At 48.2% G+C, this 142,557-nt stretch overlaps 4 protein-coding genes, 2 long non-coding RNA genes and 1 pseudogene across 11 annotated transcripts; 3 read left to right on the top strand and 4 right to left on the bottom strand.

The window, feature by feature from the left end:
• Positions 1–19,069: 19,069 nt before the first annotated feature.
• LOC117002007 (olfactory receptor 14C36-like) lies at positions 19,070–20,014 on the bottom strand. Its single transcript, XM_033070780.2, has one exon. It carries the CDS (start codon positions 20,000–20,002, stop codon positions 19,070–19,072), a length of 933 nt encoding a protein of 310 aa, XP_032926671.1. The 5' UTR covers positions 20,003–20,014.
• Positions 20,015–40,040: 20,026 nt separating this feature from the next.
• Positions 40,041–42,222, bottom strand: LOC117002243 (zinc finger protein 418-like). The gene is given in 3 exon segments (XM_033071166.1): positions 40,041–41,266; positions 41,269–42,003; positions 42,189–42,222. Coding segments are annotated over 3 exon segments (1,518 nt in total). The 5' UTR covers positions 42,211–42,222; the 3' UTR covers positions 40,041–40,505.
• Positions 42,223–43,124: 902 nt separating this feature from the next.
• LOC117002248 lies at positions 43,125–73,555 on the top strand. Of its 3 annotated transcripts, none has more exons than XR_004419241.1 (4): positions 43,125–43,190; positions 58,832–58,897; positions 61,511–61,583; positions 70,105–73,555. It is a non-coding gene; the product is annotated as an uncharacterized LOC117002248 (long non-coding RNA). The 3 variants fall into 3 exon arrangements; XR_004419243.1 differs by having other exon boundaries at positions 70,055–73,555; XR_004419242.1 differs by lacking the exon at positions 70,105–73,555 and adding an exon at positions 67,994–68,204.
• A 14,694-nt stretch (positions 73,556–88,249) lies between these two features.
• On the bottom strand, positions 88,250–101,061 carry LOC117002245 (zinc finger protein 239-like). Of its 3 annotated transcripts, XR_004419240.1 has the most exons (4): positions 99,262–101,061; positions 98,761–98,836; positions 94,102–98,575; positions 88,250–92,262 (listed from the first exon to the last, which is right to left on the bottom strand). XR_004419240.1 is itself a non-coding variant. In XM_033071169.1 (3 exons), exons 2-3 carry the CDS (start codon positions 98,780–98,782, stop codon positions 97,749–97,751), a joined length of 849 nt encoding a protein of 282 aa, XP_032927060.1. In that variant the 5' UTR covers positions 98,783–98,839; positions 99,262–101,061; the 3' UTR covers positions 88,250–97,748. The 3 variants fall into 3 exon arrangements, 2 of the variants coding, with proteins under 2 accessions (XP_032927060.1, XP_032927059.1); XM_033071169.1 differs by having other exon boundaries at positions 88,250–98,575; positions 98,761–98,839; XM_033071168.1 differs by having other exon boundaries at positions 88,250–98,575.
• A 1,476-nt stretch (positions 101,062–102,537) lies between these two features.
• Positions 102,538–104,307, top strand: LOC117002249. Of its 2 annotated transcripts, none has more exons than XR_004419245.1 (3): positions 102,538–102,654; positions 103,296–103,378; positions 104,083–104,307. It is a non-coding gene; the product is annotated as an uncharacterized LOC117002249 (long non-coding RNA). The 2 variants fall into 2 exon arrangements; XR_004419244.1 differs by having other exon boundaries at positions 103,276–103,378.
• Positions 104,308–120,735: 16,428 nt separating this feature from the next.
• On the bottom strand, positions 120,736–121,695 carry LOC117001983 (zinc finger protein 132-like). The gene is made up of 2 exons (XM_033070754.1): positions 121,651–121,695; positions 120,736–121,545 (listed from the first exon to the last, which is right to left on the bottom strand). Exons 1-2 carry the CDS (start codon positions 121,693–121,695, stop codon positions 121,003–121,005), a joined length of 588 nt encoding a protein of 195 aa, XP_032926645.1. The 3' UTR covers positions 120,736–121,002.
• Positions 121,696–134,271: 12,576 nt separating this feature from the next.
• On the top strand, positions 134,272–137,793 carry LOC117002244 (annotated as a pseudogene).
• Positions 137,794–142,557: the final 4,764 nt, after the last annotated feature.

The raw sequence follows: 142,557 nt of genomic DNA, 5'->3' as shown, positions 1-142,557 counted from the left end.
GGAAAAGAACCATCCTTCTTCTCAAGGTGCCCACGGCTGAAAGTGAGATTTCACCTCTAAAAGCCCTAGATCCATAGATTGCTCTTACACAAAAACTGCCATTACGGACAGCTCTGGCAGGCCTTGGCCTCCTGAGGGCCACCTCTCACCTGCCTTCCAAATGCTGGGTCTGTGGGCTTTTTGTTTCTATGGAAAAGAACTGGCCTTCTCCTCCAGGCACAAATGGCTGAAATTGAGATTTCACATTCAAAATTTCAAATACCCAAGAGTTCCTCCCAGACAAACCTTCCAGGACAGACAGATCTGTCTGGCCTTGGCCTCTGGTGGCTGCAGATCATCAGCCCCTGAAACACTGGGGCTCTGTGGTTTCCTTCCTGTGGAGACCATGGTGACACTGTAGGGTACCATGGAACCAAGGGACCATTGTGACACTGTGGGGACCTCGTGGAACCAAGGACATCATTGTGGCACTGCTGGGCCCCATGGTCCCAAGGGCCCAGTGTGAAGCAGCAGGGCTTTGTGGAACCAAGAGGCCATTGCTGCATTACAGGGCCTCGTGCAGCCAAAGGGCTGCTGTGATCCTGCAGGGCACCTGTGGATCCATGGAGACCATTGTGGCACTTGCAAGGCCCCATGGAATCATGGAGACCATTGTGACACTGTGGGGCCCATGGAACCAAAGGGCCATTGTGACCCTGCAGGGCCTCATGGAAGCAAGGAGGCCATTGTGACACTGCAGAGCAAGGAGAACATTGTGACACTGTGGGGGCCTCATGGAAGCAAGGGGACATGGAAAAGCTGTGGCTGGCTTGGCCTCCTGAGGGCTGCCTGAAAAGTCTGAATGGTCCTGGCATGTCGAGGGCTGCCTACTCAGCCCCTGGAGCACTGACACTCTGTGCTTTCCTTTCCATGGAGCAGAACCATCCCTTTTTCCAGGTGCCCAAGGCTGAAATTGGTACTCCTCCAGAAAAAATCTTTATAAACAAGGGGTTTTCCCAGCCAAAATCTGCCAGGACAGTCAGCTCTGGCTGGCCTTGATCTCCTGCAGTCTGTCTCTCATCTGCCAAGGAAAGACAGGGGCTTCAGTGACTTTTCTTCCAGTGAAAAAGAGATGCCCTTTGACATTGATGTCAATGGCCAAAACTGTAGTTCTACATCTCAAATTCCATCTATCCAAGAGTTTCACCCAGAGAAAAGTAGCCAGGATAGACAGGTCTTGCTTGCCTTGTTCTTCTATATTTTTCTTATACTAGGAACAAAATGCTTTATTTGGCCAACACCTTGGAGAGGGCCCAGAGATCTCCAAAGGTGGGGTTTGGAGGCCTCAAGCACATGACTACTGTATAGGGACAAAGGAGATCTCTGCTCAGTGGAGCAGAGACTGAGGACAGAAGAGGAGAGCCCTGGGAGGGATTGAAGGGCGTTTCAGAGATGGTGGAGTCCTCTGGCATAGTAGAAAACATCAAGAGAAGGAAAGAAAGAATTAATGGCAAGGGCATATGGAAAGCCAAGACTGGATGCAAGGAGAATGGAATTTCCTTCCTACGGCAGGGCTGTGGTGCAACACATCCCCCAGAATGAGTCTGGAGCAGCCCAAGGCTTTGTGTGCCCAGGCAGAGGCAGGCAGGACGCAGAGCTGTCAGCAAAGGAAGGGGCCAGCCAGGTGGGGCAGCCGGGGGATGACGACAGCCTGCAGGGACAGAGGCGCAGGGCATGGACACCGTAGGACAGCCTGGGCTGCACAGGGCACAGGGATGGGCAGCAGCTGAAAGGCCCTGCCAGAGCCAACTCCTGCAGCACTTTGGCCATGGCTGCTGGCCCTGGGCCTGAGGCCAGCAGGAAAGGACAAGTGAGCCTTGCTGTGCTGGGGCCTCATTGCCTCCTTGTCCCTGCTCAGCAGCCTGGCAGGGGCCGCCCCATGGTGCTGCCCTTGGCATTGCACATCCCCAGAGCCCAGTGGCCCTGGAAGAGCCCTGAGCAATGAGGGAGGGACAGGATGTGCCTTGGCAGGGGCTGGGGCTCAGGCCCTTGGCCCTTTGCATTGCTGAAACACATCCAGGTTTGCTCAGCATCAGAGACACCTTTCCCTTGTTTGTCCCCACCTGTCATCACTGCTTCCAGTGTTTTGCCTTAACTGGAACCTGGAATTCAAAATGCAAGGAATTCACAGAACATTGGGCCTGTAAGCCAAAGCTTAGAATTAAACACAGTTAAGTGGAGATAGTTTTAGCTTTAGAATTTACAATTTAGAAAAAATAAAGGCAGGTCACAAAGGTAGGAAGAAATCTTAGAGTGTAGCAATGTAAGTTTGTGTGTCGTGATATAATTGGCTAACAAATTTCACACTGTAGTGTGAGTCAATAAGACAAAATATATTTGTATTGAATTACAAACATAAATATGCCTGATGATAGTGTTTTATTGGTTAATAAATTCTTAAGAGACCTTGTAAGCATAAGTCTTGTAACTTCTAAGCCATGCTGTTACCATCCATAAGACAAACTTACTCTTTCTGCCTGGATAGAAAATAAAAAAAATAAACCACACTTTCTAAAGCAACTCAAAAGTCCCATCTCTCTGCTTCATTCAGAAAAAGAAAAAAAATTCCCACCAAAAAAATGTAACATAAAAACAATAAGCCCACATTTCAAAAATACATTATAAATACCACAAACCCACACTTTTAAAATATAAAGTAAAAACAATAAACCTGCACCTTGGGACACCTTCTCAGCCATGTCACTCGGTGGGACCCATTACAACTTAAGGAAACTTTGGACTTTGAATCTGACTTTGAATTCTTAAGAGGTTTCTTTTCCTCCTTTACACTATTTTTTCCTACCTGACATCATTGTCATCTATTTTCTGCTCTAATTCTACCCTTGGGAAACTTTCTCCTTCATGTTTATCAGTGGGACTCACTAAAAGTAGGAGAAACTTTGGACTTTGAATGCTGACTTTGAATTCTTGAGAGGTTTTTTCAGCTCCCTCTCAGGGACTGATGTTCAGGGACTCAGCCCCAAACCCTGAGAGGGTCATTAAAGTCCTTGTGCTGTGTCTGTGCTGTTGAGCTGGGCCAGGCTCCTAGCAAAGGCAGCGCTGTAGATGAGAGAGAGCCAGTATTTCCAAAATATTATTTGGAGCTCCTTGGCAGCACCAAATGCACCTTGGGGCTCATTGGGATCAAGCAAGTCCTGACAAACCATGGCTCTGCCTTGATTTCCCTCTGGTCCAGTGCAGTTCATGATGGACAGTTTTCAACTCCAGTTATGGAGAAATATTTCAAAGAGCTTCTAAGAAATATCCATTCCTACTTTAAAGGGTGTATTTTATTACTGTTCTCTTTAGAGCAGAGTTGATTGCAGCATTCTGTGATTGATATTGATGCAGTGTCTCTCCTCAGGAGGCCTGGCCTGCTCAGAGAAGCTGTGCCTTGAGGTCTGACCCAGTGTGGACAACCTTGCTCCACATTCCCCAACCCCATCCTGTCTGTCCTCCCTCACCTGGGACCTGCTTTGCTTGGAGAACTGGCTGCATTCGGGCAAACAAGGATTTTTCCTTTTTTTGTTTTTTTTTGGCAAAAGTCCTAATTTTCCCCACTGAAAACAGACACACTTCTTAGGTGTGTTCCAGCCCAAGGTGCTACAAAGGAGGTTGAGCCCTGGGGATCGGTGCTTCGGGGCTGTTGCCTGGGGTCGGTGCCATCTTTCCTTTCTGCCTCAAAGTCCCATCATTCCCCGCGGCCCCATAGAGCCGCACTTGAGCTGGGACTACAACGCCCAGCATGCCCCGCGCTCCTTAGAATCCCGGTATCCTCCCCCCATATCTCCCATAAGTGTCCCCCAGACCCTCCTGGATCCCTAAGTGCCCCTCTCAGCCCCATTTGGGATCCCTCCAAAAAGGTCCCCGAATCCCCTGAATGCTCCCAAGCCCACAGATGCCCGTTACAGCCACTTCTGGAAATTAATCTCCTGCCATCCCCCATGAGCTCAGAGCACCTCATAACACAGTTCCATGCCTAAAACTCCTGCTGTGCCCTGCGCCCTAAAGAGCCCAGTTGGAGCTCACCAAGCTCCCTCCAAGAGCTCCTGAACCAGTATACATTCTCCTCTGAGGACCTGAAGTGCCGTTCAGAGGCAAAAGAATCCCCAGCATGCCCTCCCAGACACCCAAATGCTCGGCAAGAACCACTTCCGGGACTACAGCTCCCATCATGCTCCGCGGTTCCTATAGAGTGCTATTTGAGCCGTGACTTCATCTCCCATCATGCCCCACGATCCACCGAGAGACATTGCAGCTACACCTAGAACTCCCATGATGCTCTGCGGCCCTATTAAGCTCTATTATACCTGTGCCTACAACTCCCATCATACCCCACAATCTCGGGGAGCCCTCTTAGAGCCCCCCAAGAGCCCGCTCGGACTCCGAAGGGGCCCAGATTCCCCTCCCTGACCTCTGAGTGCCCCCCTGGACCCCCAGTTGCCACTCTGAAGACCAGATTTTCCTTCAGGAAACCTAAAATCTCTCTTAGTGCTCAGCTCCATACCCCAAGTGTCCTCCCATCCCTCAAGTTCCTTCTAAGTGCTTTCCCCAGACCCAAAACTGCCTCGAATGTGCCCCAGAAATGTCTCCCTGGACCCCGATGTGGCCACCTTGACCCTGTCTGAGAAAAAGATGATAAAAAGTTGACTAAATGAATGCAGATATTACAAATTATCTTAAAGAGGGAGAAATAAATAACTAATAGAGCTTAAATAATTAAGGGAGTTCTGTTACTTAGAACCAATGACCAATAATTCTTTTGGTTGCTAATAATATAAAGTTGTGCAATATACATAAAAAAATTAGGTTATAAAAATACAGAATACTAATATATAAATAAGAAAAATATAACTATAGTTTTAATATTTAGTAACATTTTTATTATAACGATCAAATAAATATATGAGGTTTTTTAATATTTTGGGTTGCCAGTCCCAGGTGGGAGATACCATGACATGGCTATGATGGGGATGAGGAGCAGATTGTCCAAATGGGGTCCACTCACAAGGGGCTCTTTCTTCAACGTGTCCAAGACCTCCTAAGGAGACATTCAGCATCAAGATCACTTGGGGAATGCTTCTGTCACTTTCTCACTGAACTGAAAAGTAGAAAAACATTCCCTTGAGTAAAATAAAGTCATGAGGTGCACTTTGATATTTTTCTCCTTACCAGAACTCCAAACTGAATCCAAGCAGCTGCACAAGCCCTGGAGACTTGAAGACAACTGAAGAAAGAGAAAAAGCTCCTGAGGGCTGCCTGTATTTCAATGATCCCCACCGTGGGTTTGAAGCTGAGTCCAGAACCCTCAGGAACTGAGAGAAGACTGAAGAAGGTTCTCATGGAGGCAGAAGCAAAACTCCAAGTCCCTTGGAGCATCACTGGCCCCACTGAAGGTAGGAACTGCCAAAAGCTCCCAAGGGACTGCTGAGAGCAGATCCTTGAGGCCGGGATTGCAGGAGCCAAAGGCTGTGAGCAGGGAACTGCAATGCTGAGCAAGGCCTGGGCTGGTTGGAGGAAGCAGAAAGGCCAAGGCCTGAGCCCAGGCCTGGCACAGCAGGGCCTGTCCCTCCCGGCTGGCTCGGGGCTGTTTGTGGGGCAGTGGGATGTGAGGGGCAGCAAGGACAAATGGCATCAACCTGCAAGCCCTGCCAGCCTCCTCAGGGAGGGCCGAGGCAGAAGCAAAGTGCAGCCCCTGACAGGAAAGTTCCTTCAGTGGGGCCTGCAGAGGCCCTGCCCGAGCCCAGGGCACAAAGGCCTGGGTGCCTCTGGCCCTGCCAGCCCTGCCCAGCCCTTGGCCATCTCTCCTGCAGGCTGTGCCCCCTGTGCGTGCTGCTCCTGTGCCCTGGCCGGCTGCACACGCCCATCTCGCTGTCCCCCCCAGCATTTCTCAGCCCAGCATTTCTGTGCCCTCCCTGGGCTCCCTGCACCCAGCGCTGCCGGCTCCTGGCACACAGAGCCATGGCATGGCCCAGCCTCACGCTGGGACACCTCAGCCACCAAAATTCTGTCCTGGGAGGGACTTTTCTGTTTCCTCACCTCCAGGCTGAATCTTCCAAGCTGCACTTTGGAGAGGTTTCCTTCTCTTCCCACTCGCAAGGAAAGCTCTGTCTATTGCTGTTCACAACAGAGAAGGGCTGATGGGAGATGTGTGGTCAGAGGCTGTTTGGAGTCAAGTGACCATGAAATTATTAAGTTTTTAAATATTCTGTGAAAGAAGGAGGGGCATCAACAAAACTTCTACACTGGAGTTACAGAGAGCAGACTTAGCCTATTCAGGATGCTGATTTGGGGATAACTGAATTATGTACTGACTTTTTAAGGCAAACAGCCCTTTAAAAAAAAGGTTTCTAGGAAGGATGGAGACACTTCAAGAAAAAAATCTTGGAGGAGCAGAAACAGACTGTCCCTCTGTGCCAAAAGTCATCTAGCAAGGAAAATGACTGGTCTGACTGGGCAGTGGAGCTTTTTCCAGGAACTCGGGGAGAAAAGAATGTGCATCACCTTTGGACAGAGGGACAGGAAACTCAGGAAGTGTTGAAAAAAGTTTTTAGGTCATGCAGAAAGAAAATTAGAGAGGTAATGGCTCAATTAGCACTTAACGTGGCCACTTCAGTGAAGGATAACAAAATGATTTTCAAAACATATTAATGGCAAAAGGAGGACAAGGAGAACATCCATTCCTTATGGGGGGATATGGTTACCAAAGATGAGGAAAAGGCTGAGCTACTTAACCCCTTCTTTGCCTCAGTTTTCAACAAGAAGACAGATTGTTCTCAGGACAAGTGTTCTCCTGAGCTGGTAGATGGGGACAGGGAGCAAAACAGAACCCCTGTAATAAGGTAGGAAGTAGCTTGGGACCTGCTGAGCCATTCAGATGCTCACAGGTGTCTCTGGACCAGATGGGATCCATCCTATGGGACATGAGGGAGCTGCTGGATGAGCTCCCCAAGCTGCTCTCCATCATTTACCATCAGTCCTGGCTCACCAGGGAGGTCCCAGAGGACTGGAGGTGCCAATGTGAGCCCATCCCCAAGAAGGGCTGGAAGGAGGATCTGGGGAACTCCAGGCCTGTCAGCCTGACCTGGGTGCCCAGCAAGGTGATGGAACAGATCACCTTGAGTGCCATCACAGGGCATCCTACAGGATGGCTGAGGGATCAGAGCCAGCCAGCGTGGATTTAGGAGGGGCAGGTTGTGCCTGATCTCCTTGTATGACCAGGTGAGCAACCTGGTGGATGTGGGAATGGCTGTGGATGTTTTGTGCCTGCACTTCAGCAAAGACTTGACATTGTGAGCCACAGCATTCCCTGGAAAAGCTGCATCCCACTGCTTGGACAGGTTTAGTCTTTGCTAGGTTAAGAACTGGCCGGAGACCAGGCCCAGAGAGCAATGGGGATAGTGCTGCATCCAGTGTGTGTCCAGTCAGCAGTGGTGTTCCCAAAGGGATCAGTGTTTGGCCCAGATCTGTTTAACATCATTATTGATGATCTGGAGGACACCATCAGTAAATTTACAGATGACACCAAGCTGGGATGTGAATGTGGATCTGCTGGAGGAAGGACATGGAAGGGCTGGAGCATGTCCAGAGAAGGGCAACAAGGCTGGTGAGGGGTCTGGAACACAAGTCCTGTGAGGAGTGGCTGAGTGAGCTGGGGATGTTTATCCTGGAGGAGGCTCAGGGGAGACCTCATCACTCTCTACAGCTCCCTGAAAGAGGGTGCAGTCAGGTGGGGGTCAGGCTCTTTTCCCAGGGAACAGTGACAGGACAAGAAGGACACAGCTTTAAGCTTCTCCAGGAGAGGTTTATGCTGAACATTAGGAAATATTCTTCACAGAAAGGGTGATTGGGCATTGGAATGGGCTGCCCAGGGAGTGGGTGAGTCACCAGTCCCTGGAAGTGTTTAAGGAAAGTCTGGATGTGTCACTGAGTACCATGGTCTGGGAGACAAGGTGGTGTTGGGTCAGAGGTTGGACTTGATGCTATCAAAGGTCTTTTTCAACCTGGTTAATTATGTGTTTCTGTGATGATTGTGACACTGCAGGGTCCTGGGGATGCAAGGTCCCATTGTGACACTGTGGGGCTCAATGGAACCAAGGTCCACTGATGACTCTGGGTCACCGTGGAAACACAGGGGTCACAGTGACACAGTGGGTTTTGTTAAATCAAGAGGCCATTGTTACACTGCAGGGACTTGTGGAACTAAGGGAACAATTCTGAAACCTAGGTGACCCTGTGGAACTAAGGAGCCACTGTGACTACTGCAGGGCCTCATGTGCTTAGACACCATGGTGACACTAACACTGCTGGGTGTCATGGAACCAAGAAGCCATTGTGACACTGCAGGATCTTGTGTCACCAGGGCTCCATTGTGACACCGTGCAAACACAGGATTCCATTGCGACACTCTGGAGCCCTATGAAATTCAACAGCCCCTGTGACTCAGTGGGGCCTCATGAAATCAAGAAGAGAGTTGTGACACTTTTTGCCCTCGTGGAAGCAAGGAGTCCATTGTGACACTGTGGAACCTCGTGTAACAATGGGGCCATGGTGACAGTGCAGGGCCCCATGGAACCAAGGGGCCAGTGTTACTCTTCGGGGCCTTGCAGAACCATGGAGAGCACTGTGATACTGCTGGACCTTGCATTACCAAGAGGCCATTTTGACACTGCAGGAATAAAGGAAACAATTATGACAAGGTGGTGCCCCATGGAACCAAGAAACCATTGGGACACTCTGGAACCAAAGAGAGCATTGCTACACTGCAAGACCTCATGGAAACTAGGTTTCCTTTGTGAAACTACAGGGCCCAGCTAACCAAGGATCCATTGTGACACTACAGAGCATCATGGAATCATGGAGACCATTGTGACACTGTAGGGCCACATGGAACCATGCTGACACCAGGCTGGCTGGGAGTTTGATCTGCTGGAGGGTAGGAGGGCTCTGCAGAGGGACCTGGACAGGCTGGACCAAGGGCCCAAATCCAACAAGGTGATGTGAGGCTACAGACCAAGTGCCAGGTCCTGCACTTTGGACACAACAACCCCTGCAGTGTCACAGACTGGGGACAGAGTGGCTGGACAGTGGCCAGGCAGAAAGGGAGCTGGGGGCACTGATGGACAGCAGGCTGGACATGAGCCACCAGTGTGTCTAGGTGGCCAGGAAGGCCAATGGCACCTGGCCTGGATCAGGAATGGTGTGACCAGCATGACTGGGGCAGTGATTCTTCCCCTGTGCTCAGCACTGGTTACAGACCACCTTGAGTGCCGTGTCCAGTTCTGGGCCCCCCAATCTAGGAAGGACAAGGAGGGCCTGGAGTGTGTCCAGAGAAGGGCAACAAGGCTGATGAGGGGTCTGGAAAGCAAGTCATTTGAGGAGAGGCTGAGGGAGCTAGGATTGTTTTTCCTGGAGAAGAGGAGGCTCAGGGGAGAAAAGGTGCTGTCAGGACACAAGTAGGACTTGATGATCTCAGAGGACTTTTCCATCCTTGCTGATTCTGTGATTATCTGAAAGAACCCTTGGAGCAGTTGCAGGATGAGCCCTGGGCCTCCTCTTCAGAAGGTCCAGCAGCCCAGGTCCCTCAGCTTCTCCACACAGGCCCCAAAGCCCATCCTGTCAGTCCTGCAGAGCCTCTCCAGCCCCTCCTCACTTGCCCAGAACAGGGAGCCCCACACCCAGACACACCAGCCCAGATGTGCCCCCCTGGCCTGTGGTGCCTCTGGCAAGGGAGCAGCACGAGGCACTGCAGGACCCTGCAGACAATTCCTGAAGCACTTGTAGGATGATCCTGTTCCCCAAGGGCCGTTCTCCTTGGTGCCAGGTCAGGAACTGAAATGGGGAGTGGGGCCAGAGAGAAAAGGGCAGACAGGGATGGGCTGTTTACATGGGAAGGAACATGGATGGGTGAGAAGAAGATAACTTGAGCAGGAAAGAGTAAAGAAAGCAAAGGTGAAGCAAAGGAGCTGCTCAGGGACAGTTTGGGGGTGGCTGCCAGGCATCCCAGGCTGTGCAACAACATCTGCAATGGGACAGGAAACTCACAGCGCACGGGAACAAACTTTCTGGCTGACTTCAGAGGCCACAACAAACCTGAGTGGTTTCCCTCCCTTGCATCCCCCAGCCCTTGCTGGCCCCAGGGGCTGTTGAAAGACGACGCGGGAGACAAGGCTCATGCTATCATGATCAACAAGCCTCAACTTTATTATAATGCTGTTGTCTTTTTATACAGTAAATAATTAAGCTCATGCATATTGCAAAACTATAGCTCATGATTGGTACAAGTATTTATCAGCTTATTGACGCATTTCGGAAGCCTTGCAGTTACAGTTGTATCTTTTCATATGCTTTTCCCATACCATGCTGTTATACTCCCTTGATATCATCCCCTTCTATCCCTGCAAGGGCATTATGTCCTTGTGGCAACCCTTGTTCACAGTTTAACCAGTATGCTATTATCCCATATGTCCTTTGTCTCTCAACCATTGCTCAGAGAGACTATCCACACTTCCCCCATTTTCTTTATAAGCTAGCAGAGCAGTGGTTGTGCTGTTTGCGATCATTCTATTTAGAGCTTGTCTAAGACATGCACAAAAGCAAGGCACAATTAGAATAAATGCAAAAAGAACTATCCCTATAATGATCAGATGTTGCAAGAGAGAAGTCAGCCAAGGTCCAAGGCCTAAACTTCTTAACCAATCATTAAGACCAAACCCTGTGTCCTCTTGTAAGTGCGATGTTAGAGTAGCCAATTTAGTCAACTGAGCATGTATCGACACAGAGTGATCTGACAGATTCATACAGCACATTCCTTCGAAATCTTGGCATCCATGACCATGAGCTAATAAAAGAAAATCTATGGCAGCTCTGTTCTGTAATGTTGCATGACGGATTGAGTTCACATCTGTCAAAAGGCCAGATATAGCAATTGATGTTGCATTAGTTTGTTTTGCCAACCAACAACCTATCTTATTTAAGGTGGTCAAGGCCTGTACAGTACCTACTCCTGGTACCAGAGATCCTAGGATCCTTTGTCCTCGTGACCAGAACTGGGCCTGATCATCACAATCAGGTTGGAAGGCATGCTGGAAGCCATGTATCATCCTTTTGGTTCGTTTCTGTTTCTTATATTGCTGAATGATCATGGATGTATTTGGCGACAATAGGGTTAATCTCCCTAGGGTACATGGACCTCCTTCTAATTTTGAAGGTACACCAGGCCAAGCTCGATCTCCGCAAATCAAAAATATTCCTTGAGGTAACTGTATGGGCATGTTGGAAGATTTTGAGATACTTGGACTCGTGTAATTACACCACATGGATGCATTTTGATACACTTTTAGAATCGGATTGGCATTAACCGACAGAGATTGGCCTGTTCTATACCTTCGGTGAACGCTAGTCCAATTAAATCGAACACAGAAATCAGCCCTTACTGTACCCAAAATTTCTAACTCTTCTGGTTCCTGGGCCGCCCGTGGAAAATGTGGGATCACTAAATCCCATTGATCAGCGTATGACCGTGATTCATTGGCCTGACAGAAAGGCACAGTACCGGTAGGACAAGGTAAATTGTCTAAGGGTAATCCCACTAAGCAGGTAGAGAAAGGTTTACCAGCTGAGGACAAGGACAAACAAATAGCCTCTTGGCCTGTTCGATTAGCCAATGTTACCCAAATGTTTTCTTTTGGCTGTGCTGGGGTCCAAATGTCAATTGTCTGGATTAGGGTGACTACTCCTCCTATTATAAGGAGTATCATGGCACTTGCAGTGCTCATATTGATAATTTAAACAGGGCTTTGACTAGGTCTGGATTTCTGTCCGGAAGGGACTCTAACTGGTGGTGGCTTAACCTGTTGCGTGGAGACTGACAACAAACTGCAAGAATCTTACTAGCTCTGCTCTTTTTTATGTATTTTATCGTATGTTGGACTTTCCACTTGACTTGTAACCTGACCCAATCCTCTCTGTTCTCAAAAATCACCTCGGCTTCCCCAAGAGAACGAGTTTCTGTCATTTGCTGAGCGTCTCTCTGCCACGATTCTAATTGCTTACGGAATGCACATGAGTAACAAATCACAAACGTACAACCCCACTGTGACCTTACCGCTTTCTTCCCGCAACCCCCACAAATCATTAACACCAGCGCTCTACCATTACAATGTTTGCCATGGCCCTGGCATGATAGACATTTCAACGCGTGTAGTTCCCAGTGTTCACGTTCACACCTCTCCAAAACACCTCTAGTAATATTAACTGCAGGATCCTCCCAGTCCCAGTTCAATGGTCTTTTGGATAGACTCTGTAGCTCTTCCACACAATGCTGGAGACACAGTTTATTCCGCAGGATGTTCAGTTCCGGGTTGGCGGTCCTTGCTGGGCGCATTAGCTGGTCGAGCCCACCGGGAAGGGACCCACAGAGTACCTGAGGGGGTGGAAACACATAAATAACCTCTACCCCAGTATAATACCTTAGCTGGGGCCTGCCATATCCCTGTTTTGGGGTCCTTATACCTAACCCATACTTCCTCCGTGGGAGCCTCCCTATCAATGCCAACTTGATGACGAATAGCTGGCGGCTCTTTGTGTTCCCCAAACACACACAAATAATTGATGACATACAATGCCTTGGCAAGTTTTGTATGGATATCAGTCTGTTCCTCCATCTTACTAATATATCGCTTCAATGTACCATGGGCCCTTTCTATAATTGCTTGTCCTGTGGGGGAATGCGGAATCCCTGTTATATGCTTAACTCCCCACATATCTAGGAACTTGTTTACTTTACCTCCCACATAAGCAGGGCCATTGTCTGTCTTTATTGTTTCAGGGACCCCCATTACAGCAAAACAGCTAGTGAGATGTCTTATAACATGGAGAGCTTTTTCCCTTGCTTGAGCAGTCGCCCATATAAACCCACTAAAGGTGTCGATGGTAACGTGCACCCATCGCAGTCTACCAAAGCTTGCCACATGTGTGACATCCATCTGCCAAATCTCATTTGATTTGAGACCCCTTGGATTCACTCCAAGACCTAAACCCAGACCTCCATTATGTTGACTACATATGGGACAAGCTCTCACTATCGCTTGGGCATCTGTCATTTTTATATTGAACTGTCTGACTAGACCTTTTGCATTGTGATGAAACAGTCCATGAGCCTCTCTAGCTGAGGCTAGGCTAGTGGCAGCTCGATCTGCGCCAACCATAACAAGCCTGTCTGCCCGCGCATTTCCTTCCCCTAGCCCAACCTCCCATTTGTGGCTTCTAATATGAATAACAGAGTACAGATTTGTTCTGTCCTTGATAGCACGCTTCAATTGTAAGAACAACTCAAGCAAACGCTTGTTTTCCACCTCCTTAATGGAGGCATCTTCAATTCTGGCTACAACTCCAACTACATACAAGGAGTCTGAAATTAAATTCACAGGCTCCCGTATGTTAGACATCACCCATACTGCAGCAAGTAATTCCAGGGTCTGGAGGCTATCATCAGGATGAGCCTCTAGTATTTGTTGATGCCATTTGCCCTTGACTTTCCACACCACAGCAGCTCGGCGGCTACGCTTTCCCGCATCAGTGAAAGCTGTTATTGCTCTGGCAATAGGTTTTTCCTTCCTCAGTGGCTTCACGATCCAGTTCCATTCCCCTATCCACTGCAATGCTTTTGGCGCCACAGGGCCTGTATCAACAGTAGCTCCTGAAGCGAGTAGCGCGTCGGCCAACGCTGCCGAATTTATGAGGTACCAGTCCAAAGTATCCCGTTCCATGGGGAGATGTATCGTCACAGGCTCCATACCGCTGATTTCCACTGTCCGTATGCGACCCTTCTTGATCAAAGACGCCAGTTGCGAAATTTTTGGTGATATTGTTCGTCTCTGCTGAAGAGGCGGGGTTAACCATTCTAGTATCCGTATCTCCCCCGTTTTCTTTACAGTTTGCACAATGGCGCCAAGTAAATGCTGTTGTGAGGCCCAAAGCATAAGGCCAAGGGGAACTGTAGGATCCCATCGAGCCACAAAACCAGTAGCAACGCGGTGTAGTATTTTGTCCAAGCTTTGCCGCTGATGGTCACTGAGCGCTACAGGTGTGCAAGGATCAGTCCCTTTAAGTAGTGGGCGCAGGTCACTCAGCAAATCATTGGGTATTCCTACTACTGGTTTAAGCCACTGGAGATCGCCGAGAAGTTTCTGAGCTTCATGAAGAGTAGAAATATCTGTTGCAATGTCCAGTTTCTGAGGCGTAATCCGTTGGTCTGTGATGATCCACCCAAGGTACTTCCACGGTGCTGATTTCTGCACCTTTTCAGGGGCCACAACTAGCGAGAATTCTGCCAACATCTGGATGATGAAATCAATCTGCGCCTGTGTAAATTGTTCTTTTTGCGCAAGGAGGATATCATCCATATAATGATATATAATAGTCTTTGGCATTTGTCTGCGCAATGGTTGTAAAGCTGCATCGACGTACAGCTGGCAGAGTGTGGGTGAATTGCGCATACCTTGGGGCAACACAGTCCATTCAAATCGCTTATCAGGTTCACCACGATTTAAAGCAGGCAGGGTGAACGCAAACCTCTTGGTATCACTGGGATGTAAGGTTATTGTAAAGAAACAGTCCTTTAAATCAATTACCAGCAAAGTCCATCGCTCAGGAAGCATGGCAGGGTTCGGCAACCCTGGTTGCAACGCCCCCATAGGTTCCATCTGTGCGTTAACAGCCCGAAGATCATGCAGAAGTCGATACTTTCCAGATTTCTTCCTGATGACAAAGATGGGTGTGTTCCATGGGCTGGTTGACAATTTTAAATGTCCATGACGAAACTGTTCCTCCACCAGCAGGTGAGCTTGTTGGAGGTTTTCCCGCTTTAGTGGCCATTGCTTAACCACCACGGGGGATACAGATTTCCACGTTAGTGGTAGCGGGAAGTTCCAAGCAATGGCACATACCGTAAAGGGTGGTCATTTGTGAGGACTAAACCCAATTGAGACAGTACATCACGTCCAAGAAGGCACTGTACCGTTGGCGGTAGGGGTGCAATGGAGAATGTAACAGGAACGGTCCGACCCTCTATCTCCAGCTGCGCCACAGGAGTACGACGAGCAAAGGTCATGCCACCTACGCCAGTGACAGTTGTAGTAGAAGGGAGCGTGGGCCAGTCGCTTGGCCAATGTTCAGGTGCTAAGATGGAAGTGTCTGCTCCCGTATCCAAAAGTCCAGACACAGTGATGCTTTCTCCTTGGAGCGTAATTTTACAGGTCTTTCGGGGCCGCGATGTAAGATCCATTGTAAGAAGAACCAAACCCCCAGTAGATCCAAAACCTTTATCCTGATGTGGTTGCCTACAGAAAGAAGCAACACCCTTGGTCAATTGAGGGAGTGGAATAAGTTGAGCAATATACTGGCCCTTGGTTATAGTAAATGGCGGAAAAAGAGTAAATGCTATTATCATAAGTTCTCCCATACAATCAGAGTCAATCACCACAGGCAGCACAAACAAACCCTGCATGCTAGCTGATGATCGTCCAAGCAGTAATCCTCCAGCAGGTTGTTCCCCAACAACAATAGGTCCATAAAGTCCTGTGGGTATTTTAACAGGATGGTTATCGAGCAAGGTGACGTTTACTGCGGCTGCCAGGTCAAATCCGAGGCTTCCTGCGGTGGCTGGCTGCAGTGATGGCATGGTGATGTGACAGCTGCAACTTGTGTCCCCGCGCGGCCGCTGTTCGCGCTGCTCTTGCCGTTTCCCGACTTCCTTCGGCAGGCATTTGTGTTGTGGGTATTCGATTGACACTTGCCGCACCACACTCCAACTGCTTGGCAATCACGACGTATATGGCCGAAGTTGCCACACCGGAAGCATTTCATGCGACCATCATTAATTGGTCGAGAGCGGGGGCTCACCACAGCCGCTTGGAGAGGTGCAAGAGCAGCTAACACCTGAGTCTGAGCTGCTTTAGACTGTTCCTGGAAAGCCTCAGCCTGCGCTTTCATTCCCTCTCCTATCTTTTCTAAAGCAGTAGCTAGAAATGCTTGTTGCCCTGCAGGCATTGAGGATGCTTTCTCTAGCAAATCAGCTATAGTCCAATTCCCAGGCATTGTGTTAATAAGAGATTGTGTATGAGCATTGCCATTTTGCAGTACACATTGTTTCAGCATCCCTCCTTGCATATATTCTTGTACTCCTGCTTTTGTTATAGCCTCCATCAACTTGTCTACAAATGATCCCAATGGCTCCTCTCGCCCTTGTTTTATTCCCATATATATAGGCACTCCCCCTGGGGCCTTAACTTTCTCCATAGCCCGTCTGGCCACAGCCATTGCCTCCCTACAGCGTTCTGGCCCCATCAAAGCCTGAGCCTCTACTCGAGCATATGCACCTAAACCCATTAGTTCGTCCACGGTTATACCATTAAGGGGATCAGCAGGATCACGTTGGGTGGTAACTGATCTTATAGCTTCCTGCTGCCAGTGGGCATCAAACAATAACTTTTGATGTGCTGAAAACATTAGCCTAGTTATGCCTCTAATGTCAGTGGGTAATAACACAAATGCAGAGTATATATAATCCAACATTTGTCTGGCAGGTTCACTAGTCACCCCGTAAGCCCCTACAGTGGAGCGAAACTGAGCAAGCAGCTTCCAGTCCAATGGTGTAATGTTGGCTTGCAGCCCGCCTGGAGTCTGAGTGTAAGTCACAGGGAATGCTAACATACCTCCTGCTGCCTCTGCCATCTCGTCATCCCCCTTATCTAAACCCTCACGGGCAAGCATGTTCCACACCTGCTGTCGCTCCCTGGCGATATTCCCCCCCAAATCATACAGGGGTGGATCTAAGGGCCCTGGAGGCGGTGGCAAAGATGGACTGAGGACGGAGTTCCCATCCTGAGGCTGGGAAGGCAGAGCAAGCTGTTCCGTTCCGCCCTGAGACCGAGTGGACGGATCAGGCTGCTCCATTATTGCCTCTCTAGGGGGTGCTGAAGGCACAGCAGAAGGCAGGGTAACCGAAGTGAACATGGGAGGGTTCACCGTATCCCAGTCTGTACTATAATCCTTGTTCTTTTCCTGTGCACTACGTGCCCCTTCTGCAGCCCTCTTTTCAGCCTGCATCATAAGCAACTCATTGTTCACTATCTTCCACAGCTTCCCGTACTTTTTTGCTGTCTTATCATCGTCTAGAGTTAACTCCAACAATTTAGCCCCGTACCTCCCCCACTCAGTCAATGTCTGTACCGAGTGAGGATTACTAAAAAACCCATAAGAAACTGCGTGCTGTAACAAAGCTGGAAGTTCCTTATCTAAGTCTATCCCTTTAACCTGCCTGCGTTTCAAGGTTGCTGTTAATAAATCATATGCCGCTTGCCTGTCCATACTTATACTTACGTCGGCGCCGTTGCAGCCTCTCCAAGTCTCTGCGGCACGTATCGGCAAGACCCACCGCTGTGGCACCTCGGGCACGGAGCTCTGTTTGCCCTTCTGCCGTCCCTCTGCTTGCAGGACCCGAACCCAACGCGTCACCAGTACTCCGCACGGCTGCCCACGACCTCCCCCGGTTCCGAAAAGGAGCGAGGCAGAGCCGATAGCGAGGCAAAGCCTTCCCCAAGTCCGAAAAGGAGCGAGACACGTCGAGGGTCACCAATTGTTGAAAGACGACGCGGGAGACAAGGCTCATGCTATCATGATCAACAAGCCTCAACTTTATTATAATGCTGTTGTCTTTTTATACAGTAAATAATTAAGCTCATGCATATTGCAAAACTATAGCTCATGATTGGTACAAGTATTTATCAGCTTATTGACGCATTTCGGAAGCCTTGCAGTTACAGTTGTATCTTTTCATATGCTTTTCCCATACCATGCTGTTATACTCCCTTGATGTCATCCCCTTCTATCCCTGCAAGGGCATTATGTCCTTGTGGCAACCCTTGTGCACAGTTTAACCAGTATGCTATTATCCCATATGTCCTTTGTCTCTCAACCATTGCTCAGAGAGACTATCCACAGGGGCTGATGGCATTTGTGCTCACTCATCTCCATTTCCCCACAGCAGCACCATGGGGGTGCAGGTTGCATTTGATGATCTCCAAGGTCTTTTCCAGCATGGCTGATCCTCTGATTCTCTGAAACCACCCTTGGAGCAGATGCAATATGAGCCCTGTGCCTCGTCCTGCTGTTTCTGTGCCTGCAAGGATGCAGCACCTCTGTGAGCTGGGGGAGAGGCCAGGGCTGCAGAGGGGGGATGTTGTTGGCAGGTGCATGAGGATGCTCTGGGACGCTGCCATGGGGTGTCCAGTGCAGTGGGGATGGATCACCCCCTGCTCTGCTGCTCCTTCCCAGGGTCTCCCCCTTGCAGGGATCTTGCAGAACACCAGCCATGCTGTTTGTCCCCAGCCTGCCCACGGCCAGGCTGGGGCTGCTCACCCTGGGGGTTTTCTCTGCTCAGCATTGGCCTGGCCAAGTGTTCTGGAGAGAGCCTGGGCAAGGAGCCTCAAGCCCCCAGGCCCTGCCCTGAGGCGTCAGTGCTGCCCCAGCAGTGCCCATGGCCTGTCCCTGCTGCAGCCCCGGCACTGCCACGCCCAGGGCTGTGCCCAGCCCCAAGAGCACTCAGGCCCTGCAGCAACACGAGGGGCAGGAGTGCAGCAGGGCAGTGGCACGGGAGCAGCACTGGCAACACCAAGTGCTGCTGCTGCTGGGCACAGCTGCTGTGCCAGCACTGATGTGCCCCCAGCTCTGCACACAGCTCTCTGTGCAGCTCCAGAGAAGGGAACAAAAGGGCCATCACAAAAGAAAACTTTAGTGGTAGATCTTTTAGTTCATTTAAAGCCAGGGATAGCACAGGCTCTTCATGACACAGTCCAGGGTCACAGGGATGGTGGAGACAAACAAAATGTGAAATGTCACAAAGAATGGCTCTTCTTTGTGGAAAATATGAAAATAGTAAAAGAAAGGAAATAAAATCTCCAAAATGAAACCTCAAAATCTATCAAAGATGTCTTTTATTGTAAATTATTTGTAGATATTGTCAATCAGTTTACTGTTTCTGAAACCATTCAGTCATCAGTCTCCACACTGCAGCCTTGAGTTCCTGGTTCCTTAGGTTGTAGATGAGTGGGTTCAGGGCTGGAGGCACCACTGAGTACAGAACTGACAGGGACAGATCCAGGGATGTGGTGGAAATGGAGGGGGGCTTCAGGTAGGTAAATATACCAGTGCTGACAAACAGGGAGAGCACAGCCAGGTGAGGGAGGCAGGTGGAAAAGGCTTTGTGCCTTCCCTGCTCAGAGGGGATCCTCAGCACAGCCATGAAGATCTGTACATAGGAGAAAATAATGAACACAAAACAACACAGGGAAAAAGAAGCAGTAACAGCAAGAAGCCCGAGTTCCTTGAGGTTGGGGTCTGAGCAGGAGAGCTTGAGGATCTGGGGGATTTCACAGAAGAACTGGCCCAGGGCATTGCCCTTGCACAGGGGCAGGGAAAATGTATTGGCTGTGTGCAGCACAGCGTTGAGAAAGCCACTGGTCCAGGCAGCTGCTGCCATGTGGGCACAAGCTCTGCTACCCAGGAGGGTCCCGTAGTGCAGGGGTTTGCAGATCGACACATAGCGGTCGTAGCACATGATGGTCAGGAGATAGTACTCTGTTCCAATGAAGAACAGAAAGAAAAAGAGCTGTGCAGCACATCCAGCGTAAGAGATGGTCCTGGTGTCCCAGAGGGAATTGTGCATGGCTTTGGGGACAGTGGTGCAGATGGAGCCCAGGTCAGTGAGGGCCAAGTTGAGCAGGAAGAAGAACATGGGGGTGTGCAGGTGGTGGCTGCAGGCTACGGTGCTGATGATGAGGCCGTTGCCCAGGAGGGCAGCCAGGGAGATGGCCAGGAAGAGGCAGAAGTGCAGGAGCTGCAGCTGCTCTATGTCTGCCAATGGCAGCAGGAGGAAGTAGCTGATGGAGCTGCTGTTGGACATTTTCTCACTCCGGGCATGGTGAACTGTTGAAGGAGGAGAGAATGACAAGTCAGGGCAACACCAACGGAGATGCTTTTCATCTTTGGACAAGGGTGTGGCTTCTGATAGGAACACAAGCAATATTTGTTAACTTTTTAAGTTGGGAGAGGAGGTATAGGATTCTTTCGTCCCTATCTCCCTCTCCTTTTTTGACTTAACTCTAAGGAAAGGGGAGCAGGTATAGGGTTAGGGGTTTGCTAAGGGTAACAAAGAGGAAGCAATGGGGTTCTCAGCAGGGTTAACAGCATCTAAACATCTGTTCTGTTGCCAGGTTAAGTCTGGCCTACGATTTGGCTGAAACAGCAGAAGGCTGTTTAGCTTTCTGTTTCATCTGCTGTCGTGTGACAGGACGGTTGATTTTCTGTTGTGTGGGAGCTTTGCGACGTCTCCTTCTCCAGGCCGAGCTGGTCTGGTTTTGAGGAGGTTTGGTGTTTGACTCAGGAGAACTTTTGTTGGAATTTTTTGGTGTGATTTTTGCAGTACCTAGGTATGGTTTTACATTTTTCCCTGGGAACCACCTGAGGCCTGAAGGTAGGGACACACGTGTATCCCCGTCCCCAGGTGATCAATTGAAAAGGTCCAGAAACTTGGTGTGTTTCTGGGTCTTTCACCAACACTGGTGGTTTTTCTGTGAGCTTAGCTTGGGTTGAGTTTGCAAAGTGTCGGAGGATAGGAGGATCAGGCTCCGACGCTGAGCAATTGAGGAAGTTGATGACATAGAGAGCTTTTCAGAGTCTTTCAACTGGAGACAAAATTACTGTGTCTCTGTGCTGCTGGTTGAGGACTCTTTTGAGAGTTTGGTGGGTTCTTTCTACAATGGATTGTCCTGTGGGGTTTTCTGGAATTCCCCTAGTGTGTTCAATTTCCCTTTCATTGAGGAACTTTTTTAGTTCTTGAGATTTGTAAGTGGGCCCATTATCAGTTTTTATCTTTTTTGGAACCCCTAGAGTAGCAAATGCAAGGAGGAAATGCTTGATAACATGAGTAGCCTTTTCCCCTGCATGAGCGGATGCAAAAATTGCTCCTGAAAATGTGTCAACTGACATGTGCACATATTTTGACTTTCCAAAGGGTGGGAAATGGATAACATCAGTCTGCCACAGTTGGCAGCTGTTCAAGCCTCGGGGATTGACTCCTGTACCCATAGAGGGTATCTGGTAATTTTGGCAGTTTGGGCATGTTGCTACAATAGCTTTTGCCTGATCTTTTGAGATTTTGAACATCCTGATGAGAGCAGGTACATTTTGGTGAAAGAATGCATGTGACAGCTTTGCCTGAGCAAAGATGTCAGGAACATTTGCAGATTGAGCTGGCATGGCCAGTGCATACGCTTTTCGGTTTCCTTCTGTGATGAAACCGGGGAGATCAGTGTGTGATCTCACATGCGTAATATGGTAGGGTTGTTTCCTGCTAGAAATCAATTGAATTAATTCAGAAATCAATTGGTATAATTTGAGATTGGAAACTTCTTTGATGAAAGCATGTTCTGCCCTCATGGCCATACCAGCAACATAGGCAGAATCTGTGACTAGATTAAAGGGTTCATCTTTGAATTTCTCAAAGGCTCTGACAACAGCTGCTAGCTCAGCAATTTGTGGGTACCCATCTACTATTTGGACATCAGATTCCCATTTCTGGGTTTTGGGGTCTTTCCAGGTCATTACTGATTTGTGAGAGGAGCCTGAGCCATCTGTGAAAGCTGTCAAAGCTTTGAGGGGTGCTCTGCTTTGGACTAACTTTGGGACTAAATGAAAAACTGCATTTCGATTGAAAAGTTTATGTTTTGGCAAATGGATGGAAATTTGACCTGTGTAACTATCTAAAGCAAATTGGAGACTTTCATTGGTTTGGAGCAAGTGCTCCAGATCTCCAGTGGTGAGTGGCAGATAAATGCAGGTGAACTCACACCCTGCAAGGGAGCGACGGCGAGTTCTGGCTTTTCTGATCAGATGTGCCATGATTTCTTGAAATGTGGTGATTGTCTTTGTGGGCTGGTTGCTTGTGAAAACCCATTCAAGGATCAACAGAGGGTCTGTGAGTTGAAAGTCCCATTGAAAAATCAGTGCATGGAAACAAGGGGCCTTTCCCAGGACGGCAAACTGGAAAGATAGGCTGGGCTGGTAGCGATGAGCTTGACGTGAGGACAGGGCTTCTTGGACTTTGGTGATGGCTTCTCTGGCTTCAGGGGTGATGGTGCGTGGAGAATCCAGGTCGTCGTCACCACAGAGGAGGTTGAAGAGGGGAGCGAGGTCTTCAGTTGTGATTCCCAGAAGGGGGCGTATCCAGTTGATGGATCCGCACAGGCTGTGTAGGTCTCTCAGGGTTTTTGGGTCATCTTGAATGGAGAGCTGCTGGGGAACGATGGTTCTTTCTCAAATTTGGAGTCCAAGGTATTTCCATGGGCTGGTGTATTGTACTTTGTCTTCTCGAATTTCAAATCCTGCTTTTTGGATGGTTTCGATGGTGGAAGTGACTGCTTTGTCCAGGTACTTCTTGTCTGATGCACAAATCAGGATGTCATCCATGTAGTGGTAAATGATTGCGTCTGGAAATTCTTTTCGGACAGGAGAGAGGACGTGAGCCACGTACTATTGCATATGGTGGGAGAGTTTTTGAGTCCTTGAGGGAGGAAAAGCCAGTGGTGTCTTTTGAGAGGAGCTTCTCTGTTAAGAGAGGGAGCAGAGAAGGCGAATCGCGGTGCATCTTGAGGGTGCAGTGGAATGCTAAAGAAACAGTCCTTGATGTCAATGACAACAAGAGTCCAATCTTGAGGCAGCATCGATGGTGAAGGCAGGTCAGGCTGAAGGGGACCCATTTCCTCGAGGATATTATTTATCTTGCGGAGGTCATGCAGAAGTCTCCAGCTGTTGGTTCCAGGTTTTCGCAGAACAAAGACTGGAGAGTTCCAAGGGCTTGTGGTTTCGGTGATATGGCCTTTGGCAAGTTGTTCTTCTACCAGGGTGTGCAACGCGCGTAATTTGACCTTAGAAAGGGACCATTGTTCTGTCCAAACAGGCTGATCACTTTTCGAGGTGAGGGGTGGAGTCTCGGGACACGCACGTGCAACAATGGTCCCAACTAAAAATCCTGGTCATGAACTCTGAGAGAAGCACCCCATTGGGATAGGGGGCATCCCTGCCCCATATGGTGATGGGGGCTCTTACCACGAATGGGCGGATGGTGGCCAACTTGCCTTCAGGGCCTTCAATGATGACATTGTGCTTGCTCTGCATGGACTCAGCGACACCACCAATGCCTGAGATTATACCTGCCACTGGTTGCAGTGGCCAGCTGGCTGGCCACTCCGAGTGGGCGATGATGGTCACATCAGCACCTGTGTCCAGCATTCCTGGTCTGCTGATTCTTTCTTGCTGATTCTTTCTTTCTTGCAGAAAAGGTTGCATTCGAGCATGGGCTTGTTTGTTCCCATGATTTGCATCCACAAAATTGTGGGGTTGAGCGGAATCTGCTCTACATAGTTTTTTGGCAGCAGGAAAGCTTGTGCGACTGGAGTTTTCTGTGGGAGATAGAAGGGAATGTCTACACATTTAAGTTGAACAAAGATTTCTTGTCTAGGTGAAACAGACTGAATTTCAGGCAAAACAAAAATCTGTGATGGGCCATGGAAGGTGTCACCTAGAATCAAAATGTTCCAGGGACCATCAGCTGGTCCTCGCTTTCCTGTGGGAACACGGTAAAAGTTCTTATCTGTAAAGTTCAAAGATAAATTGTTTACCAGCTGGCGCCTGGTTCCCATCTGTAACGCTCCGTATGTTGGATCTGCTTGGTGTAGTCTGGAATCCCCTGTGTCGGTGGGTTGAAGTGTCCCCCAGTTTTCACAGTAGGTTTGGGGTGGAAAGCAGCTTTTGATTTGTTGTTGAAGCGCGGGGCTGCTGCCGCGCTCTTGGAGGAGTTTTTTTGGTACTGTTGGTTCTTTTGTTGTTTCTGGGATTTTTGGAAATTATTATTAAAGTTTGGGGAAGCTGATTTTTCTGGACAGTCTTTTATAAAGTGTCCAATTTCTCCACAGTAAAAACAGTGAGCATTTTGTTTGGAATTCACTACTGCAAAAACATCTGAGACTCCCTGTGAAATCCCTTTAGAAACTGCAAGGGCTACTGTGTTTTCGGTGGATGTGTGTTTTGTGCAGCTTTCCACCATTTGTTCAATGGTTGGCTCTGTGTCTGTGGGCAGAGCTCTTAAAATAGATTTGCATTTTTCATTTGCACTGCACATGGCAAGTTTTCCGAGTAATTCTGTTTGTGCCTCGGAACTATCAATCTGTTTTTCCAGGGCATCTTTAAGTCTGTTTACAAATTTTATGGAACTCTCATCCACACCTTGTTTTATAGTAGAGAAATGCAAGGTAGGTTTAGAATCATCAGGGGTTAGAAGGAATGAGGTCTTTGCTGCATTAGCTATTTCTTGCAGAACCTCTTCAGGAAGTGTGCCAATTTGTTTTGAAGGTTTCACAAAGTCACCTTCACCAGCAAGCTGTTGAATAGTATATTTTCTGCCATTTGGAATTTTGTCATATTTATCAACTAATAGTAGTAAATGTTTTTTCCAGTGTCTTTCCCACAACATGAATTCAGCTGATGTGAGGAGACATCTGGATAAGTTTTTCAGATCATGTGGAATTAGGGTGTGTCCAGAAAAGGTGGCATCTAAAGAATTTTTAAAAATTTGGGATGACCTGCCGTGTTCTGAAGCCAATTTGGACAAATCATTGATATATTTTGGGTTGAAATTGTGCCACTCTGCTTCTCGTTGAGCTGCAGGATTCCTGCTTTTCTTATAAGTAACTGGAACAGCAGAAATATTTTGGGCCATTTTCCACTGATCTGAATTTGCAGCTTGAAGTTGGACAGCAGTCCATGGGTCAGGTATATTTGCATTAAAGGCATTTGTTTCAGAATCGGTATATTCTGAATCTGAAATGGTTTGCTGGCAACAATGTTCATGGCTCTTAGAGGATTGTATCATTTGGTTAAGGGGTGGGGGGCGGTGGGGTGTGTGGTTGGTGGGGAAGGTAGGTGATGTGACAGGATTTGAGCTGTAGGTGGCGCTGCCTGGGGAGTGAAGCTAGGACCCAGAGGACTCCCCGGGCAGGCTTGGAGGGATTCACTGCGCATGTGCGGGGGAGGGGCTACAACGCTGTGTGATGCAGACGCGGAGAGAGCAGGGGTGTTCGCGGTTTGGGTCGGGGGGCATAGAGGGGCTTGGTGGGGGGGTAAAAGGCAGTCGTGGGTTGGGAAGAGGGATAAGGGGGTGTCGCGAACGGCTGCGGGGGCTGCAGAGGGTACGGATCGGGGTGGTTGTGGGGAGATGACGTCACAGCCTGTGCGGGCGCATGTGTGCGTCACAGGCATGGCCGTGGCGGGTTGAACGGCGGGGTTTACGGGAGGGAACGCGGTTGCGGCCGGCGCAGGGGGACGCGAGGGTGGCGGCGCAGAGGCAGGGAGGGGCGGTTGAGGCACCGGTGTGGCGGTGGCGAGGGGGAGGATTACTGAGTGGGTGGGGGCAGGGATGGGAGCTGCAGCGGTTGCCGAGGGAGCGTACGGGAGTGAGGAGGGGGGCGCGAGCATGGCCGCGGCGGGCGGGGGAGGGGCAGGGGCTGGCTGGGCAGAGAGAAACGGCACAGGGAGTACGGGGGGAGCGGAGGAGGGGGCGTGTGGGGGTGCGGGCACTGAGGAGGGTGCAGAGGGGTGGATGAGGGCGGGGGGAGGAGGAGGAGCGGGTACTGATAAGGGGCAGAGATCTGGGTGGGGGCGGGGAGAGCAGGAGGAGGGGATGCAGGTACTGAGGAGGGGGAAGGGAGGTCTGTGGAATTTAGGGGAGTAGAGGATGTGTGTGCAGCTGCTGGGGAAGTGGGGGGAGAGGCAGGGGGGCTGAGAGGGATGTTGGAGCTGGCTGTACTGGGGGAAGGGTGTTTTCGGGGGGGGAAGGGGGGGGAAAGGGAATTTTTATGGTCAGGAGTCGGGGGGGAAGGGATGGGGGAGGGAGAAACGGGGTAGGACAGAGTGGGATCATTTTGGGTGGGAGGAATTTGATTTTTAACTGCATGTACTATATGTTGAAATAAAGGAATAAAGGAAGAAACACGAAAGTTGCCTTTAGTTTGTAAGAAATAGATCTGGGTACCAACACTGTCTAGGAAAGAGGGTGAAGTTATAGTTTCAAAGTTACAGTGAGGAAATTCAGTAGAAAGCCACTTAATGAAGTGTTGTAGGTTAGATTTAGAAAGGTGCCCTTTTGAGAAAGTGAAATTGTTAGAAGAAAGCAGATTAGAGATTTTTAGGAAGAGACCTTTCTCAATATGGGAAAGCTTGGGAGTTGTGAGTTTGTTTCCCATATTTTTTGCAAACCAGCAGAAAAAAAAGATAAAAAAATATCAAACAAAACAAAAATCCCTCAAAGTGACCCAGAGATTCCCGCGCGGGTGTTAGAAAGGGCAGACTGAGAAAACTCACAAATTCTTCAGTTAACAGGGTCGAGCTGCTGGTTTGTGCTGATGTCGTCGGGTCTCAGCTCTGGATTTCTGAGGTTGTCCGACGTTCCTTCAGGAGATGCTGCTTTTTTTACAACAAAAAGCAGTTTCTGAAGGGTGCTGATGACTAGAAGAGGGACGAGTTCGAAGAACTGCCGTTCATCAGTGTGAAAACCCAGTTTTCAGGCACTGTTCGAGGCGCCACAAATATAGTTTTTTCTCTCTTTTTCGGTCCCTGGTGGTATTTGCCAGGACCGGAGAGTGCTAACATGTAGCTAACTCTCAGAAAACCATATTTCATCAGCTGAGAAAGACCAGAGGCCACGCTTGACGATTTCCACATGAGTTTATTTCATGCGAAAGGGGGTCAGGCAGGATACTCTCCGAACAAAGGGCAGACACCTATATTTATAGGTTCAGGAAGGATCCAACTACAACCAATAGAAGTTTATACAAAGAACAGAAACTGACCAATTACACATCCTAATTTCTAACCAATTATCTTCCGAAGTGTTAGGAGAGTGACCAAATTCTTAAAGCATCTGGCTCAGCCTTGGTATCTAGGATACCTTATCTATTACAGCAAATTCCAAGGGCCAGGGGAAGATGGTTTTGGAGAGATTGTATCATCCACACCCCTTCTTCCAGGGGTTGGGCCGTTCTCTCCCCCTGGGCTCCCCCCGCCTCCTGCAGGGGGAGGTTTTTGCTCTATAAGGACCTGATTTAAAATGAGCACTTTGGTTGGTCTTAAACTCCTTCTCGGGGGCCGCCCCTCCTCCCTGCTCGCCCACGCTTTCGCCGTTCAGTGAGCCTTCTGCATTTCCGCCCCCCGCATCATCATTCCGCCCCCCATCACACGCTCTGGCACCATTTTAAAACGAATATGACAGGGGTGCCTTTTTATCAACCGCTTCGGGCTCTGACATAGCAGCCTCCTCTACTAGCCCCTGCCAAAACACCTGCACGCACTTTCCCCCCTCCGATGGTGGTGAGTCCAATCCTGGGGATTGCGGAGGGCGTCCCGGAGTCCGCACGTCCGCGCGCTCGACCAGGTCAAACTCCTCCGTGGTTTGCGTCGCTGCCCCGATCCCCAACTGCGCGTGGCTAATAAACAAGTTTGCACGGCTTTCCAGGTCTCTTGCTCTTGCCGAGCCTTTTGCAGAGCCTGGATAACTCTGCCCCACAATTTGAGGGTTTTCCCTGAGCCTGAGGACATGGTTTCCTCGGCCAGAGCCCTCATGCATTTATCCCATATCTCCAGATGGAGAATTACTACCGGGCTTTCTATAGCCCCTGTCTTTATCAGTCTCGGCACTGCGAGAATAAAATCCTTAAGCTTACACTCGATACCCCACTGCGTGTGGATCTCACTTACGACCTTCGCGATAGCGTCTATGCTCCTCGCTGGTCCGGGGACATCTCCCCATGCTGCACTAGGCCAGTTGTGCAGCCATCAGTTCCTTGCCCAGGCGATCCCCGAATCCCGGGCGATAATCGTCTCCTGGTTTTCAGCACCACTTGTTGCGTGGCGACCTGGTTCAAACCCGGCATGGTGGCCCTAACCCCAGGCCACTTGGTCCGTATGCTCCTGGACACCAACGTGGTGGACAGCAAATGGCATTTATTGAAGGGTCACAAGAGTTTTTATAGCTTGGGCAGTCAGTGTCATTTCCTCCTGTTCACGTCCGTCTGGGTGCGGTCAGGTACGGAGCAAAGGTCTGACAGGAGAGAAGAGGAGGTCCTATCTAACCGTACAGCCCGATATCTTCCGCACGCATATCCCTAACTCTCCACAGCCTGCCCTGGGCTGCTGCGGCCCGGGGCCCAAAGGCTGGAGCTGCAGCCTTGCTCCTGTGGCAACAACAGGAGCATATGGCCTGTCTGTTCTATCTGAAGAATATAAGAAATGTTCTTTCTACACTTTTATTCTGTTCTGAGCTGTTTTTGAGGTCTCACTGCATACTCTTTTGCACGCCAGATTTTAAGGGTTTTACATTTCAAGCACTGAAAAATATATTTCTGCTAACTTGAAACTAAGGTTTATACTTCTACTTCATATCTATGCAACTGAGTATTTCCACTTCTTTAATCTAAACCTTAGACCTCTATTCCACGTGTGTGTGTGTCTTAATAAACTTTAATTTCTACAAAAGGCTTTTAATTCTAATTTAATTTTAATATTAATCCTTGCATTCTGTTCTCTGTTGGAGGGACTCAGAGAGAATCTGTTACACTGCAACAACTGGGAATGGGGACAGGAATGAAGAGAGGGACCAGAAATGAGAATATGGGAACGGGACATGGAATATGGAAATAGCAATTGGAGAGAGAACATGGGATAGGGATTAAGATGATGGGAATGGAATGGCAAATGGGACTATGAGAACAGAATCGGGAATGGGAGTATGGGAACGGGACTGTGTCCTAGTTTAGGGCAAATTTAGGGAAAACCTCCTGGAGGAGCCCCCAGGAAAAAAACAAATCCCCCAAGACTCCTCCCCCACCACCGGATTCGGGAAGAATTTCCTCAGAGGAAAAGTGGAAAAAACCTGTTTATTAATCAAACAAAACACTCCCCAACACAAGAGAAGAAAATTAACAACCCCGGATGACAAAAAAACTTTTTCATTGGTGTGGCAGGGTGACAAACTCAGAAAATATCTCCTGTGGGTGGTGTCAGTCTCCGGCGCTGGGAATGACTGCTGCAGATCTCAAATTGCAGGGTCCCGGTGTTCCTCGGTGTTCCAGGTCCGGTCCAAACAGGTTCAGAAGGTACACAGAAAGGGAAAAAAGGAAAGAACAAAAAAAAAAACAGTCCAGGGAAAGAGATTGGACTGCCTAAACTAAAGTAAGTAATTAGCAAAAGCTAGCAAAACTAAAACTAGCAAGTGAAGCTAAGCAAGCAAAGCTAAGCAAAAGCAAAGTGAGCAAGCAAGCCAGTAAGCAGCCATGGGCAGCCTGAACCAGCAGAGCTAGCCTCCCAAGCACAGACAATGGGGGAGGGGAGCCAACTGATAAGTAGACAAAACAAACTTTCGCTTAAACAGAACACACGATTGGGGATACATGCACCATAACGTCACCCCAGGACATTCCACCCCTTATCTCCATATCGTGAGTCCACTACTAAACACCATGTAAAAACTTCATCAATTAAATACTTCCATCTCACTTGCTCAAACCTTCGACACTTACACATTTCCTTCTATTTCACTTGCTCAGACCTTCGACACTTACACATTTCCTTCTGTCTCATGTCTGTGTGATCTAATTTACAGACAATGGTGGCAACATTCAGCAAACAATCATATTTGTCTCACCCCACAATCAGATCTCCCTGAGGTACACATCGTGTTGTTCCATCTCTCTGCATTACCCACCATGTACAACCTGGTCCTTGAGCAAAGACAATCCCACAAATAGGTTTGTCTGTTCTCAAGGCAGAATTTATCCATACTGTCTTCCCTAACAAACCTCTGACATGTGCCACTGGGACTTTATCTCCATCTATTATATTAAGGGATTCAGACTGAGCAGGACCTGCTCGGTTGGTGGAGCCTCGGGTGTTAATTAACCAGGTGGCCTTTGCTAAACGCTGCTCCCAGTTTTTGAAAGAACCCCCACCCAATGCTTTCAAAGTGGTTTTTAACAATCCATTGTACCTCTCCACTTTACCTGCAGCTGGTGCATGGTAGGGGATGTGGTACACCCACTCAATGCCATGTTCCCTAGCCCAGGTCTTGATAAGGCCGTTCTTGAAATGAGTCCCATTGTCTGACTCAATCCTCTCAGGGGTACCATGCCTCCAAGGACCTGTTTCTCAAGGCCCAGGATGGTGTTACGGGCTGTAGCATGAGACACAGGGTAGGTTTCCAACCATCCCGTGGTGGCTTCCACCATGGTCAGTACGTAGCGCTTGCCTTGGAGGGTTTGAGGCGGTGTGATGCAGTGAATTTGCCAGGCCTCCCCGTACTTGTACTTGGACCATCGCCCCCCATACCAGAGGGGCTTCACCCGCTTGGCCTGTTTCATGGCAGCGCACGTCTCACGGTCATGGATAACCTGAGAGATACTGTCCATGGTTAGATCCACCCCTCGGTCTCGTGCCCACTTATAGGTGGCATCTCTACCCTGGTGGCCTGAGGCATCATGGGCCCATCATGCTAGGAACAATTCTCCCTTGTGGTCCCAATCGAGGTCTATCTTCGACACCCCTATCTTTGCAGCCTGATCTACCTTCTGATTGTTTTGCTGCTCTTCATTAGCTCTACTTCTGGGGACATGGGCATCTACATGGCGAACCTTCACAGGTAGTTTCTCTAACCGGGTAGCAATGTCTTTCCATTCTTCAGCAGCCCAAATTGGTTTTCCTCTATGCTGCCAATTCGCCTCTTTCCATCTCTCCAGCCATCCCCACAAAGCATTGGCTACCATCCAGGAATCAGTGTACAGATAAAGCTTTGGCCACTTCTCTCTTTCTGAAATGTCTAGGGCAAGCTGAATGGCTTTGAGTTCAGCAAATTGGCTTGATCCACCCTTTCCTTCAGTGGCCTCTGCGACTCGTCGTGTGGGGCTCCATACGGCTACTTTCCACCTCCGATTCATCCCTACGATGTGACAGGAACCATCAGTGAATAAAGCGTAATGGGTTTCCTCTGCCCGCAGTTGATTGTATGGCGGAGCTTCTTCAGCCCGTGTCACTGATTCTTGTTCCGCATCTGTGACACCAAAACTTTCACCTTCGGGCCAATTTGTAATTACAGTAATTTCACGACTATAAGGTGCACCCCCCGCTAGTCGGCAAAATTCGCAACTTTGTAGATCAGATAAGGCGCACCGGACTGTAAGGTGCACTTTTTTTTTGCAGCGAGGCTCCGCCCCCAAGCTCCCTCCGCGCAGTTGCTGGACAAGGCCCCCCCTCAACCCGGCAGCTATTGGCCCCCAGGCCCGCCTGTATCCAGCGCAGGCGGTGCCGCGGGCCGCCAGGCCCACCTGTATCTGGCGGCGCCGGGGCATGGCCGCCACCCCTCCGTGCCGCCTCACCGGGGCCAGACTGTGGCTGCCATCCCTCCGTGCCACCTCCACGGGGCCGGGAGGTGCCTGTGTAGGGGCCGTGCCGCCTCCACGGGGCCGGGGGGTGCCTGTAGAGGGGCCGTGCCATCTCCACGGGGCCAGGGCGTGCCTCTGGAGGGGCAGCTTTGCCTCCACGAGGCCAGGGCATGCCCCTGGAGGGGTGGCTCTGCCTCCACGGGGCCGGGGCGTGCACGCCACCACTCCACCCCGCCTCCACCTGGCGGCCATGGCTCTGCCAGCTCCCCCCGTGGCTCGCAGCTCTCACTTCCGGGTAGGCAAATTTTTTGAACTTTGTCCATCAGATAGGCGCACCGGACTATAAGGTGCACTTCCGGGTTCCGGGGAAAATTTTAGTCAAAAGGGTGTGCCTTATAGTCGTGAAATTACTGTAATTTCATTTCAGCTTGATGATGGTGGTAGTGTAGGAGATAACGATCTATCATTTTGTGTTCCTCAGGAGAAAGCTGGGGACACACTGCCACCATCCGTTTAATCCTCCACTGGGACAGCAGTCAGAGGTGAGGGAAAATGTGAGGAAAATCCCAATCAATACAAGTGTGACACTGCAGAATCCTCCAAACTGGTCATGGGGGCCAAGCAGGGTTTGAATTTGGCTCCTGGCCTTGCTCTGCCACATCCCAGGCTCCCAAGACTCAGGAATTTTCTCGTTCAGGCTGGGACAGTGTGGGCTGAGCTGTCAGCCTCCTCCTCCCCACCCTGGTGGGATCTTCCTGACAAGATGCCATGGTTTATAAGAGTAACATCCTAATGGCAGTTATTCAGACACAAGGATTTAGGATCTGTTGGCTGAGTAGAAAATTTCTTGTACTATCTGCATTTTACAAGATAGGGTTGGGATATTTTTGAACAAAACTTTTTTTTTTTATGTGATTTTTTGCCATAGACTCAGTGCAAATGTTGAGCCAGTGGGTTACAAGGTGATTTTTATGCCCCACTCTGAAGAGGTGCAATTTCAACAGTCTCATTATAAAGAACCTCCCAGTCCTCCATGGTTGGTTGCAGCCGCTATAATTTCTTGGAGAAGAATTTTTTTGCTTCACTGTTTTCATCCCCAGTGAGTCCAAAGCCAGAGATGCTAAAGGCTTTAAAGCCACCTAGCCAGTGACGCTCAGGACAGGATGCTGACCCTGAGCTTCAGGGCTTGAACCTTCTAAAAACTGTGAAATTCTGTTTGTTGCAATGAGATCTTCTCTGTTTCCTGGTTTTCTCCCCTCTTAATATTGCAAGGTCATTTCTCTTTCCTGCTCAGTTAAATTTGTCCTGTATATAATGTCACCATGCAGCACGTAAGTTTGAAGGCAATGCAGGATGATTACAGCAGGCTGTTTAATTTGGAATTAAATTAACATCACTGATTAGTTAACAGTCTTTTTAGGACAAGTTGCATCAACATAATGATTGCAGAGTGAACAAAAGTTAATTTTAGATATGAAAAGAACGTTTTTTTCTTCTGCAACAGAGCTGGGAAGGCTGCAGATAGAAGTTCCAGAAAACAAGCCAAGGAGAGACTAAACCTTATTTACTGATGTAAATCTGCAGCTAACGTGGAGTGGGGCTTGCAGAAACAGCAATTCTGGACACGACTGTAAAAGCAGAAATAGCTCAATGCTGTCTGTTCTCTGCACAGGCTGCCTATTTGTTTTTATATCAGGTTATTGAGGCACAAAGATTGCTTGAGGATCCATTTGCCTTTTTAAAAATATTTTGTAAATGTGCTTTGGCCAACTTGTCCCCTCCTTTCTCTCTACTACTGAAAACGTCAGAGCTTAATTCTAAGGGTTCTCTCTGCTGGGAGGAAAGATCCTGTTGAGTCAGAGGCTCCAGCTGAGCTCTTGTGAAAGCCTGGTTTCTGCAGCTCCAGATTGGGGCAATTTTGTCAAGTATAACCCAGCATTTGAGTGTTCTGAGAAATTCCCTGTGTAGCTAACATGAAGTGGCAGCATTCCTCGGGCTGTAATGACGTGCTCTCTAACGGAATGGCACCTCACGGAGGAAAAATTCCCCCAAAAATAATTAACAGGATTTTGCTACTGAGAGTAGAACACCTTCTAGATTGGTTTATGTGAGTTTTGGGAGGTGGGCATGGTGCAGCCCTAACAAGGGTTGAAAACCCCTTTCCTTTTGAGCTGCTTAGCAATTTTCTCTCTCCATTATGCAGGCATTTACTGTAGAACTCAAATCAAGGTGTATTTCTTAGAATCTAAATGCAGCAAACCAGGGAAGTGCCAGAGGAGAAGTAAAAGGGAAACTATTTTCTCAAGGTTGTGCTGTGTGTCAGTGGCAAGGGAAGGCTTAGAAATAGAACATCAGCCTCTGGGTTATATTGACAGGCTTGTGAAATCTCTGGGAAAAGTCTCCCTGGAAGTACTGGAATTCTTGAAGGTCTCTCCCAGCTTTGAGAGGTCAAAGGAACAGTGATTAATGGAGTAGGGAAGAGTTGTGCTCAAAACCTTTTTTGTTTGCATTTTAAGAAAGTGACATTTGGAAATAATTAATGATTAATATTGTTCCAAAAATGTCATCAAATACTGTGCTGAAACAAGGCTAATAATCATTCACTCTTTTTAGTAGGTCTAGATTGTGTTTGCGCTGACAGGTCACGTAAGGATGGGAATCCACAGTTTGAATGACCTATATGAAAATACATCCCTAAGAATTCCACTGGTACTGTAGGAAAACTTGGGTCTGGTCACTGGGCTATTTGGAATTGTTATTACTGTATTAATTAATCATAATTACCTGGGGTTTGTTTTACCAGGTTGGCCATGTTGTTGTACAAATCACCAAGTCAGAAGGAGTCTACCATAGCCTATCACATCACAGTGAGTATTCCTCTGGGCATGGAGAGTCACAGGCTGGAGCACACTGCCAGCTGGAAAGGAATTTTCAGACAAATCTGAGAATGGGCTTTGCTTTCTTGGTGTTGCTTTTCAGCTGCCTTCTGAAGGGAAGCAGTAATACTGGGGTATCTCCAGAGTTAGGGGTAATTTGCTCTTTTTTTTTCTAGAAAAGTGACCCAGCATTTTTTCTACTCAAAGTTAAAATGCTTTTTGAATACTTTTTAAAATACTTTTTAGAATGCTTTTTTAAAAATACTTTCCAGATCAAACTTTCAGGCAGCCTGACCCTATCTGTTCTGCTGCTGGTGCTGCTTATTTTATCTGTCCCTGATGTTAACTTTTGCCCTAAGTGCAGTTACCAAGAGCAATCTGAGCCTTCATTTTGGGAGACCTGAACCCTTTTCTCCCTGGTCAGGTAGGGTGTGGTTTCTCAGGTGACTTTTTGCATCTGTTCCAGCTGAGTTCATCTTTTTAGGATGAGGATGACTAGAATTAAACCTGGTTCCAGAGGCCTCAGCAGTGCTTTGTTCCACAGGTATTTCCCCCTGTGCTTTATGTGTGGTATAACCCACCTTGTGTTTATCCTACACTGACCCTACTCCCAGCCAATATACACAGATTTTTCTCTTCTGTTTCTATCATAGAAGGAGATTCCAGCTTATGCCTGGAGTCCTTATTCATCCCTAGTTAAATCTGTGATTATTTCCTATTGTGGAGTGCTGAGATACATATTAATGAGAAGAGATGCTGTCTAAGCTGTGTTTAGGTTTAAAAAGACAGCACCACTCAGTTCTTAGATCCTCAAATGTCAGATCCATAGGTACAATTCCACAACTATTTGCTACATGTCCTCATGGAAACACGTTGCTATAGCATTTTCTGCAGATTTTAATGCTGCCATCAGATGAGATCCTCAGACTTTCAAACAGAAATCAGATTTGTTTTTCCCCCCACTCCTGAATGTATTCAAGCTGGACAGAAGAAATACTGTAAATAATTACTTTTATAAAAGCTGGAAGGGGAAGTGGGATTACATCCTAAAGTTGTTTGGATCATGTGATGTGAGTCCTTTTTTCTCCAGCTGACAAACAGATGGATTTTATCTCAGACAGTTTAATTGCCTTTTTCTTTCAGTTTAATAAGCACCATAAAACAGCTATGCCCTCTTCTCTGTGAATGCACACTATCTTGAAATACAGTTGAGAATGAATTGTAATTGAAGATTGGTTAAAATTTAAGATTGTCCCTATGTTTCTTTCCTGAATCCTGATTAATTGCTTCAGGAGATAATTTCTTTTAGTAAAAAAAATGTATTATTCCCATTTCTGTCACAAAATTCAAGTCTGATAACAGCCTGCTGTTAACATTTTTCATTCCACAGTTAAGCTGAATGATGTCAATACATGTCCAGTGTTTCCAAATCAGATTTGTGTATAACCAGCATACAAAAAAAAAGATATTAAAAAAAAAAGGTTCCTTAGGACTCAGAAATGTGCAAATGAGGTGCATTGGTACCACTGGCAAAGTGGCTGAAATGTGTAAATTCATGAGTGAGCTCTGGGTTTTTTTTATCCCTGTCCTTCCCTGGAGTCTGTCACCATTCTGAGGGGACTGTGGAACTCTTCTCCCATGAAATCCTTTCTTCCACAGGCTGATAAGGTTTCATTCTTAAATGCAGAGTATAGAAATGGAAATTGATTTATGCACAAGGGAGTCAGTAGCTCGGCTGATTCACCTGAACTTCCCAGGAATGTGACCTGATTATTTCATAGTGAAAGACAGAGACCCAGGATCCAAATTCTGGGTAGGAATTTTGTTTCTCTGAGCTGTCGAGGGTCTGCCAGGCCAGCAATGCTCAGGTAATAAACACAACCACTCTTGCCAGTCTTGCTGCAGAGGGTGTAAATCCAGAGGACATTAAGGAACAATTCAAAATGACAGAAGACTGAGCTTTGTCCTTGGTTTCAGCAGCCACATCCTCACCATCTGAAACCAATTACCAAACCTGACACATATAAACAGAATTCTTGTATTTTCAAGGTGCCTGCCTGTGCCAAGTGCAAAACATCCATCCTAGGCAGCCTGCTTTGTGTTCTGGCCCTTATAACCCTTGCAATGCTTTCACTGGGAGTCAGCACTCTGGATTAAGTGGATGCTTGGCTTCAGATCCACCTTTGTGCCTCAGAGAAATGGCAGAGATTAGATGTAGTGAAACATTAAACTTGAAGATTCTCCATTATGCTCTTTAGAATAACACTTGAGTTGCTTATAAATAGCAGCGGGGCTGCACAGATCCTGCCCTTGTAGCACCTCTTGCTGTTTGTTCCTTTAAAAAGCCTGGGTTGGGTGAGGCATTCAGAAATAGAAATACAGGGATGGGAGACTTAAACAAGACATTTTGCTGGGGTTTGGGATTGATCTTGGTGTGGGACACACTGGAATTTGGGAATAGTCACAACTGATGGTAATCCTGCCTGCTTTCCTCACACTGCACCAACCCAAAATGTCAGCATTCCTGAAATGCTGTCATCCCCACATTGTCTCTACCCGAGCATTTTGGATCAGCAAAGCAATTTTGTGTTTTGATTAATGTTAAGATTGACTAAGTCTAAGTTCTATTAAGTTAATTCTGTTAGATTTAATTTCTGTTAAGTTTCAGTATCACTGAGTTTAGATAATGTTTTGTTCCAGTTTTATTTAGATCACGTTGTGTTTGGTATTAATACTGATTAACTGAGCTCTCTTTAGTGTGCTTTTTGTTCTACTGAAGCGATAATTAACACTATTGATTGCATGGTGTGAATTTACCAATTTTTGTAATAGGCACAACTCTTAAGATATTAATGTTGTATTTATAGCTGGCTTTTTCAGGTGTTTTAACATCTTTTGGTGTAATTATTGATGAGACACGTGTCATTTTTAAGATCATTTTTTTAATGTCAGGGAATTCTCTTCCAATTAGGGCCTGGGCTCTGGCCACACCCTGGCTCTACCTGGATGGGAAACTGCCAACAGACCCAAGTGTTTTCTGCACAAAACAATACTCAAGTTGCTTTGACTTGGCAATTTGACCCTATCAATATGACAGCTGAACTTATTTTTTAAGTGAGCTTGGGAATCATTTTCCAGAGATGATTATCCAATTCTTCACTGATTTGAGGTTTATCAGCTGTTGCAGACACTGGGATGATGGTACAATGTTTTAGTGCTTGGTAATGATCTAATTTCACATATGTAATTAATTATGTCTGATATTAGAAATGTGTTTGATTGTTATATCTGAATTATTCCTGATTGCTGTTAGTTTCTGGTCTCACTAGATTTAAGACTCCTCAATTGAATGTACAATGACAAAGCCTCATTGATTCACTAACTTAAAAAGAAGATATGCATGTGTTTTTATCATCAGCAGGTTCAAAGTGATCATCTATTGAATTGTCTCTAAGAAAATGAGGCCCAGTCAGAAGATAAATTCTCTAAACACCATGCAGTTTTCATGACCCGAACATGAACAGGACTGCCAAAATACAGGCCTGTCTGGAAGCTTACAAAAGTAACCTATCAAGAAAAAGCCTCATGTCATCATCATGGTATTGTGCTCCTACTAACCTCCTTTAGCTGTTCCTTGTTTCAGGTTCTCAAGATGGACGTCCTGGGATGCGGGACATGGGATCTTTGCAACGGGTTTACCTTCCCTTCAATGTTACCTGTTAACTGTCACTTGGTGATTATTGATTTAAAAGATTGTTTTTTCACGATTCCTCCATCTCACTGAGGATGACAGTGAGAAATTTGCCTTTTCAGTGCAATCTATAAGCAAGGCAGAGCCAGCAAAGAGATGTCAATGGGTAGTTTTGCTACAAGGAATGTGAAACTCTCCCACCATGTTCCAATTGTATGTTGTTTGGGCACTGGCACCTTTGAGAAAACAATATCCACAGTATCTTTTCTATCTTTACATAGATGATATTCTGATAGCAGGTGAGAGCATGAATGCAGCAAGCCTGCCACCTGCCCTGCAGCAGCAGCTGCAGGAGGCAGGCCTCCAAACTGCTCCTGAAAAGGTGCAGCCTAACCAAAGGTGACACAAAAGTGGATGAATGCAAAAGATTGGGGACTGAGCCGAATGGAGAGGGCTTTCAAGCAGGTATGATAACACAGTGGCTGAAGGAAAGTGGGCTAGAAGCTGAAGAACTAAATCTGTTAGGGTCAGTAGCTGAAAATTATTGCTTGTTCTTTAACTATCTCCCAGATCCCAAATCAACTAACATGAGCAATGTTCTAGTCCCATGTCCTAAGAACAATAGTGTCATCCTCAATCCCAATTCTCCATGGTACAGGAACGTGATCAGATATTGCCACAATTAGATTTATCCTGAGAGTGCTGGTGAGAATGCAACTGTAAGATTGCTTCCACCAGATGTCTTTTTAATTTGTGGGGACAGAGCATGGCCTGTAATTCCACAAAACCCCTTTGATGGACCTTGTTACTTGGGAAAATTAACTATGTTTGCTCCTAGCATGTGTGAAAGGCTGAACCAGACCCTTTGGAGAGCAGGACATAGCAGGAGAGCTAAAAGAGAAATTGGGGGTCTGGAACCTGACTGTCACGACCGCGTGGAGTTTTGGGGTGCTCTGACGCAAATAATAGCATCAATTTTTTCTCCAGGTATTGCTCCTGCTACACTTCACAAGCTGGGATGCAGGGTGAGTCAACAGTTGAATCTCACTTCTAATGCTTTGAAGCAAATGCTCACTGATGTACAGTAATTTCACGATTACAAGCCGCACCATTTTGACTAAGGTTTTGGTCCGTACCCAGAAGTGCGGCCCAGAGCAGCCAATATATGAACAATATTCTGAAAGCTGCCAACCCGGAAGTGAGAGCCCGTGGCAGCCCCAAGCCAAGCTTGAGCCCGGCCGGCCCTGGCAGAAGCGGGAAAGCCTGGCAGAGGCGAGGCCAGCGGTGTGGGGGGCGGGCGGCAGAGCCCGGGCCAGCAGCACGGGGGAGCCCAGCAGAACCGGGGCTAGCAGCGTGGGGCTGCGCGGCAGCACGGGGAAGCCCAGCAAAACCAGGGCTAGCAGTGTTGGGGAGCCCAGGAGAACCGGGGCTAGCAGCGCTGGGGAGTCCGGCAGAACCGGGCCTAGCAGCGTTGGGGAGCTCGGCAGAACTGGGGCCAGCGGCGTGGGGGAGCCCAGCGGCATGAGGGCCGGCAGTGCTGGCCAGGGCAAGCAAACGCGGCAGCCGTGGTGCAGACGGGGGAAGGTGAGCGAGCCTGGCGGCAGCAGTGGCACCACCGCCCGGCCGGCCCCGAGCAGCCCCGCCGAGCTGGGCCGCCCGGCCCCGTGGGCAACCATGAGCGGGCTGAGCCTGCCTGGCCCTGCCCTGAGCCAGTAAACCCCACTATGCCGCAATTCTGTGATTAACTGGAACATTTGTCAAAGTTGCACACGGATCCTCGCTACGAACGAAAGTGCGGCTAATAATCCATTACGGTTTACGTATGGATGAGGACCTAAACATTGCCGACACCCCGGAAATGCGGCTTGTAATCGTGAAATTACTGTAATTTAATTTCTCGAAAGGTTTTTAATTTCATTCTTGCATTCTGTTCTCTCTCGTAGGGACTGAGAGAGACTTCTGTGTTACACACTGCAACAACGGGGAATGTTATTGGGAACAGGGGCTGGGAATGGGGACAGGGGCTGGGAACGGGAATGAAAATAGGACCTGGGAATGGAAATATGGGACAGGGAATATGGAAATAGCAATTGGAGAGAACATGGGATGGAGATTAACATGATGGGAATGGAATGGGGAATGGGAATATGTGAACGTGACTGGAAATATAGAAATACAAATATGGGAATGGGAGAGGGATCAAGAGTACAAGAAATGGACCAGTACAGGGAATATGGGACTGGGATCTGGCCTGGGATGGGAGCAGGAGGACGCAGAGCCCCCAGCCAGGTGTGTTCCCAACACGGATCAGCGGCACCAGGGCTCAGCGGGGCTCTGCCCACCAAGGCTCACTGGGGATCATCCAGCGTGGATCCTGCCATGGGCGATGGAGCTGGAGCAGCGCACGAAGCTCTTCCCGCACTCAGAGCACTCGCAGGGCTTCCCTCAGTGGAGACTCCATTGGTGTTGGGTCAAGTTAGAGCTCTGTGAGAAGCTCTGCCCACACTCGGGACACTTGTAGGGCCTCTCCCCGGTGTGGATGATTTGCTGACTGACAAGGGTGGAGTTTTGCTTGAAGCCCTTCCCACAGTCGGAGCAGCAGTACGGCATCTCCTTGGTGTGAGTGCGATAGTGCTTGAGGAGATGAGAGCTTCTCTGAAACCTCTTCCTGCATTTATCACACTCGTAGGGCCTTTCCCCTGTATGGATGCGCTGATGTTGGATGAGGTGTGAGTTATTCTTGAAGCCCTTCCCACAGTCATGGCACTCGTAAGGCCTCTCATCCAGGTGAGCACGATAGTGCTGGAGGAGATGGGAGCTGGTCTGAAACCTCTTCCTGCATTTATCACACTCATAGGGCCTCTCCCCTGTGTGGATGTGCCGGTGCCTCATGAGGGTGGAGTTTTGCTTGAAACCCATCCCGCATTCGGGACACTCATAAGACCTCTCATCATTGTGAATTCGATAGTGCTGGAGGAGAATGGAGCCGGTGCAAAACCTCTTCTGGCATTTATCACACTCGTAGGGCCTCTCCTCAGTGTGGATGAGTTGGTGCCTAACAAGGATGGAGTTTCGCTTGAAGCCCATCCCGCATTCGGGACACCCATAAGGCCTCTCTTATGTGTGCGATAGTGCAGGAGGAGATTTGAGCTGGTCAGAAACCTCTTCCGGCATTTATCACACTCGTAGGGCCTCTCCCCTGTATGGGTGCGCTGGTGTTGGATGAGGGTGGAGTTTTCCTTGAAGCCTTTCCCGCAGTCGGGGCACTCATAAGGCCTCTCATCCAGATGAGTGCGAGAGTGCTGGAGGAGATGAGAACTGGTCTGAAATCTCTTCCTGCATTTATCACACTCATAGGGCCTCTCCCCGGTGTGGCTCCTCTGGTGGACAATCAGGCCTGAGCCATCTGTGAAGCTTTTTCCACATTCCCCACACTCATAGGGCCTCTCCCCGGTGTGGATCCTCTGGTGTCTGATCAGGTTTGACCTCTGGCTGAATCTCTTCCCACACTCCCCACACTCGTACGGCCGTTCCCCAGTGTGGATTCTCTGATGTTGGATCAACTCCGATCTCGTCCTGAATCCTTTCCCACATCCCGAGCACTTGTGGGGCTTCTCGCCATCGTGAAGCTGCTCCTGGAGCCCCAGCTCCGAGCTGCGGCCGCCTCCCCGGCCCGGGCTGGCTCTTTCCTGCTGGGATCCCCGGGCTGTGCGTTTGCAGCCCCTCCTGGTGCAGGATCTGCGAGGCTTTTCCTCCCCGTTGCGTTCCTGCGGCGTGGAGCCGCTGCCAACGGCCTCTTGCACGAGGTTCTGCCACGGGGATTTGTCCTCGCTGCTGTCCGTGCTCAGTTCCTGCTCTGGGGCATGAAGGACAAGCACAGGATGGGATTTGCCTCCGGGCCAGTGCCAAGGGCAAGGAGATCCCCCCAGCGCGTCCCCGGCAGGAGGGCGTCGGCAGCGGAGTTGTGCTGCAGCCGGGGCCGTGCTGGGCTGGGACATGGAGCAGGACACAGGGGGAAAGGGACACTGACTTCCTCCTCACCTGCCTGCGCCTCCAGGGCCATCTTCCTCTTCTTCCTCACGGCCTCCTCCTCCTCGGTGCCGAGGTTTGGGAAATGCTGCTTTGGGGAGGAAAACAAGGGCTGAGTGCGTTGGGTTCGCTGGTGCCGCTGGCCAAGGGCAGCTGGAGAAGTCAGCGCCCCTTTCAGCCTCGGGGGGCCCGGAGCCCGCTCATCACCAAGCTCCCGCAGCCCTCCAGGCTGCCGGGGGTGCCCCGGCTCCGGGATCGGCCCTGGGCGCTCTCCCCGCTCCGGGGCTCCCGCCTTCCCCCCCGGCTCTGCCGGCGATGCCCAGAGCCGAGACCGCCCCCTCCCCGCCGCTCCCGGGCCATCGCCACGTGGGACCCGCCAAGATCCCTCCAGGGCCGTTTCGGGCTCGCCTTTGGGCTCCTGCCAGATCCAAACATCCCCTGCCCCGCAAAAAAAAACCCCTCTCGGAGACACCCCATGATGGATTTGGGGCGAGCTCCCCCTCCCCGCTCACCTGCGGCTTCTTGGGGGCGCCGATGGTGCCGGAGCGGGGAGTGCTGCGGTTGAGCGGGCGCGCGGGGGAAGCGCGTGGTTCCAAAAACACTGCTCCTGTTCCTGTTCCTGCTCCTCCTCCTGCGTCCCTCCTCTTCCTCTCGCAACTCCACCGCAGCCGCGCTCCGGCCCGGACGGTCGCGGAGATGCTGCAGCCCGCGCGGCGCTGGGAGTGCTATTGGGAGCAGCGGGAATGCCAGGGAGAGCAGCGGCAGCGATGCTAAGAGCCCTGGGCAGGAATTGGGAGCGCTTTCCCTGCCTGTGCCGCTCTTACAGGCAGCAGTGGGACGAACTGGAAGCAAAGAGCGCCGGGAGGGGGCGGTGGCCGTTGGTGGCGGAGCCAGTGGCGTGGTTATGCAAATTTCGGAGCGATCGCGCGCTGGGATTGGTGGGCGGGAGCAGCGCGCGGTTTCGGCGGTGACGTCACCGCCGTGAGGGGAACGGAGCGATGGCGGCGGCGTCCGGTGAGAAGGGACAGGGACCGGGAATGGGGACAGGGACAGGGAATGGGAATACGGAAGAGGGACAGGGAAAGGGACTGGAAGTGGGATTAGGAAAGGACCCACGGACAGTGAATGGGGACAGGGATTGGCAATGGGAATAATGGAATGGGTCTGGGAATGGGACCAGGTCTGGGAATGGGACCGGGAAGGAGCAGAGGGACCGGGAATTTGGCAGCTAGAATGGGACTCGGAACTGGACTACAAGACTGAGAGCCTGAAGGGATCTGCGACTGGGACTAGAGCATCCACAGCAAGACTGGGAATGGGATGGGGAATGGAGACAGGGACTGGGAATGGGGCTGGGAATACAGGAACAGGACGGGGAATGTGGAAGCACAGCAGAGCTCCAGTGAAAGCCAGCGGGGGTGGGAGCTCTGCAGCTGGGCCTGCCCTGGGCTGCTGCGGCCCAGGGCCCAAAGGCTGGAGCTGCAGCCTTGCTCCTGTGGCAACAAGAGGAGCCTGGTGCAGGCCCATGGCCCCTGCACGGCCCCAGCAGGAGGGAGGGCTCTGAGGCCCAGGGCTGCTGGCAGCATGGGCTGCTGTGGCCAGCTGGGGGCCTCTGAGCAATGGCCAAAGCCTTGTGCTCTCTGCAGCTGGCCAAGGGCAGCAGCAGGGCTCAAGGCTTCGTGTGGCACAGGCAGCCCCAGCTGGGGAGCCCTCAGGCCCCCGTGGCACAGGCGGCCTCAGCAGCGGCACCGGCAATGGCAGCGCCTGTGGGGATTGGGGATGGCTTTACAGCTTCAAAGAGCACAGCAGCTGCTGCTGCTGTCAAGTTGTTCAGTGCAAAGGCACGGCAGGCTCCAAAGGCAAAGAGTGCCAGGCTCTCAAGTCCCTGTGCAATCTCTGTGGCCTAAAGTGCCGATGGAAGCAGCAGCAGCTCTCTGGTGCCAGAGGGGGAAGCTGCGGCCTGGGACAGAGGCTCGAGAGGCAGATGCTCCCTGGCCTTTCTTCTTCTCTTCTTTTCTTCTTGTTCTTCCTCTGCTTCTTCTCTCCCGTGCTGGCAGTGGTGATGATGATGGTTTTAGAGGAAGAGAGAGTGACGAGAGAGGAGCGAGAGAGAGCTCTGGCTCCAAGACAGGGATTTTTATTGACAAATTACCCAGTAAGCCAAAACCACCAACCTGAAGCATTTCTCCATAACCTCTTAGAATTCTGCTTCTCTAATACAAAAGTCTACTTGTCTAACTTGTGCACATGGCCTATCTGTTCTATTTGAAGTATATAAGAAATATTCTTACTATATTTTTATTCTATCTAGAGTTTTTTTTTTTTAACTCTCACTACATCTTGTTTTTTTCACCATATTCTAAGTCTTTTACATTTAAAGGCACTTAAAACGTATTTCTATGTACTTCAAACTACGATTTATGATTTTTCTTCATATCTATGGAATTAATATTTCTACTTCCTTAAACTAAGGTTTAGACCTCTATTTCATGTCGGTGTGGCTTAATGTACATTGATTTCTCAAAAGGTTTTTAATTTAAATCTTCTGTTTTGTTCTCTCCAACAACTGGGAATGGGGACAGGGACTCGGAATGGGGACTGGGAAAGGGATATGGGAATGGGAATGACAACAAGAACTGGGAATGGGAATATAGGAACAGGACAGGGAATATGGAAATGGGAATTGGGCAGAGAATATGGGATGGGGATTAAGAAAATGGGACTGGGATCAGAAATGGGAATACAGGAACAGGATTGGGAGTGGGAATCTGGGAATGGGACTGGAAATATAGAAATGGAAATATGGGAATGGGACAAGGAATACAAGAAGGGGAACAGGTCAGGTGTAAGAGCCTGACAGAGATGGAGACTTCAGCCAGCTCTTAAAATGCTGTTTATTGCACAGACGAGGTTCCAGCAGTTGGAGGTCGTGGGTGAGCCTAGAGCTGCTGGCTGTAGGCAAGCCCTGTGTCCTGAAGCCCCTCTAGTTCTGGTTCCAGTGCATTCTGTACTTTTCATTACAGAGCATCTTAATCCATGACTACTAATCAACACCTTTACTATTGCCTAGAGCCCATCATAACTACTGACAGTACCATATTCCTCTTACTGTTTTCCCATCACAAAAGGTTTGTGTGTTACCATTTAAGGTACAAGTTGTTTTTCAGTTTTCTTGCAGGGGAAAATTTGGAGATCTTTTCTCTACTTGCAACATTGGCTTTCTTGTTTGCCTGTGAAAATCCTTTTGTTTGGGAAAGGAATCTTTTGTTTGAGGTGGATTTATCCTTTGTTCTAAGTCATAAAAGCCCCTTCCAACTCACTTGCTCTTTGCCTTCTATTTACCCTGTCAGACTGGCTCAGCAATTCTTTTCTTCTGTATCAAAACTTGCTGTCATTTCTATTCCTTCTTCACATTCTACATTCCAAGATGTCTCTGTTATAAATACATATCTGTGAGACCTTGCTGTCAAATCCTTATCCTTCCCAACAGTACAGATCCCACTGGAGAGTGGGAATGGGCACAAATCCCAGGAATGGTCACAGATCCAAGGAATGGCCATAGATCCCATTGGAGATTGGGAATGGACATAGATGCCAGGAATGGGCATGGATCCCATTGGAGATTGGGAATGTGCACAAATCCCAGGAATGGGCACAGATCCCATTGCAGATTGGGAATAGGCACAGATCTTGGTCCTGGCACCAGAAGAGGAATTTTGGGAATTGCGGCTGAACTGCCATCAAACAACAGGAAAAGGCTCTGCAGGCATTAATCAGGAATTTAATTGGGAACATAATAGGGGATTGTGGTGAGGGTGGGATGCAAGGGGCCAGAGCAATGGCAGTGGTGGCCGGAGGGGACACGGACTGGGAATGAGGACAGGGACGGGGAATGAGACTGGGAATGGGATCCATACTGGGATGGGAGCAGGACAGGAGCAGGAGTGGGGTGAGATGGGAATGGGTTGGGGGCAAGGGGAGTGACAGCAGGGAGAGGGGGATCCTGGACAGGGGACAATGGGGACTGGGATGGGGGGAAATGGGGACAATTGCAGGGCAGGGGGTCCTTGATCAGCTGCCCCAGAACCTCCCCCAGGGTCTCCCAGCACAGCTGGAGCCGCTGGCCTGGGGTGCCCAAAGCCCTGAGCAACCACGAAGTCCCTCCCATGAACCCTCAAATCCCTCGAACCCAGCGTCCCCACATCCCCTGGGAGATCCCCCCATGTCCCCAAGCACGTCTTAGTTCAAATTCTTTATCCCGTTTTTGGGTGTTTGGGAAGGACAAAGAGAAATGCAAAGAAAACCCAGGCAATGAGGAGCCAGGAGGATGTGGAGCCCCCAGCCAGGTGTGTTCCCAACACGGATCAGCAGCACCAGGGATCAGCGGGGCTCTGCCCACCGGGGTCACTGGGGATTGGGACACATCCTCAAACCAACATCAGAAATCCATTGTGGGGAGCGGATTTGTCAAATTTGGACCCCAAAAAACCTCACTTTGGTGGCATCAAGCAACCCTGGATGGCCTAGGAGGTCTTCTCCAACATAGATCCATGGTTTTAAATCTCTTGTGGCCCATGAGCATCTTCCACAGCCAATTGAGAGTGGATTGGGGCAAAATCCACAATTTTGGAGACAGTGGGGTGGAAACCCCTCCAAAAGTTTTCTTCCCACCCACCCCTGGGTACCACCTGGATGCTCTGCCAGTAGGGACAGGTAAATCCTTATGGTTTTTCCTTGAAACAAAAAGGTTTCTGTTCATCCCTTTAAATCCCCTGAAATTGGGGTAAAAATAAAGACATTGAACAAAGGCATGGATGGGGATATGTGGGAGACAATGACATGAATGGGGACATGGGGGGACACAACCCTGGGTGGGGATATGGGGAGCATGGATGGGGACATGAACTGGGACAGCATCAATGCCACCACCTGTGCCACCACAGTGCCACCAGCACCTTTACCTCAGTCATGGCAAAGCGCTGCCCAGTGCAGTTCCTGCCACCACATCCCCGCTGTCACCACCACAGTGTCCCAGCAGAATGTCACCACCCACCAGGATGGGACCAGCATGGGGAGCTTGTTCAGCTGGTGACAAGTGGCCTGGAAGCGAGTGACAGCCACCAGGGTGTCCCAGGGCCATCGCGCTCAGGGGACCCCAACTGTCCCTGAGGACAGGGCAAGGGTCAGTGTCACCCAGGGAGTCACGTGGCCTGGTGGCAGCATCCCCTGACATGTCCTGGTGGCTTCATGTGCTGACATGTCCTGGTGGCAGTGTCCCCAAAGGTGTGGTGACATTGTTCCCTGATGTGTGTCCCACTGGCATCGTGTTCCCTCCCCATGTCTCCCTGTCCCCCCTCTCTGTGTCCCAGTCCCCCCTGTGTGTCCCTGTCCTTGTCTCCTCCATGTGTCCCTGCCTCCCACCCCGAGCGGGGCCAAACTCCCCAAGCTCCTGGGTCTGTGTCCTGCAGGGTGTTCCCATCTCCCTCAAGGTGTCTCTCTGTCCCTCAGGATTTTTTCGTGGCTGCATCTAGCACTTGAGTGTCTGTACCCACCCCAGCTCAGGTAGGGACACGTCACAACACCCTGGGACACCCCGTGACACCCCACGACACCCTTTGTCCTCTGATGTTGGTTCCTTTCCCCATCTTTTGGGTCCCTTCTCCCTATTTTGTGTCTTTTCCTCCCTATGTTAGATCTTTACACCCCTGTTTTTGCATCATTCTCCCTGTTTTGGATCCTTTCCCCCTATTCTGTGTTGCCTGTTTTGTGTCTTTCCCTCTCTTGGGCCTTTCCCCCATTTTTTTGGCTCCTTGCCCCTTCTTTTGTGTCATTTCCCGCTCTTTTGGATCCTTTCCCTCTTTTCCATTCTTTCCCCCAATTGTGGGTTCCCTGCCCTTGACTTTGGTATATTTTTGTGTGCCTCATCCTCCTTCAACTCCCTTCCCACCCCTTATCCTCCTAACCCCCACCCCCTTTCCCCCAGGCGTGTCCCCAGCTGTGTCCCCAGCTGTCCCCCTGAGCCACATGGACTCGGTGCTCGCCATCCTGGACACCCTCGAGTCCCTGCCTGAGGCGACTCCTCTGACACCAACACAGCCTTGGGGAGGGGCTGGGGGTCTGCAGCACCCTGCAGTGCTGAGCGGTGCTGGGTGAGTCCCCTGGGACCCCCAAACGCCCCCGGCTCTCACTGCGGGCCAGTGGCAGCTCCTGACCGAGCTCCTGTGCCACGACCCAGCCACACCGGAGCTGGGGGCGGTGCTGGCCCCCGACGGCTCCACGGTGGCCCTTGGTCCCCTTCTGGCCGACATCAAGGCAGGGCTGACATCCTGCAGGTTTGGGCGACCCCTCCCCACCCTTGACCCGCTCTCCACCCCACTCCTGGCTGTCACCATTGCCGAGGATTTGGGGACATCCTTCCTGCTGGCACAGGGGGGTGACAACAACGCCACCGTGCTGGGACCCAGCGGCTGCTGGGATGAAGTGACCAACCCCCAAAATTACATCTTGAGAGGTCCCCTGTCCTGTGGCCATCAAGGCCATGGAGGGGGTGGCCCTGGGGGCAGCAGGCTGGCCCAGGGATCTCTCCCAGTGGCTGAGCTGCTTCCGGGCTGTTACAGGACCGGGAATGGCTCGGAAGTGGGGACACTCCTCAGCAGTTACTGGTGCTGGGACTTTGGGGCACTGATGGGATAGGGACAGCTGGAGAAGGAGGTTGCAGCAGTTTTGGGGGTGCTGAGGATGCTGTTGCAGACCCCAGAGCTCCTGAGGGATGTGGAGGCACAGGAGGTGACAGCCGTGGCTCATTGGACATGGGAGTCCAGCGAGCACTGTGTGGCTATGGGCAGGGTGGCACCTCCTAAATGGGGGTGTCACCCCTCAAACAGGGGTTGTCACCCTTAAAGAGCAGTTGTCTCCCCCTAAACAGGGGTTGTCACCTCCGAGATAGGGGATTGTCTCCCCCTAAGTGGGAGTGTAACTGCCTGAACAGTGATTGTCAAGGCACAAGTGGCATGGTCATCCCCTAAATGGGCTTTTCACCTCTCAAATAGAGATTGTCATTGCTCAAATGGGTATTGCCACCCCCAAATTGAGTTGTCACCCCCTAAGCAGGTGTTGCTACCTCCCAGACAGAGATTATCAGCCCCCATGTCCCCACACGGCCTCTGTAATGTCTCCATTGGATATGGGGACAGAGCCAGCCCCTTGTCCCCATGTGGACTCTCCCATGTCCCCAAGGAGCTCCTTGTCCCCACATGGCCTCTGCCAAGTCCCCAATGGCTATGGGGACAGAGCCAGCCCCTTGTCCCCATGTGGATACGACCTTGTCCCCAAGGAGCTCCTTGTCCCCATATGGACTCTGCCATGTCCCCAAGGGCCAATAGAGCCCCTTGTCCTCATGCAGACTCTGTGTTACGGGTTCAGGAGAATGCCTGTGCACAAAAATCTCAAGACACAGAGTAGCAAAGCAAGTCAATGCTATTAGTCGTGACAGCAATAAATCCATACCAACCCCTGGATGTTGGAGAAACTGTTGAGCAGGAGAAGGGGATGTCACAGACCCCCTGTGATGTCACACAGCCACCTACGATGTCACACAGCCCCTGAGATGTCAGACAGCTGCTCTGTTATGTCACACAGCCCCTGTGATGTCACACACCCCCTGTGATGTCACACAGCCACCTGTGATGTCACAGCCACCTGTGATGTCACACAGCCTCTGTGAAGTCACACACCTGCTCTGTGATGCCACACAGCCCCTGTGGCGTCACACAGCTGCTCTGTGACGTCACAGACTGCTGTCTGATATCACAGAGCCACCCTCTATGATGGCACAATCTGCTCTGTGCCCTCACAGCCCACTCTGTGATGTCACACAACCAAGCAGTTTTGTCACAGCCCACTCAGTGATGTCACAGCCTGGTCTGTGATGTCACACAGTCCCCTCATTGATGCTGTAGCTGCTTGATGACCTCACACAACTAACTGTGATGTCACAGCCCAATCTGTGACCTCCCACAACCCGCCCTGTGCTGTCACACAGCCCCTTTCTGACATCACAGCTGCTCTCTGGCTCCATGACACAGCCACAGAGGTGCTGCTGTGACACAACCCCATCTGGGACATCACACAGCCCCTGCCAGTGCTGAGCACCTGTGACCTCTGTCTGTGCCCTGCTCGTGTCCCTGCCATGCCCTGGCAGTGCCCCAGCCCTGCTGGGCTGTGCACAGGAGCTGCTCCTGGGCAGAGCTGGCTCTCTGCAGTGCTGCCCTTGCCAGGAGCTGCCTCTGTGCCAGAAGCCCAGCCCAGCTCAGCAACACAGACACAGCACAAGGACTTTAATGACCCTCTTGGGGCTTTGGTGCTGTTTGCATCAGACTCAGTCCCTCAGAATGTGCTCAAAAATCTTCTCAAGATCTCAAAACGAGATTGAAACACTGAAGTTTCTCATATTTAAATAGATTCCTCTGAGGGACAGGGCTGCACAAGTGCCCCCAGGTTCCAGTTAGAGCAGAATACTGGAGGCACTGATGACAGGTGGGGAGAAGTAAGGGAAAGGTGTCTCTGGTGCTGAGGACCCCTGGATGTGTTTCAGAGATCCAAAGGGATGAAGTCTGAGCCCCAGCCCCTGGCAAGGCACATCCTGTCCCTCCCTCATTGCTCAGGGCTCTTCCCGGGCCACTGGGCTCTGGGGATGGGCAGTGCCAAGGGCAGCACCATGGGGCGGCCCCTGCCACGCTGCTGAGCAGGGACAAGGAGACAATGAGGCCCCAGCACAGCAAGGCTCACTTGTCCCCTTTTGGCCTCAGGCCCAGGGCCAGCAACCATGGCCAAAGTGCTGCAGGAGGCTCTGGCAGGGCCTTTCAGCTGCTGCCCATCCCTGTGCCCTGTGCAGCCCAGGCTGTCCTACGGTGTCCCTGCCCTGCGCCTCTGTCCCTGCAGGCTGTCGTCATCCCCGGCTGCCCCACCTGGCTGGCCCCTTCCTTTGCTGACAGCTCTGCGTCCTGCCTGCCTCTGCCTGGGCACACAAAGCCTTGGGCTGCTCCAGACTCCTTCTAGGGGATGTGTTGCACCACAGCCCTGCCCTGGGAGAGAAATTCCTTTCTCCTCTTTCCAGTCTGGACCTCCCCAGCTGCCCTTGGTGCCAGTATTTCTTTCTCAGGCTGTTTTATGCAATGGAGAAAAGCTCCACCATCTGTGGAACCTCCCCTCAGTCCCTCTCAGGCTACTCCTGTTCTGTCCTCAGTTTCCACTGAGCCCAGGGCCCTCAGCCTCTGCCTGATGGGTGTGTGATGAGGCCTCCAAACCCAGTCTGGGGAGATTTTGGGGTCGTCTCCAAGGTCTTTGAAAATGGAAACATCGTGATCAAAGTCCAAGAAAAATGAGTGTATTTTCTCCCAAATCTTGCAGCGACAGAACAAGGGTCCATATCTTTAAACTGAATCAGAGTGCATTTACATTTGTTAGAAATAAAAAATATTTTAGAATCAGAGTGGAACAAAACTGCAACTGCTTTTCCGGAGAAGTGGATGCCCCATGCCAGGAATGCTCCAAGAGCAGGAACTTTGTCCATGATTTAACAAGATATGAGTATTGGTCTAATACCGATACTCAACTGTGACAGACAAAAGACTCTCTAACAATTTAAAGTTAGAAAGGGTATGTTTATTCAGCGCTGGGCAGCAGTGTGGGGTAGCCCCCTAATACACACTGCAAAATTACAGGTGATCACAGAGTCTATTTATTGACAAAAGATTTAAATAAATACATATTCATAATACCAGCCCCTCCCATCCCCTGCTTCCTATGATAATTAGCTTGAATGGCTATTAAGCATGCATGGTTGGCTTCTTGAATTAAGTCTGGGGTTGTTTTTGTGGGGAGGGGTCTTAGAAGGAGGAAGTAAGGCAAGTCTTCCTCACCCTGACCTTTTCTATTAATGTCAATACAAATGGCTTTTGGGGCAACTCCAGTTTTGCAAAGAATGAGTTTCTGGTTGCAATTGTTCGTGTTCTTTGGACCTAACTACTAGTTTCATCTTTTCCCATTGCAAGCACAGCTGAGCAAACATAAATTGACAGGCAATTAATTATTTAAGTTTCAGGTAACTATCTCAAGTCCAGTTTCTTTTAACTTTTAACTAAAATCTTAATTTCTTTAAGATTAGTGTTCCATTCCCCACTTCTCCTTTGAAATGAGTAAATTCTTTTATTCAATGTGGGGATTTCTCCTCTTTTATTCAAGATGCATGGTGGCAATTTTTTCAAGACCAAGCTATACGCTTTCAATAGCTATGCTGAGTTTGCTACTTGTAATAGTATCCTCTAGTTCCAAACAAGTAAACTGGTTGTGGTTGGCGACCATCTAAGTAGCACATCCCACCATTGATGAAACAGGTGTTTTTGAATAAAAACCTGTTGTATGGTGTGCTGTTCTGAGACGGACACAACCTTGTCTTATATACACAAGTGAAGTTGTCCAGTTGGTTAGATGCATTTCAAAGTGGTAAATGCTTTGTTTTGTGTTCTGGCAAATATTTTGTCATATTCTAAAGTTCTTTCACATATATATCTCAATTGTTTCTTCATAGAACAGGGCTCTAGGTTAATGGTTTGCCATTTTCCCTCAATTGTTAATGCCCACATTCTATGTTCAGAAGCGTACAATACAGTCTCTTCATGATTTAGTCTTAGAGCGACTATTGGATGTATCAAGTTCACAGATGCATTGTGTATAGTTAAATTGAAGGCTGCTGTCATATTTGTTACAGGGTTATGAGTAAAATTGACTAAGACCTACCAAGACTGAAGCTCTTCTTCATTTCAGAGGCATTATCCCAAACAATTTTGCAAATTTTATCAGGGAATGCTCTTTTCTTACCTTCTTTGATAACTGTGGCAGTAAATAACTGCATCCACATTTGTGCATGAGTACATTTAAGAGCTAGAGAAATGTTCACACTAGCTGTGCTTAGTGCTTTAATTATTACTTCTTTGTCTTACTCTTCTATATTTTCCTATTTTGGTAATATTTGGTTAACTTTAATATTGCAAAGGCTGCTATAATATAACCAAATCACTTTCCATCACAGCTAATTGAATCTATTGTATTTAAAACTTTTGAATCTATTGTATTTAAAACTCTCAATTTCGTTCTTAATATCTCAGTGAAATCTCTCTTTTTCTTAAAACTAGAAGGCCTACAGCTTTGAAGCCAAGCAGTCTAATCAGTACAATCCATAAAAGAGTTTTGAGAAATGGGGCACATTCTGGCCAAATGGCAGAAGCAGTTACTTGCATTCTCATTTCTGACTCAATTTTTGTTCTTTTTCTTTTGAAATAATCAGAGTTTACATTGTTAAGTCCTCTTTGACACTGGTGGAATTGTTTGGCTTTGATTTGTCAAACTCAATTCAGTGATGTTAAAATCAAGATTAAAACCTTTTGCTGTGCATCGTTCAGTTTTAGTCTAAATTTAGGACATGTGGTCAAGCATTTTTCACAGCATCTGGGACCAACTTGGATGAGTTCCATAGGTGGATGGTGAGGTTCATGGAACCCATTTTTACGAATGCAAATTCACATACCTTAAACATTTTTCCCTTTCTACATACTTGCATTTGTGACCCTTAACATTTTGCTAAAAGCCCTACGAGAGTAGGGATTGTAGTTATAGCAATGACCACAAGGGTCACAGCTGTTCACATTATGTCTATGATAACTTAAGTCCATTACTCGCTGTTCCAGGTGAATTTCAGCCTCAGGTCTCCGTCACCTGGTGCAACCTTCCAAATTTCTTCAGGAGCTTTCTTAACTCAGGAGTGATGGATCCAAGCTTTCTGTTCTTTCATCTTAACTACTGTGAAGGTGGTGAGGAGTGCCTGGAATAGTCCTTCCCACTGTGGTTCTAAAGTTTTCTCTGCAAAAGACTTAACATATACTTAATCCCCAGGTTGTACATCATGTACCATCTCATATAACTATCTGCTTTGGGCCCCAGCCACATATTTTCCAATTTCTTTAAGTTGTTTATTTAGGGCTACCATGTATTTGTGTAGAGTTTCTTCCTCTACTTGAATGGGTGTTATTTCTTCTTGGACTGTATATGGTTTCCCATAAAAAATTTCAAAAGGGCTTAATTTCCTTTTTGTTCTTTGTTTTGTTCTTATCCGTACTAGTGCCAGCGGAAGAGCCTGGGGCCAAGGCAAATTTGCCTCTTGCCCTAGCCTAACAATTTGCTGTTTGATCAAAAGGTTCATTTTTTCTACTTGGCCACTGGATTGAGGGTGATATGGGGTGTACAATTCCCAATCTATTCCGAGGTGGCGACTAATTTGCTGTACAATTTTTGAGATAAAATGTGGCCCTCTATCAGAAGATATAGCGGCTGGGACTCCCAAAACATGGTATTATTTCTTGTAACAATGCTTTGGTCACTTCTCATGCCTTAGCTGTCCCGGTAGGGAAGGCTTCTGGCCATCCTGAAAAGGTATCTGTTAATACTAATAGGTAGCATTACCCCCTTTCCTGGGCAATTCCATATAATTAATTTGTCATTGCTGCCCAGGTCCACAATCTTTCCCAATTTGTCCAACTTTAGGCTTTGGAAAGTTTTTAGGATTAGTTTGGAGACAAAAACCACACTGACAAGATACTTGTGCTACTGTGCTTTGTAATTTTTTTAGCTAGAATTTTATCTTTTAAATAATTGCATGGGGCATCTATTTCTTAATGTGTTTTTTCATATTCTTTTAGCACTAATGACCACAACAAGTAGAAAGGTACTACAATTTTCCTTTTTGTAACAGCTCACCCTCTTGGTTATAAATTGCTTCCTCTTCCTTAATAAGTTTCTTATCTTTTTTGTTATATACTGGCTTACCTTCAATAGAGATCTTTCCATCTCACGTTAGTGTTGACCTCACCTTTGGCTGCGTCTTTTGCCTCTTTGTCCGCCAGCATATTTCCTTGTTCTAATTCTGAGCTCACTTTTTGGTGTCTTCCCTTGTGAGTTCAGCAGTCTTTTTCTTTTTTTTTTTTTTCCTCAAAAAGTTTTGTGTGTATAGACCATTCTAAATGCATACCTTGAGTCTATATAAATGTTGATTTCTTTTCTTTTACCAGCTCTAAGGCCTGGGTTAGGCAATTATTTCAGCTTTTTGCACAGAGGTGTTTGTTGGCAATGGTCTGCATGTGGTAACCACATACCCAGCATGTCCTTTTCTGCTGATGATCGGTGAACCAGGTCTCAGCGTCTTCAAGAGGGGTGTTCTTCAGATCCGGGCACTGGAGTAGGTGGCTTCAATGGTCTCCAGGCAGTCGTGGATCACTGGTTCTCCCTCACTCCCGCTGAGGAAAGAAGCTGGGTTCACAATGTTAGTTACCACAGTTTCAACATCATTTTGTTCTACCAGTATGACCTGGTACTTTAGAAATCTTTGTGGGGAAAGCCAATGTCCCCCTTTTGCCTCCAGGACTGCAGACACTGTGTAGGATACTAGCACAGTCATCTTCTGGCCTAGGGTGAACTTGCTTGCCTCTTGGATGTTCACTGCTACAACAGCTCTGAGGCACCCTGGCCGCCCCTTGGCTGCCATGTCCAGCTGTTTGGAGAGGTTGGCAACTGCCCTCCGGTACGGCCCCAGGTCTTGTGCTAGTACTCCCAGAGCAATCCCTTGTTTTTTGAGAGGAAACAGAAAAATGGTTTACTTATGTCTGGAAGTCCCAGGGCTGGAGCTGACATAAGAGCCTTCTTTAGTTGGTCGAAGGCTTGTGTTGCTTATGTTGTCCACTGAAGATCCCTGCTCCCTTCTATGATTAAGGCACACAGGGTTTTAATGAACAATCCACAGTTATAAATCCACAGTCTGCACCACCCCATCATGCCTAGAAAGGTTCTCAGTTCTCTTACTGTCTGGGGTTTAGGGGTTTGGCATGTTGCTTCCTTGCGGGCTTGCCTCAAGGTCCTTTGTCCAGCACTCACTTCATAGCCCAGGTAAATAACTGTTTGTTTCACCATCTGGGCTTTCTTTTGGGATACCCGATACCCCTGCAGGCCCAAAAGTTTAGGAGGCTTACCGTCCAATCCACACAAGCCTCCTGGTTCCGGGTGGCTATTAAGAGGTCATCCACGTACTGAAGCAGTTGTCCTTCTCCTGGTGGGGTTCCCAAGTCTCCAAATCCTTTGCCAACTGTTCTCCAAATACGGTAGGGGAGTTCTTGAACTCCTGGGCTAGTATACACCATGTGAGCTGAGTTTTACATCTAGGTTTGGGATTCTCCCATTGAAATGCAAAAATTTTCTGTCTGGCTTCATGGAGAGGGAGGCAAAAGAAAGCATCCTTCAAATCTAAAACAGTAAACTAGGTTAATTAAGGTGTCAGATAAATTAGCAAAATGTCAGTTATTTTATTAACATCTCTTAAATCTTGTACTAACTTGTTTGAATTCCATTTCTGTCTTCCCTTTTCAAGGGATATTGTTTAGCCCTTACCGATTGTTTTCCTTCTTTAAGCCAGATTTGTGCTAGTAGAGCATTCTTTGCTCTCCCTGGTATATTAGAGGCTCACACTCTAAGGAACACCTGATTCATATTTTCTTAATAATTTTCTTTATTTTCAGCTTCAATTTCTTTGGTTATTAACCTTAGGCTTAACTATTTTACATATTGTTGATCTTTTACCTCCAAATTAATTTCTCCATCTTTAAATATTATTTTTGCTTCCAGCTACTCTAGCAGATCCTTGTCCAAAAGTGCAGCTGGAGCTTTAGGCATATACAAAAATCGATGAATTCTCTACTGTTTCTCCAATTTATACTTTAGTGGTTTGTAAAAATATACTTTTTCAAACTGGCCAGTAGCCTCCTTTATTGTAACATAACTATTTATTATAGGTATCTTCAATTTAATATCAAATATGTTGTTGTTGTGTTTACTATAAATTCAATTTTTAGGTATACTTGACTTATATATTTATTAAACTTACAATTTTCAACAACATGCACAACAAAACACAACTCATGGGTTAAAGTCACAGCTCTTTCTCGGACAGGGAGGTTCTTTTAGCTTGGGATCATTCTCTGAATTTTTATTCTTTGACATATAATTATACTAGCAAAGAGAAAAGGAAAGAAATTAAAGCAACCAACAAAAGAGGGGTTAATATGAAAAACCAGTGAACCAACTCACTTAAAATAACTCTCTTAAAGCTCAAGTCACTGACCAAGACAAATGGTTATTTTTTTTCAACACAAATTGGCAATAGTTTTTGTTTCAAAATGTTCACTACACACACTGCACAACTAAAGAGAAACTCTTTTTATTCACCTCTAAGCAAACTCTTATCACAACCAAACACTCTCAAATACTTTACTTACAAAACTTACATGAAATAACAAAGCAAAAATATATTTTTTTCTTTCCTTTAAATTGCTCGTTACAGGTTGCTAGTAAACCAAACCTTTCTCGTTATACCTTGGGTTAAATATTCATAAAACTATGCCAAAAATCTGTCAAATTTTGGCCAAGACACAGTTTCTCTGCGGTGGGTGGGGGCAGCAGCTTTGGACTCATGTCGCTGCCTCACTTTTCTGCACTTAGAAACTAACTCTTTACAGCAGCAGTTTTAAAACCTCACAAATAACTAGCTATATTTTTCACAGTTAAAACAAACAGCCAAAATTAAAACTTTTCAAGGTTGAGCAGAAACAAAGGCGTTGCCTATGCAAAAACTCAGATCACCCCACCAATGTCTGTTACCGGGATTACACTGGACTATGTTGGGCATAATTTTTAGATCGTCTCACACTGCTCACTTCTTCTAAACACAAAACAAATGGCTCAATCACACACAACTGCTGCTCTCACTCAGGAATACACTGTCCACATTTCTGCTGCTTACACACACACAGTCAAATTACACACACACAGCTTAGCTCATGCAATTCACATAATGCAACTGTTCAAATTTTCTCCACTTTTTAGGTATCTACTACTCAGATGTAAACTTCAAAATTCTTTCACAACTTACACAGACAAAACTTTTACTAACACACTCTCAAAAACACACAAAATAAAACACACACAGCGCGCCACTAACTCACAGTTAAAGCACACAAAGCTCACAAAAACAAGTTGCACACTCAAACACACACACACATTCGGCGTGCACAAACTGCAATCGCTGTATTCTGCAAACCAAAAATGCAGTCATCACACCCCAATGCCCGCAGCCAGTGCCTCAAGCTGGAAATCACCACTGCGCTGCTTTAAACTACAAATAAAACTTCCACTGACCCACTGCTGCATGAGCTCTACCTCTGACAGCTGCCACTGGCCTGCCACTACACCCCCACTATGGGGCACAAGTTCCAGCTTCACCTGGAACACAAGCCAGCTCGAGCTCGGCCGACCCACTGCCGCACGAGCTCTACCTTTGACAGCTGCCACTGGCCTGCCAATGCACCCCCACTACGGGGCACAAGTTCCAGCCTCACCTGGAACACAAGCCAGCTCAAGCTCCGCAGAAAACTTACAAACAAATCCACTTTAGGCCTTTCCACTGTGAGCACGATGTCTTGCAGTGTCTTATGAATTTGGTTCTCTTAAAGGCACCTATCTTTAATTTTTAAACGTACCTTTTTTGTCTGTGTCTCCAGCAGTTCTAGTTCTGCTCCCTGGAGTGCTAGCGAGGAAAAGGAGCCCTCCTCCTAGGAAGATCCCAGGTGGGTGCCCTAGAGGAGTCCTGAACTCCGCTGGCCCCTCGGCCAGAGAGAAGTGTCCCACCAGAGTCACCAAATGATTTACCAAAATATGAGTATTGGTCTAATACCGATACTCAACTGTGACAGACAAAAGACTCTCTAACAATTTAAAGTCAGAAAGGGTATGTTAATTCAGCACTGGGAAGCGGTGTGGGGTAGCTCCCTAATACGCACTGCAAAATTACAGGTGATCACAGAGTCTGTTTATTGACAAAAGGTTTAAATAAATACATATTCATAATACCAGCCCCTCCCATCCCCTGCTTCCTATGATAATTAGCTTGAATGGCTATTAAGCATGCATGGTTGGCTTCTTGAATTAAGTCTGGGGTTGTTTTTGTGGGGAGGGGTCTTAGAAGGAGGAAGTAAGGCAAGTCTTCCTCACCCTGACCTTTTCTATTAATGTCAATACAAATGGCTTTTGGGGCAACTCCAGTTTTGCAAAGAATGAGTTTCTGGTTGCAATTGTTCGTGTTCTTTGGACCTAACTACTAGTTTCATCCTTTCCCATTGCAAGCACAGCTGAACAAACATAAATTGACAGGCAATCAATTATTTAAGTTTCAGGTAACTATCTCAAGCCCAGTTTCTTTTAATTTTTAACTAAAATCTTAATTTCTTTAAGATTAGTGTTTCAACAACTGCAGTAGATTTTTTAGCACATACACACTTACATACACACGCTAAAAACATATAATCCACACACTCAATATTTAAATTTATGTATGCCTTAAGTGGAAATGTTTTTAGCATTGAAATTCTAATGCTCTTGAAAGATTTTAAAGTATTTTAGTAGGTTTTTTTCAGATGGAGTGTCTGTACATTTTTGAGCTTTTTCATCACAGAAAGAGTGTTGAAGTGCAATGGGGTAACTCATGTATGTGTTTAGTCTGAAGTGTGATTGAGTCACCCAGCGCTCTCACTTAGCAGGAAATTGTTGGTGTTACATCAGCCTTTGTGGATGTTAGCATTTACAGAATCAGTAAGGAACAAACTGTGGATATGGAGGTGACTCACCTTATGTCTATGGCTCTTGTAGGTGCATTAGGGAGTTCATATTGAACTGCCTTTAATATTCAATCTTTAGCTTCATTTCTGACTTACACTGAGCTTTCAAACTGGTATCCTCCTGACAGTCTCAAAGTGGTTTTGATTGTGTTCAACTCTTTTCTCTGTAGGGGTTTAATCTCATAAAGATTTCAGCCACACAAGTACTAGTGCCAGGGGTATAATGATCACTTTGAAGTTTGTTTGCTTTCCAGTGCATTTAAACACTTCAAGTGTTCCAGAAATAGGATTAGATGCCCCAGTGAATTCATTTCATTTACCCCCAGCAGTGGTTTTCCAATACTATATGGTGTTTACATGGTATCAATTCAGTGGCATGCTGATCTCCAAGATTCATCCTCTCCCCATACCAATTCTCTACTTCTGGATCCTCTTTGAAAATTGCTGTGATATGGGGCAAATAATACAGACAAAAGGAATATTTGTATTCTGGTATTTTGTCGGGGGCTTTTTTGTCACTACTGAAGCTTTTTCATGCCCTAAGCAAAGGAACTTGACATGAATTTAGTGAGGCAAACCAACCAGAAGGGCAGCCTTACCTTTTTTCCTCCATGTACCCTTATTAGCTCCTGAATGTTTTCTTTTTTTTTTTTCATAGATTGAGATTCTGTGCTTTTCTCAAGTCTTACAGTTTGACACTCGTTATGGTAGTATTTACTACTGCAGTGTCTGTCCCACTTTTCCTTACTCTTCTCACTCAAAGCCCTCAGTGAGAAATAGTTGATGCATCTCCACACTTCCTTAACTGTGTTAAACTTCATTTTCTGGGACAGGGCCTTTATGCTTTTTAATGACTGACCAGAAATGAAACTTACCCGAGATTTTTTTTCCTTTTTTTTTGTCTTTTCTTGATTTGAAATGGTAATTTAGCATAATCACTGGTGTTCATAAAGTATTAAATGCACAGGGAGAAAAGGTATATTATCAATTAAAAAGTGCTTTTTTTTCTGCAGCATTTAATCTCTAATTACTTTTTTCCATAATAAGACAATCTGTGCTGCTGCAAAACAAGCTAAATGGTTTATATTTGGGGCAATAAAGGTTTTTTTCACTTCTGTTACCAAAGGGAACTATTAGGGAGGTCTTTGACAGTCCATGCTATATGAGCAAACACCACTTAAGCCAGACTCTGCTTCCTAAACAAGTGTTTAATCTCCTCATTAAAGATATATGAAACTAGAAATCAATGAGCACTGGTGGCTAGAGTGTTATAGAGGAACTAATGGCTACACCTTGTCTAACACAAGAAATTTCACTTGTGGTTTACAGCTGCTATACATACAGAAACATGAACCTAAAAGAAAAGGCTTTCAGTTATGCTAATAGTTACAGTAATGGTTCTAGATAAGCATAATAAATGTGTGGCAAAAATCAAGCATTTTCACTTCACATTTCATTCCATTAAAAGACACTGTGAGTTCTTACTATAAAGTTTAAATAAAAAGAATAAAAATGCTGCTCTGTGAATTAAAAACTTCATTCAATTTGTTATAAATCCTCTTACAGCAGAAACAGTTGCAAACTTGAAGTGCTGGGGATTGGGAACAGAGTGAACTGCAGAGTGCAAGACAAGATACAAGTGAGTATATGCAGGGCTAATATGGTCTATTTTGTTTTCAAAATCAACAGTAGGCAAAAAGTTAATCCTGTTAACAGAAAAGAACACATCACTGATGCACTATTTCTGGTTCTATATCTTCTTTGCATCTAAATGATTTGCAGGAGAAACAATGCAAAAATTTTCAAACACTTGAAAATGCCTGAAATAATGCAAGAAGATACCAGAGTGTACAAGAGTACTGTGGGATGCATTGTCTGTATTTTGTGGAGGCACAAAGATGTATGGCATTCAAAGAACAAAGCCTTTTTGTACTACTTGTGCAAAATTTCGGGGTTTTCCATTACAAGGAATCTCACTTGTTTCACAGGAAAACAGATTTTCCTGAACAAGTATGTTGTTTCAATCTGAATATTGCCTAACCTAAGCTAAGGTGGGATATTTAAGAAAGAAATAAGTGATACAATTCTCTCCCTGTACCTTGCACATTTACAATTTTAGAATTAGCTATTTTGTTGTGGTCAAGTGATGCCATTTTACATGGATATATAATGTATGGTCAAACACTTCAAATGTAAAGGTCGTAGATCTGCGTAAACATTAGTACCTTTGCAGAATTTCAAGCACAGTTCAATGGTCAGGATGCATTCCTGAATTTATTTAAGTGGGACAGAACAGCACAGCTGGAGTGGTAATCTCGAGCATCAGAGATTACAGTGTTTGTTGTTACTAAAGCCTGGGTCCACATTTGTATACATCTTCAAATAAATAGCTTCAAAACTATTTATGGTTTGGGATTTTTTTTCCTTAGTAACACTCTTGTTGAAGGCAAGAAAACTCATGGAAGTGCTCTTCCTGAACCACTGGACCTTATAAAAAGATCACATAAAGAAATTATTTTTAATAATTTTCCATTACGTGCAGCTTGTAAAACTTCCATTATGCCCCAAATCAACCTATGATGCTCCTATATGGTTTTAAAGTGTGTATGCACACATTACCGTGAAAGACAGAAAGAGCAATAGAGTAGTAAATGCTAAAAATATGTAACTCTGCCTTTTTCCCATGCTTTACTTTTCCATAACTTGTACAAAAATAGCACAAGTCTAAATAATGCCTCTCAGTGGTCTTTTCCTATAGCTTTCTTAGTCACATTTTCTTTGTTACTTTTCCTCTGGGAAGAAAGCTTCAACCTATCTTACCCTAATTTTATCTGTGCTATTTTTTGCTAGCTTTCTTTTTACCTGTTTGTCTTAAGTTTCATAATCACTTCATATTTTCCCAAAAGAAAGCATTATTTAATGAGTATTGCTTTTGTAGCAGGCCATATACTAGAAAAACTCATCAGTTTGAGTAATTCATTGTAGAGCATTATTACAGATTTGTACTTACAGTAATTTCACGACCATAAGGCGCACCGGACTATAAGGCGCACCCCCAGGAGTCGGCAAAATTCGCAACTTTGTAGATCAGATAAGGCGCACCGGACTATAGGGCGCACTTTTTATTTTTTGCAGCGAGGCTCCGCCCCCAGCTCCCCCCACGTGTTTGCTGGACGAGGCCCCGCCTCCATCCGGCTGCCGCGGCACCGTGGCCCCGCCTCCACCTGGCAAGCCCGACCCCGCCTCCAGCCAGGAGCCCCGGCCTCGCAGCCCCGCAGGCACCCAGCAGCCCCAGTCCCGCGGGCACCTGGAAGCCCTGGTGTGCGGCCCCGCGGGCACCCAGCAGCCCCGGTTCCACAGCCCCATGGGCACCCAGCAGCCCCGGTGTGCGGCCCCGCGGGCACCCAGCAGCCCTGGTCCCACGGCCCCGCGGGCACCCAGCAGCCCCGACCCCGCCTCCAGCCAGGAGCCCCGGCGTCACAGCCCCACGGGCACCCAGCAGCCCCGACCCCGCCTCCAGCCAGGAGCCCCGGCCTCGCAGCCCCGCGGGCACCCAGCAGCCCCGGTCCTCCAGGCACCTGGAAGCCGCGGCCCCGTGGGCACCCAGCAGCCCCGGTCCCATGGCCCCGCGGGCACCCAGCAGCCCCGGTCCTGCAGGCACCCAGCAGCCTCGGTGCTGCCGGAACCTGGAAGCCCCGGCCCCGCAGGCACCCAGCAGCCCCGGTGCTGCCGGAACCTGGAAGCCGTGGCCCCGCGGGCACCCAGCAGCCCCAGTCGGGCAGGCACCCAGCAGCCCCGGTCCCGCGGCCCCGCAGGCACCTGGAAGCCCCGCTCCCACGGGCACCCAGCAGCCCCGGTCCTCCAGGCACCTGGAAGCCCCGCTCCCACGGGCACCCAGCAGCTCCGGTCCCATAGCCCCGCGGGCACCCAGCAGCCCCGACCCCGCCTCCAGCCAGGAGCCCCAGCCTCGCAGCCCCGCGGGCACCCAGCAGCCCCGGTCCCATGGCCCCGCAGGCACCTGGAAGCCCCTGTCCTACAGCCCCGCGGGCACCCAGCAGCCCCGGTCCCGCAGGCACCTGGAAGCCCCGGTGTGCGGCCCTGCGGGCACCTAGCAGCCCCGGTCCCACAGCCCCGCGGGCACCCAGCAGCCCCAGTGTGCGGCCCCGCGGGCACCCAGCAGCCCCGGTCCTCCAGGCACCTGGAAGCCGCGGCCCCGTGGGCACCCAGCAGCCCCGGTCCCATGGCCCCGCGGGCACCTAGCAGCCCCGGTCCTGCAGGCACCCAGCAGCCCTGGCCCCGCGGGCACCCAGCAGCCCCGGTGCCGCCGGCACCTGGAAGCCCTGGTCCCGCGGCCCCGCGGGCACCCAGCAGCCCCGGTCAGGCAGGCACCCAGTAGCCTCAGTCCTGCAGGCACCCGGAAGCCCCGCTCCCACGGACACCCAGCGGCCCCAGTCCCGTGGCCCCACAGGCACCCGGAAGCCCCGGTCCCGAAGGCACCCAGCAGCCCCAGCCTCGCCTCCACCCAGTGGCCCCGGTCCCGCGGCCCCGCCTCCAGTCAACAGCCCCGGCCCCGCAGGCAGCTGGCAGTCCTGGCCCCGTGGGCACCCGGCAGTCCCGGCCCTTCGGCCCCGCCTCCACCCGGCAGCTGCAGCCCCGTGGCCCCGCCTCCACCCAGCAGCCGCGGCCCTGCCGGCTCGCCCCGCGGCTCGCAGCTCTCACTTCCGGGTTTGCAAATTTCTGAACTTTGCACATCAGATAAGGCGCACCGGACTATAAGGCGCACTTCCGGGTTCAGGGGAAAATTTTAGTCAAAAGGGTGTGCCTTATAGTCGTGAAATTACTGTACTTTTCAATGGCTTCCTTGATATTTTCAGGTACTATCAGCATAATAAAGGTAAATGGAGCATGGGAAAGGTTTAGTTATTGCTTTTTAGTGATAGTAAGTAAAATAATCCTGCAGGCAGCATGTGTTGGTCACTTAGTGCCTTTGTCAGACTGTGCTCCTTTTTGGTCACAGGATTGTCTCTCCTTACCTGGACTGAACTCACAAAAAATCCAGAGAGCTAGAAAATTTTCCATACACTTGGATTCACACTTCACATGCATTATTACTGGTTACATTGACACATGTGACAGATGCATGGCCTGTTGACTAACTTTACATGTCATTTGTTTCATCACTTGTTAAATGGTAGAGGTGTATGACTAATTTGAAGAGAAAAATGATGAAATTAAGTGGAGATCAGGTGAAGTGCCTAGTACCTTTGCATATGCAGCTTAATTTAAGCACTTTCATACATGTTGCATATGCACTCTAAAAGTGTGCTTTCAGTTTTATAAAGCAAGTCTGAAGATCTGAAAAGGCTTCTACACTGTCACAGCATGGTTACTGTTTTAAGACTCATAAGTGGCTAATAAATACTGCTGTTGATGTTTGTTCCAAATATTTGGCAAATTTTTGAGAATTATGAATTTGTGGTATCATTTGGAAGTGCCTCAATGTCAGATTTGTAAAAACAACCTATTTTAAGAAGGTATTTCAAGTTTTGTTTCATCATGTAAGTATTAGCAGTTCAAATTCTACAAAGAATAAGTTTTTACACCTAATATCAAGCAAAGCCTCTAGAATAATTCTTGCTGAACAAAGGCTGAGCACTGTAATATGTCTTAATGCAACACGGGCAGTATGTAGTGTGGTGAGCTAGAAAGTTCGTTCAGAAGACATCGTTATGCACGAGGAGTTAGGCCCCGCCCTCTCCATGGCGTTAGCCAATCACAGCTGTACCAAAGTTACTTAAGCCGGCGTTTGCCGAGAAATAAATGCATTTCATCGTCGACTGCATCAGTGTAGCAAGTGATTTGTCCGGCGACTGGGATAGTAAGTGTGTGTGTGTGTTCGCCGTGGCCCGCTCTAACCAGGTCGCCACTTGCCTTCGTTTCCCCCCAACGAAGGCAACATAATGGTGCCGAAACCCGGGATCGCCCTCAGGTGTTCGGGTGAGGGAATAGCCCCCGATACACGCGGCTGAGGGCGGTCCGGGTGACGGGACTCGCGCTGGAAGAGGTGGGCGGTCGAGGCAGCTGGATCTGACCCCGACGGTGAGGACGCTCACGTACTGCCAAGAAATGGATGCGCTTGGCAAGGTAGTTCCCCAATTGCATAGGCAATGTGGCATCCAATGCAAATTAAGGGATTTTGATTACGTAATCATGCAGTTGTTAAAATTGAGGGCGATAGACCGTACCACAGACACCCTGCATTCAGGGTGCTGGAGGGAGTGTACTAACGCCTGCGCTAACAACGCGATTGTCTCCAGCTCTGGTAAACGTTTGGAGAGCTGGGGAGGAGTTGTGAGGACTCTGGAGGGAGCATTGTTGAAACGGGAAACTTGGAGAGCGGCCCGAGACTGTTTAAAAATCACACCGAAAGTGGAGGTGGCCGCCACTCAGTCTGCGTCTGATGATCGTGCGGGGTCGAAAACTGACAACCGCTCGTGGCCCCAGTCCCTTATCTCAACCCCCAATCCAGCTACTAATCAGTCGCCAGACTGCAAGAAAATATGTGAGCCTCAGGGCATTTTTAAAGAGGCAAGCCCTGAAGAAGTTTTTAAAAAAAAAAAAAAAAAAAAAACCGCTGCTCTACGCGTCACAAGATGGCGCCGAGCCTGAGGGCGAGGGGCGGGGCCAAGAGCTTTCTCGCACCTCACACACAGGCAGTGACGAACATGAGGGGCCATGGCGGGGCCGCGGGTGGAGGCTGTGGAAGCGCTGCTGCGGGAGCTGCTGAGGGAAGAGGTGCCGTCCCGCATTGCCGCCCTCGCCGAGGAGCTGTTCCAGGCGGCGGAGGGCATCTCTGAAGAGGATGGGAAGGTGGCAGAGGGAGAGCCCCCCGCTCCCAGCCCATCGGGAGGAACGGGGGGTGCCTCACACCCCACAGCCCTGGCCCAGGTTGGTGCCGCAGCTCCGTAAACACGAGCTGCTGCTGCTTCCCACCCTTCGCGGTGAAGCCAAACCTGTAGCACTACTGAAACGTAAAGAAAAGAATTAATTTCTTCATCGTTCGCCCCAATAGCGTGGAAGTTCAAAATAAAGTGGGCAATGTTATTTTTAAAAGTCAAAAAAAAAAAAAAAAAAAAACCACAGGGAAAAGAAGCGGGGAGAAAGACAGGAGATTTGCCCCAAGGCATCTGGGCATCGAACCAGCCAGTCACAGAAGAAGAACATCTAGCTCCCATCCACGCAGCAGTCCCTCCATCAGCTTCTTCTCGCGCCAGGACTGCGGGCACGCCTCCTGGAGGGGCACCGGGTCCCCATCCAGCAGTCCAGGCAGGAGCGTGCCCACACATGCGAGAATTCCTCTGCCAGCGCCCTGGTGCATGGACTCAGCTGCAGGTAACAAGCAAGAGAAGACATGGCAGAAACAGCTGAAGAACATTCTGATATTCCAGCTGTTGTTCCTTTATCGGAGTATGAAGCAGCAGAACAGGAAAAGATGGAAGCCCAACGAGTGAAAGATGCTGAAGCAATGAGAGAACAAACCTCAGAGGAAGAGAGAGCAGAAAAGTTAGAGGAGACCCTGAGGATGGAGTAAGGATCTGAAGGGCTGGTACATGCAGTTGCTGTTACTGTTGTGGAAGAAGAAAGGTTGGTGAGCAGCATTGAGGAGAGATCACCATCATGGATATCTGCTGCTCTGACAGAGTGCATTGAGCAGGCAAGAGAAGAGGAAGAGAAAGAAATTCAGAAAGCAGCTGAACTGGGTGTTACTGTGGAGGATGCACTGCTAAGACAGTGCCAGAGACTAGAAAGAATGTAAGTGATGACACCACAGCAAGTGAACTGGAGCTAACCTCTGAAGCAGTGACTGCTCTGGAGACAGCAGAAGCTTCCTGCACTAAAGAAACGATGGAAGCTAGTTGTAACGGGCAGAGAGTACGCGGCAGTAAAAAAATGATGATGTCATCAAGTGGTGCCCATTAAAATCCATAAAGCCCGTGCTGTCTAACAAAACCGATGAAACTAACGAAATCTCTGAGTTTCTTTTGACAGGTTCACCGCCGTGATCCATCTCATCAGCCTCGCGTTCCATCTTCATGCTTCGGTGTTCTGTCGTTGCCAAACTCGCTTCATCGGCGAAGCAAAGAACTCGAAGACAAGTTCCAACGTCACGGCCAAAAGCTCCGGCAATGAAATCAGTTCAATTCCCCTGTTTACCCAACAGCCCTGTTTACCACCCATGTGTTCACCCTAGTGGGACTAGTTGCAGTTGTTGTACCTGTGTTAATGTTCGGTTCCCTTTTCATTGTTAGACTGGATAAGTTATAACCAAGTTGCGATTGCATTTAGACGTTTAAAATAGTTCGCGTGTTGTTACTAATATGTTTCACGAGTTGTTACTAACATCAGTTTAGCACAGCTGCGAAGGCTTATTGGTCATGGAGAGGGGGGAAATGTGGTGAGCTAGAAAGTTCGTTCAGAAGACATCGTTATGCACGAGGAGTTAGGCCCTGCCCTCTCCATGGCGTTAGCCAATCACAGCTGTACCAAAGTTACTTAAGCCGGCATTTGCCGAGAAATAAATGCATTTCACCGTCGACTGCATCAGTGTAGCGAGTGATTTGTCCAGCGACTGGGATAGTAAGTGTGTGTGTGTGTTCGCCGTGGCCCGCTCTAACCAGGTCGCCACTTGCCTTCGTTTCCCCCCAACGAAGGCAACAATGTAGGTCAGTATTATAAAAAAGCCCAGAAGTCCAACCCTTTTTCATAATAGGTCAGGATCATTCTTCAAAAGCAGGGTTTGTCGTTCTTAAAAGTAATATATTTAACATCAGAAAAAAAAAAAAAAAATGAAAAAGCCTGGAGCTTTCAAACCACATATCAATATAGATCCACAGGTTTTCTGCACATGTCTAAGATAAAGAGGTCTGATTCCAGAGATAGACCGAATTATTTTAAAATTGCACTTTTTTCTTGACCTTTGACTTTTCATTTCAGCTCCCATGCATCATATGTCCTTAATCCAAGTCTCTCTTCAAACAGTATAATTTGCCTCAGTTGCATAATTTTCTCAATTTGTTTTTTTAATGCAAATGAAGTAATCTGAGGATTCCACCCTGTTTGAATAACTGCTGTCTTCCGTGACCATTGATTAATTCATATCTATCACTGCATTATTTTTTTCTCAGTTACTGAATCTGAAGTCAATATGTCATTTCTCCATTTAAATTTATAGTAGGAATGGAGATATCTGGACCAGCATTAAAATGAGAACAAAAAATTTATTTTGTATCATATACCCTGCTAATTTATACAGAATGGAAAAATATTTTGAGGCTATTAGAATTGCTGGTTTCTTTTGGATATAAATTTAATTTGGGAGGAATGGGTTTTCTGTTCTTCTATCTCTGCACTGGTTAAGTGACTAAACTAGGAGCTCTGTGTTGATCTTACTGGCTCTGTATCAACTGCATTATACCACTAAGTCTAGCTTGGACTAAGACACAACAGGCAAATGGGAAACAAAAAATAAAGCAAAAACCACCTATGGGGCTAATCCATTAACTCATTGTTACCAAGCTGAGATTGCTTTCCACAAGACAGGAAAGGGGGAGAACAAAGAGATAAAGGTGCTGTATCTTTTTTAGGGATGAACAAAGAATTGCATGTTCAGGGACGTAAATCCAGACTTCTCTACTCCACAGAATCATATCTAAAGTAATGAATCAGAGTCAATGTAAATTTTTGCCAGTTTTCCCAGTATGTCACAGTACATATATTGATAAATATTTTCCATTATTCACATTGAAAGCAAAGAAATTGAATTAATTTATGCAAGCATTGGCTTCTAGGTTTAGTCTATTCTATAATCTGAATAAATTCAGATTGAATAATAATGGCTTTTGTTCTATTGTCCAAAGCCAGTGAAAGGTTAGAATAACACACTGAAAGAATGGTTTTTCATTGGAGATTTGAATTGTTAAATCCTTTGTGATTTTACTGTGGTACTATTTAATCTTGATTGTGAAAAACACGGATTTATTTTATTTATTTTCAATGTGAGTTAGATAAGATTCCACTTTTTACTCTTTTCCAAATAACTGCCCCATCTAGGTCTCTCCTGTCAGGGTTACATGCCCTCACAAGTGATTTCTCCCAATTAGGACTGACAGCCCAGTCAAGTCCACTGCAAGCATCTCCCTAAGAACTGCAGACACTGCAAGGCTGGGTGTTTGACCCATGAACAGAACAGAGGATGTGCGGACACCTTCAACAGAGGCAGCTGTTCAGGTGCTACAGCCATCCTAACAGCCCTCACTGACGGCTAAAAGGCATTCCAAACTGAAAAATAAACATATTTTCCTCATGTCATAGTGTTGCTCTTGTTGCTACTGTTTGCTTCAATACTGCATGAAATATGCAAATGTAACTAGCTTTAATATTTGTGTCTGAGAATACAAATTAAATATTTTGGAATGTAAAAAATGTAAATGTAAAAAATGCAACAGAAAAAGAAAGCCTAGTATTGGTGGATAAGAGGTCTGTATTAATTTATATAGTTTCTTAAGAAATTTTTATTTTTAATTAAATATTCTTCATGCCTATTTTCACACACACACACACACACATATACACACACACACACACACACACACACACACAAAATCACAGTCTTACTGACGTGTTCTCATCCTAAGTGATGCGTGTGCAGTCAATGTGCAAAAACCATTGCAAAAAAAATAAAATATTCTTTCACATGATATGGATTTCTCCCTGTGAATAATTGTATTTTACTTTATTTCTCAACAACTTTATTTAGCCTGGATAGTTTATTATTATTTCTGTTTATACAGAAAACACCTTTCTTGTCAATAAAAAAACCATTTGTATGGAAGAATGAAACTGTTCTATATGAAGAAAATGCCATTTACATGTAACTATTATGAATTTAATAGTACATAGCCAATTGACTGTACATGCAACTTAGAAAAAATTTTACTGTGTTTAACCTAGAATGTCTTAATGTAGTGAAAGCTTTGAGTAGAATACTGTTAAGCACCATGAAATTTTCCACTCACAGCTAGTAAATTTATACAGGACATGAATGTGTGCCCAAGGGAAAACCAGATAGGTTAGGGTGATGTGCATAAAAGAAAAAGCGATTTGATGACACTAAATACTGAACATTGTACTCTACATGACTGATGAATGTCACTGTTTTGTGCCTTTGAAAACAAGTTTCTATTGACCAGAAAAAGAAAAGAAGGAAAAAGGAGGAATACTTTCCCAATTTCAGTGCAAAAGGGATAACAAAAGGTAAGCAAAGCACTGAAATCTGTTCCAATTATCTATCTAACTATCTATCTATCTAGAAGATTTTAGACCATTTTTACCCCTAAATATTGACTTTATCGAATTTTGTTAAATGACCTCTGGCACAATACATGTTTTTCTTGGATTCAACCTACAGACTGCATTAGACATTTGCGGGATGTCAGCAGTTTTTCAAGCCAAACAACTCAACTGTAAAACTTGGGAAATAATTAAAGATGAAGGAGTTCCAAGTAGTGCCATTTTTACTCTAGTGCAGTTACTATCTATTTGGCCTGTATTTTTTAGCACTGCAATTTCATCTGTAAGTTTTGTGATTCACTTAAAACAGTGCAGTGTACTGAGTGTTTTAACTTAGGTTTAGACATGATTTAATATCCTCTACATTTCACAAAACATTCTCATTTCCAGGCTTAGTCCACAGAAAACTTTCTGCAAATAAATCAATTTTCTTTCCTTCGTCCACATCTCCTGGATTTATCTCTATCTTTGTCCTACTTTTACACAATTTTCCATGATGAGTCAGTCTCTTCTTTGATTTATTAGAAATAATGACATGAAGACCATAAAATGAAGTGAGAGTCATAGAGGATCAAAATCAAGAGTTTTATTGGTCATAGAACAAAGGACTTGTTTGACACATATTTGGTTTTTAGAAACTAGAAACTCTTGGCTTCTGCATTTTACCTGAGATTGTTTGTTTGACAGAAGGCTACTAAAGTGCACCAATCTTCTGTGTGCATTTACTATACATCACACACATGAAATCAGCCTGTGTGAACACTTGTGTAATACATTATAGCTCTCAATTAGTGCATGAGATATCGCTATGGAAGTCAGCCCACTGGTTTTATGAAAAAAAGATTACATTATGTTCATCAACCAAAAATACTGATACTTTGGAAATACTTTTTAATCTGTCACCTGAAAATATAGACAAGAGAAGCCCACCTGAAACAGACACAGAGTGTCATAACATTGGTATTAAATATTCTTTGTTCAGTCTTGAACTGCAAGTGTACTGAGATTTACAAAATAGTTTTGGCAGATAATGTTCTGTATTTCTGAAAATACCTATTGTTAATGTCCTCAAAAGAGCAATGTGTACTACCTTGCTGAATGGATAAATAGCTTTCTGCCTAGACAACAATGTGAACTGAGTATTTCTTTTGAGTCCCAGAGCCATTAGGTCTTGTGAGGTTAAAGTTGCAATGTGATGAATTATGATTTTGTTTCTAGTCTCACAGAAACAATGTACCTTAGGAGAGGAACAGAATGAACAGAATATGGCAAATTATCTTAAACAGCATTACAAGAAAATGTGATGAAATATTGACTAACAAACCTTTGGTCATAGGTAAAATACAGAGGATATAATTAGAAAAAACTATTAAAAAACAAACAAAACTATTAAAATACATTAATTAATATGTACCACTAAAAGGTCAACATTGCTTTTGTAAAGAGGTGTCAAACCTTAGGCTATCATTAAATGTTTGAAGAAACAACAAGAAAGCAGTTAAGAATAACAGGACTGATAAAGCTCTGGGTTTTTTTTTTTAAAAAACCGCTTTTAGATGAAATCTCTCACTACAAATTTTGCAGAAAGTAAGTTGCCATAAGAAGGAAGGTCATCTCCTAGACTGACGACGCACCAAATTTAGGAAGCAGAGACTAGGAGTTCATTAGCAGCTCAAAATGAAAAGAGGTTTCCCAAGTTTTGCTGTGTTTAATTTTTTTGCATATAACTGAGAAAATGTATGCTAAAACAGACAAATGAGTACCTAATTAAGCAAGCAGTTGGAAGCTCTGGAGTTTTCTCTCAGCTCACATCAGCTCAATTAATGGTGTAAAAAACATAAACAGCCTGATGTAAATTATCTTAATAGAAATAAACCCCAAATATTATTAACATAAAGTAATTGGTATATCCATGTTTTGAATGCTGTTTGCAGTTCCACCACAATCTCAGGCATCCTAGTACAGATGGTTATTATGTGTTCATAAAATAATCAGTATTAATAACAACAGTTTAAGCACTTCTTAACCCTAGGAAAATTGTTTTTGTTAAACTTCTGATATATCTCACTGCACTGATGTGTGTTTGGTCACATTTTTACAAGTCTTAACAGCTTACAGGATGCACCTTCTAATAAGAGTAAGTCTAATTATAAATTGCCTGTTTTTCTTAATATATATTCCTTCAATTTGCAGTGTGACATAAACTGTGTGTTTAACTATGTTGTCAGTGAACAAAAAAATAAAACTTCTATTATGAGAATATTTAACAAATATTTTCCTTTTACTAACAATTAAGGGCCAAAAACCTTTTAGTGTTGCAAATAGCCTGATTTTCAAGTCTAAAAGTATCAAATAAAAGGAAATTTAGTCTTTCAAGCTTTGATTTCTTATGTGGGTTTTCTTGTGCTGAGTCTGGCTCTGAGTCTGGACATGGTAGTTGATTCTTCCCTATATCCTATGTGGTTACCTAAGATACCAGCTATTAAAGAATTTATAGTTGTCTTTCTTAAATTAAAATATCCATTCCAGAAGACCTGTGATATTTATTTATGGTCTTTTGTTATTAAATTTACAAGGGTTCTCTTTTATTCTACCTTCAGGATAACAGCTGTGTTTTAGAAGACAAAAGTTACATCGAGAAAGGATAAACCTATTACAACTATGAGTGATAAGAGGAAATGAATACTTCTGTGTTCTAACTACCTGACAATTCACTTGAAAAACCCTTTCTATCACTTGGTTTTTTGAAACAGGAACAACCAGAACTCAATAAGCTGTTAATGGCATTAAAACACTTCTTTTCACTTCTCTCTCCCCCAACACCATCTCACCCGATTTTATCTTTCTGTGTAGCATGTAGAAACAATTTATAAGGGAAAAAAATCTGGAAACGGATATTACTTACATTAATCTAAATATAGAATCATCTAAACTTTTGCACAACATCTACCATGCCTCTGAGGACGTGCACAGCCTGGGCTGTTGCTGTCTGGTCTCCCCTGGGGCTCCCAGGACACCTCATGTCAGCACCCCTTCTGTGTGGAGCTGGCATTTCCTTACTTACAGTGATGGTTCAGAAGGGATACTCAGGGCTAACCATGTCTAGGGAAATGTGTGTCTGGAGAACAGGAATAAACTCAGAAGAGCAGCAGATTTAGATTTGAATCAGCTAACATAAACACTGAGTAAATTAAATTAATATTGAATTGCTTAATTCCTAGAGTGCCTCCATGATATTTCTACTTATTTCCTATTTAGTAAACACCTGCAGCTGGATCACAGTATGTTCTCACACAATTTCAGCATCCAAAACATGTGCTACTAACAAAACATCTATAGATCTATCCAATATGGGTCTCCTCTTCATGCCAGTGTAAGATGAATGGAGAAGTTTATGATGAAAGGTTTGTGGTCTGGCAGAGAAGGGAGAAGTCTGGATTAGCCACTGAATGCAAGATGGTTCATAGCATTATGTTACTAGGGCTGAGACTGCACTCCAGCTATTTATCAGCACTAACCTACTTGGTGCAAGAGGTAAGCTGTATAAAGGGCAGGCACTTAGGTGAGGAGTACACGTATTTCCTCCATTGATGTTGTGCCTTTCATGGTGAGTTTGATTCAGCACATTACTATACCAATTCAGAAATGCAGTGGCATGAAGCTGGTCAAACGCACGGGAACTGGAGTTGCCCTGACCCAGCGGTTGGTGCAGATGCATTGCTGTGAACACCCAATTCCCCATTTGCAAATCATCTCTGTGCTTGCAAAACCAACCCAGTTCAAAATCAAAGGATCCACACAGTTACAAGGCGAAGGTATCTTATCACAGTTTACAATAAATGCAGAGATTAAAAACAACAAGTTCTTTAAACATATCCTGAACTAGGTGCGTAAGTGCTGATGTCTGGGTGTGTTAGGTAAGTGCAATCTTTGGGAAGAAGTCCACAAGAAATGAGGAGGATGATAACAAAACGTCCATAAACAGAGTTACTGAATTACAAAAATTGTTTTATTGTCCTTGTCAACAGATGCATCTTTTTTTTTTTTTCCCTCTTTTCTCCACCCGCTCCGCCATTCATGTCATTTAACTGTTTGGTGTCATAGGTGACTTCTGCTGATAGAATCTTGAAGATAAAAGTTTTGCAAGAAAACCTTTTTGTGGATATTTTCGTTGTGGAAAACTAAGACACTGTGTAAGCTCTCCATGCTAACGGAAACCTGAAGATTATGTCAGGCTTCACTAAGCACACAAGGCTCTGATTTGGTATCATCAGTGACTTATTTTCTCTTTTAACTTCTGTTGAAAGCATTCATCCATAACCATAGCTACCACTGAAAAAATAGAAGCTACTCAGTCAGTCATAATGTACTTTTGCTTAAAAAGCCTTTAAAGGATGGATTGGATTTCACAACTCAGCAGCAAAAAGCTCATGTACAAGAAAGTAAGAAAGGTTATTTTTGAAAGTAACTTCAAAAACAATCAGGTGATAAATATGTAATGCAATGGTCTCTTAGTTTTATCTTTAAAACACATTAGCTTTACATTTTACTTTAGGATAAAGTCTATTTTCAGAGAGCAGCAGAGTAAATCTTTTTCAGTGCTGAGTCCTGAAGCTAAAATTCTTAAATGGAGCAGAATGAAACGGTCTCAATATAGTGATGGTACCAATTTGTTCTGGTTTAATATGTCTTATTCTTACACCAAAACTCTCCACTGAATTCAGCAGTGGATTATATAGAAGGTAGTTTCTATATTTACAGGTTTTGTTGGGGAATACAATTTTTTCATTTCTTGCAACATGACATGTCATTATAAGGCAGGTCAGCTTAAAGATAAATGTGTAAATCAAACCTCTGCATGTGGAGTCCAGTAAACAGATTAGAAGATTGCTAAATTGTTCATGTTGTATTTTCAGAAAGACATTAATAATACCAGTGTTCTGTAAAAGGCTACTTTGTACCTGCAGAGCAAAGCTGGGCTTCGATCCTGTCTGGCTGAAGGTTCATAGCTCTGCATATTAAGAAACAAGAGTCTACAACGGTTTTTCTTCCTTAGGAACAGGCTGCAGCTGACCATAAATACAACTCTGGTGTGGAATTGTTACACAGTGTTATTTTGCTAGCTATGCCTAATCTTAAATCCAAACATGACTAGCAGTGTATCATGCTGTGACATGACTTTGGATACCTCTATTGGGAAAAGTAGTTTTTTTCTGTAGAAGTGAATCCTCACAATGGATAAGAGTCATTAATAAAGGCTGGAATTTTGGCTTCTCATCTTCAAAACAGTTGATAGTGTGCTTAAAATTTGCACTAAGATTATTTGCAATTCCTTACTTCCTTTATGGAACTGAGAAACATCTACTGATTTTAGCAAAACATGATCATCTAGGTGAATGCCTGTATGAAGACATTAAAACCCTTGTCTTTATATAGAGAAATAGATAGCAAGCAAGTACAGTCTTGTTTTTGATGTATGATTTGTTTATGATTTAGGACTCCTAATATTACGTGAGGTGAAAGTTTTCATAATAAATGGCTAGTCTCAGTGTGTCCACAGATGGAATCCAGAGGTACACAGAATCCATATGTAATGTAGAACTACACATAAACATTTAAATTATGTGCTTCCAGCAATTTAAAATATAAATTATAAGATTATGAAAATCAGACTTACTGAGTCATATCGGTGAATTATGCAAAATACTGCAATCTGTATAAACAAATTGAAGCAATCAATACTATGGAAAATGGGATGTGTCATCATGTTAAAACCAAAATACGGGCCAGAAACACTGAAATGCAAACTAAGATCTGGTGTTCCAATTCAAGTAGCATTAAAATACTATGGAAAAGCTTTTGCTCATAAATTAACTTTGCCTATATTAAAAAAATTCAGGCGGTGGGGGACAGTGGAATGGGAAGATTCTGATGACATATTTTATTCATGTTTTGCTGGTTTTCCTAGATCTGTGTTTTGATTCCTCCACGCATAATTTCATGAGTCTATAAAGTTAAAGCTTTAAAGCTATTGTTTATTTACCCTTAGGTGCTCTTCATTCTTTAATATATGTACAGACATTTCTAGTAGATAAATTTGCTCATTAGGAAGTCCAAGTGTGTGTCATTTATGCAGCTCTGTTTCAGCCTTTCAGGATGCAGAGAGTGATGACAAAAGGCAGTCTAGGGGTTCTGTTGTGTCTCTGAGCAGCCCAGAAGACTACAAAGAGAAAAGAAAGTATGGTATAGCTAAAATGAAGTTTTCCCTCTTGTCTGATGTAACCCAAACTGGGCACTTAAGAATAACTCCACAGAGTACAGTAAATTCACGAATACAAGCCGCACTGAGTATAAGCCGCATCTCTGGGTGTTGGCAAATATTTCGGTTTTTGTCCATAAATAAGCCGCACCCGAATATAAGCCGCTCTGTCGTTCGCAGCGAGGACCCGCGTGCAATTAGTAACAGAACCGCGGGAGGGCGGGGTTTACTGGCTGAGCTAAGGCTGTGCAGGCTCGGCCCGCTAGGGGCTGCTGACGGGGCCAGGTGGCCCAGCCCGGCGCTGCCGCTCGGGGCCGGCCGCCGCTGCCACTGGGCTCGGTCACCCCGGGTCGGCGCTGCCCCGCGGTGGCAGGCAGGGACGGAGCTTCCCCCGCTCCTACGGCAGCGGCGGCGGGCGGGGACGGAGCTTTCCCGCGCCCGTGGCGCCGGCGGCGGGCGCGGACAAAGCACCCCGCCTCCTCCCCGCGCCGCGGCAATGGTGGCGCGCACTTCCCCCCTCCTTCCCGGGCCGCGGCAATGGCGGCGTGCACTTCCCCCCCCCTCCCCGGGCCGCGGCAATGGCGGCGCGCACTTCCCCCCCCTCCCCGGAGCCGCGGCAACGGCGGCGCCCCCCCCCCCGTCGGCTCCCCGGGCCATGGCAATGACGGCGCAGGGCCCCCGTCGGCTCCCCGGGCCGCGGCAATGGCGGCGCACCCCCCCCCCCCCCACCCCGGGCTGCGGCAGAGGAGGGAAGAAGAGAGCTCTCCCGCCTCTCTCCCCGGCCCCCGTGCTGCCTGCAGGGAGCCAGGGCAACATGGTAACACTGTAACAATTGCGAAATGCCGGTTTTTACTGGCAGGTGCTTGGCTCGGCACTCTGGCTGGTACGTCTGGGGTTGTAAATGTCAGAAAATTATTCACATATTAGCCGCCCCCGACTATTAGCCGCACTTCCGGGTTTCCACCAAAATTTTTGTCAAATTGTTGCGGCTTGTATTCGTGAAATTACTGTAACTCCACTGATGCCTCTGACATGGTTAAAAAAGTATAAGACAGTGAAGATAGAGGTTTCTTTAATAGCACTTAAACGTATGCTCAGAAACTCCTCTATGTGAGGAAAATAAATCAATAAAGATTGTGATTTATTATTGCTTTAAGAAAGGAAGAGGAGCTTGTTTCGGAAGAAATTAAGAAAAATTATTGAAGCATAATTTGAGAGAGAAGGAAAAAGGCTATTTGAGTGGAGATTTTGTTATTATTTTGTACTCTTTCTTTTCCCTTTTGAATTGAAAGAGTTTAATCCCTGTGTTCTTGAGCAACATTTGGTTATATGAAGAAAAACCTATAGCTTTCAAATCTTAGAAAAACATCACATCTTTTCTAAAGACACTATTCACGGATTATTACTATTCCAACCACAGCCCTTCCAGTGTGTATATTTTCTATAGGACTGTATCTTTTGCCACAGATACACTTCATAGCTTCATTTTTGTGATATCATAGAATCATATAATAGTTTGGTTTGGAAGGGACCTTTAAACATAGAGAAGCAGGGCTGTCTTCAACCAGGTCAAGTTGCTCAGAACCTTGTCTAACCCAACTTTGAACAGTTCCAGGAATAGGGTATCTACCAACTCTCTGCCCAGGGAAATGTAAAAAAACCCCAAGTTAACAGCTGAATTAATAAAATCTGTCCACCAGTTTGTAACTTACGATTTCTCCGTGGGTTTGTGCCAATTCAATGACCAGCAGTGTGGTACCGTGCTACAGGTGCTCTAAACCCATGGCCAATATTATTGGTTACTACCTCTTAGCTATTAATTGAAATGTCCTAGAAATCAGAATTTCTGCTTAGTTTGGTTTTTTTCTATTCTGACAAGAAAACCAAGAGAAGGTAAAAGTCTGGTTGACTGGCTAGTTAGGCCCTTAGGCTGCTGAAGGGTAAGAGGTAAGATCACAGAGGTCTGTGAGAAATATCAGCTGTGACCTGCCTTTTCTGCTTTTATTTGAGGAAACACAGCAGTCTGCTATCTGTGTCATTAGTCACATCAGACTCAGCCCTGGTATGATGTAGGGAGACCCAACAGTGACAGAAATTTCATTATTTCCTGATTCCCCAAAGTCCTGTATTATGAAATGGGACAATGCATTCAAATATTGTAAGCCACTGTGAGATGATGAAGTGTGAGGGCTGGTTGGCTGGCTTGTTTATTATTTCTCACTTCCCTGCTTTTGGCCAAGACAGCTTATTGTATTCAGAAGCAGTGAGGACCCAAATATATTTTGGTCTAATCCTCCATATGAAAATGCAGAAGCAACAAGAAAACAAAAGGCCAAAGAAGGGAGAATTGTGATGATATCAAAGTAAGATTATTGACTTACTCAGTGAAGACACACAGAGTCACAACAAAAGTCTATCTTTATAGCAGTGAATTGGTTTAGTCTTTCTGTGTGTCAGGATAGTTTTCATCTATATTTTGGTATAAAATGGATATTTGAACTTATTCCATTTGGTGTATTTCCCTAGCAAGAAGAAACAAAACTGTTGTTCTTATGTTTTAGATTTTGAAAATATATTTGAAAGAGAAATTAGTATTTTAAGTTCACATTACTTGATTTTTAAAATTGTTTAAATATACAATTGAAAATTCAAATTAGACTTCAAAACTCTGATGAGTGCTATAAATGTGCAAAGACGTGATCCTATTATAGAGACATATTAAACCACACCTTAAGTTAAAAGAATGGACAAATTGAATAATTTGCTTTCTTAGTCAGGTTGCTTCCTGCTTTGTCTGGCAGTGTCATAGGCTGCAGACTTAAATTTTAGGGCTTTAAAGTTCATCAGTCTAAATCCTAGTTGTTTGTTTAACTTTCTAGGTTTTTTGTGGGTTTGGTAGTTACTGCAACTGTATAGAATTCTCAAATCTTGCTTTTAATTCATGTGTTCTGTTTCTTAAAAAGTAGTCAGTGACAGATTTTATTAAGCTCAGACCTATTTTCTTCAGTTCATAAAAAAATCTTTAAAGTAACCAACCAATCTTCGTGACACATATGGGCAACAGCACTTTTTATTCTGTCTTCAAGCAGTACTACACACATAGATATTTTGTACACTTGAAGATTATTTTCATTTCCTTTCATCTCAAAATGAACTAATCTCAGATAAACTCTATAAGGTACAAAAAGAACCCTTGCTACTTTCTTTTGGAAAATGCTTTTGGTGAGGCCCTCAAAACAGAGAAGTGGGATCAAATATAATTCTTTTTTCCCCTGAGGAAAGTGTTTATTTCCACTGCACTTCCCTTAGATCAGTGGTCTTCACTCCATGTGTCAATATTTTGTATATAGTCAGCCCCAGAGTGTTAGGTAGAAGAGCTCTAGGACCATCCTGATGTATCAAAACAATTAACAGTCTCTTACCATCCTAAATGATTTTCTTTATTCTAGTTAGAGAAGTCTTCTGATATGTGAAAACTTCTAACAGCCAGGCATTCCAGATTATTCAGGTCATGTTCAGCCTGGATCTTGGTGATAACAGTGCAATCCTAGAGTAAATGTGAAATCTGCCTATTAGTGCCAAAATGATGTTTTTGTAAGAATTTTGTTACCTTGGACCCATGCATTATATTAGCAAAGACAGAGCTATTGCTTTTAGTCTTTCTTCATTTTATTTTGCCTGTTCGAGCTTGCAACTTGAATTTTGATCTTCTAATACAGTGTATTTATCTGATATATGCAGATAAATCTACAAAATCAGATGCCAGTCCTAAAAAACCGTTTCCCATGTGGTTGCAAATATCAGTGGCTAAAGAACCCATAAACTGCTCAGATTTACTAGAAAGCAATTCTTGTGAATATTTTTCCATTTGGGAAGAAAACCTAACAACTGTTCTAAAAATGAAAAATTATGTTGTAATGCATACCCAGGGTTGTTTACTAATGTTTGCTGAGATGTATCACATGAAGGGATTAGTGTAACACATTGCACATTATTGAGGCAATCTTTTATTCCTATCAGGTATATGTATTTGTATGCATAGCTTGTTCAGAAGATGTATTTTTATGTGCCTGATAGTAGGAGATGTTGAGCATCTGTAGTTACCACTGAATTCAACCCATGAAGTCTGCACAGCACAAAGTGATGCAGTAGTGATGTTGATGACCATTTTAAACTCTGTTCAGATTATATAGAGAGCAGATAGAGCTCTACAGGTTTTTGTTTATACAAGACATTTCAATTTTCATCTTCCTGAAAAGAAAGCCAGTGTAGAAGAATAAGCTACAAAATGGTATTTATATATAGGACAGTATCTCTTCAGATGTTTGGGAAGATTAAAATGCTCTTGGGGTGTACCAACCCAAATCCGTATTATCGTAGATGATGATTACTTAGTTTGGGAAATGGTTTCGTTATGAGATAGCAGCAGCAGATGGTAGAGACTGAGATCAAACAAGTTTTGATCTGTAGAGGATAGGGCAGCTGCAAATTCCTGAACATTGACACTGGTTGTGAAAACTGGTATCGCCTTTCTGCCAAATTGCTGACTGCCATCAAACCTGGAGAGGCAGTTGCAGACTATCAAAGGTAATTTAGCTTGTGGCAGACATTTTTGTTAAGAAATGTGCAGCTTTAGAAGGTGCTATTTCAAACTCATCCCCTATGCCAAGGAAGAGGAAAGGTAAAGCTGGTGCAGGTGTCATTCACTGAGTCAGTCACTTATTCTATGCAGAAATCTTCTGTTGGGCTTCAGCAGAACACTGGAGGAACTGTTTTCCCTCAATAAAGTGCTCATAGTAAAGCAAACCTTTTAACAGCCAAACAATATTGATGGGTTAGGACAAAAGGTAAGGAAAACAGTATTTTTTATAAAATACACTGAGTGTAATGATGGGGTAAAAAAAATGATGGTGCAAACTCAGACTTCCATAGTGTTATGCACTATTCTCTACTGTTCGCTATTATTAGCAGAGATTAATTTAGAGGTCACTTCCTTAGATCAAGGTGATAAATACTGTAGAGTTGAAGTGCCATTTTACTCAAATGTTTATGTTAAAATAAAACAGCACATTTCTGCTAGTGTTGCCTACCTCCTTGACACAAAAAAATTTTGACCTTTTGTGTAAGAATCTGATTCCCTGTAATAATTAGACAGTATCACATCTCCACATTTTTAGAGCATAGGTATCTAACCTTTGCACTCAGTGGAATAATGCTCTCTTCAGGTCATCAAAGCCACTGCATTTAAAGCATTGAAGTATCTGTGTATTGATTAGAATACACCTTCATCAATATTGCTCTCTGTTTATACACCCACTGTGAGTACTTTCTACCATGCCATTTTCACACCGTTTTTTCTTGGTATGGATTTTTCCCCTGTTAGATTTGTGTCTATGAATATTCTTTTTTTCTGCATCTATTGGGAATTTAATCTCTCTTCCAACATTTTACCAGAAAAATTTGTGATGATTATATCAATTCATGATGCTCAGTTTTACTGAATAACTTCATTTCTTTCAATTGAGAATATTTATCTGTTGTGGCTTTGAACAGATATTTGGTCTCTGCTATAAGCATTCTCTTCTGCACAGAGAATAAGCAAAAATATCTCTGTATCTTCAGCAGAGAACAATCTCTCGTGCAATATTGCTATGTCAATGCATCTATGGCTTGGAAAGACAGGACATACGGCCCTTTTTGATCCTTAATCACTGAAAGCCAGCAAACGGAGAAAATCTTGTCATCTACCCAAGATCTTGGAGTATTTATGCCTAGTATATCCTGGACTAATAATTTTTCAGGGAGGGTGGTTCCTGCTCATTCTGTTTTCCTAAGACAAATGCAATGAGCATTTAATATTATTAAGTTATTTTACAGTTGTCCTGTGCAATGCAAAAATGAAATTTATCACCATTTGTATTCTAATTCTTTTCAAACTAATAAAAATGTAATGACATGAGCATAAAATAAACAGTGCATTGCAAACAACTACAAAATACACAAATGATCACTAAAGTTTCCATTTCTAGTTTGGATTATTATTTTCAAAATACTTTGGTTGTGTTACTGGTTTTCAAAAGGGTGGATTAAAGAGACTTGAGTTTGGTAGTTCACTGAGCTGGGGAAAAGAAATAGGTTCCTGTTGACCAGACTAAGAATTCCAATTTTCCTACATGAAATACACTTAAATGAGCTGATCTGACAAGAATTGACCAAACTCTTTTAGCTCACTCTGACTGAAAGTGAGCTTTAGTAATTACTGCTGTTTTCTGCTGCTAAATTTTCTTGAGTTTAAATGAATAATCCTCTCTCTCCTGTGCATAATTTGTTGACTATATCTTACATCATTGTCTGATTCTATGTGAACTTTCTTTTTAATGCTTGCTTCTTACTTATTCTTTATCCTGTGAGACTACTGCATATTAGGATATTGCAAATATTAATTGTTTAGAAGAGTTGCTTTCTGTGTAAAATATTGGAGAGGAAAATGCAGTTTCACAATTTTTCTATGTCAGATACAGGATATTGAATTATTTTAGTTTTCATAGGTTGTCTTATTAGTTGAATTTCAACAATATGCTCTTCTCTATAACCAATGAATTACATAAAAGGAATTGAGGTGAGGCATAATGCCACACCCCTGGAATCTGATAAAATTTGTTAATAGTGCACCAGCACTGAAGTGATGTATTTCTCCTGAAAATCCAGTGCAGACCCACAGGAATTGAAGGCGCTCATACATTTTGTCAGGGAGCAAGGCTTTTATGAGTACAGCTTCAGCACAGCTGTGTCTTTTCCAATATGTGGCCAAAAGACAAAATGCAACATGAGATTTTTATACATTCCAAGGCCCATCTGCCATGAAAACCCACTTATCTTTGTGGCTACAAGTTTGTTATTGATCCAAAATGGTAAGGAAAAAAAGGAAAAGAAAAAAAAAAAAGAGAGAAAAAAGAGAAAGAAGAAACAGTACTAGAAAAAAAGACAACAAAGGGGGAAAATGCAGGGGAGAAAAGAACCATAAATCCATTCTTTTGTTGTTCTTCCAGCTGCATCTGTGAGCAATTGTCACAGTTACTAGTCAAACTGTATTTGACTTGTTGCCAAAATGAATTTTCCAAAACCTAAATGTAAACAAACTGAGAGTGCTTCCTCATTTGCCAAGCCAATAATTATTCACTTTGTTTGGGCCTAGCATTACTGTCAGTTCAGCTTTGCAGTCTGTAATGTGTTTGCTAATGAAACCATGAGGTCTAAAGATATGCATTAAACTTGTCACCCCTCAATTTTGAGCTCAATAAAGTTGCACCACAGTTTTGTAAACTAGGGTTGAAGGATAGGCAAATGATTAGTTATATTTTCTGTTTTCCTTTATCTAAGTAAATTGTTCATCTTTAAATCTGCCTTGCATTTAGGGTTAAATAACTGCATCTCAAGCTCTGGGAAGATGTATCATTTGCAATGGTTATAATTACCATTTGTACTACATATCTGAAAGGTGGCAAACATGCATGACCATGACTTGGTAAGTCATGAAATCATTTCACAATGGTAACTCAGAGACGGTAAAAGTGTAACAAGTTGATGGAAGGCACTCAGCTGGGAGAATGATAGGAATATTTCTGTTGTATTTAGGTACTACATTTTATCTTGGCTCTGAAGGCTGTATGTATTATGTTTGCTTGTTTGGTTTTTAGGATTTAGGAGTACGAGTTCTTTAAGTCTGGAATGGGATATGTAATAGATGTCACACTAAACACAATTATGTTCACTAAAAATCACCTCTTGCTGCCTATGCATTCAAATCTTATGCAAGATTAAATATTATTTTAAAAATCTTGTACATAATTTCTGTCTCAAAATGAGATTCCAACCTCTGCTCAGACACATTACACTGAAAAGTAGAAGAACTGCTAGTACAAAATCCTCTGATATTTCTTAGGATATTTTTTCCATTAAATAAGTTATTAGAATAAATGTAACTTCCAAAAGCTTATAGTACCTTGTGACTAAAATCACGGGGCAAATCAGAACTTGAAATAAATTCCGAAAGGATTCTAACAGCTAAACAAAACAGTCTTGTTCTAATGCTCTGCAGATATTTAAAGTCAGTGAATTTTGAAGAGTCCTCACATAGGATCGAGTAGACAGAAACTCACTTGGCCTTCTCACTTTGTGTGGACATTTAGAATATACAGAGGGCTAGAGAAAGGTTCTGGGTCACTTAGTCCTCAGCTGCCAGAATAATTTCTTCATATGATATGTTTAATGAAAACTTGAAAATATTTCATATCCAGAGGACAAGACCAATATTCTAGAAAGACTTGGTGGGCTAGAACCAAAGATCTGATTCTGTGTTTCTAACTCTACTGGATGGGGAAATAATGTCAAAAAGTACAGTAATTTCAAGACTATAAGGTGCACCCTTTTGACTAATTTTTTTCCCCGAACCCAGAAGTGCGCCTTATAGTCCAGTGCGCCTTATCTGATGGACAAAGTTGTGAAATTTGCCAAACCAGAAGTGCGAGCCGCAATGGGGGGGCGGTGCCGTGGGAGCGCTGAGTCGCGAGGTGGGGGCGGGAGCGGGCGGCCACGGTCGGCAGGAGCCACGAGGGGAGGGAGGGAGCCAGTGCCGGCCCTGGCCCAGGCGGAACAAGAAGCCGGGCAGCACCACCACGGGCGCGGGGGGAACGAAGTGACGCCGGGAGGTGCCGGCCCCGGCCCGGGCGTGGGGGAAACGAGAACCTGGGCGGCCCTGGCCCAGGCATGGGGGAAACGAGAACTGCGAACCCGCAACAGCCCTGAGCAGAGCCCACCCGGTGGCGGCATCGGCGCAGCGGCAGCGAAGCCCCTGTGGCTGCCAAAAGGCGGCGCCAGCCGAGCCCTCGTGGCCACAGAATCACGGTGGAGCCCCTGCGGCTGCTGAAATGCAGTGGCAGGGAAGCCCCTGCGGCCGCCGAATCGCGGCGCCGGCCGAGCCCCTTGCGGCTGCCGAATCGCAGCGCCAGCTGAGCCCCTGCGGCTGCCGAAAAGCGGTGGCGAGGAAGCAGCAGTGGGGAAGCCCCTGAGGTCGGCGAATCACAGCAGTGGCAGAGCCCCTGTGGTCGCCGAATCGCAGCATTGGCTGAGCCCCTGCGGCTGCCGAATCGCGGCGCCGGCTGAGCTCCTGCGGCCGCCAAAAAGCGGCGGCGGGGAAGCCCCTGCGGCCGCCGAATCGCAGTGGTGGCTGAGCCCCTATGACTGCCGAATCGTGGCACCGGCCGAGCCCCTGCGGTTGCCGAAATGAGGTGGCGGGGAAGCCCCTGTGGCTGCCGAATCGCAGCGCCGGCCCAGCCCCTGCGGCCACCGAAAAGCCGCGGCAACGGCGGCGCTGCTCCTGCAGCCACCGAAAAGCGGCAACAAGTGGCACAGCCCCCAGGAAGCGGAGAGAAGCGGCGCGGTCGCCGCCGCCGGCCACGGGGGAGCGATGAGAAGCGCCGCCACCACTGGCCACGGGGAAGCCGGGACACAGTGCAGCCGCACAGTGGGAGCCGGGAGCCATGAGCTGTGCCAGCCGGCGCCGGGGGCGGGCGGGAGTGCCGGGGCCCACTGCACGGGGAGGGCACCTGGGGCTGCATTTAAAGGCTACACCGATCTTTGAAAAATGTTTGCAAATTGAGCACCTGCCAGTAATTCGTTACTTTGTTGCGCGCCACACGGTTCCTTGCTGCAAAAAAAAAAGTGCGCCTTATAGTCCAGTGCGCCTTATGGTCGTGAAATTACTGTAATTCACAAACAAGTACTTAACTTCTGGAAAAATGCTGTCTTGTTTTAAGTCCTAGTGGCTTTTGTCTTGGAATTCCGAACTTTATGTAGCTTTCCCCCAAATCTCCATCGGTCCTGTAACATTTGGAAGAAAAATTTCAGAAACAATCTTTTTTTTTTCTTTTTTTTTTCCGTTTGATGAACAAAATGAGGAAATTGTGTTTTGAAGATCTAAATTAAAAGAAGGTATTGAGGTGATATTTAATATATGATTAGAAAGCAGAGAGCTTGTAATTTTTTTTTTTATCATGCAGTTCTGTCTCATGCTTTTACTGTTTCATTTCATGGGTTTCTTTTGAAGATGTTTTTGGCTTGTAAGCTGAAGTTTTACACTTGAGTCATACAGAAAAATCCTCCTCTGCAACACAAGTGTACACAAATTGCTGGCAGAGTCTAAATTGTAGATAACTGGATTGAGCTATGAGCTTAAAGATGAAGGGGACAAAAGCATGTCCCAAAGTTGCATTTGATAGTCTTAGAGTCTTATCTGGGGATGTTTTACATCAGGCTTAAAGACTGCATTTGTTCATAGTGGTTTGTAGAATCTACAATGACATTTTATTTGAGTTGGAGTCATACAGACAAACCATAACATGTACTTAGCTCTTTCTTTTTTGGTTTTGATGAGATATCACAGCAAAACCCGCTGTAGAAGGTTACTTGAAAAACATGGATTTAGAATGTTGAGATGAATATTATAATGGATGATGACAAGATCCTGCAATTAAGCTGCAATGTTAATATTTTATTAGAGGTAACTCACAGAAAACGTGTTAGAAATCATGTCCTTTTACAGGCTCCTGTAAGCAACACTGTGAACTTGTTTCTTACTTAGGAAAAATATTCTTTAATTTAGCATTTATACTTTGTCACATAAGTTTGTAACCTTCTTGAAGGGATTTGAGTGTTTTTTGAAGCCTCATTATTTGCAATAAATGTTTCTGGAAAGTAAAGACTGATTTGCCTTCTTTACCTGTAGTTATAATTTCAAAAGAAATTACATTGGAGATTGCAATACTCCTGTTTATAATTTACTGCACTTTACTGAAACAGTACAGATTGTAGCATGAAAGGAATTGCTCTGCATGAATATTTCTCATGGTTGTATGCCTCTGAATTTTTTCCTTCTTCCCAGTACTGCTGTTAAAGTTATTACTGAGTTGCTGAGGTAATCAAGATAACTTATACAATGATGTATCCTCATGATAATACAAAGTTGTTCTCATTGAAGTCAGTGGTATAAAATCCCATGAGGCAAAATTAAATTCCATGTCTATTAAATACAGTGTATATATAGGTGAACAGACTGGAATATTTGCATATTTTGTCCTATTCTGTCTAAAAATGCTGAAGATTTTTCATACCAAATATTTTTGGAGGAAGTCAGACCAGATGCCATGATTCATAGGAGGTTCTTAGTAGTGTATCTATTTCCTCAGACTAATGCAGATTTATTGCCATTTTAACAGATGATAAAATATACATCTTACAATGGCTTCATTTATTTTTGGATAAAAATAAATATTTTTGAATGGTTATTTGAAAGGGACATGAACTGCATAAAATGACATTAATTTCTGAGCACCTTTCTATGGTTCAGAGCTTGCAAATTAGTGATCTCATAGTGTAAATTTCTCAGATGCCATCATCAAGACTAACCAATTGTGCTTATGCCAGATCAGAAATTAACACAAATGTGGACTGTTTTTCATATGACAGCAGTTTTATGTGACAGGAGAAATGTGGAACCAATTTATTTTATTCTCCAGATGAATTTTTGTAGATTACTTTTTAACTGATCAAACCCCATATTACAAATCCAAATGAAAATGCCTATCTGTCCTAAATGGAGCATCAAAGTGCTTCTATTACTGTTCCAACTGTTAATTGTAATTAATCATATTGAAGAAACCCAAAGCCTAGGCAAGGTCAGGGTCCCACTGTGTCAAGAATTGTGCAAAATATACAGTAAGAAATAACTCCTCTCCAAGGAGTTTCTAGACTAGGAAAATGGCACTGACAAGCAGGAAAAAAGGAATTAATACTATTTACATGATAATGATCTGAAGTATGTATTCTCAAGTGATAGATATAGAGTATTTCAGTAGCTGAGATACTTCTCAGGGACTTGGTTTTCTGACATCACTGTAATATGAAGCCTGATAATATCAGGAAACTCTAGCTGAACAGGCAAAACTCACTAGTTAGTTTTGAAAATTCTACCTTTTGCAACTGCCCCTGTAATCTAAAAAGAACTGTGAGGAAAGAACAGAACTGTGCCCTGCTATTTCTAGACCTAAAATGACCACAAGCCTATTCTTGTATTGTGTCTTCCCTGTGAGACTGGGAAGTCTATATTAGAAGACGATATTGGGTTTTGTCCATTTTATCAATTGGTTTTTTGGTAATGTCACATAACAGTAATTTGTATCACTTTCTCAATAGAAAACACTGGTTACTGAAAAATAATGCATTTTGTTCTACCTTGCCAAACTGTGTGCCTGTATTAAACTAAAACTGTATCTGTGTATTAAATCTAATTGTGGCTTAAATTATATGTGTTTGAGAATGTGATCAGTATTGAAACAGAATTTCTGAGTACTAATCCTTCCCTGAATTTTAGAGTCAAGAATGAAATGGAGTTCTTCCTTATTTGTATAAAGTAGAACTTTTCTATTTATGACCTTGTCAGACAGGACTGTCTACAGACATGAACATTATTCTCAGAGGAAATTTCTTCCAGCAATAACACAAAAATTGTTAGATCAGTGTTTGGTTGGAAGATGATGAAATATCCTCTGATTCCCTAGAAAAGTCAGACACGAAGGAAAATGCAGAGTGGGATATGGCTAATATTTTGAATCAAGAAACTGTATTGTGTCTTTGAATGGGAATAGTATTCACTGTTCTTAAAGATTTTGATTGGCATTTACCTACATTACAATAGAAGTAGATTCCTCTAAAATTAAGATTGAATACAAAAACGCATGCACAGCATTACAACTCAGTAGCAATTTAGACATATATTCAAATAACCAAGAATTATCATCAGAGATGTTACAGAAATAGACTTTTATTGATGGCAGAATCTCAAAAGTCCAGAGATTTCGATAGCTGTGATTCAGCTTGTTAAAATTAGGATTGTTTGCAAGAGTTTTTCCATTACTTCATGTTATAAGAATATTCTTAAAAGTCCCTGCTTTGAATTTGGAATGCTCTGAGATGTGACGTTGTTTATGATAATGCCAATAGTAAAACTAAGCAGAGTTTTACAGCATTAGACTAATGGTACAGGGAAGCCTCGAAACCTTCAGAGAAAATTGGTTTTTATTGCAGTTATGACAGGTTAAAGATATGAGAAAATGCAGCGGTACGTCAGATGGGTTGGAATTTTCCCTTCAGGAAAATTTCTGTGTGAAATTTCCATACATGGCTATTACATTTGGAAATTATGAAACTGAATACTCATTATTCTGGACTGTCCAGTTCCTGATAGGGTTCAGAAGTGTTGAAGAGCATTTCTCTTTCCCCTATCCATGTGGGCTAAGGGAAACCAGCAAACAGGAACGGACAAACCACAGTGTTGTGACACATGACTGCAGTGGGTGTAAATGACAAGGTTTTGGGAGGCAGTGAGGATTTCACGGCTGGCTGCTGTAGGAGGGATTGTGCTGGACACAGCTGGCCCCAGACAGCTCCACGACAGGCCCATTGCAAGCCAAGGCTGGGTCCATCATCCAAGCTTTTGGCACAGACAGATCCCCAGAGGGGCTGAGGTCCATGGATGAGTACACCACAATATAGAATTCCCTGAAGGGAATGCAGACTGTGCAGGACCCACACTGGAGCTTGAGAAAAAAGTGGGATGGAAGCAGCAGCAGCAGAATGAAATGCCCCAATTGTACACACTGCTCACTGTCTTGCTGAAGGGACTGAGTGTCACCTGTGGTGGGACCAAGGGGGGAAGACAGGTGCCTATGACAAAAAAAAGTGACGCTGAGACAATGAATGAGGAGGAGAGATACTTGGCGATAAGCTGAGCATAATAGTAAAGTTGAGACAGGGAAAGAGGGAGTGAAGATGTTTTCACTAAATGTGTAAACATTTGTTTCCCTTTGCTGCTGGTTTTGGGTTTGGCATTTTTTTGTTTCCCAAGACCCAATCCAAAAATATACATATTAATTTGTAATAAATAAAATTCTCAAAAATATGCTTTACTTTAAACTCTTTTAGTAAATAATTAGTTTTCAATTTTACTTGTATAAGATTATATAGTGTTGTGCTTTGGATCTGTGACCAAAGCAGTGTTGATAAGATGGGGGATGTTTTAGACATTCTTGAGCAGCACTTGCACAGCACCCAGATCTTTTGTGTTTCGCATATTTCCTTGCCAGGGAGTAAACAGGAATTTGGGAGGGGTAAGCCAGGAGCATTGACCCCAAGTGACCAAAAGGATGTTCCATACTTCATGATATGATGCACAATAGAATTTGGCAGAAACAAGGAGGAATGTTTCAAGTGGTGGTGTTTGTTTTTTCAAGTGGTGGTTACATTTCCTGGAATGGCTGAACAGCTGCCTGGACATGGGAAGCAATTAACTAATTCCTTGCTCTGCTTTTCTTGCATGCACGGCTTTTGCTGTTCCTAGGAAACTGTCTTTATCTCAATCCATGAGTTTTCTCACTTTTGCCCTTCCAGGTCTCTCCCCATCACTCTCGGGAAGAGTGAGCAAGCAGTTGTGTGGTCCTCAGCTGCCTGCTGGGGTTAACCCATAGCAGGTCATCTCTGATGTATCTGTCACCAGCACAACCCACTCCAAAACAACCAACAGGAGGCACCACCACCCGAGGTGTTTCTGGAGTCTTGCTGATTCCTGCTGCTTGTAGAAACTGGGCTGTCTCCTGGACTAAAATGGTAAAAGCACTGTTGTGAATCATTATCATTCACCTCACTAGACTTGTAAAATGCTTTGATGTTATTTGCCTCTGGCATTCAGCCACAGCTCTGCTGGATTGGAAATACATACTGGTTCAGCTGTGCATATTCTGCCTGAATCTGCTTCTGTATCATAGCTGCAGACAGCTCAGCTCATACAGTCTAAGCTGTGTCTGACATCCTATTTGAAAAAAGTAAGGCCTATGCCATAAAATGACATACAATACTTATGTATTTGCCAAGTTCCCTGCATGAAATTCATCCCATGTTTTACTGAATGCAAGGTTTGAAAAGGAAACAGAGAAATGTTCATAGAGAAATGGCTTCAGAACCTAGTATATTTGATCATGAGATCTGAAAATTATTTTTTTTCCTAAATAATCCAATTACTTGTGGGTTCTAGTGGGTGTACCTTTTTTTGCATGAACACTATAAACCAACAGATTTTTCTGTGCTATTTTTTCTGACCTTAAAGAGAAAGAGGAAAGAACATAGGACTCAAGGTAAGCAAAGGAGAGCAGGACAATCCCCTCCCTTGCCTGGATGCTGATGCTGTGCTTGATGTACCCCAGGGTACACTTGGCTCTCCTGGCTGCCAGGGCATTGCTGACTCTTGCTTAACTTGCCACCAGCCAGGTGGCAACCACCAACCCCAAGTCCCTTGCCATGGCACAGCTTTCCAGAGTTTCCCTAGGTGGGTTACTGTAACAGAAAATCAGATTTCACAAACAGGACTTTCCCCTCATGAAGCTGTGCTTCCTGTGACCAACAACTGTGTTGTCCTTCAGGTGTTTTTCAATACCTCCCATCATTTTACCCGTTGTTGAAGTGAGACTGACAGGCCTGTAGTTTCCAGGGTCATCCTTACCCTGCCTGAAAACTGGGAAAACTCTAGCCAGTTTTCAGTAGACTGGGACCTACATCAAGTTAAATGTTCTGTGTCTCTTGTATCTTTGGAAAATAACTCAAATCCGAAGAGACAAGGCCAATGCTACAAAGAGTGCCAAAATACCCTGAAAACATTCTCACAGTGTGTAGAACTTTTTTAAAATGTTTGCTAAAAGATCTCAGTCCCTCCTACTGAAGTCAATAGGAGAGCTTTTTCCATTGACCTTTCCAGGTTCATGAGTTCAGGACAGCAATTAAGACATTTGAAAAACCATCCCAGTGTTTTCAGCTGACCAAAAAAAGAGTATGACAGTCTCACAAGACAGGCAGCTCTTCAGATCAGTGTTACAGATCTGAAAGTAACTCAAAATAGCTCAGTCAAATTTTGCTAATGTTCAAATGATCAAGAAATTGTTCTTAGTCTTTGAAGATTTTGCACTTCTACCACCATTAGTTACAGAGCTATTTCTATTCCATATACACATATGAATGCTATTCTGTTAAGTATAATTTGATGCAAGGCACATGAAAAATACTTAAAATAATTAATATTTAGCAAAGGTGGTTTGTCCTTTTTTTTTTCCTTTCCTTTTTGTTCTTGTCTGTAAAAGCTTATTCCTTCAGTACACTGGGTTTTGTGTCTGTTATTAATTTTTCCTATTTCTTTCATATTCCATTTTACACATAAAGTTTCAATATGTCTGTTCTAGTTCTTGAAAATTACTTCATTTTTGTATTAATGTATACAATGTAATCTGGAGGATTCCATGCATTGAGATAACTTATTATCACAATGACAATATCTGGTGAGATACCTTGGGACATTTAGGAAATTAATTTCACTTCTTTATTGCTTTCTTCTCTTATCTATAGTTAGTTCCACACTATTCTTGCCGTATATGTGTCAGAAATTTGTGCATACCAGATATAGCATGGTCATCTGGAAGGTGTTCTATTCCTTACAGATCTCTGCTCCACAAAGATCTATTCCATTCAGCACTGGCCTTTTCCAGATGATCTCATTCATTTACTGATGCTTATTCTTCTCCCTGTAGTGCGACAGCTGATAATTCAAAATCTAAAGAAAAGAACAAGGAGGTGACACTTCGGCAAAAAAAAACAAGTGCGCCCTATAGTCCGGAGCGCCTTATATGATCTACAAAGTTGTGAAGTGTTCCTGCACCACACCCTGGAGCTGGCACGGCCCTGCCGGACCTTCGGCACCTGCGCCGTGAGGGACATGAAGCTCCTCCACCAGTGACATCAGCTACAGGTCACTGTCACCTCCCTGGGTTGATGGCACCTGCCACAGGCCCTGGTACCCCCTGTGGGGTGCTCATTGTACCCCTGTGGGGACTGTCACCCCCAATGGTTCCTGTCACCTCCCACGGGCTGTGTCATCCCCTGTGCTTGGATGGAACTGGGCTTGGTAAATAACTGAAGCTCTGTGTAAAAGCTCTTTGTGTTCTTTCACCTATGGCTTGTGCTTGCCTTAGTGCAGACACAACCTCCACATTCAGGGTGGGAATACTTACAGGGTCTCCACCTCTTCATTTAACTGATCCTGAAAGTACTTGCATATCTCTGTCACTGTGTAGGGCACTGTTTGGTAGCAGTGTGTTGACCCTGACCATCATCTCTGGGTTCAGTTTGGTTTAGGGCTACAGACTCTCCATGCTCTCTAAGATTCCCTCTCTCTCATCTCCATCACCAAGCTCTGCCTGAAGCCTCCTCATACAATCGGACTGGGCTGTGAGCAGCCCCTCTGCCTGCAGCTTCTTTTCCTTCTCCTGATCATGCTCAGCAACAACAGCGCCTTCCCTAAAGCCTGCTCTCCCTCTCCAGAGGATTTAAACCCCCTGAACGATAGACACCCCTCTGTGTGTGGGACCAGGGGTTATGAGCATCATTCAGCCTTAGGAAAACCCCTGGTTCCCAGGACAGTAAGAGATAACTTGGAAAGCTCCTGTCATCCCCAGCAATGCAGACACCTTCCCCTGAGCCAGACCCCCTGGTCTCCTCTCCCAGGCAGCAGAGCCTCTGCCCCCAGGGTTGTGTGGCCCAGGACAGGAGCTTCCTGTGCAGGGGGAGCTCCAGCACAGCAGGGACACATCTCTCCTGATGCATGGTCATGATGCATGGGTACCGGGCGATCGCCACGTGGGACCCGCCAAGATCCCTCCAGGGCCGGAGGCGGCTGCGGCCGGCGGGGCCAGAGCTGAAGGCGTGGTTATGCAAATCTAGGAGCGATCTCGCGCTGGGATTGGTGGGTGGGAGCAGCGCGGGGTTTCTGCGGTCACGTGAGGGCCGTGAGGGGAGCGGAGCGATGGCGGCGGCGTCCGGTGAGAGGGTACAGGGACCGGGAATGGGGACAGGGAATGAGAACGGGGACTGGGAATGGGGACAGAGAACAGGAATGAGGACGGGGAATGGGGACAGGGACCGCGAATGCGGAGAGGGAAGTGGGAGAGGGACCGGAAATGGGGACAGGGACAGGGAATGGGACCAGGAAAAGGGACAGGAACCGGCCATACCGGAGAGGGACAGGGAAAGGGACTGGAAGTGGGATTAGGAAAGGACCCACGGACAGGGAATGACGATGTGAATAATGGAATGGGTCTGAGAATGGGACTGGGTCTGGGAATGGGACCGGGAAGGAGCACAGGGACCGGGAATTTGGCACCTAGAATGCGACTCGGAACTGGACTACAAGACTGAGAGCCTGAAGGGATCTGCGACTGGGACTAGAGCATCCACAGCAAGAGTGAGAATGGGATGGGGAATGGGGACAGGGACAGGGGCTGGGAATACAGGAACAGGACAGGGAATGTGGGAGCAGCAAGTGCAGAGAGAATCTGGGCTGGGGATCAGTGCTCAGCAGAGCTCCAGTGAAAGCCAGCGGGGGTGGGAGCTCTGCAGCTGGGCCTGCCCTGGGCTGCTGCGGCCCAGGGCCCAAAGGCTGGAGCTGCAGCCTTGCTCCTGTGGCAAGAGCAGGAGCCTGGTGCAGGCCCGTGGCCCCTGCACGGCCCCAGCAGGAGGGATGGCTCTGAGGCCCAGGGCTGCTGGCAGCGTGGGCTGCTGTGGCCAGCTGGGGCCTCTGAGCAATCGCCAAAGCCTTGTGCTCTCTGCAGCTGGCCAAGGGCAGCAGCAGGGCTCAAGGCTTCGTGTGGCACAGGCTGCCCCAGCTGGGGAGCCCTCAGGCCCCCGTGGCACAGGCGGCCTCAGCAGCGGCACCGGCAATGGCAGCGCCTGTGGAGATTGGGGATGGCTTTACAGCTTCAAAGAGCACAGCAGCTGCTGCTGCTGTCAAGTTGTTCAGTGCAAAGGCACGGCAGGCTCCAAAGGCAAAGCGTGCCAGGCTGTAAAATCCCTGTGCAATCTTTGTGGCCTAAAGTGCCGATGGAAGCAGCAGCAGCTCTCTGGTGCCAGAGGGGGAAGCTGTGGCCTGGGACAGAGGCTCGAGAAGCAGATGCTCCCTGGCCTTTCTTCTTCTCTTACTGTTCTTCCTCTTCTTCTCTCACATGCTGGTAGTGGTGATGATGATGGTTGTGGAGGAAGAGAGAGTGATGTGAGAGGAGCGAGAGAGAGCTCTGGCTCCAAGACAGGAATTTTTTTTGACAAATTACTCAGTGAGCCAAAATCACCAACCTGAAGCATTTCTCTTAAACCTCTTAGAATTCTGCTTCTCTAATACAAAAGTCTACATCTAACTTGTGCACATGGCCTATCTGTTCTATCTGAAGAATATAAGAAATACTCTTACTACATTTTTATTGTGTATCGAGCTGTGTTTTTGAGCTATCAGTGCAACTTGTATTTTACATTACATTTTATGGCTTTTACTTTTTAAGGCATTTAAAACATATTTTAATGTACTTCACACTAAGATTTACACTTCTATTTTATATCTATAAAACCTAATATGTCTACTTCCTTAAACTAAACCTTGGAGCTCTATTTCATGCTTGCGTGGCTTAATGTAATTTAATTTCTAAAAAGGTTTTAATTTAATTCTTGCCTTTGTTCTCTGTTCGAGGGACTCAGAGAGGTTTCTGTGTTACACACTGCAGCATGTGGGAATCGGGACAGGGACTGGGAATGGGACAGGGACTATGGAAACAGCAATTTGAGAGAGAATATGGGATTGGAATGAAGAAGATAGAACAAGGAACGGAAATGGGAATAGGGGAACTGGATTCGGAATGGGAACATGGGAACGGGACAGGAAATATAAAAATGGAAATACAGGAATGGGAGTGAGACCAGGAATACAAGAGGAACAGGACAAGGAATATGGGACTGGAAATATGGGAAGAGCAACCAGGCAGAGAATGCAGGGCAGGGAGAGGGAATGAGAGTGGAAATGGGATTTGGCCTGGGATGGCAGCAGGAGGATGTGGAGCCCCCAGCCAGGTGTGTTCCCAACACGGATCAGCAGCACCAGGGATCAGCAGGGCTCTGCCCACCGGGGGTCACTGGGGATCATCCAGTGCGGATCCTGCCATGGGGGATGGAGCTGGAGCAGTGCACGAAGCTCTTCCCACACTCAGGGAACTCGCAGGGCTTCCCTCAGTGGAGACTCCGTATGTGTTTGTTCAAGTAAATGCTACTGGAGAAGCTCTGCCCACACTCGGGACACTCATAGGGCCTCTCCCCGGTGTGGATGCGCCGGTGCGTGGTGAGAGCAGAGTTCTGCTTGAAGCCCTTCCTGCAGTCAGGGCACTCATAAGGCCTCCAATCCATGTGAGTGCGATAATGCAGGAGGAGATGGGAGTTGCTCCGAAACCTCTTCCAGCATTTATCACACTCGTAGGGCCTCTCCCCAGTGTGGATGAGTTGGTGCGTAATAAGGGTGGAGTTTTGCTTGAAGCTCATCCCGCAGATGGAGCAGCAGAACGGCCTCTCATCCCTGTGAATGCGATAGTGCATGAGGAGATTTGAGTTGCTCTGAAACCTCTTCCTGCATTTATCACACTCGTAGGGCCTCTCCCCAGTGTGGATTCTCCGGTGTTTGTTCAGACTTGAGCGCACTCTGAATCCCTTCCCACACTCCTCACACTCATAAGGTCGTTCCCCTGTGTGGATTCTCCGGTGTTCAATCAGCTGCGATCTCCACCAGAATCCCTTCCCACAATCCGAGCACTTGTGGGGCTTCTCCCCATCGTGAAGCTGCTCCTGGAGCCCCAGCTCCGAGCTGCGGCCGCCTCCACAGCCCGGGCTGGCTCTTTCCTGCTGGGATCCCCGGGCTGTGCGTTTGCAGCCCCTCCTGGTGTGGGATCTCCGCAGCTTTTCCTCCCCGTTGCGTTCCTGCAGTGTGGAGCCGCTGCCAACGGTCTCTTGCACGAGGTTCTGCCGCGGGGATTTGTCCTCGCTGCTGTCCGTGCTCAGGTCCTGCTCTGGGGCACGAAGGACAAGCACAGGACGGGATTTGTCTCCCTGCCAGAGGCAAGGGCAAGGAGATCCCCCCAGCGCGTCCCCGGCAGGAGGGCGTCGGCAGCGGAGTTGTGCTGCAGCCGGGGCCGTGCTGGGCTGGGACATGGAGCAGGACACAGGGGGAAAGGGACACTGACTTCCTCCTCACCTGCCTGCGCCTCCAGGGCCATCTTCCTCTTCCTCACGTCCTCCTTCTCCGCCTCGGTGCCGAGGTTTGGGAAATGCTGCTTTGGGGAGGAAAACAAGGGCTGAGCGCATTGGGTTCGCTGGTGCCGCTGGCCAAGGGCAGCTGGAGAAGTCAGCGCCCCTTTCAGCCTCGGGGGGCCCGGAGCCCGCTCATCACCAAGCTCCCGCAGCCCTCCAGGTTGCCGGGGGTGCCCCGGCTCCGGGATCGGCCCTGGGCGCTCTCCCCGCTCCGGGGCTCCCGCCTTCCCCCCCGGCTCTGCCGGCGATGCCCAGAGCCGAGACCGCCCCCTCCCCGCCACTCCCGGGCCATCGCCACGTGGGACCCGCCAAGATCCCTCCAGGGCCATTTCGGGCTCGCCTTTGGGCTCCTGCCAGATCCAAACATCCCCTGCTCCGCAAAAAAAAAACCCCTCTCGGAGACACCCCATGATGGATTTGGGGCGAGCTCCCCCTCCCCGCTCACCTGCGGCTTCTTGGGGGCGCCGATGGTGCCGGAGCCGGGGAATCTGCGGCTGAGCGGGGAAAGCGACTGGTTCCAAAAACGCTTCTCCTCTTCCTTTCGCTCATCCTCTTCCGGTTCCTCCTGTGTCCTTCCTCTTCCTCCTGCCGCTTCTTCACTTCATCCTCTTCCTCCCGCTCCTCCTCCGCTCCCAGCCCGGCCCGGCCCGGTGCCGACACCCAAAAGCAGCCGCGCTCTGCTGCCGGGGGTTGCGGAGCGGCTGCGGCCCGCGCGGCGCTGGGAGTGATACTGGGAGCAGTGGGAATGCCAGGGAGAGCAGCGGCAGCGATGCTAAGAGCCCCGGGCAGGAACTGGGAGCGCTTTCCCTGCCAGTGCCGCTCTTACTGGGAGCAGTCAGCGCACTGCGGGGAAAGGCTGCGGCCGGCGGTGGGCGGGGTCCGAGCAGAGGGCCTGGTTATGCAAATCTAGGAGCGATCTCGCGCTGGGATTGGTGGGTGGGAGCAGCGCGGGGTTTCTGCGGTCACGTGAGGGCCGTGAGGGGAACGGAGCGATGGCGGCGGCGTCCGGTGAGAGGGGACAGGGACTGGGAATGGGGATAGGGAATGGCGACAGGGACTGGGATTGTGACAGGGAAGGCAATGAGGACTGAGTCCCGGAATTCCGGGCCTGGGAACAGGGACACGGACTACAGGGCCAAGACCCAGAATACGGGACAGGGACGAGAAATGGAACCGGGAATGGGAATACGGGAACAGGACGGGGAATGTGGAAGCAGCAAGCACAGAGAGAATCTGGGCTGGGGATCAGTGCTCAGCAGAGCTCCAGTGAAAGCCAGCGGGGGTGGGAGCTCTGCAGCTGGGCCTGCCCTGGGCTGCTGCGGCCCAGGGCCCAAAGGCTGGAGCTGCAGCCTTGCTCCTGTGGCAACAACAGGAGCCTGGTGCAGGCCCGTGGCCCCTGCACGGCCCCAGCAGGAGGGAGGGCTCTGAGGCCCAGGGCTGCTGGCAGCGTGGGCTGCTGTGGCCAGCTGGGGGCCTCTGAGCAATGGCCAAAGCCTTGTGCTCTCTGCAGCTGGCCAAGGGCAGCAGCAGGGCTCAAGGCTTCGTGTGGCACAGGCTGCCCCAGCTGGGGAGCCCTCAGGCCCCCGTGGCACAGGCGGCCTCAGCAGCGGCACCGGCAATGGCAGCGCCTGTGGGGATTGGGGATGGCTTTACAGCTTCAAAGAGCACAGCAGCTGCTGCTGCTGTCAAGTTGTTCAGTGCAAAGGCACGGCAGGCTCCAAAGGCAAAGCGTGCCAGGCTGTAAAGTCCCTGTGCAATCTCTGTGGCCTAAAGTGCCGATGGAAGCAGCAGCAGCTCTCTGGTACCAGAGGGGGAAGCTGTGGCCTGGGACAGAGGCTCGAGAGGCAGATGCTCCCTGGCCTTTCTTTTTCTCTTCTTTTCTTCTTGTTCTTCCTCTTCTTCTTCTCTCACGTGCTGGTAGTGGTGATGATGATGGTTGTGGAGGAAGAGAGTGATGAGAGCTATCAGTGCAACTTGTATTTATATTACATTTTACGGCTTTTACTTTTTAAGGCATTTAAAACATATTTCTACATATGTCACACTAAGGTTTTTACTTCTACTTCATATCTATGCAATCTATTATTTCTAATCCTTAAAACTAAACCTTAGACCTCTATTCCATGTATGTGGGAGTAATGTAATTTAATTTCTCGAAATGTTTTTAATTTCATTCTTGTCTTCTGTTCTCTCTCGTAGGGACTGAGAGAGACTTCTGTGTTACACACTGCAACAACCGGGAATGGTAATGGGGACAGGGGCTGGGAATGGGGACAGGGATATGGGAATGGGAATGAAAACAGGACTTGGGAATGGGAATATGGGAACCGGACAGGGAATATGGAAATAGGATTTGGAGAGAGAACATGGGATGGGAATTAAGAAGATGGGGTTTGGATGGGAAATGGCTATACAGGAACAGGATTGGGAATGGGAATATTGGAACGGGACTCGAAATTTAAAAATGGAAATATGAGAGTGAGACCAGGAATACAGGAGGAACAGGACAAGGAATATGGGACTGGGGATATGGGAACGGCAACCAGGCAGAGAATACAGGGCAGGGAGAGGGAATGAGACTGGGATTGGGATCTGGACTGCGATGGGAGCAGGAGGACGTGGAGCCCCCAGCCAGGTGTGTTCCCAACACGGATCAGCTGCACCAGGGCTCAGTGGGGCTCTGCCCACTGGGGGTCACTGGGGATCATCCAGCGTGCATCCTGCCGTGGCAGAATGTCACGGTCCACACAACCTGAGCGGGCTGTTGAACACAATAGTCCATAAACCTCCCCACCTTTTGGCCAGTGGCCACTCGCCTTGGAAAATGACTATAAAATTATTACTCTCCAAAGAGACCTTTGAGACTTCTTTCCCCCCACGGATGGAAGACTTTGCCGGATGATCTGAGGACGTCCCATCTGTTGGTAGCTATTCCCCCTATTCTCTCTCTCTGTCTGTCTCTCTCTCTCTCTCTACTTCATAATCTTTATATCTCTCCCTCTCACCACTACCCCAAAATGAAGTTGTTGGCCCTCAATAAACTGCTTTGCTGCTTCCTGCTGAACAAAACCTTAGTCTCTTGCTGTTGTCTTTTGCACCCTGTGGTCGAATGAACCATCACAATGGGATAACGGGGATGGAATAGTGGCATAATAATGGGAATGGGATAACGGAGATAACGGAGATGGGATAATGGGGATGGGATAACAGGATAAAAACGGGAATGGGATAACGGGGATAACTGGGATGGGATAACGGGGCACCAGGGGGCTGTCCGCGGTACAGGTGGAATAACGGGTTAACAACGGGATAACGGGGCACTGGGAATGGGAAAACAGGAGAATGGGGTAACAGCAATGGGGAGAATAGGGACACCGGGAATGGGGATAATGGGGACAGCAGGAATGCGGATACAATGGGATACGCATGGGATAACGGGAATGGAGATACAGAAGAATGGGGGGACATCGGGACAGGGGGGACACCGGGAATGGGGGACAACCCTGAACCGGGAGTGGGACAAGTTGGGGACACACAGCGGGAATGGGGGACAGCGGGAGAGGGGCCAGGGCGGCACCAGGACAGGGGAGACATGAGGGTGGCACCGGGGACACAAGGGTGACACGGGGGTGACACCGGGGGAACACGGGTTTGACACCGGGACAAAACGGGGGTGACCCCACCCCCGTTAATCCCACCCCCCCCCCCCCAGTGCTGGGCCGAGCCGTGTCCCGGCAGAGGGGACGGAGCCTCGGAATCAGGCCCCGCCCCCGCGCGCTGCGCACCGTGACCCGCCCGATCGCGGTGACACCGGGGACAGGCGAGACGCGCGCGCCCGGTACGGGACGCCCGGGGTGGGGACACCCCCTGGAGCCCTCCCCTCGGGACCCCCGGACCCCAAACCCCGCTCCAGCCCCGGGACCTCCGGACGGTGCCCCCCAGATGTCCCCTCGGGGCTCCCCCCACTGCCATTCCCGCCCCCACCAACTCCTGCGCCCCCCGCCCCACCCCGGGAGCGGCCCCGGCCCCCTCCAAGGGTGACTGACGGGAAAGGTGTTGGGGCACCGGGACTCCCGGAATTGGGGAGTTTGGAGCGCCCCGGATACGGATTTTCCTTTTGGGGGGCTCCCGGAGCCCTGGGTCCTTGCGGGGGGAGTGGGGGGGCTGGGGGGGAGATCCCCGGCTCTTTTCTGGGGGGATCCCGGAACGTATAGGGGTGGATTTGGGGAGCTGGGGGGGGATCCCGAACTGCTCAGTCCCTTTTGGGGGAGGGGATATTTTTGGGGGAGTGGTCCTGGGTCCTTCCTGGGGGGAGTTTTTGGGGGGTCTCGGGGCTCTGGTTTCTCTTTTGGGGGGGGGGGGGAGTGGCGGACCCCAAGACCTTTAGGGGGAAATTTTGGGGGTCCCGGCCCCCAAATGAGAAGGGTCCGGATTTTGGGGGGCCGACGCTGCCCTCCAGGCCCCCTCCGTGCCCCCCAGGGCCGTGGCTGCCGTTTCCTTCGGTGCCTTCGTGGTGGGGGCGGCGCTGGCGGGGGTGCTCTGGCTCGTGCATGGCCGGACAGGTGAGAGACCCCCCCCGCCAAAATCATCCCTGTTCCCCCAAAAGAATCCTCTCAGAATAATCCCCCCTCCCCAAATCATCTCCAACCCCCTCCAAAAATCCCCCCTCCCCAAAATATCCCCCCCGCTCCAAAAAAATCCCCCAACCCCATCCCTGGGCCCTCTCCCCTCTCCCAGACTCCCCCAGGGCTAGGACCCCCTCCCCCCAAAATTCCCCTTTAACCCCCCTAGGACCCCCCCACCCCCCTCAACCCCCCAAAATTCCCCTTTAACCCCCCCATCCCCCCCCAATTGGGGTGGGTCTGCCCTGATCTCTGCCCCTCCCCCCCCGCAGCCCCTCAGGCCCCCCCGGCCCCAGCGCTGCCCCTCAGCCTGGGTGGGTGCAGGTACTGGGAATACAGGGAGGGACTGGGAATGGATACTGGGAGCACGGAGGGAGCTGGCCATACTGGGGATACTGGGAATGGCACATGGGATACTGGGAGTACTGGGAGCACTGGGCAGGTCACTGGGAGCACTGGGGGCACTCAGCTCTGACAGGACCTGGGGATTTTGGGGATCCCGTTGGGCCGGACTGCGGGGGTAGGAGGGGTCTGGGTTGGGTCTGTCCCTGTCATTGTCGTTGCCACTGCCCGTGTCACCGTGAGTGTCATTGTCCCTGTCACTGTCCCATCCCTGTCCCCATGCCCGTCCCTGTCCCTCGCAGGTGACGATCGCAGCTCCGCGCGCTCGGGCTGAGCGGTTCCTGCGGGCAGAGGGAGTCGCGGCAGGGGGAGGGGGCGGCCGGAGCTCGCCCAGCCTGGAGCCATCACTGCCCTGCCCGGAGCCCGGGGAGGGAGGAGCTGCACCCTGGGGTAACCGCACTGGAGCGGGGAGCCAGAACCAGCAAATTAATTAAAGGGTGTTAATTAATCAGTTAACGCCTCTGTAACCAGCGAGCACTGACGCCTTCACTCATTAAAATGTCCCGATGGTGCAAAGCTCTGCGGATTGGGGGAGTGACCTTGGGGGAACTCCCGGACTTTGGTTCTCCAGCCTTGGAGCACCTCTGCCCTTTGGGGGATCCCCGGATATTGAGGGAACCCCCAACCTTTGCGGCACCCCCGGCCTTTTGGGGAACCCCCGGGCATTGGGGGAACAAAAGAAAATGAAGAAAAACCCAATCAATAACCCCAAGAAAATTCTGAGAGTGCGAACGGGAGGGTTTGGACACGGGGGGATCCCGCTGGGATTGGGGGGCCCCTGCAGAATCTCCTCAAACACCCCCAGGTTTGGGGGGCCTTGGTGTCCTCACCCCCCACCTCCGTCCTGGGGCTCGGAGGGGCTCGGGGTGTCCTTGTCCCCATCTCTGTGCTCCGGCTGATCTCGGGGTGTCCTTGTCCCCACCTCTGTGCTCCGGCTGATCTCGGGGTGTCCTTGTCCCCACCTCTGTGCTCCGGGTGATCTCCGGGTGTTCTGCAGGTTGGGAACAGCCAAAGCAGCCAAAGGGTTTGAGGCTTGGGCTTCTGCAGGAAGTTTTGTGTCTCCGCTTCGATGCCACGTCTGGGACTTCGGGTCCTTGGCGCGCGCGATTTCCCAGAGTCGGCGGCAGGAAAAGCCGGGTTTAGGCGGTGCGAAAAGCCAGGTTTAGGTGGTGGTGTCCAAGTTTAGGGCAAATTTAGGGAAAACTTCTGGAAGGAGCCCCCAGAAAACAAAACCCCCACGACTCCTCCCCCCACCACCGGGTGTGGGAAGAATTTCCTCAGAGGAAAAGTGGAAAAAAACCTGTTTATTAATCAAACAAAACACTCCCCAACACAAGAGAAGAAAATGAACAGCCCCAGATGACAAAAAAAAAACTCTTTCACCGGTGTGAGAGGATGACAAACTCAGAAGATCTCTCCTGCGAGTGGTATCAGTCTCCGGCGCTGGGGATGACTGCTGCAGATCACAAACTGCAGGGTCCCGGTGTTCCTTGGTGTTCCAGGTCCAGTCCAAAACAGGCTCAGATGGTATACAGAAAGGGAAAGAAGGAAAGAACAAAAAAACAGTCCAGGGAAAGAGATTGGACTGCCTAAATAAACCAACTAATAAGCAAAAGCCAGCAAAGCCAAAGCCAGCAAGCCAAGGAAGCAAAAAGCCAAAAGCCAGCCCCGAGCCAGCAAACCTCACCTCCCCTAAGCACAGACATGGGGGAGGGGAGCCAGCTGATAAGCAGACAAAACAAACCTTCACTTAAACAGAACACACGACTGGGGATACAAGCACCAGGACAGGTGGGAAAAGCCGATTTTAGCTGGGAAAAGCCGGGTTTAGGTGAGAAAAGTCGTGTTTAGGTGAGAAAAGCTGGGTTTAAGTGTTGCCTTGGGGCAGTGGGTGAAACATTGGGATTTCTGGTGCTGACAAGGGTTCTGCAGCTTCCCCAGAAATTCCCCTTTGCCCTGCCCTCGATGAATCTGAAAGAGCCGCGCGCGGTTTGGGGTGAGCCCAGGACTCCAGAGAGATTGAAAAGATGTAGGGGAGCCAGGGGCTGACTGGGAGTACTGGGAGCGAACTGGGAGCACTGGGAGTGAACTGGGAACTTTGGGGGGATCTGGGAGTGATGCAGGGATGGCACTGGGAGCACTGGGGGAGACAAGGGATGAGACTGGGATGGCGCTGCCGGGAACAACACTGAGTCCACCAGGAGTGAACTGAGAGTCAGCTGGGAGCACTGGTTGGAACTGGGAGCATTCAGGGGAGCCAGGGAGTCCTACTGGGAGCGCTGGTTGGAACTGGGAGCACTCAGGAGAGCCAGGGAGTCCTACTGGGAGCACTGGTTGGAACTGGGAGCACTGAGGTGAGGTACTGGGAGCACTGGGAGCGGGCACTGGGAGCAGTGGACACCCCATAGTGTCCCATTTGCTTGAGTCCAGCTCCTCTCCGGCTGGGCAGGCGGGGAGGGGTCGAGGGGTCCCCGTGGTTTTCGGGTCCCCCCAAGCAGGGAGGGTTTGATTGACAGCTAGGGGGGAACGGGCGGGGAATGGGGGTGGGAATGCAGGGGGTGTCCAGTGGGAGATTCAGGGTGTGCTGGGAACGAGAGACTCCGGGAATGAGGGACCTCGGGAATGGAGGGACCCCCGGAATGGAGGGACCTCGGGAATGTGGGACTCTGGGCACGTGGGAGCCCGGGAATGCCAGACCCAAGGAATTATGGATCCCGGTAATGCAGCGACCTCATGGATGAGTGACCCCAGGAATGGGGGACTCCGGGAATCAGGAATTCCGGGAATGGCATGTTCCCGAGAATGAGGGACCCCAGGAATTGAGAGACGCCGTTAATGAGGAACTCCATGAATGAGGGACCCCGGGAATGGAGGGACCCCTGGATTAGGGTCCCCCAGGAATGAGGGACCCCAGGAATGAGGGACTCCGGGGATGGAGGGACCCCTGGATTAAGGGCCCCCGGGAATGAGGGACCCCCGCAATGCAGTGACTTCGGGAAAGCGTGGACCCCAGGAATGAGGAATCCCTGGGATTGGAGGGACCCCGGGAATTTGGGATCCCGGGAATGGAGGAACCCTGGGAATAGACACCCCAGGAATGAGGGACCCCGGGATTGGAGGGACCCCGGGACTGGAGGGACCCCGGGACTGGAGGGACCATGAATGAGGGATCCCGGCATTGGGGCGACCCCGGGGATTGAGGGATCCTAGGAATGAGGGACCCCGGGAATTCGGGATCCTGGGAATGGAGGGACCCAATGAATGAGGAACCCCGGGTTTGGAGGGACCCCGGGAATGGAGGGACCCCGGCAAGGGGGTGGATGCGGGACCCGGGCGATGCAGAGGCGATCCCAGGGCGTTCTGGGGGAATTCCCGGGGGTTCCCCGTCCCCACCCCAGCCGCGCCCCTCGAACGCTCCCGCGCCTCTCAAAGGGCGCGTCCGGGATCTGCCCAGCGACCGATGACGTCATGAGCAGCGCTGGCTGCCATTGGCTGATCGGCGGGGGTGGCACCAATGGCGAGCAGGGGCGGAGCCAAGACTCCAGGGCTGGGTCTGGGGGCGCTCCGAGGGCTCCTGGAGGGGACAACGAGGGGACAGAGGGAACCCCGGCACCGGGACCCCCCATTTCCGGACACGGACCCTCCTGAACCTCCATTCCTGGGCACGGACCCTCCCTGGACCCCCTGTGGAAAAAGAGGTTCACCTTCTTGGTAGATTTTAAAGGATTAGTAAAAGACAATGAGAGGCAAATAATAAAGCAAAATGTTACAACGGCCGCGTGTTTGACATTCAGCCAAGGGTGCACACTAGCTCAGAAAACACTTCTTTAAATGCATCAATACGTTGCATATTCATAGGCCTTTATGCATTACTGAAAATCATCCCCCCCAACATGTAAATCAACATTTTTGTGGCGCTATTTCGTGCCTACTCCCTGATCAATAAATTCCTTCCCTGGAAGTCTGGTTATTTTCATTCAGATAGGATAATCCAAGAATGTGAATAATTTTCTGATTATCTTTTGACCATTCTCTGAGTTACTTACATGAAAAGAAGTTTTTTACTTCACCATGTTGTAGCTCAAGAAATATATATATTTATCACAATACTAATTCTAAGCTTTGTCAGTAACAGAACTAAAACGATATTCATACAGCAAATTTTTCCCACATTATTCATCTAACATTCATTTTAATATTTGAGAAAAGCCAATAATAAAATATGTACTTATAACAATGTCCTCCCTCTTTATAAATCATTTGGCTTGAGCAATATTCCTTGTTTTCTAGCCTCCAGTATTCACTCATTTTTTTCATAAAAAATTTTTGCTTCTTCCAAGGGGTCTTCTATATTATTTTGTTTCTTTAACACCATGATCTTTTGTGCCATTCCAGATGTAGTCATTTTTGGATCTATTGTTACCACCCGCATGCCTCCAATCAAATCCCTTTTGTTTGTTTTTAGATCCTCACAAATTGATATTCCCAATTGATCTCCATTTGGTCCTGGTAAAAGAAAAAATCCTGGCTGTATAATTCCCAGAGTACAACTCCATTCCCACTGGGAGGGGAGTTCAGGATATGCTCTTTTCCCACATATCCAAAATAAGCCATCTGGTGCTTTCCAATATTCATTTTTCTGTTGATTTATATTTTCCCGAAGTTTGGATATTTCTGGGATACCATAGTAAGGATTCCTACCTGTATCATGGCATTGAAAAAACCCAATTTCTTTATTTTATTTATAATATAATAGGAGTTAGAAGACATACAAAGAAATCCCTGATATTGTCGGGAACTAGTGTGTTTGAGGAAAAGGTGGCTTTTAGAATGCCTTTAAAATAATCACTTTTCCTCCCAAACTCCTTCTGAGCCTTGCAAAGCTCTTGTTTATGCTGAGAATCAAAAGGTTGCCACTTAGGCATTCCTCTTGTTCGGGTAGAGGTGCAGTGAAGGGAATGGTCTCCAGTACCAGGTTCTGTTTTTTGGGCTCATCGCTTCTGGTTCTCATGACGTCGTGGGAACCTGAAGCTGGAAGAGCAGGAGAGCTGCCAGGGAAGGAGGAGGGAACAGGGGTGGGACAACAACTGGAATGGGGGGTGTTGTTTACAGGTGACCTGGTGGGAACAGATGATGTCATGGGAACGGGAGACAGTGGAAAGGAAGAGGAGGTACCTGGGGGAGGGGTGGAGTTTGCGGACGGGGAGGAGGGGGAGAGTTAAGAAGGGGTTGGGGAGAACAGGGTGAAAGGATTCTAGGAAGAAGAAACACAAGGGAGAGGACGAGCTATAGGGGTTCCACCATCTTGTGTCTCTCGGGGGTCATTTTGAGTGGCAAGGGAAAACTTGGGAATCTCCTTTGGGGGCATCAACTTGAACTGGAGGATTAATAGCTGGGAAAGAGGGGTTTAGGGAAAGGTCCTTGACAGCCTGGCCATCACTACCAAGGCAAGGGTACTGAGAAGTCTGTGGGAGGTCAGGAGTCAGTGACTCTCCTGTGCTACATTGCAGTTTGCCTGGTACAGACTCTCCAGGGCAGGGGACAAAGGTCTTGGATCAGGGGACGGGGAAGCCATGGGGTTATCGTTTCCTCCACTTTTCTTTCCTCAACTAACGCTGACCAAATTAGCACAAATAATGAGGAGAATTCAGCAATCGAGGCATCCCCTTTATTTGTCAACTCTGTTAATTCGCTCCCAACTGCATCCCGAAAGGGGATGGTTGGTATTTCCTCAGGGGATACTCTTGGAAAGCAGAGGAAAAGCCATTGAACACACTGTTTTAACAACCCTTTTGAAAAGTTTTGTTTACCACCCTCCAGGACACCCACAATTAGGAAATAAATCCCCCTCTGCTGTGCTGACCGTTTAGCACCCATATTCTTTGATCTTAAGCTACATCCTTAAAATCCTCCCTATGGTGCAGCAAAAGAAACAATTTAACAAACTAAAGATAAGAGCCCAGGGCCAGTTTCAGGGACAAAGAGCTTCCTGCAGCCAACTATGGTGGCTTGTAGGTTCGTGGGCCTCCTCTCCACCCCAGGGGAGCAATGGACCCTTCCCTCTACTTCCCTCAGCCTAACTTGGGAGATACTCACCTCTCTTTTGGTTCTCTGGACAGGGGCTGCAGTGAAAATCCCCCTTCAGGGAAGTGTTCCTTGGGTGCTAGAGGTTATCACTTCCTCCCCCCAAACGAGCTGCTGGACAAAGCTTTCCAGTCAGCAGCATTCAGAGGCAGCAGACAGCCAGAACTTTTTTGGGGGCCACATGTTGGGCGCCAGATGATGTGTTGGCCGGAGCTGCACTCACTTTGCCACTACAGCCCTGCGCCGAGGGTGGGTCACACCCCAGGAGCAGATGACCTGAAGTGTGGCTACAGCAATTACTCTACAGCTGTTTTGGCTGTCAGTTTGTGCTCTGAGGAGACAAGGAGGAGGGGGAGGTCTTTTGCATACGATAAAAGAGAATTTATCATTCTGGGAAATTTGGGGGCAAAAGACAAAAACACGAGTGTGCAACAGCTGAAATATGGGGGAGGTTCATGGGGAGGGTACAAATCATCAGCAAATTGGAGAAATTCTGGGGAGGGGTAAAAGGCAGGGTTCATAAAAGCATCGCCCAATTAGGGAGGTAAGGGGGGGGAAATTGGGTCACATGGACTAATGAAACATCAAATTTTAAGGGATTTCTGAAGGGGAATTCCAAGCAGGGGGCTGGCACAAAGCAGGATTGACAGGAGTTTAGGGAAGATTGACAAGGTGGGTGGGAGGGTATAATTTGGACTGGACCATTAACTTGGGCAGAACATACCATTCACCAGAAACACACTGCAACAGATACCCCCTTTTCTTTGGAGTTCTGAAAAGTTGATTTGCCACTGTTGTCCAGGCCCGTGGCCTTTTCCAATTTGACCAAGTTTTGGTTTGAGGGTATTCTTGGATTTGGTCTGGATGCAAATGTCACACTGCCAGGTTACCTGAATGACAGTAGAGTATAAATTTCTGGCAATAATCTTCTCGGTTAGATAGTTATACAAGGCATCTACTCCCCAGTGTGTTTTCTGGTGCTCTTCCCTTACTATTGACCATAACAGATGAGAAGGGATGACCATCGTCCCTTCTGCAGTAATAGCCCATCCCTCTTGGTTACACGTTCCACCTTGATCTTTTTTTTCTGTCCTTTCTGCTATATACTGCTTATGTTCAAGGGAGACCTGTCCATCTGGAATTAAAGCTCCTTCAATTGTCATCTCACCTTTCGCTTCTTCTTTTGCCTCTCTGTCCGCCAGCTCGTTTTCTTCCTCCAATTCTGAGCTCACCTTCTGGTGTGCCTTAATGTGCATAATTGCTACCTGCTCAGGTAGCTGAACTGCTTCCAGTAGCCACAGTATTTCCTGTGCATATTTGATGCTTTTCCCTTGTGAGTTCAACAGTCTCCTTTCTTTCCAGATGGCTCCATGGGTGTGTGTCCTAGGTTACAATATAAAGATGTGGCAAAAGTATGTATTGTATAACCATCTGTTAAAAACCAGGTGGGGCAGTGATCCTTATCTCTGTGGGAGATATTCTCTACTAATGGGCTATCTGTTCAAACCAGCTGGGGCAGTCATCTTTATCTTTTCCACAACCCACCCTTCCTCCAGGAAGATATCTTCTGTTAATGGACCATTGAGTCCCACTGCATGACTGATAAAATTAAATCATCCCATTGGAAGATGCTCCAGCCAGGGGGAGGAACCAAACATTTCCTACCTAAAAACCTGAGTTTTGGAACATCCACTGGTTTCCAGAGGACAAGAGCAACCAGACCTTTCTACAGGATCACTACTTCAACAAGACTACTTCATCTGGACTGCTACCACCACCCTAACTAGCAGAGTGTCAGATTGTGTTCTGACTCTGTCAGTGGTTTTCTTTTGTACTATTGCACGTATTTTAATTTTCTCCTTTTTTCCTATTAAATTGTGTTTCTGACTTGGAATCTCTCACTGGTTTTGCTTTCAAACCAGTACAGCGTGTACAACTCCAAATGCATATCTTGAGTCTCTATACATGTTGATTTTCTTTCCCTGTTACTGTATGTGGTTCCAGAGTGGTGATAAACACAGTAACATGGCAACTTTCTTGCAGGAGCAGGAAAGAGCGATTTTATTTAAGGAAATCATGAGTTTAAGTAATATACATTGTGCAAAACAAATTAGAGACAATTCATTGGGCAGAGGAGCAGCACCCCTTTAGAAACATGCTCTGTGATAAACAACATGTCCTCTAGCAGGTGTTTATGTTACTGAATTCTCTGAAACCTTTCTGGGAAAGTCAGAACTAAAGCTTGTCTGAAGAAACTTTCTCCTGGGAAAAGAGTCAGGACTGACAGCAACCTGGCTGGATTTTTCCTAGACCTCAGACACTTGTGCACATTTCCCTTTTACTATCTCTAGGGCACAGGTTAGAGCGATTATCTCAGCTTTTTGTGCAGAGGTATCTATTGGCAAGGGTCCAGACTCTACTACCTCTTTGCAGGTGGTAACTGCGTAGCTGGCATTTCACTTTCCACTGACAACATAGCTGCTTCCATCAGTGAACCAGCTTTCTATCAGTGAACCAGCTTTCTGTGTCATCCAAAGGGGTGTCCTTCAGATCTGGGCAGCTGGAGTGGGAGGCTTCGATAGTCTCCAGGCAGTTGTGGTATATCAACTCCCCTTGATTTCCGCTAAGCTCGTTATTTCAGGAACTTTTATGGGGAGAGCCAGCGCCTGCCTGTGTATGGTACAAATCCCCGCAAACTCTCAACACCAGGCCCCTGGAATGTGCTGTGACAGGTAAGGTATCCTGGTTACCTAGAATGACAAATACTTAAGGAATTCAGACCCTCTCTTATCACTTTGGAAGGTAATTGGTTAGAAATTAGCTTTTGTAATTGGTTAGTTTACCTTTAGAACTTTAACTTAGATTGGATGCCGTTTTTCTATATAACTTTCTATTGGTTATAATTTGGATCCTCTTCTAATCTATAAATATGACTGTCTCCCCTTTGTCTAACAGAATCTTTGCTGGACTTCCTTCACAAAAGAAATAAAGATCTTCTTGTGGAACTGTCCTGCAGGGCCCCGGTCTCTCTCTGCCAACTGTGTGGACTGCTGAGAGAGCTCACTGATCAATATATCAGTACTCTCATGTTCTGGTGGCAAAGAATTACCAGGGACAAGCAGTTCAAACCAACCCTTTACTTCCAAGACCGCAGACACTGTCTGAGACACTAATGCAGTAATTTTCTGGCCCAAGGTGAATTTGCATGCCTGTTGAATATTCAGCACCACTGCTGCAACGGCTCTGAGGCAACCTGGCCATCCCTTGGCTGTTGTGTCTAGCTGCTTAGAGAAGTAAGCAACTGCCCTCTGATACAGTCTAAGGTCCTGGGCCAATATCCCCAGTGCAATTCCCTACTTCTCATGGGAAAACAGAGGGAATGGTTTACTCACATCTGGGAGTCTGACAGCCAGAGCTGACATTAGAGCATTCTTCATCTGGTGACAGGCTCACATGGGCTCTTTTGTCCACTGGAGCTCTCTGTTCCCATTTGCAACGAGCGTGTACAGGGGTTTTACAAGCAGCCTATAGCTGTGTATCCACAGCCTACACCACCCTGCCATTCCTAAGAATGTTTGCAGTTCCTTTCCTGTCTGAGGTTCCTTGTGATCTTTCCCTAGAGTCCACCATCCCACACTAATTTCATAACCCAGATAAATTACATTTTGCTTCACTACTTGAGCCTTTTTCTTTGATACCCTGTATCCCTGAAGTCCTAGAAAGTTTAGGAGGCTTACCGTCCAGGCTACACATGCCTCGTGTACACAGGCTATTGTCCATGTACTGCAGCAGTTTTCCTTCTTCTGGGGGAGCCTCCCAGGATTCCGGATCTTTGGCAAGTTGCTCCCCAAACAGGGTAGGAGAGTTCTTAAACCCCTGAGGCACCACTGTCCACGTAAGCTGAGATCTGTGCCCACATTTAGGGTTTTCCCATTCAAATACAAAAATTTTCTGTCTGTTCTCATGGATTGGGAGGCAAAAGAAGGCATCTTTCAAGTCTAACATGGCAAACCAAGTTAGCTCTGGTGTTAGGCACATTAGCAAGGTGTATGGATTTACTACCACAGGACAGAGATATTCAGCAATTTTGTTAACAGTCCTTCGATCCCGTACTGTCGCAAGAGGGCATTTCGGAGTCAAAGACGAGGCCCTCATAGAGGTAGAGTCAATGCTTGTTTATCTTGAATCTGAGGGTTACATTTATAGTGCAAAGCAGGGTTCGTGCACTTTGTGCTTACATGTGATTGGCTTAAGGACACTGTCCACACATCTATATGCTAGCAGCAATTTGTCTATAGCTACTGTTCACGCGAATAGATGCTAATGTAACTTGCCATTGGTCTTTGGCTTATACTCAGAACCACATCCTGAACATCTGCATGTTTACGTCTAACTGCCTCTACCACCTGCTTTGATTGCGTCTTCTTATCAACTGTAGCAAGGACAACATCTTGCAGCTGGCTTCCTTAATTGCAGCTACCTTCTTCAGTAGCTGTGTCTCCTGTCACGTAGCCTATGTCCTCTTCTTCGCAGGCTTCATTAGGCAACCAGGCCCTATAGAGTACCTCATAGCCTGTTCCTTCATAAAATCCACCAACGCTGTACTATCCAATATGACCCATCAGATTTTCAATGTGGCAAGATGGGAGTCTTGAACTCAGACGGGCACTGTTTTAACAACCCTAATTGCAAAAAGTTTTCAACTGTCAGAATAATTCCTTCCCTATTCTAACTGGTTTCTTTCTTTCGTTTAGTTTAATGACTATAAGGAGTGCATTTTTTGCTTTCCCTGACACACTGGAAACCCACACTGCAGGAAACACTTGATTTATTATTTTTTCACTAATTTCTCCCTCCATTTGAACAGCTGTTAAAATTAAACTTAACGCCTCTATGTACTGTCCATCATTTACCTCCAGAACAACCTCCCCATTTTAAAATTTAATGGTTACTTGTAATTTTTTAACAAGTGTCTCCCCAAAAGATGTCTCGGGGAACTGGGCAGATGTAGAAATTTATGAATGACCCATTACTTTCCAAGCCTATACTTTATTGGTTTGCAAAAATATGTTTTTCAGGTTGGGCAGTTGCTCCTATGACAGTAACATAATCCTTCCCCACAGGTGCCAGAGTCTTATTTAAAGCCAAATACATTGCCCCCGTGTCAACCAGAAATTCCACCTCTTTCGATTTTTTCCCCTGCTTCAATTTTACAACCTATGGATCTCCTGGTGTGAGATGTACCAGTCCTCCTCAGTCTTCTTTTACACGTGCAATTGTTTTTCCCTTTTCCTGAGAGCCACCAGGTTCCAAGCACTGATTTTTCCAGTGACCATTTCTTACAGATTGCGCACTGGTCTCTGCCCAGCTGGGGCAGGCATTGTCTGAGTGGTCCCTGTCCACGTCTTCCTCTCTCTCTCTCACTTATGACAGCTCCCAGCCCCCTCTTGCCTTCTTCTCGGTTTCTAAAGACTCTTTACTCCTTGTCTACCAGAGTCTCTAAGTTCTTCCCTTCCACCCTCCGAATCTTTTGAAATTTGTGTCTTATGTCACTTGTAGATTGCCCCAGGAATAAACTGACTAGCTGCTGTGTCCCTATGTCAGACGCAGGGTCCAGTGATATGTGGCAGCGCATTGCATCCCTTAATTGATCGAGGAATTCCAACGGTGATTCAGAGGTCTCTGCTTAATTTCATACAACGCTGACCAACTTACAGTTTTGGGAATGGCTCTTTCCATCCCCTTTGTGATCTATTCTTGAAAGCTTTCCAACTTTCTCAATTCTGCCGATCTCTTTGGGTCCTTCTGTGGATTTTGCAGAGGGAAATAACCTTTCACATCCAATTGCTCCATTCTATCACAATTTTTTGCCAGATCCCTTGCCATTTTTATAATTCATTGTTTTTCTGTCTCAGTCAGTGCATCCAATAATAATTCGAATCACTCCAATCCAAATTGTGTTATTTTATCACAGACATTTATCTGTGTTAACTGGATGGCTGTGGTAATTTTTAGCAACCTTTTCCCATGCCTCCAAGTCAAGTATGGAGAAGGGAACTTTAACCTCTACCATTCCTCTTTCTGGTCCCACTGCCTTTTGCAGAGGTGCCTGTAATATATGTGTCTGCTGTCTAGTCTGGCGCACCATCAGAGGGGGGTCTGGATCCTCTGAGTCTGCGTCCTCATCCTCATCCCTTTCCTGTCTTATGTGAGGAGACCTGAGCAAATCATCTTCCAGATCTTGTTCCTGGGCCAGTCTGGTAAACCTTATCCTATTTTGTACATCTTTGCACTATACTACACGCTGAACAACACTGCTCGAATTTTCCTCTCTTAGTCTTATTCTCCTTCTCTAGGACCAATACTGGAGAGTCAGATGGAGCCCTGAGCCCACAATCCCTCTGCCATTGCAGGTGATTTCAAAGGGAGAAAAACATCAGAATATGATACCTCTGTCCATTTCCCTTCCCACCTAAGAAACAGCATGAGCTGTACCAGCATGCTACAATCCAAAGTTCCACTGGGTGTCCGCTTCGGTCCATTGTCCAGTTTATATAAAGGCCACAAGTCCTTGAAGAATCTAATAAGGTCTCTTTTGTGTTCTGTGCCCCAGCAACATCTTTCCAATGTGCAATAACACAGCCTAGTGGACTGGCTTTAGGAGTCTCTTTACTTTGTCCCGTTCCCATTATCTTCTCCTTCTTGTCCTGTCTCATTTCCATCCAAACTTTTCCTCACACAATTTCACTGTTTCTTCCCAGTATTCTTCCCACACACAATTCTAATTTGTGGGCACCCAATATGATTTTCCACGAACTTCAGAATTTTAGGTTCAACATTGACTTGATTAGGATAACTTTTCAATTCACACGTGGGGCATACACCCTGCTGGTTATTAGGGCAACAATACCAACGTCTTTCACAATCTCTACACTGTAACAAAACCCATGCCAGAAGCCAACCCCTTGATCCTCTGACAGCTCTAATTTTCCCATGAAACCAAGCTGTCCTGTTCACCCCCTGGAATACTCAGAGTCTCTACTGCAGTAGAGACTGGTAGACCCAGTCCAAGTCTACAAACCTCCCCACAGAGATTTCGTATATCCCCCCTAGACAGACCCATTCATTCCCTCCAATGATTTACTGCATCAATAAATTCCCAGGGATCGAGTCCAAACCACAGCTGAGGAAAGACTCCTTCAATTTGTCCATCCATGATTAAAACACATGCTAAACACTCCATGTTCAAGTACAACACTCCTCTGTTCACACTTGCATTTGCCTCACACTTTGCTTTTCTCCGGCCGCCTCAATCGCCCGAGGTCGAAAACGCGGATAGAGCTCTGCACTCGCTCTGTACCAGAGGTACATCTCACCCATTCACTCACTCACTGACACACTCAGTGACTCAACGTGTCCGGACTTACCAGTCACACGAAACAGTAGCACAAACAAGGGTTCACTCGACCCGCCCCAGAGTCGCTAGCGCGCTGCTCTATCAGCTCAGTGAGACCCCTCCGTCGGCTGCGCTATCGGCCGGGATCGACCCCTCTCTGTCTCTGGCTCCCTTGGCTGCTTGGAAGCCCATGGGACTGTGCTGTCCGTCAGACATCTCTGTACCACCGCCCTGTTATTGATATTTAATATACACCGTTTCATCCGCAATGTCAGCAGGTTGTTCTTGGTCCCCGTGGTGAGCGAGCCGAGGTTCGGGGTCCCTCCAGGGAAGATCCCGGGCCGCGCCAGGGAATCCGTTCCTCAGCTGCTCCCACGGCCGGACAGACTCTCTCCTGGCCGGCTCACCAATCCAAAGTGTGGAAAAATACTCTATAACCCACAAAAAGTAAGTTATAAGAGTAGGTAACTATTTATTCAGCGCTGAGGTGCATGGGGGATAGCTCCTCGAAAAACATGCACACTTTTGGCGACCTGCGCCTCTCCTTTTATTCTCTACAGAGGAGGAATACACAATTCACCTAATACATATTCATTGCCTCTCCCCGCTTCATATGGAAATTAGTTTCGCACCGCTTTGCAACATAAACACAGGCAGTTCATTGCAGCACAGGCAGGGGCTCCCTGGGCTCTGCTGCCACTGCCAGAGCCTGGCAGGGACCTCAGCCCTGTGGGTGTCACCCTGCCCTGCCCCTGCCCGAGGTGCCCCAATGGCCAGAGGGATGGACACGGGGAGCTCTGGGCACAGGAGCTCATCCCAGCCCTGCATCCAGGGGTTCCCAGGGGATGTTACTCTCTGGGAACTCCAGGAACAGCTGAAGGTGTTTGTGCTCACTGGGTTTATGTCCCCTCACACACACACAGGATGTTCAGGGCTGTGGAATGTCCCTGCACTGCAAACACAGACTCCTGACCTGGTCACTTGATGTCCCTCCAGGGAGGGAAGAACAACCTCTGTGCCCTGGGGTGAGAGGCCACTGCTGGAAGCGGCGCTGGCTTTGCAAGGGCACTGCTGGGACAGCCCCACCCTGGACACTGCCACACTTTGGCTGCTCACTGCTGTTCTCCTCTCCAGGGCGCTGTGTTGGGAACATCCTTGAGAGCAAACTGGGAAGGAGATTGAAGGTTTTCAGGCCCTGCACTGGGGAGATGCCCTTGCATGATGGAAATGCTGTTGCAGAGCCCAGCTCTGTCCCAGCAGTGCCCACGGCCTGTCCCTGCCTGCAGTGCCTGGACAGTCACACAGCAGGACGGGGAGCGAGCTGAGAGAGCCCTGAGGCCTTAAACAACACAGGAGCTCTGAAGGGGTGTGGGGAAGTGAAGGAAGAGGAGGTCACAGAGGAGAAGCCCTGGGGCTCCCTGGCAATGCTCTTCTGCTGGGACTTTTCTCCCCCAGCTCTGCCCAGAGGCACCGACCCTGCAGCTCCAGAGAAGTCAGGGAGGAAAGATGTCAGGAAAACACAGAGCTCGCTCTTTTCTTTCAGCACACACTTACTGTAGTACAGCTCCCAGTTTTTACAGTCTCTGGGTCACACTAGAAAGACAAATACTGAAGTATTTGACTGAACAGCCAAAGCTTTGCTGTGAACAAATTCTCAACAGTGTAACACCTGTGTCAGAAGCAAAAATATGGGACACAAAGTGGCATAAACGAGTAACATAATAACAGCTATGCAGAAGAATGACAGTTCATCGCTTCTGAAAACCACCCGGTGATAATTTTCCTCAGGATGTCCTGGAGCAGCTGGTTCTTCAGGATGTAGCTGAGGGAGTTCAGGGCTGGAGGCATCATTGAGTACAGAACTGACAGTGCCAGATCCAGGGATGGAGGGGTGCTTCAGACAGGCAAACATGACAGTGCTGAGGAACAGGGAGACCATGGCTGGGTGAAGGAGGCAGGTGGAAAAGGCTTTGTGCCATCCTGCTCAGAGGAGATCCTCAGCACGGCCCTGAAGATCTGCACATAGGAAAAAATAATGAATACAAAACAACCAAATGCTAAACAGGCACTAACCATGAGAAGACCAAGTTCCCTGAGGTAGAAATGGGAGCAGGAGAGCTTGAGGATCTGTGGGATTTCACAGAATAACCAGCCCACAGCATTGGCCTTGCAATGGAGGATGTGGAGCCCCCAGCCAGGTGTGTTCCCAACACGGATCAGTGGCACCAGGGATCAGCGGGGCTCTGCCCACCAGGGCTCACTGGGGATCATCCAGCGTGGATCCTGCCGTGGGCGATGGAGCTGGAGCAGCGCACGAAGCTCTTCCCACACTCGGGGCACTCGCAGGGCTTCCCTCAGTGGAGACTCCATTGGTGTTGGGTCAAGTGAGAGCTATGAGAAGCTCTGCCCACACTCAGAACACTCACAGGGCCTCTCCCTGGTGTGGATGCACTGGTGGGTGACAGGGTGGCAGTTGCAGTTGAAGCCCTTCCCACAGTCGGGGAAGCAGAAGGGCATCTCCTCTCTGTGAACGCAATAGTGCAGGAGGAGATGAGAGGCGCTCTGCAACCTCTTCTTGCATTTGTCACACTCGTAGGGCCTCTCCCCTGTGTGGACCCTTTTGTGGACAATCAGTTGGGAGCTCAACCTGAATCTCTTCCCACACTCCCCACACTTGTTGGGCCGTTCCTCTGTGTGGAATCTCCAGTATTGGATCAGGTCAGAGCTATCCCTGAAGGTGTTCCCACATTCCGAGCACCTGTGGGGTTTACCACCATCGTGAAGCTGCTCATAGACCCTCAGCGCCGAGCTCCGGCCCCATCTCCAGCCACCTCCCCGACCCAGGCTGGGTCTTTCCTCCCCAGGATCTGTGTTTGCAGCCCCTCCTCGTGTGGGATCTCTGGGGCTTTTCCTCCCCATTGGATTCCTGCACCACTGAGGTGCTCCAAAAGGCCTCTTCCAGGAGGTTCTGCCACGGGGATTTGAAAATTAGGGAATGCGAGGGGAATGAGGAATACAAGGATGGGAACAGGACAGGGAATATGGGACTGGAAACAGGGAAATGGCAACCAGGAAGAGAATACGGGACAGGGAATGAGATTGGGAATGGCATATGGGCAGGGATAGGAGCACGATGGGAGCAGGAATGAGGTAACACAGGAATGGGCTGGGGACAAGGGGAATGACAGTGGGGAGATTGGGATTCTGGACAGAGGACACCAGGAGCTGGGACAGGGGGACATGGGGACAGTGTCAGGGCAGGGTGCCCTTGATCAGCTGCACTAGAACCTCCACCGGGCCTGGGGTGCCCAAAACCCTGAGTAATGACCAAGTCCCTCCCAGGAGCCCTCGAACTCCCTCCAACTCAGCATCTCCCACATGCCCTAGAAGATACCCAAATGTTCCTATTCCCATCTTAGTTCAATGTTTTTATTTTTGCCCTGGTTTGGGTGTCAGGGAAGGAAAAATGGAATTGCAAGGAAAATCCTGGCCATGGGGAGCCAGGAGGAAGTGAAGCCCCAGCCAGGTGTGTTCCCAACACGGATCAGCGGCACCAGGGATCAGCAGGGCTCTGCCCACCGGGGGTCACTGGGGATCATCCAGTGCGGATCCTGCCATGGGGGATGGAGCTGGAGCAGCACACGAAACTCTTCCTGCACTCAGGGCACTTGCAGGGCTTCCCTCAGTGGAGAATCTGTTGGTGTCTGGTCAAGTTAGAGCTCTGTGAGAAGCTGTGCCCACACTCGTGACACTCACAGGGCCTCTCCCTGGTGTGGATGCACTGGTGCTTGATGAGGGTGGAGTTTCGCTTGAAGCCCATCCCACAGTCGGGGCAGCGATACGGCCTCTCCTTGGTGTGAATGTGATAGAGCAGGAGGAGACTGGAGCTGGTCTGAAACCTCTTCCTGCATTTATCACACTCGAAGGGCCTCTCCCTGATGTGGATGAGTTCGTGCCTGACAAGGGTGCACTTTCGATTGAAGCCCTTCCCACAGTCACAGCACTCATAAGGCTTCTCATCCACCTGAGTGCGATAATGCCTGACGAGATGGGAACTGGTGGGAAACCTCTTCTTGCATTTATCACACTCGTAGGGCCTCTTCCCAGTGTGGATCCTTTGGTGGGCAATCAGGTTTGAGGTCTGACTGAATCTCGTCCCACACTCCTCACATTTGTAGTGCCTCTCCCTGGTGTGGATCCTCTGGTGGATACTCAGGCTTGAGCTCTGGTTGAATTACTCCCCACTCTCCTCACACTTGTAGGGCCGTTCCCCTGTGTGGATTCTCAGGTGTTGGATCAGCTCCGAATCTCTTCCTGAATCCCTTCCCACATTCTGAGCACTTGTGGGGCTTCTTCCCATCATGAAGCTGCTCATGGAGCCCCAGCTCCGAGCTGCGGCCGCCTCCCCGGCCCGGGCTGGCTCTTTCCTGCTGGGATCCCCGGGCTGTGCGTTTGCAACCCCTCCTGGTGCGGGATCGGTGGGGCTTTTCCTCCCCGTTGCATTCCTGCTGTTGGCTCCAAAGCGACACCGCCTCCTCTTGCTCCTTCTGTGTCCCTCCTCTTCCTCCCGCTCCTCCTCTGCTCCCAGCCCGGCCCGGGCAGGTGCCGACACCCAAAAGTACCCACGCGGCACTAGGAGTGATACTGAGAGCACTGGAAATACCAGTGAGAGCACCGGGATCGGTCCTGAGAACAGCAGGCAGGAACTGGGAGCGCTTTCCCTGCCAGTGCCGCTGTTACTGGGAGCACTGGGAAGGAACTGGGAGCAAAGAGCGCCCGGAGGCGGCTGCGGCAGGCAATGGGAGGGGCCAAAGACGAGGGCGTGGTTATGCAAATTTTGTAGCGATCTGGGATTGATGGGTGGGAGCAGCGCGAGGATTCCGCGGTCACGTGAGGGCCATGGGGGGAACAGAGCGATGGCGGCGGCGTCCGGTGAGAGGGGACAGGGACCGGGAATGGGGACAGGGACAGGGATTGTGACTGGGAAGGGAATGAGGACTGAGTACAGGAGTGGGAACAGGGATAGGGACTACAGGGCCAAGACCCAGAATACAGGACAGAGAGCAGAAATGGAACCGGGACTGGGAATACGGGAACAGGACGGGGAATGTGGAAGCAGCAAGCGCAGAGAGAATCTGGGCTGGGGATCAGTGCTCAGCAGAGCTGCAGTGAAAGGCAGCGGGGCTGGGAGCTCTGCAGCTGGGCCTGCCCTGGGCTGCTGCGGCCCAGGGCCCAAAGGCTGGAGCTGCAGCCTTGCTCCTGTGGCAACAAGAGGAGCCTGGTGCAGGCCCATGGCCCCTGCACGGCCCCAGCAGGAGGGAGGGCTCTGAGGCCCAGGGCTGCTGGCAGCATGGGCTGCTGTGGCCAGCTGGGGGCCTCTGAGCAATGGCCAAAGCCTTGTGCTCTCTGCAGCTGGCCAAGGGCAGCAGCAGGGCTCAAGGCTTCGTGTGGCACAGGCAGCCCCAGCTGGGGAGCCCTCAGGCCCCCGTGGCACAGGCGGCCTCAGCAGCGGCACCGGCAATGGCAGCGCCTGTGGGGATTGGGGATGGCTTTACAGCTTCAGAGAGCACAGCAGCTGCTGCTGCTGTCAAGTTGTTCAGTGCAAAGGCACGGCAGGCTCCAAAGGCAAAGAGTGCCAGGCTCTCAAGTCCCTGTGCAATCTCTGTGGCCTAAAGTGCCGATGGAAGCAGCAGCAGCTCTCTGGTGCCAGAGGGGGAAGCTGCGGCCTGGGACAGAGGCTCGAGAGGCAGATGCTCCCTGGCCTTTCTTCTTCTCTTCTTTTCTTCTTGTTCTTCCTCTGCTTCTTCTCTCCCGTGCTGGCAGTGGTGATGATGATGGCTGTGGAGGAAGAGAGAGCAATGAGAGAGGAGCGAGAGAGAGCTCTGGCTCCAAGACAGGGATTTTTATTGACAAATTACCCAGTGAGCCAAAACCACCAACCTGAAGCATTTCTCCTAAACCTCTTAGAATTCTGGTTCTCTAATACAAAAGTCTACTTGTCTAACTTGTGCACATGGCCTATCTGTTCTATCTGAAGAATATAAGCAATATCTTTACCACATTTTTATTCTGTCTTGAGCTGTGTTTTTGAGCTATTAGTGCAACTTGTATTTTATATTACATTTTATGGCTTTTACTTTTTAAGGCATTTAAAACATATTTCTACATACGTCACACTAAGGTTTATACTTCTGCTTCATATCTATGCAATCTATTATTTCTAATCCTTAAAACTAACCCCTAGATCCCAATTCCATGTGTGTGTGGGTTAATGTAATTTAATTTCTCGAAAGGTTTTTAATTTCATTCTTGCCTTCTGTTCTCTCTCGTAGGGACTGAGAGAGACTTCTGTGTTACACACTGCAACAACCTGGAATGGTAATGGGAACAGGGACTGGGAATGGGGACAGGGCTGGGAATGGGGACAGTGACATGGGAACTGGGAATGAAAACAGGACCTGGGAATGGGAATATGGGAATGGGACAGGGAATATGAAAATAGCAGTTGGAGAGAGAACATGGGGTGGAGATTAAGAAGATGGGGCTGGGATGGGAAATGGCAATACGGGAACAGGATTGGGAATGGGAATATGGGAACGGGACTGGAAATATAAAAATGGAAATACGGGAATGGGAGTGAGACCAGGAATACTGGAGGAACAGGACAAGGAATATGGGACTGGGAATATGGCAACGGCAACCGGGCAGAGAATACGGGACAGGGAGAGGGAATTAGAGCGGGAATGTTATCTGGACTGGGATGGGAGCAGGAGGATGTGGAGCCCCCAGCCAGGTGTGTTCCCAACACGGATCAGCAGCACCAGGGCTCAGCAGGGCTCTGCCCACCGGGGCTCACTGGGGATCATCCAGCGCGGATCCTGCCATGGGAGAGTGTCACGGTCCACACAACCTGAGCGGGGTCGTGATGGTTCGTTCGACCACAGGGTGCAAAAGACAACAGCAAGAGACTAGGTTTTGTTCAGCAGCAAGCAGCAAAGCAGTTTATTGAGGGCTAACAACTCAGTTTTGGGGTAAGGGTGAGAGGATGAGAGATAAAAGATGACGAAGTAGAGAGAGGGAGACAGACAGACAAACAGAGAGAGAACAGGGGAATAGCTACCGACAGATGGGACGTCCTCGGATCATTCGGCGATGTCTTCCAATTTGTGGGGAGAAAGAAGTCTCAAAGGTCTCTTTGGAGAGTAATAATTTTATAGTTTTTGGGGGTTGGGGGAGTTTTTTACTCTTTCCCTTGTTGGAGAAAATTTTTCCCATTATCATGTTAAAGGAACCTGGCCCGGGCAACTCCCTGGTTTCTAATTATTCAAGACAAAAGAGGGGGGTGGGGATGAATAGCTGTAAGTTGCTTTGTCCTTGCGAGGGGCCACTCGCACTCACCGGCCCAAACGCGGAGGAGAGAACTTCTTTCTTTCTCCGTGGTGCGACCACACCCTGCACTCTGACACTGCTACAGCTTCCTGCTTCTGAGAACAGTGCTGGGAACCGTTACGCAAACAGTGAGCTGAGGTTTCTTTTCCTTCACCCTTCTCCCACCTGGGACCCCCCTGCCGCTGCCGCCTGCCTGCTTCTGCAGTTGCCGCGACTGAGAGAAGAGAGAAGGCTGCTTCGCCCCCGCTCCACCAGGACTGTGTGGAGGAGGGCGTCTGACTGGACAGAAGACTGAAACTGAGTTTCATTCTGTTTTGTCACTGATTTTCTTTTTTTTTTCATAGCTGATGTTGTTCTTGTTTTGTCTTGTAGATATATCAGTAAAGAACTGTTATTCCTAAACCCACACCTTTTTCCCTGAGAACTCCTTAATTTCCGAATTATAGTAAACTGAGAGGGAGGGAATTTTCATTAGCCATTTTGGGGAAAAAGCTCTCGCCTTTTTCTTTTCTGGCAATATTGTCCCCTAAACCAGGACAGATCTTGGCGCCCAGCGTGAGGCAGAGAAAAAAGGAATAACAGTTCTTCAGTTGCCTAAGATTGTTTTTTTGTGTGCTAGCAACATGTGGTCCAGTTTAACCTGGTTTGGGCTGCACATGTTCACACATGTATCTCTCCCATTTGCAAACCCTTACATAAACACAAGCCCTATAACTAAGGCCACTGTGACTGTTATCTGCTTTATGGCTTGATAAGGTGAGGAATTCATGGATTTTTAACTTCCTTTGGAAAGCAGGTACATTGGATTCAGGGATACCACACACTAACTGCATGTTTTTGGGGTTACTTTAATAATGGCACCTACTGTGAGGGAATAACATCAGGGGAAATTTTTTCCCAACCCTTCACCCAGATTTTTGGGTCTACCCCACCAGTTTTTGAAGGGTTCAAATCTCCTCAAAATGCTAATGATATCATACAGTGGCTGGTGTTACTGATAGGCTTGTCTTACTTAACATTTAGAGATAAGGGGGGATTGCGCTGGATAACAACCCTGATACCTACTCCAGGAAATAGGGATGGTGCTGCAGACATTGACCCTGCCCCAGAGACTAGGGATGCTGCCCCAGAGCCTGACCCTGCCCCACAGCCCACCTCAGAAAGGAACCACCCGGAGTGGGTGGGGGTTCTAGTGAAGCAGATGAGTAAAATAGGCCAGATGATGAAGGAGTACCTCTCCCCAGCTGGTGAGAAGCCCTGCCTTAAAGGGGGAGAATCCAGTGATGCTGTAGTGGAACCCATAGATGTTACATCTGCCCAGGTTCCAACTGAATTGCAAGGGCACTCACAGCCAGCAGCAGTCGCCTCTGTGGAAACTAGGAAGTCTAAAATGAAAGCAAGGCACCTAGACAAAGAGGACCAGAGAGGAGGGCCCTCACAACCAGCAGGGGAGCCAGAGGTTGAAATCATCACCGAGTCCCCGTCTTATGAAAATCTTCGCAATCTGCAGAAAGATATTGCACGACGGGGCTGGGAGGCTTTGACAACTTGGTTACTTCGGGTCTGGGACCTCATGGGTACAGGCGTGCACTTGGATGGTACAGAAGCAAGGAATTTGGGATCTTTGTCCCAGGACTCAGGTGTGGACCAGATATTCATAAGGGAACCAGGCCCCCTTCCTCTCTGGGAGCGGTTTTTAATGAGTGTAAGAGAGAGGTTTGTCAACAGAGAAAGAATGCAGGAGCACCACCATAGAATGCATTGGAAAACCGTTGAGGAAGGGATCCAACAGCTGAGAGAGGTGGCGGTACTGGAGGTACTCTTTGGGAGGGATGGACAGCGTGACAATGACCCTGACAAGGTCAGGTGCACAGGGCACATGCTGTGGAATCTGGCAAACCGAGGACCATCTCAATATACCACCTTCATTGCAATGATTAATGCTGATGAGCACCGACAAACAGTGAGCTCTGTTGCTAACAAGCTTAGGGATTGTCACAATATGATGAATGGTGCAGTGCAGGCCCAGGTTTCTTCCGTGGGCAAGGATTGCATACAGGGAATAAGGGAGGAGATGAAGGAGGTGAGGGGGATGAGAGGTGACATAAGTGAGGTGAGGGAAGAGATCAGGAAGATCAAGGCAGCACCAGTGCGAGCCTCATACCCCAAGGTTACAGCCCAACGCCCCCAGCTAGTGGAAGAGGGTACAACCCACGAGCTAACCTATGGTTTTTTCTATGTTTTTTTAACCTGTGTGACCATGGGGAAGACATGGGAAAAATGGGATGGGAAACCAACTTCTGTCCTGGCAGCACGGGTGCGTCAACTCAGAGAGGGAAATGCTAACTGAGGGAGCTACACTAAAGTGAAGGTAGCTTCAACCTCCCATGACCAAGGTGCTGGGCATTACAGAAGGGAGGATGATCTGTCAGACCCACTTGAAGGAACCTCCAGTAGGTATGTCCAGGAAGGAAATAATAGCCAGGGCTAGAGGGGCCCTGCCTCTAGCCAGGGAGAGACACGGGATAACAGAGTCTATTGGATGGTGTGGATCCGATGGCCTGGCACATCAGAACCACAAGAGTATAGGGTATTAGTTGATACTGGTTCACAAAGCACCCTTATACCATCAGAACATGTGGGGGAAGAGCATGTTTCCATTGTTGGAGTGACGGGGGGATCACAGGAATTGACTTTGCAGGAAGCTGAGGTGAGCCTGACAGGACAGGGGTGGCAGAAACATCCGATTGTAACTGGCCCAGAGGCACCGCACATTCTAGGCATACACTTCCTCAGGAGTGGCTATTATAAAGACCCAAAGGGATTCAGGTGGGCTTTTGGAATAGCTGCTGTAGCCGTAGTGGGCATTAAGCAGTTGAACACCTTGCCTGGACTGTCAGAAAACCCATCTGCAGTGGGACTTCTGAAGGTGGAAGAGCAACAAGTGCCAATTGCCACCTCAACAGTGCACCGCTGTCAGTACTGGATGAATTGAGATGCCATGATCCCCATCCATAAGATGATCCGTGAGCTGGAGAGCCAAGGGGTGGTCAGCAAAACCCACTCACCCTTCAACAGCCCCATCTGGCCCGTGAGCAAGTCTGATGGAGAATGGAGATTGACTGTGGACTATCGTGCGTTGAACGAAGTGACTCCACCGCTGAGCGCTGCCGTCCCAGACATGCTGGAGCTCCAGTACGAGCTGGAGTCCAAGGCAGCAAGGTGGTATGCCACCACTGACATTGCTAACGCATTTTTCTCCATTCCTCTGGCAGCAGAGTGCAGGCCTCAGTTTGCTTTCACCTGGAGGGGCGTGCAGTACACCTGGAATCCTCTGCCCCAGGGGTGGAAACACAGCCCCACCATCTGCCATGGATTGATCCAGGCTGCACTGGAAAAAGGTGAAGCTCCAGAACACCTTCAATACATCGATGACATCATTGTGTGGGGGAACACGGCAGTGGAGGTATTTGAGAAAGGAGAGAAAATCATCCAGATTCTGCTGGGAGCTGGTTTTGCCATTAAGAGAGCAAAGTCAAAGGACCTGCCCAAGAGATCCAGTTCCTGGGAGTAAAGTGGCAAGATGGACGGCGCCAGATCCCCAGTGGGGTCATCAATAAGATTACCACGATGTCTCCACCAGCCAACAAAAGGAACACAAGCTTTCCTAGGTGCCATAGGCTTTTGGAGAATGCACATTCCCGAGTACAGCCAGATTGTGAGCCCTCTCTACCTGGTCATCTGTAAGAAGAATTATTTCCACTGGGGTGCTGAGCAGCAGCAAGCCTTTGCCCAGATCAAGCAGGAGATCGCTCATGCGGTAGCCCTTGGTCCAGTCAGGACGGGACCAGAGGTGAAGAATGTGCTTTATTCTGCAGTCGGGAACCATGGCCTGTCCTGGAGCCTTTGGCAGAAGGTGCCTGGGGAGACTTGAGGCCAACCTCTGGGATTCTGGAGCCGAAGCTACAGAGGGTCTGCAGCCAATTACACTCCCACAGAGAAGGAGATCTTGGCTGCCTATGAGGGAGTCCAAGCTGCCTCAGAAGTGATCGGCATGGAAGCATAACTCGTCCTGGCACCCCGACTACCAGTGCTGGGGTGGATGTTCAAAGGAAAGGTTCCCTCTACCCACCACGCCACCAACGCCACATGGAGCAAGTGGATTGCCCTCATCACGCAACGTGCCCGCACTGGAAACCTGAATCGCCCTGGGATTTTGGAGATAATTACGAACTGGCCAGAAGTAAAAATTTTGATCTCACTGACAAAGAGGAGCAGGAACAAGTGAGCCACGCTGAGGAAGCCCCACTGTATAACCAACTGCCAGCAGATGAAACATGCTACGCTCTTTTCACCGCATCGTGGGGATGAACCAGAAGTGGAAAGCAGCCGTATGGAGCCCTACACGACAGGTTGCACAAGCTACCGAAGGAGAAGGTGGATCAAGTCAATTTGCTGAACTCAAAGCTGTTCAGCTGGCCCTGGACATTGCTGAAAGAGAGAAGTGGCCAAAGCTCTACCTTTAGACTGACTCGTGGATGGTAGCCAATGCTCTATGGGGTTGGCCGGAAAGGTGGAAAAAGGCAAACTGGCAATGCAGGGGAAAACCAATCTGGGCTCCTGATGAGTGGAAAGACATTGCCACCCGGGTAGAGAAGCTACCTGTGAAAGTTTGTCACGTGGATGCCCATGTCCCAAAGAGTCGGACTAATGAGGAGCACTGACACTATGAGCAGATAGATCAGGCCTCGAAGATAGAAGTGTCAGAGATAGATTTAGATTGGCAACACAAGGGAGAGTTGTTCCTGGCTCGATGGGCCCATGATGCCTCAGGTCATCAGGGCAGAGACTTTTAGGGAGGATCTGAGGAGATTTTGGGGGGTTGTGAGAGGAACTGGGGGGCTCTGGAGTGTTCTGAGGTGGATATGGGGGGTTTGGGGTATAGAGGGGGTCTCAGGTGGGTCTGGGGTGGATTTGGAGGTCCCAGGTGGTAAAGGGGTCCCAGCCCTCCCTGTCCCCACAGAGGGACCCGGCCCCCCCTAAACCCCCCCTGTCCCCACAGAGGTCCCAGCCCCTGCTAAACCCCCCCTGTCCCCACAGAGGGTCCCAGCCATGGCGGTGCAGTACCCCCGCCCCAGGCACAGCATCGACATCAACAACCCCAACGAGAAAATCAAGGATCGGTGAGGGGGGCTGGGGGTCTGTCCCCACTGTCACCTGTCCTTATCACTGTCCCCACTGTCATCTGTCTGTGTGTCCCCAGAGCTAGAGCTGTCCCTGTCCCCACTGTCACCTGTCCTTGTCCCTGTCCCCAGAGCTGTCCCTGTGCCCCCACCTTGTTCCCATCATTTCCTTGTCCCTGTCATTGTCCTGTGTGTCCCCAGAGTCAGAGCAGTCCCTGTGGCCATTCCCACCTTGTCCCCATTGTCACCTTTCCCCAATGTCCCTGTGCTCTCCCCAATGTCCCCATTGTCTCTGTGCTGTCCCCAGTGTCACCAAGCTGTCCCCAGAGCTGAAGAGGTCCCTCTGTGTCCCCAATGTCACCTGTCCCCACTGTCCCTGTGCTGTCCTTGTGTGTTCCCATTGTCTCTGTGCCGTCCCCAATGTCACTGAGCTGTTCCCAGAGCTGAAGAGGTCCCTCTTTGTCCCCAGTGTCACCTGTCTCCACTGTCCCTCTGCTGTCCCCAATGTCACTGTGCTGTCCTCCACTGTCCCCCACTGTTACCGTGGTGTCCCTGTCCCCCCAGAGCGGAAGAAGTCCCTTTGTGTCCCCAGTGTCACCATGCTGTCCCTGGCTGTCCCCACTGTCACCGTGCTGTCCCTGTGCTGTCCCCAATGTCACCGTACTGTCCCTGGCTGTCCCCAGTGCCACCGTGCTGTCCCTGTGCCCCCAGAGCTGAAGAAGTCCCTCTGAGACAGAATCTGGGGCAAAATATCGGGGATTGGGGAAAAAAGTTTTGGAGAAAAAACCTGAAATTTAGAGAAAACCCCTGAATTCCTGAGAAAAAAACCCCAAATCCCCTGGGAACACGCTCAATGAAACTGGGAATAACCCCAAAGCTTCCCCTTCTACAACAAGCCCATGGTGAGACACAAATTTTGGGGGAAAAATCTGACATTTTGTTGAAAAATCCCTGCATTCTGAGGAAAATCCTGAATTCTTGAGAAAAACAAACCAAATACAGCCTCCAGGAACATCTCAAAGGTTCCCCTTTTATGACAAGCCCACGGTGACACATAGATCTGAGGTAAAATATCAGAGTTTTGGGGAAAAAGTGGAAATTTGGGGGAAAAGCCCTGAAATTGTGGGAAAAAGCCCCAAATCTTGGGAAAAACCAAAATGCAGCCTCAAATATCCCGAAAATTCAGCCAGGAACATTCCCCTTCTGTGACGAGTCCATGGTGAGTGAGAAATTCTGGGGGAAAATACCGGGATTTTGGGAAAAAATTCCCAAATTTTGGGGAAAAAACCTGAATTCCTGAGGAAAAAACCCAAAATCCAGCTGGAAATCCACCCAAAATCACCTGGGATCACTCCCAAATTAAACTGGGAATAACCCCAAAGCTTCACCTTTACAACAAGCCCGTGGTGGGACACAAATTTGGGGGAAAATACAGGGATTATGAGGAAAAAAAATGGAATTTTGGGGAAAAATACCCCAAATTTTGGTGGGAAAAAATCCCCAAATTTTAGGAAAAGGCCCCAAAACGTGTGGGCGCTGCTGAAAGCTCAGGGGAAGTTCCAGCTGGGACTTTCCCATGCTGGAAGCTTTCTCAAAGATAAACAAGAAGAGAAAGATTTAATCATAAAGATGAACACAATAAAGTGCTGCTTCTGCCCCAGAGGAAGGCGGTGCGGCTGCTGATCTGCCGTTCCTGCTCTTACAGTGACAGTTCCTAGGGGTTTTTGGGGTTCCCAGGGGTTTTTGGGGTTCCCCAGAGGTTTTTGGGGTTTTTCCCAGCATTGTACCCAGGGTCTCTATGCAGACATTGCACCTGGAGCTGCCCCCAACCCAAATAAATCCCAAATGAACCCTGCTGTGCCCCCCAGAGCTGGAGTGGTTTTGGGGAAATTTGGGTCTGGTGGATTTGACCCCAGAGTTTTGGGATGGGGGAGGTTTAATCCTAAAGTTGGGGATTAGGGGGTTTTTGACCCCAGAAAACGGGATTTGGGGGGTGGTTGACATCCCAGGGTTTGGGATTTGGGGGTTTTGACCAGAGAATTTGGGATTAGGGGGTTTTTGACCCCAGGATTTGGGATTTGGGGAACTTTGATACCCCAGGATTTGGGATCATGGAGGCTGGGACTGCACAGACTGGGACCAGATGGATCAGGGCCATGCAGACTGGTTTGTACAAACTGGGATCACACAGACTGGGATTGTACAAACTGGGATCATATGGACTGGGATTGTACAAACTGGGATCACACAGACTGGGATGGTACAAACTGGGATCATATGGACTGGGATGGTACAAACTGGGATCACATGGACTGGGATTGTACAAACTGGGATCACATGGACTGGGATTGTACAAACTGGGATCCCATGGACTGGGATTACACAAACTGGGATCCCATGGACTGGATTGGTACAAACTGGGATCATATGGGCTGGGATTGTACAAACTGGGATCACATGGACCGCGATGGCTGCACCAGAACGATGCGAACCGAGACCGTCCTGCCCCACCCAGGGGTTCCTCCCAGTCCTGCCCAGTCCCGTGTGGGGGCGCAGCCAAAACTCCCTGGAGTGAGCGTGGAGGTCCCAGAGCGCTCCTGGTGTCGGTCTCTGTCCTGCTCCTGGTCTCAGTCTCAGTCTTGGAGCAGTCCTGTAGCGCTCCTGGTGCTGATTCCTGTCCTGGTCTGAATCTCCATCCCAGAGCAGTTCTGGTCTTGGTCTCATTCTTGGTCCTATAGTGGTGCCAGTCTTGGTGCCAGTGCTGGTTCTGGTTTCAGTCTCAGTCTTGGTCTCAGTCTCAGAGCAGTTCCAGTCCCAGTGCTGGTACCGGTGCTGGTGTTGATCCCGGAGTGCTCCCAGTGCCAATCTCAGCCTCAGTTCTGGTGCTGGTGCCAGTCTCGGTTCTGGTTCCAGTGCTGCTCTCAGTCTCAGTCCCAGTCCTGGAGCAGTCCTGGAGCTCTCCTGGTGCCGGTCCCAGTGTCACTGCTGGTCTCAGTCTTGGTTCCAGGCCCAGTTCTGGGGCTGGTTTTGGTCTTGGTTCCAGTCCTAATTCCAGTTCTGGAGCAGTGCTGGTCTCAGTTCTGATGTTGGTCCTGTTCCCAGTCTTGGTCTCAGTCTCCATTCTGATTTCCATCTTAGTCTCGGTGCTGTTGCCGGGTCTGGTGCTGGTTTTGGTCTCAGTCTCGATCCAAAAGACTTTAGGCCCATTTGGGTGATTGTAGGCCAAACTGGGCACTTTTAGGCTGGATTTTAGGTCCCCTTGGATGATTTTATGCCTATATGGAAGGACCTTAAGCCTGCCTTGGTGATTTTAGACCTCTTTTTTTTTTTTTTTTTTGGTGATTTAGGCCCATTTGGGTAATTGTAGGTCTAACCAAGCCCTTTTAGGGTGATTTTAGGTTACAGTAATTTCACGAATACAAGCCGCACCAATTTGACCAAAAGTTTGGTGGAAACCCGGAAGTGCGGCCAATATTCCGGGGCGGCTAATACATGGACAATATTCTAAAAGCTGCCAACACGGAAGTGAGAGCCCGCGGCAGCCCCAAGCCAAGCTGGAGCCCGGCCGGCCCCGGCTGAGGTGGGAAAGCCTGGCAGAGGCGGGGCTGCAGTGTGGGGGGCGGGCGGCTGAGCCTGAGCCAGCAGGGTGGGGCAGGGGGGGCGGCAGAGCCCGGGCCAGCAGGGCGGGGGAGCCCGGGAGAACTGGGGCTAGCAGTGCAGGGGAGCATGGCAGAAGCAGGAAGCCCGGCGGGTGGGGCTGCCTGGCAGCGGGGGAAGCCCAGCAGAATCGGGGCCAGCAGCGTGGGGGAGCCTGGCGGTGCGGGGGCCTGCAGTGCCGGCCAGGACGAGCAAACGCGGCGGCGGTGCAGACGGGAGGGGGCGGCCGGCGAGCTCGGCGGCGGCCGCCCCACCGGCAGAGCCTGGCAGCAGCGGCAGCCCTGCCGGCCGGGCGAGTAAACATGGTGCGGGGCGGCCGGCGTGCCTCGCAGCGGCGGCGGCGGCTGGCCCGCCGGCAGGGCGAGTAAACGCAGCAGCGGGGCGGCCGGCGTGCCTCGCAGCGGCGGCGGTGGCTGGCCCGCCGGCAGGGCGAGTAAACGCAGCAGCGAGGCGGTGCTGACGGGAGAGGGGGGGCCAGTGAGCCTGGCGGCGGCTGCAGCACCACCTGGCCGGCCCCGTCGGCAACCATGAGTGGGCCGAGCCTTCCTGGCCCCGCCCCGAGCCAGTAAACCCCGCTATGCCGCGATCCTGTTACTAATTGGCCAATTTGTGAAAGCTGCGCACGGATTCTCGCTACGAACGAAAGTGCGGCTAATATTCGGGGTGCGGCTTATCTATTGACAAAGACAGCAACATTGTCGAGGCACCGGAAGTGCGGCTTATACTCCGTGCGGCTTGTATTCGTGAAACTACTGTACTTTGGATGGGTTCCAGGGTCATTTGGGTGTGTTTAGGTCCCTTTGGGGGATTTTAGGCAAAACCAGGATCTTTCAGGGTGGATTTTACACCAATTTGGGAGATTAATGGGTCATTTTGGACCATTTTGTGCAGGTGTTTAAAACATTTTGGGCAATTTTAGAAGGTTTAGTTGGATTTCAACCACATTTGGCTGCTTTTTTACCAAACCCTGTGCGTAGAGAGTAGATTTTAGGGTCTTTGGCTGATGTTAGGCATAACCAAATTGGTATTAGGGTGGATTTTAGGCCCCTTTGGACAATCTTAGGCCCATTGTGATGATTTTAGACCCCTTTGTATGGATTTGAGGCCTCTTTGGCAGTTTTTATGCCAAACCAGTTACTCCCAGTTGTCTCCAGCCTGATCCCAGTTTCTGTCAGTTGTCCATACTCCCAGTTGCTCCCAGTATGATCCCTGTTATAGCCTGAGTGGTTCCAGTACCTTCCAGTTGATCCCAGTTGCTCCCAATGTGTCCACATTTTTCTCCCAACATGGGGCCAGTATTTCCCAGTAACCCCCAGTCAGGTTCCATTCTCCCTCCCTGTAATCCCAGTGGCTCCCAGGAGGATCCCAGTAGGACCTGTAGTCACTCCCTGTATGGTTCCAGTTCCTCCCAGTGTGATCCCTTGTACCCAGTCACCCTCAGTATGGTTCCAGTCATCCCCAGTATGACCCCAGTCACGCCCAGATCCTCCCAGTATTGTTCCAGTCATGTCCAGAGTGACTCCCTGTCACTCCCAGTGTGGGCCCAGTTACTCCCAGTCACTCCCAGTATGGTTCTAGTCGTGGCCAGCACTTTTTGCATCACTCCCAGTGTGATTGCAGTATGATCCCAGCCATTCTCATATATTCCCAGTACTATTCCAGTCACTCCCAGTACAATCCCAGCTAGTTCCAGTAGGATCCCAGTGTGACTCTGACATGGGCACAGCTGCTCCCATTATCATCCAGTGTGGTTCCACTTGCTCCCATTTCTCCTGACTGTGGTTTTAGTCTCTCCTAGTGTATCCCAGTTGCCACCAGCATGTTCCCAGTCATTCCCAGTTGTCCTCAGCTGCTTCCAGACTGATCTCAGCTGCTCACAGTCTCTCCCAGTCACCCTCAGTGCAGTCCCAGTTGCTGCCAGTATGATCCAACGTGATGCCAGTCCTTGTGAGCATGGTTCTTCCAGTTGCTCCCTGTTCCTCCCAGTGTGATTCCAGTTGCCCCTAGCATAGTTCCAATCAGTCCACAGATGATTCCAGTCCCTCCTAGCATGGTCAAAGTTATGCCCAGTTGCCCCCAGTGTAGACCCAATCACTGCCACTGATTCCCAGTCTTCCCCAGCATGATCCTGGTTTTGTCTCCAGCACATTCCCAGTCTCTCCCAGTTAGGTCCCAGTCACCACCCCTATGGTCCCAGACACTCCCAGTATATCCCAGTTGCCCTGAACAATCTCGTAGTCATTCCCAGGCAATCCCATTTACCTCAGTGTGGTTCACTTGCCCCCAGTTTTATCTCAGTTGTGCCTACAACAGTCCCAGTGCCTCTCAGCACTGCTTTGGGTTTTTTTGGGTGGGGAAGGGGAATGTTTGGAGAATGCAGAACTCCAAAGCTGAGCAGAAAATGCCCCTTGGGGGGACACTGGAGGATCCCAGTGGCAGCTGCTGGCAGAGGCAGCCTGGAGGAGCAGAGCCCTCTGTCCCCCAGGACCCCAAAGTGGGGAGCCCAGAGAGGGGGGAGCACTGCCATTGGCGGGACCCTCAACAGCCTGGAGAGGGGCAGGGGGGACTCCTCTGAACACCACAGGGGACAAATCCCCGTGGCACAACCTCGTAGAGGAGGCCGTTTGCAGCGACTCCATGGGCCAAGAATCCAACGGGGAGGAAAAGCCGTGGAGATCCCGCACGAGGAGGGGCTGCAAACGCAGATCACGGGGATCTGAGGAGGAAAGACCCAGCCTGGGCCGGGCAGGCGGCCGGAGATGGAGCCAGAACTCAGACCTGGTGGGCCATGAGCGGCTTCGTGGTGGGGAGAAACCCCACAAGTGCTTAGAGTGTGGGATGAGCTTCAGATGGAAGTGCCTCCTGATCCACCACGAGAGGATCCACACTGGGGAGAGGCCCTAAGAGTGTGGGGAGTGTGGGAAGAGGTTTCAGACCAGCTCCTCTCTCCTCCTGCACCAGCGTACTCACACAGAGGAGAGGCCCTTCCGCTGCCCTGACTGCAGGAAGGGCTTCAGGCGAAACTCCAACCTCATCAAACACCAGCAAATCCACACCGGGGAAAAGCCCCACGAGTGTGAGGAGTGTGGGATGAGATTCAGCTGGAGCTCCCACCTGATCAGCCACCAGAGGACCCACACTGGGGAGAGGCCCTACACGTGTGAGGAATGTGGGAAGAGCTTCATTGAGCACTCCACACTGATCTCCCACCAGAACATCCACACTGGGGAGAGGCCATACGAGTGTGGGGACTGTGGGAAGGGCTTCAGGCAGTGTTCCAACCTAATCCGCCACCAAAGGATACACACTGGAGAGAGGCCCTATGAGTGTTCTAAGTGTGGGAAGAGGTTTCCCACCAGCTCTTTACTCATCCAGCACTACCAGACACACATGGAGGAGAGGCCCTACAAGTATCCTAACTGCGGGAAGGGCTTCAGGCGAAACTCCGAACTCACCAAACACCAGCACATCCACACCGGGGAGAGGCCCCATGAGTGTGAGGAGTGTGGGAAGAGCTTCAGCCGGAGCTCCTGCCTGATCCGCCACCAGCAGCTCCACGCTGAAAACGGCCCTATGAGTGCGGGGAGTGTGGGCAGTGCTCCAAGCACCGTGCCAACCTGATCTGCCACCAAAGGATCCACACTGGGCAGAGGCCCTACGGGTGTTCTGAGTGTGGGAAGAGGTTTCCCACCAGCTCCTCTCTCCTCCTGCACCATTGCACACACACAGAGGAGAGGCCCTTCCGCTGCCCCGACTGCAGGAAGGGCTTCAGGAAAAACTCCAACCTCATCAAACACCGGCACCTCCACACCGGGTACAGCCCTGTCTTGGGGTGACTTTATGATGCTTGTATCCCCAGCTGTCTGTTCTGTTCATGTTGCATATTGAGTTCTGAAGATTTAAGGCTGGTTCCAGGAGTGAAGGGGGAAAGAAGAGGTGCAGTTTGTTGTCAGAGACTGCATTTGCTCCCCCACATCCTGCACACAGATGGTGCTGTCTGCACTGGGCAGCAGGAGAGAGCTCTCCTTTGCTCTTGGTTAGTTCCTGGCTAGCTGAGGCACAGAAGCTCCCTGGATTGTGTTTTTTTCCCTCTGTTCTTGCTCTGAACTGTTCCACTCTGGACTGAAAAGCCAAAGGAGCACCGGGAGCTCACAACCAGAGCCCACTGGGGCCTGGCCTGGGCCGCGGCATTTCCCAGCACCGGAGGGACTGAGAACAGCCTGGGTGAGCTGGGCTGCGACCTACAGAAGGGACTCTTCTGAATTTTTCATCTTCTCGGAGTAGATAGAGGTTTTGCAGTAAAGGATTGTTCATTTTGTGCTGGGAAGTGCTTTCCCTGTTAAATAAACAGGTTTTTTTCCACTTCTCTCTGAGGAAATTTTTCCCTGAACCAGTGGGGGGAGGGACTGCTTGAATCTGTTTCCTAGAGGGCCCCCATTCAGAGGTTTTCACTCAAATTTGCCCCAAATCAGGAAAAGGCCCTATGAGTGTTCCCAGTGTGGGAAGAGCTTCTCCCAGAGCTCAGCCTTGACCCAGCACCAATGGAGGCACCAGTAAGGGAAGCCCTGCGAGTGCCCCGAGTGTGGGAAGAGCTTCGTGCGCTGCTCCAACTCCATCCCCACTGCAGGACCCACGTTGGGCAGAGCCCTGGTGACCCACATTCCCTGGGATCCATGTTGGGAACACACCTGGCTGCTTATCCTTTTGGTTTGGCCTTTGTTTCTGTCTCTTCTCCATCTCTTTGTGCACCAAAGCCAAGAGGGATCGATCTGTCACCTCAAAACCTCTCAAATCCCACTGAAAACACCTCAGTTTTAACCCAAAATGGCTCAATCAAACTTCAGAGGGCCTTGTTCCCTCCTGGAAACAACTCAGTTCCATATGAACCTTACTGGATTCCAGAGCCACCAGGGTGAGAAGGGCTTGGAAGGAGATCGGGAGAAGTGGGATCCAAATTTGGAGCAGTGGGATTGGGATTGTGTGGGGCTGGCTGGGTGGGATGGATTTGATAGTGTCAGGAAAATTAATCCACAAACATCAGAGATTTATGTCCAAAAAGGAGACAGAGGAGTTCCTTTTGCTTTATTCGAATAAAGGGAGAGGCCATGGGGCATTCCCCTGGGGTCTCTCAGACTTTTGGAGGATGCAGCCTCCTTTTTATCCTGTTTTCCCAGCTGCATTTCCCTCTCTCTTTCCGCTTTGGCTGAGGTACTTGAGAGGCACAGACTTCCCAGAATGCCTGATACCTGAGATTCCCCTCTAATGTATAGCCCTCCCTTTTTATTTTTAATTCTTATACAATTCAAAGTTTCCCCCCCATTCTTTCTTTCATCTTCTAATACCCACTTTCATTTATCAGCAAACCTACAGTTTGTTTGTAAAGGCAAATGTCTTTTCCATTCATCAATCAGTGCAATCAATCCCATTGTTTCTTCTGTCTCTCAGTGCTAGTCTTATCTACCAGCAGACCCAGAGCTTGTTTGTAAAGAGAAATCCAACATTCCTCTCAGCAGTGCCATCCTTGGGCCATCAGTCTCTGCAGACAGGCCCTGGAGAAGGCGGGTGCAGCTCTTCTCTTCCAGGGAGGATTTGTGCCCTGCTCAGAAGCCAGTTCCTGTCAACTGGGCACCCAAATCCTTCCTAGGACACGGAAGAATGCTCTTGAAGAATGAGGGCAAAAAATACCTGCCAAATCTTTTCCAAGCTGACCCATTTGGTTCTTGAGGGTCCCCTCCTAGCAAGGAATCTTTGATGTAAGCTCCAAAACTTTTCTTCTGCCTAGAACACCTAGTAATTATTATATATTGCCAACCAGAGAACAGAGAAAAAAAAATGCCCTCATGGCTGTCTCAGGATTCTGAATCTATTTTATGAGCCTTAAAGACTGCAGCTCTTGGCATTTCTCTGTAGGAGTTTCAAAAGCCCATGAAACACCGTTTTTCCTCCTCATGTGTCTGTTCTAAATGCAAAGCTTTATTTTCCATATTTCTAAGCACCAAGAACCTTTTTGGGGCTTTTTCTTACATCTCCCCTGTGTCAGGGAAGAGAGAAGAATTCCTGTGACCCAGGAACCGAGCACATCCCTAAAGAGCATGAGGGTCTGGAGAATGCTGAGCCTTAAAACTGGTGCTGTCTGCACCAGCAAGTTGGAACTCATGTTATGAGCAGGGTCGCTGCCCAGTTGCCTGGCACGGCTGTGGGGACACAGGGGAGGCAGGGCAGGTGCCAGGGCCAGCAGGGAGCTGGGCTGGGGGGAGAGCCAGGGAGGGCCATTCCAACAGCCCCTGGAACGCTGGGCTTTGGACCATGGCAACCATCAACAGGCCGTGGAATGTGGGAATGTTGGGGGTTGGATCCTGGCAACCATCAACAGCTCCTGGCTTATTGGGGTTTGGACCCTGGAGCTGTGAACAGCTCGTGATCACTGGGGCTTGGACCTGGCAAAGGCAAACGGCACCTTGGTTGTGTACTACTGACCCTGCAAAGGCCAAGGGCCTGTGGAGATTGGGGCTCAGACCCTGCAAAGGCCAAGGGCCTGTGGAGATTGGGGTTCAGACTCTGCAAAGGCCAAGGGCCTGTGGAGATTGGGGCTCAGACCCTGCAAAATCCAAGGGCCTTTGGACACTGGGATTTGGTCTCTGTTCGTGCCAGAGGGGCAGATGCAGACTCAGCAGGTGAGTGAAAAAGCCACTGCTCTCCTTGTGCCAGGCCCAGCAGGGGCCTGTCTGGGCCTGGGCTGTGCCTCAGGGAATGGTTCCCTTTGGGAATAGCAAGGAGGAAGTGGCTGATGGAGCTGCTGTTGGACATTTGCTCTGTCTGGGAATTGGGTTCTGTCATGGCAAAAAAGACAGTGAAGAGATAGAGGACATACCTGTAACCAAAATCAAAGCCATATCCCATACATCCTCTCCCCTAACACCCTCAGACACCTTTTAGGGTTTAGGAAGTTTATAATAGGTTTTTAAGCTTCCACCCTATCTCTCTTACTATTCTGGGATATCAGAAATCTCAACATTTTTTCTGCCTTCTGGGAGACCAGAACAGGTTCTCTGAGGCAAAGTGTTGAATGGAGAGAGAAGGAAGATGATCTGTCATTCTAATCTTTTCAGAATTTCTCCAGGCTTTTGTCTTGTTCAGTTAAAACGTGATCACCCTTCTACATTTCCATTTAGAAATTATCTCTCCCTGCCAGCACTTGCAGACCCCAAATCTCTGTGCACTCTCCTTGGCCCTACAGAACTCTGCCTGTTTGCAGGGCCCTGGCTGTGGGAGGTTCTCTTTGCATCTTGGAGAAAGGACAGGTCAGACTGGGCTTGATGGGTCCAGGAAAGGGGATGCCTGTGCCATTCATGGGCAGAAGAGTGGCTTTCTTCAAAGGAGAAAGTGCATTACGAATCTCCTGTAAATCTACTGATCACTAAAAATAACAGTCTGGATGTTTCAGACGCTTATCAAAATTCATAATGCCTTTGATATTTATTCCCCCTTCCATCCCATTCTGCAATAGTAGGAAACTAATACAGTCTTAGATAATGTCCACATTTTTGTCAGAGTCCTTGTCTTGGAAATATTCTGTGACTGATCAGAAACCCTCAGCATGTGAGAGCTTCATGTAAATGTTTCCCCCCAGCACCAGAAACACTCAGAGAATGTACTCACTGAGTCTGTAGGCATTGGGATGTTCCAGCTTTAGGAGATCACTGCAGGAGCTGCAGCTGCATTGTCCTGCAGCCAGAGGCTTCCTGGGAGGAAGGGGCTGGGAGTGATTCTGCCCCAGGCACTTCTAAGGATCTTCCCAGCCCTGACTGATTGAAGCTCTCTGTGCCTCTGTGCTGTGCCTGGGGTGGCTGCAGGCAGTGCCCCAGCCCTTCTGGGCTGGCAGAAGAGCTGTTCATCAAGAGAATTGTGTTTTTGAAGCTCTTCTCTGTTTCCAGGATCAGCCTGGGTGCCATGAGCCCAGCCCAGCTCAGCAGCACAGACACAGCACAAGGACTTTAATGACCCTCTCGGGGTCTGTGCTGAGGCCCTGAACAACAGTCCCTGAGAGGGAGATGAAGAAACCACCAAGGAACTCCAAGTCAGAATCAAATTCAAAAGTTTCTTAAAAGTTTTAATGGGTCCCAATGAGGGACAGGAGCGTGGAAGTGCTCCCAGGCTCCATTCAGAGCAGGAAATTGGAGGCGGGATGACAAGGGGGGACAAAGAGAAGCCAAGCCTTGGTGCCACCAAGGATTGTGAGGAGACACCTTGTCCTGAGCCACTGGGGCCTCCTGGCACAGCCCCAGCAAGGCTGGACACTGTCACCCCTTGTCCTGCCCTCAGCATCCCCCCATATCCCAGTGGCCTCAGGGATCTGCTGGGACCAGTCCCTGGGGAGTCTTGGTCAGGAATGGCCCTGGGGGGCTCCTTCATGCTCCCAGGGACTGCAGGTTTTTCCAAGGACTTTGAGTTTTGCTTTTGCCTTGGAGTCTCTGAGCGCTTTGTGCAATCATGGTCTCCAATTACCTGCTTTAATTAGTCTCTTGAGAGCCTTTCTCAGTAACATCACTCAGAGGGACTCATTAACACTTCAAGGTTACTTTTTTAAGGTACTTTCCATTTTACCTTCTTCTCTGAGTCTCTAAGAAGTTTTTGGGCAATCATGGCCTCCAATTCTCCAATTCTCCTCCAAGGAGTCCATGAGGAGCCTGTGTTGGGGATGGACCTCAGTGAGACCCATTAATGCTTTCAGACACTTTGAGTTTTTCTTCTGACTTGGACTCCTGGAAAAGTTTGTGCAATCTCCTCTCAGGCCCTGAGGTTCCAGGGCTCAGCACCAAATGCACCACGGGGCTCATTTTAAAAAAGCAAACCATGACAAACGTGACAAACCCTGGCTCTACCTTGATTTCCCTCTGGTTGAGAATGTATCCAGCAATTAGTTAGATTGAGTATTTTGGCTGTTTCGATTTTTACATTTTCATGACCATTTTCACGACTAATCCTTGGTAAAACTCTAGAGATGTTTC

The sequence above is a fragment of the Catharus ustulatus genome, chromosome 12 (assembly GCF_009819885.2).
Source record: "Catharus ustulatus isolate bCatUst1 chromosome 12, bCatUst1.pri.v2, whole genome shotgun sequence".
NCBI lineage: Eukaryota > Metazoa > Chordata > Aves > Passeriformes > Turdidae > Catharus > Catharus ustulatus.
Note: the sequence above shows the minus strand (reverse complement) of the source record. Positions and strands in the feature narration are given on the sequence as shown.

Bases quoted from the DNA above. Each gene is read 5' to 3' on its own strand.
- LOC117002007 (XM_033070780.2), bottom strand. From the start codon at position 20,002: ATGTCCAACAGCAGCTCCATCAGCTACTTCCTCCTGCTGCCATTGGCA.
- LOC117001983 (XM_033070754.1), bottom strand. From the start codon at position 121,695: ATGAGCAGCTTCATGATGGGAAGAAGCCCCACAAGTGCTCAGAAT. The intron at 121,546-121,650 runs GTGGGAAGGGAT...TAATTCAACCAG, and splicing joins GCCCCACAAGTGCTCAGAAT to AGCTCAAGCCTGAGTATCCA.
- LOC117002245 (XM_033071169.1), bottom strand. From the start codon at position 98,782: ATGGCCCTGGAGGCGCAGGCAG. The intron at 98,576-98,760 runs GTGAGGAGGAAG...TTCGTGCCCCAG, and splicing joins GGCCCTGGAGGCGCAGGCAG to AGCAGGACCTGAGCACGGAC.